The sequence below is a fragment of the Mya arenaria genome, chromosome 4 (assembly GCF_026914265.1).
Source record: "Mya arenaria isolate MELC-2E11 chromosome 4, ASM2691426v1".
In the NCBI taxonomy this organism is placed as follows: domain Eukaryota; kingdom Metazoa; phylum Mollusca; class Bivalvia; order Myida; family Myidae; genus Mya; species Mya arenaria.
This window is the reverse complement of record NC_069125.1, coordinates 25,953,595-26,074,101: the sequence shown is the minus strand read 5'-3', so window position 1 is coordinate 26,074,101 and position 120,507 is coordinate 25,953,595. Positions and strand designations below refer to the sequence as shown.

The window sequence follows — 120,507 nt, the reverse complement described above, 5'->3', positions numbered from 1 at the left end:
GCAAATGACCCGCTTGAGCTCCAATCAGCTCCCGCTTATCTGTTACCACGAGCTGCATTATGCCTGTGACAATAAATTATCTGATGCACGCCCCCATATTTCATGGCCACCACATGAATACTTGAAAATCGCCATTCTTATCACAACAAGAACAGTCACAGACGGCCATATCCCTCGCCGAATTAAGCACTGTATCAATTTTGCCTTTAGACAAAGGATAACAATGTATAAGTTAACAAAGGTCAGTAACTTAAAAAATACTGCAGCCAGAGTTATGATTCCTATGCACTGCACTTTTTCCTGAATGAGATATATCTGTATATATACAGTTTGAAGTCAATACCTCGAAGTTATGCTCCGGACAAAAATATAAGTATGAACATTAACAAAGGGCAATTACTGCATCCAGAGTTACGTTTCTTGTTTACACCACTTATCCTTAATTTGTATATAAAGTTAAAAGTCAATTGCCCGGACGCACACTTACACCCACGCACAAGCTCGCCGCCCCCACTCCCCACCCCCGATCGTCGGCAACGGTACTTTCTTCCGTTACACTTCATAAATACCGTGGGACAAATGACTGACAAAATCTCGTTTTAATGTATATGCATGAGGCAAGAGAGTCAACTCTACTTCCAATAAATCTGCATGTTACACTCAAATATTGTTCAATAAATTACAATGTCAGTAGCTCCCGTGACCGTGTGGTCTGGACTAATGCCAACTATTTTTGTACTCAGCAGGCGGACCCGGCAATCGCCAGAATATTTTTCAGCCATAAAGCATCAGGCACTTTGTGGAACCAATGAAATTGCCTCATTAATTATTCATGAATAGAGATTTTCCTAGCCAAATTACCCACGGTACACAACGAAGCATAGCATAGTCTTGGTCTTTACATTTACAGTGCACTGATTCATGCCTGAGTTTCTTTACCTATCATGCAAGGACAATCAAGTTTTTTTTCTATATCATTTATTTTTTAAATGTACAAGTATTATACTGAAATAAAATAACCCCAGACCTCACAACATAACATTTGAGGGTTATCATTCAATGCAAAGTTCTACATCAACTGCAAATCAAGTTAAACAAGAGATGTTTGTCAAACATTATGCCCCACCTGAGCGCCATGTTGTCAGGATTATATGGACAATTGAATGAAATATGCATGGACCGAAATGACAGCTGATTTGTCACTGACATTGGATGCCGTTGAGGCAGTTTTAAGATTATGACCATTCAAAGTGTGAGGATAGAGTGTGTAACGACCATGACCTTTGACCTCAAAATACATAGGAGTCATCAGCTGGTCACCAAAAATCTAAATGTCAAGTTTGAGAGCCATGGGTGCAGGCATTGACAAGTTATCACACAGACGAGCTTTTTTCATTCAAGGTCACTGTGACCTTGACCTTTGACCCCTAAAATCATAAGGGGTCATCTACAGGTCAGACACAACTCTAAGTCAGGTTTGAGGGCCATGGGTGCAGGCATTGTCGAGTTATCACTCGAAACATTTTCGCATTGAAGGTCACTGTGAACTTGACCTTTGACCCAATGACTCCTAAAATCAATAAGGGTCATTTCCTGGTCAGGCCCAACTTCCATGTCAAGTTTGATGATCATAGGTTCAGTTATTGTTGAGATATCACTGGGAGAAGATTTTTTAACTTTTTTGCGTTAAAGGTTACTGTGACCTTGACCTTGGCCCGATAACCCCAATGTCAAGAGGGGTCATCTACTGGCCAGGCCCAACCTTCATGCCAAGTTTGATGACCATAGGTCCAGGAATTGTCGAGTTTGCTTTCAAGATCACTTCGACCTTGACCGTTGACCCCTAAAATCAAAAGGGGCCATCTACTGGTCAGGCCCAACCTCCAAGTCAAGTTTGAGGGCCATGGGTGCAGGCATTGTCGGGTTATTACACGGACAACCTATTCCCATTCAAGGTCACTGTGACCTTGTCCTTTGGCCCGATGACCCCCAAAAACAATAGGGGTCATCTATTGGTCAGGCCCAATCCCCAAGTCAAGTTTGAGGGCCATGGGTGCAGGCATTGTCAAGTTATCACTTGGACAACCTTTTTCCATTCAAGGTCACTGTGACCTTGACCTTTGGCCCGATGACCCCCAAAAACAATAGGGGTCATCTACTTGTCAGGCCCAACCTCCAAGTCAAGTATGAGGACTATGGGTGCAGGCATTGTCGAGTTATCACTCGGACAACCTTTTACCATTCAAGGTCACTGTGACCTTGACCTTTGGCCCGATGATCCCCCAAAAAATAGGGGTCATCTACTGGTCAGGCCCAACTTCCATATCAAGTTTGATTACCATAGGTCTAGGCATTGTTGAGTTATCACTCGGACAAGCTTTAAAATTATTTTACCATTAAAGGTCACTGTGACCTTGACCTTTGACCCGATGAGCCCTTAAATCAATAGGGGTCATATACTGGTCAGGCCCAACCTTCATGTCAAGTTTGAGGACCATACGTCTAGGAATTGCTGAGTTATCAGTCGAACAAGCTTTGGTCTACCAACGGACCGACATACCGACCGACATGTGCAAAGCAATATACACCTCTTCTTCGAAGGGGGCATACTAATACACTTTTACACTTTAATTTTCAACACTTCGGAACATACATAATCATATTCTCATTAAAACTACACACTTTATCAATTTACAACACATACTATGTACTTGTACAGTGTGTATATACTGATTGACATGCAAAAAATAACAAAAACCTTAAATATACACATTTCAGTGGGTATAATCAAATCAATGCATTTGCATAAAAATATTATTATATTTAATCAATATGCTATGTATTATATCTTATACCATGTTTTTCAAGACAAACACCCTCAAACGATAAACGAAGTCTTCAAATTGAGGGGAATGCATAAATATATTGACCACTTTGAGCCTTTTCATTAAAATGTCTCACTGGTGTTAGAATTAAAGATGTCTTTCAGTCTGCAGATGTTCATGTCATCAGCTGAATCACCTTTTGATGAAAGAATAAGGGTATACGACCCAGCACACCATCTTCAAAAGTTCCCTTTCAGTAAATAGCAGTATCATGCAAAATTACATTACATCGAATATAAGGTTTACCCACTGCTTGCTTTAGTAACAAGATGTCCAATCAGTTTGCCAACATTGTTGGATCATCCTTTTAAACGATACCAAATGTATGACGTGTTTAAACCAACACTGGGCACACACAAGCTTGTAACGTTTCTGTATTTTGAATGCCAATGAGTGATGATTAGGGATTTTAAATATTAAGTCTTATGGCAATGATTCCAAGTATGTAGTATACTTCTAAGGTAGTTTCTTTATGCACTGTCAGTCAAGGTTGTCTAGTTATTGCCTTTGGCTACAGATATGTACATGCAGAGCATGTCACATATAATCGTCTTTAAATAAATCAGCTGCTAGTACACTGTACTTAGGCCTGAAAGTAAAAAAAGGAAAGTTGAATGATTTTCATAAACAAATAAATAACAGTTATTTTCCTGATATACAGTTCAAATAATTGGCAGAAATAAATTGAGTACAACAATGTTTATCATTATTTTACAACCCATCTCAATATCTTCAATTTGTGAATCAAATCAAGACCTCAATGACCAAGGTACCACTTTGAAGAGCATTTTACTTCTTAGCAATAACAGGGCAATAATCATATTCCAAATAACAAATGGAATTAGCCTTAAAGATGCACTTTTACACAGTAAATATTTCAGCATTCACCAATCATTTAATATTTTTGCGTTTTCAGTTATTAAATACACGGTTACAATCTTGTTATAGTAATTAATAATTTGCATAAATGCATCATTTAGTAAGTAGTTAAAGGTTTATCATTCAAAATCATGTTTGTTATACATGAGTATGTATTGATTTTGAATAAGAGTGTCACTTTAACATTATTCCATTCCATATTTAAAAGATGCTGAAGAACATTGTATTGGTCTGAAAATGCATTCAGAAATTCCATTCTCCAAATATTATTAACATGACATACTAATTTAATGCTATAAAGTATATAAATTGCACATACCAAATTTGCATACATGTATATCTGAATGTCTACCCATTTTACTTATGGACTGCAATACCTTTGAACATTAGTGGAATTTATGGTGTGTTTTTATTTAAGTTTGAGTAATTAAAGCAATTTAAGGGATATAACTTTAAAGTGACTGGGGCAACATACATTTGTAGCTGGTTATAGAACCTGACTGAGATATACTGCTCATGCACATGTCCAATGTTTGTGATTATTTGGATAAATTCTTCTCAATAGTAATACAGTGTAGCCAAAATAAAGTTGATGTAATAGAAGCAATTCAAGGACCATAGATCTTATGTAATTCTAATGACATGGCTGGTTTACAATTTCTACACATGTATGTTCATGTTATCTAAGTCTCCCTGCTGCAGATATATCCATTTTCCATCATATGGCGGGCATATAAAAAATTGAGGGGAGGGGGGCACATCCAAATATGTGGCCATAAAGTTGCGCCTCTAATGCCAAATCCTGGCTACGCCCAATATTTTGCATACTTTAAAGTTGCACTCTGACAGGTTGACTGTTTTTGACAACTTTTTTGTCTTGGAATGAACCCATATTTGCGTAAATGTCTGGAAACCATCGATATTAAGCTACTGGCAAAAGATCAGATCGCTGTTTTTCATATTTATGTTCAAAATTGTTCTGTTATCGCCTTCAGGTCTAGATATAATGACAAAAAGTGTTTCACAAAGGGTAAAAAATAAAAGTATTCAAATAGCCAAATTATATACGTTCCATAACAGTAGGGTCATGGTGTTATAATAATTTGAATAAAATCATTAGGTTCGAGCTCCAGTTTTTTTTTTCAGGGAGGTTTATGTATCAAGGAATACTGAAAAAATAATAATTTCGTGATGTATATTTAAATGCTTTTGATAATGTGACAGAACTCTTTTATAATGCTTTTTTAGCCAGGCTTGTTGCATAGGTGCCAAATAAACAGTTATGGGCAAAATAATTGACTTTATTCCTTCTTAGTAGAAATAAATGAGATTTAATAAATGTCATGATATTATTTTGAATTTGACTGCTTGTAAATGATCAACCATTTTTAGAAGCCCAAGGAAGCAAATAAAAGTGATTTTTTCAAACACCAGAATCAAAAACAAACAAGGCCATACCAATTTTTCAGCATTATCTTGATGCATAATTTTTTTAGATCACTTTCTGTATCCGGTCCTACCTAAGTGTCTACGGATGGGACAAAAGGCACACTATATATTTCCATATGAACTTTAAGTTCAGTTACAAACCTAGTATAAACATTTCTTTTTGCAAAAATGCTAACAGAACACAAAAAATGAAGTACAAGATATTTAATATTTCTAAATTTCAGTATTAAGACAACCTTATACAATGTAATTGTAATTTGATGATCAGACCTTTTAAGTTCAGTTTTAAGTAGCAACTTTCAAAGGTGAAAATTCATTGAAATATAATGGTGTCAATCAGTATATGTTTTAAATTCCTCATTGAACACCAAATGTAAGATTTTTCACTAGTTCAGTTGTTAGAAATAGACACGATGTAAATGTACCATGTGTTGTAAGTGTCTACGGATGGGACATAAAACTATTTGATGTAATACCAAGCTGCAGGCATAAGATATTCCCTGATGGTATCCACAATACTTATACTGTATCCAGTGACTAACTACTACAATGTTTCAAGGAAATTTCAACTTAGAAACATGTTTAACTAACAATAACCAGGGCATTTTTAATAGTACCCACTGGTCCGATTATCAGACCCATTCCTTAGGCAAAATATATGATATTTTTTTCCAATCTTCAGAAAAAAATCCCATCAAAAGTAAAACAGTGTTTTTACCTGTACTGGTTCATTCAACATCCTTAAATTATGTGATGTAAAGTTTTGGGGATAACTGAATTCAGAAATCATTGATTTGCATCACATTCAAAGATCATTTGAAATGAAAAATTAGTATCTGTCATGATTCATTGCAATAAATATTTACACCAAAGAATTAAGATTTCAGCTGTTTTAGGGCTTTTGAAAGGGAAAATAAACTTATATTTAATAATTTCCTCATTTGCAGGAGACTGAAAAGCTTGTTATTTTAACTGTAAATTTTCCCAATTTAGGCATAATTGTGACGCAAATTTTTAAAAAATGTCTAGGATCCTTTTTCCAAAAATGGGCAGAAAAAGCCCTGATACCTGATATTTATACTCCAAAACTGAGAAACTGTTCTGAATTATATGTAAAAATGACATTTTGTCAATGACCTTTTCTTAACTACTTAAGAACTCCAGAAAATAAATAATTCATATGCCTCGGCCAAGGTCATTGTCATTACTTGAGATTGGATGTTCTCTCCAGATCGAATAAGTCTACATCTTTTTATTCAGTACTTCTCCGGACACATCAACTGACAAATAACAGTTCCTGCAGTCAGTCTTTCCTTGTCTTTCTTGGTTTTAGTTTCCACTTCTTTTCATTGGTGTTGTCTATTTTCCCTGTTGGTCGCCTTACGTGTAGGAAGGAAGCAATCCCACTACCAAAGCTAGTATGGTATTTGGTTATATTCCTATCAAGCACACATTGCAACACATTGTTGTATTCTGTCTTCTTTCCTTGTGAAGTCCCTCCATGACTCAATTTCACATCCTGTATTCTTCTTTTAATGTTGTTCATATTGACCGTTTCGCTCAGCTTTAATTTTCTTTTAGCACTCTTTGGTAAAATAACACCCCTTTCTTCCAAATTTCTTCTCAGCGTTGGTGACATACTCTATCAGTTTTTCTTACACTCTTGTTTTACGCTTTGGTGTTGTAGGCATACTTTCTTTTACTTTTGATATTGCTCTATATTCAATACTTCTTGCTTCTTGAATTAAATGGAGGCTCACACATCTCATTACTTATATTTCAGCTGAATTTGTAGCTGTTAATCTGTTAATATCATCGTTGTCTATTGTACCATCTGTTTTTGTTTGATCAATGTTTGTAGTATCTTGGTCTGTTGAAAGACTATTTTGCACACTGTATTGTTTTAAGTTTTATCCCCATCGTCCAATTCTGTTCTTTAAGTATCTTTAAGCACATTCTTCTTCTTTTTCAGGCTTTCATTTTCTTTCATTTCTCTATTCTTATTGTTACACTGTGTCTGTCTAGGAGTCCGGTTTTCTCCATTAGTTTTGTTTGTGATATTGTCTGCACCTTCTTTCTTTTTGGCAAGCTGTTTCATTTTCTTTTCTCTCCATATTTATTATTGTTTTTTGGTTTCTCTTGGATCACTTTCTCTTCTCCCTTTGTCAATTTGCCTATCATGTGTTTTTCCTTTCAGCATCTTTCCTCTTTGTTTCATCATATTTTTCATTTCTTTCATTTTTCAGTTTTCCCCTGTATCTTCTCATTCTAAGGGCTTTTGCACTCACATTATTGTCAATTTCAGGTATATTTGAATGGTTTTTATTTCTCTGCTTGTCCATTTTTGTACTAATGTTAATTCTAGTCACACCTGAATTTATAAATAGACATTTCGTACACAGCGTGATTTAAATGTCCCATCCGTAGACATTTACCAGCTTTACTGTACTTCATTTTCTTAACCATAAATAAATTTCTAATAGGCCTCTTTATGTCTGGCTAAAACAGCATAATCCAGCCTGTATTTTGGCTACTTATTTTAATTCCCAAACATACACACTATAGAAAAAAAAAGTTAAGGCATGAATTTCAATGTTTTTAGCAACATATAGAAGTGGAAAAATGAAAATATAAAGGTAATGAGTTGTTTTTGGTAATCCATTGCCTAGTTTTGAATATGTGCTACATTTCTGTCAAAGGAAAGTGGTTCTTTTAGCTTAATATATGCAAATTCTGAGCATTTTTTGTGTGTCTACGGATGGGACATGGTGTCTATGGATGGGTCATTGACATGTTGAGCTTCATATTTACAAATTACAATCAGATATTGATGCAACAAATAATATATTTGGTCACTGAATGGAAATGCAAAATCTGCCTGGTTGGTTATATGCTAAGCATATTCCTTGCTGGGAAAAACATGCGTCTACGGATGGGACAAAAATTTCTGTATTTTTGGGTGCATACTTAGGCGTAAAATAAATTTGGTAATGTAGGAATTATGTATAAATTTCTTATTGCTATTGATAAATGAGTTGTAACTCTTCCAATTGAGGGTCATATTTTCACAAAATACCATATTGCTAAGAAATTTTGGCCATTTTGTATCCCTGAATTGAAAATGCCAGATTTTGGTAACAAAATGGTGGGTTCAGTTATTTTAGTAGTACTCCGTCAGTTTTTATGCAATTTAAATGAAATAACCAGCTACAGAAAGAAGACTAAATTGCTTACTCAATGCTCAAGATGTCTGATACAATTATTTTCCAGTTTTTTTTTATTTTTTATGTTAAAAAAGTGGTAATTTTGAAATGAAACATTGTAACGACAGTTTTAAGCCACATTTTGGCTATTTGGAGTCTGAAATTAAAAAACGCGTCAAACCAAGCGATGGAAGTCTGTATAAGTTGAGTCGACAGATATATTCTACATATCATGAGACATAAAAAAGACAATTTTAACATAACATGTTAAGAAAATTACAACGTAACAACAGCAAAAGGGAAATTGTCATTATATCGTGACCAAGGCATTTGCTAAAAGCGTCACTAACGCTTAAAGAAAAATAATTTTTTAAGCAATTTTCCGAACAATTCAGATCTGTTTTATTGGAAGTTATCTTATGACTAAATTGAAGGCATTGATATCAAAATCAGCCGATTCTGAGACCAAAAAAATAAAAATGTCACAACTGTCAATCTGAGAGAGTGTAGATTAATAAGACCTGGTACAATTAAATAGTTGGCTAAGTTTAACGATCAAGTTTGTTCATGTCATTTTTACAAGTAATGTCAAAAACCAAATCCCTCAACTTACATCATTGGTGCCTAGAACCTGAGAGAAGTCCTTTTTGGCTGGAACCAATAAACATCGCACTTCCAGTTGGTGCAAAAAACCTGCAGCGTGACTGCCAGACATCTCAAGTACTCAAGCGTCTAAAAATTTAAGAGGCAGCAATATTACCAATACAAGTCTATTATTGTTCAACATTTCAGAATGTAACAGTTTATAGCAGACACTTATCAGTTAATAAAGCCAATTTTTTTCAAAACTGCTCAAATTGCTTGAAGTACTAAGACACAAGAAATAGACTTACGACAGCACACAGACAAATTTCTCAGACAGCATGATGTTTTGGCCAAGTCATCAGATGACGACGACGCCATAATTCGATAAACAATAACAAAGTAATCTCAATTACAATTACGTTAACAAAAGGTTATAAGTAGCAAGAGTAAAAGTACAATGAGGAATAGTACTATGTGGCTTCCTAGTCAAATAGTCCCCAAGTCAAATAGTCCCCAAGTCAAATAGCCCCAAAAAACACCCCCACTTTTAAAAAAAAATATATGTAGGTATGCATTATTATGTTATTCCAAAAAAAATTAAACCTTGATTCTACAATGAAGTGCAACCAACATTATTTGTATAGTAATAAATCTGACAATTTAACCAAGTAAGAATAACAAACATTTCAAAATATTACTTATAAATAATACCATAATATAAAATTTACATTTTCAATGTTTTTATTTAGCAATAAGTTTTTAGTGTTTTTCTTTCTTTTAATATTGATATAATGCATCAAAATTAAAGGAACAACAAGAAGATATAATTTAACTCTTTTTTTTAAATTTTGAAATCTTATTCTTAGCATATTTATTTCACATGGTGAAATACTATTACTCAATTGACTTCTACCTTAAAAGATTTATATCTTACAAAAATTGTCCAGCTGATTTATCAGCACTTTTGGGTGTCTTAGAGAGATTGACAAGGCTGTCCTGTGGACCCTCTGGGTTGATGTGGTCTATCGATGACAATAGCCTCAGTTCAATTTTAACACCTGTAGGTATTCACCATCACAATCCATGTAGGATCTAAAACAGCACTAGCATGTGGCACTTTGGACTGGGCAATACTAAAAGGCTGACCAAATGGCTGCCCATATAGATATAGAGGGAAAAGGCTGACCAGGCCAGAAAAGGCTGACCAGGAAAATAAAATAGAATTGAAAAGATGTTTTTAATAAAAAACCCAAAAACTTTTATGTTTTAATAAGTATATATTCATTAAGAGTATTGTATTTTTATGGTTTTTTTTTAAATGAGTTAAGAAATCGTGATGTTATATTGATATCGAATAATTCAATAATTCAAGTCGATGCGATACATTCTATTTCATTATTTTATTAAATTATCAATTTATAGATAACGATTGATATAAATATATACAGCTTTGCATAACTTTGTATAGATCTGTAAATATGAGTAATTGAAATAAACGAAACAAACCCCTCAAGTAAAGTTCTTGGTAGCAGTTGCATGGGTTTGGTGAATGTGTGAGAAGTTCACACGATATTATTAAAGTTGTTCCTTGTTATAACTTATCGTAATTGGCGTAATTAAGTCAATTCAATATTTAAATAATTAATTTAATTAAAACATATATTGCTCTAGATATTTAATAAATTGTGTGATTTGGATCTATGTGATTTTGATTATAATATTACGTGGATTTGTATTTAGTTTATTCAAGTACTTGTGTTCATTTATAGACAGCTTAGTTTTTTGTGAATTTAACCTTTGACTTTATATTTTAAACATTTTCATTATGGCTTTAATAGTTGAACATTCTCAGACAAAATACTTAGGTGGTTTCACTCAGTACCCAGTGTTCTCTTACTCGGGATTTACCGTGCGCGAATTCCAGGAGAAAAAGTCATACATGAATGCCAATAAAAAAACGAAATTGATCATGAACGAATTATAACTACTACAATCCTTTCCATTATGATCAATCAAGCGAGAAATTGTCACTAAGTCACAATAAAACTGCCACTGTAAACTGTATATCTTATCGCGGACCAACCTGGTCAGCCTTTTTCGAACACTTACATAGCGTAATTTCTTATCGCTGACCAATACGGTCAGCCTGTATTTGTTATGTTATTCGCTGACTATCACGGTCCGCCTTTTTCGAAACTCTAACTAACAACGATAGTAGATGTTGTTTAATTCGGAAAGAAAATATTTAAAAAGTAATGTTAATACATGTATGATATAATAGAAGGGTACAGTTGATCATTTGTGAAACTTAATGACATATGAGCATAAGAATAAAATTTATTTAATCGACAGCATGGGAAACGAACAACGTGATGATAGAATTAATCCGGATGGGTTAAAAATTCAACTATCGCAGATTTATGGGGAAAATGAAGACTGTCTAAATATCGTTGTACCTATAGTCAAAAAACAAGACAATTCAATAGATTGTGGCTTATATGCCATTGCACATGCAACATCTTTTTGTTTTCGGCAAAACCCGTGTTTCGATTTAATATGTAATTCATTAAAACTGCGTGATCATTTATTAGAATGCTTAGAAAAAGAAAAAATGTCTGAATTTCCAATCACCTCCAAGACAATCAGTGGACGGCGAAAAAATTCAAAAATCATTAAAATTGAAAACTATTGTGTATGTAATTTGCCAGAATGCTTAGGCGGCCAAGTGCAATGTGATAACTGACTGAACAATTACAACTTAGGCTCAGACATTTACGTATTCAGTAACTCGATCAATCCTTCATTCAATCTTGTGATCAATCCATCATTCTTTCATTTATTTAACCATTAAATCAATCAATCAATCGATCGATTGATCGATCAATCAATCAATCAATCAATCACATGGGCCATGACAAGAGACCTCCACGTGATGTGGCCTGGATGAAGAAGGATACTTTTTCTTACAAAAACGTGAAAAAATGAAGACTAGATTGTGGCTTTTATGCCATTTATTTAACCATTAAATCAATCAATCAATAAATCAATCAATCAATCAATGGATACTTTTTCTTACGAAAAGTCATCCATCTTCAACTAAACGCTCTTATAATTTATAATATATCAATTATAATAATTTAAATAGTACACAGAAATAAATAAAACAACAACAAAAACAAAAAATATTTAAAAAAATCCATTCTCATTTTTCTGGTCAGCCTTTTCTGGCTTGGTCAGCCTTTTCCCTCTGTATCTATTGGCAGCCATTTGGTCAGCCTTTTAGCACGACCCCTTTGGACTTGCCCTGCTTAATCCCATTTTTAACTTGTTCATTTTGACTGCCATTCTGATTGCATTTGCAATATATTCAGTTTAAATTACATAAATGGAAATATTGATTGCACAATGTGATAATTTAGATGCCCAGTATCTTCTCTTATTAATAAGTCTTTAATATGTGCAAATTATTTTTACTATATTTGAAAACATTTTAATTGTCAACAAATGTTATGTCTTGAAATCGGTTTATAAATGCTTGATTAGCAATTATGTCAATGCAATTTATCTTAAAGCTGCACTCTCACAGATTGAACGTTTTGACAATTTTTTCGTCTTGAATGAGCCAATTTTTGCGAAAATCCATGGAAACAAGTTATACAAGACTGCTTTCAAAAAATCTGATCGAAGATTTTTTCTATTAAAGTTAAAAAATTGATGTTTTATGTGTTTTTCTTAAACCGATAATAACGGGTTTAAGCCATAAAACATTAATTTTCAAAGGGAAATATAAAAATCTGCGATCTGATTTTTAGTCAGCAATCTTTTATCAATGGTTTGCAGATATTTACGCAAAAGTTTGCTCTTTTCAAGACAGAAAATAAACAAGAGGGCCAAAATGGCCCTGAATCACTCACCTGTCATATATTGCACATTGGTTTGATAAGAAATCTGGATGGTTCAAAGTAGTTAAGGTTTTTTAGAAGTCTTGAATAAGCTAGGACTAATGGAGTATATCAAGTAAGAGGATGATATGTTGAACAGTGATGATAACATTGAGTCTGGTGAATGAACAACAAGAATTAGTTTAATTGCTTTTATTAATTAACTCAGTATTATAACAAGTGTTGGCAGTAACATATCTTTTAAAAATGTAAACTATCAAAATGGGAGATGTAATAAACTGGGCTTGCTATTTTACTGCACACATCTTTCATGTCAGTAACACTCGAAAGAGGAGTTGACATTATACAGATATAGATAGATAATTCATTTCTCCCATAACTTTGATGCTAGCTTGATCCCTGTTTAGGAAGACAAATATTGAGATTTACTTTTAAATATTTATGGAAAAAGTTAGCTACCAAAGCAAGATTATCAGTGAATTTAAGACATTTACATCAGAGAAATATTAAGGCTAGTGGATTTTCATTGACCAGGGTTAGTGAAAATTTGTGATATACTAGCCCGACTTTCTTGTGTCTTCAGTTAAGATCATAATTTTGATGACGGCATGAGTTGTTTTTTTCGTTAATCAATATAAAATATATCTAAAATATACAAAAAAAGTATTGCTATATGGCCAAAAACATGTTGTTTGCATGTGGTTGGTAGAAGTATGTTCAAGTCAAGTCAAGTAATATTTATTTATAAAGTTGGGTGTACAAACATGTATAATATAAGCTCTGAAGAGCTATTAAAGCGATTTTTTTCTTTGAAAAATATCACTACGTGATCATTCTCAGGAAACCGTTATCAAAACGCCTTGTCCAATTTTCTACAGAAATGAGGTTACAATACACCAATTTGTATCTCTATATAATCTATAGTAAATACGGAAACTTCTAACCAAAAGTACTATGATTTCTAGGTCATCACAACCCCAAACACCATATATCAAAAGACTTTACTTATGTGTTAAAAAATTTCGTTCATGTACAGTAGAAGGCTATTTTGTGATCTGGCCACAACTTCCAACTATAAGCCTTGTGGTTTTGGAGAATTTACTACATATAAGGAAAATCAATGACCCCCCGGGACGGGGTCATTTTTTACCCCAATGCCAAAGTTTGGACAATAAAGGTAGAGGTCCACTTAATGATGTATAATGCCAAATAGCTCTAGTCCTTGTGAATTCGGAGAGAATTTTTTTTAATGCTTCCATTATATACAAATATTGAAAACCTAAGCCTATGAACACGGGGCGTGGCCAATTTTGACCCCAGGGCTAAAGTTTGAACAATCTTAATAGTGGTCCGATAAACGATGCTTCATACCAAATATCTAAGGCCTTCGCCTTTTGGTTTCAGAGAAGAAGATTTTTTAAGTTTTCATCATATACATATATAAGGAAACCCATGACCGCCCGGGTGGGCCATTTTTTGACCCCAGGGCCAAAGATTGAACAATATTGGTATAAGTCAACTAGATGATATATCATGCCAAATATCTAAGCTCTTGTCACTACTTGATTTTACGTGTGTATCTACATATGTATATTTGTTATTAATTGTTGTATGTGGCCCATATTGAAAATTGGTATGTGTACTAAATATGTTATCCAGTTTAAATTAAGACGTTACTTGTCTTTGTGAGTTCGGAGAAGATTTTTTAAGTTTTCACTATAACACATATAGAGAAAACCCATCAGCCCCGGGGTGTGGCCAATTTTGACCCCAGGGCCATAATTTGAACAAACTTTGTAGAAGTCCACTAGACGATGAATCATGCCAAATATCTAAGCTCTAAGCCACGTAAGTTCAGAAGAGATGATTTTTTAAGTTTTCACTATAAACATATAGAGAAAACCCATGACCCCCCCAAGGGGGCAGGGCCAATTTTGACCCCAAGGCCATAATTTGAACAATCTTTTGTAGAGGTCCACTAGACGATGAATCATGCCAAATATCTAAGCTCTAGTCCAAGTAAGTTCAGAGGAGAATATTTTTGAAGTTTTAACTATAAACATATAGAGAATACCCTAACCCCCGGGGCGGGCCAATTTTGACCCCAAGGCCATAATTTTAACAATCTTTGTAAAGGTCCACTAGACATTGAATCATGCCAAATATCTAAGCTCTAAGCAACGTAAGTTCAGAGGAGATTTTTTATTTTTTTTACTATAAACATATAGAGAAAACCCATAACCCCCCCGGGGGCGGGGCCAATTTTGACCCCAGGGCCATAATTTGAACAATCTTTGTAGAGGTCCACTAGACGATGAATCATGCCAAATATCTAAGCTCTTGTCCAAGTAAGTTAAGAGGAGAAGATTTTTGAAGTTTTAACTATAAACATATCAAGTATACGCATGACCCCCCGGGGCGGGGCCAATTTTAACCCCAAGGCCATAATTTGAACAATCTTTGTAGAGGTCCACTAGACGATGAATCATGCCAAATATCTAAGCTCTAGTCCAAGTAAGTTCAAAGGAGAAGATTTTTGAAGTTTTCACTATTATAAACATATAGAGAAAAACCATGACCCCCCAGGGCGGGGCCAATTTTGACCCCAAGGCCATAATTTGAACAATCTTTGTAAAGGACCACTAGACGATGAATCATGCCAAATATCTAAGCTCTAGTCCAAGTAAGTTCAGAGGAGATGATTTTTGAAGTTTTAACTATAAACATATAGAGAATACCCATGACCCCCGGGGCGGGGCCAATTTTCACCCCAGGGCCATAATTTGAACAAACTTTGTAGAGGTCCACTAGACAATGAATCATGCCCAATATCTAAGCTCTAGGCCAAGTAAGTTCAGAGGAGAAGATTTCTTAAGTTTTCACTATAAACATATAGAGAAAACCCATGACCCCCCGGGGCGGGGCCAATTTTGACCCAAGGGCCATAATTTGAACAATCTTGGTAGAGGACCATTTGGTGATCCTACCTACCATATATCAACGGCCTAAGCCTTGTGGTTTGGGAGAAGAAGATTTTTAAAGTTTTTCCTTTCCGTTGCCATAGCAACCAGAGTTCTGCATGGAATTCAATTCTTTGAACAATTTTCAAAGGGGACCACCCAAGGAACATTCCTGTGAAGTTTGGATGAAATTGGCTAAGCGGTTTATGAGGAGATGTCGTTTAAAGTAAAAGTTTACGGACGGACGGACGGACGGACGCCGGACAAATTGTGATCACAAAAGCTCACCTTGTCACTATGTGACAGGTGAGCTAAAAAGGTTGTATAACATTATATCTGTGAGAGTGCAGCTTTAAAAATATTACAACTTACCTTCAAATATAATTTCAAATAAAAAAGGTGGGTGCTATTTGACCAGAATGGGGGTGTTTTGACCAAATTCTGGGCGTTTTGACCATTTTTTACCAAGTGTGGGCTATTTGACCAAAATTTGGGCTATTTGACCAGGTTCCACTTTGAGATGATAATGGCATATTAATCGTAAAAGTACAAGGAGATCATCGGCAACATTCGGACAACTAGTCCAAATAATTGTATGTTGAAGGATTTTTTTATAATTTTTGATATGGCAAATCCTTGATGTACAAATTATTTGTATCAAAAGTGGGTAGAGATTCTGATCGGGATTATGGGTAAAAGCATATATCGCGTTAATAAAATATCATAAAAACAAGAAATATTACGATATAATATTATTTTGTTAAGCATTTGATGTGTTGAATAAATGTATTATATTCATGTTTCTTTATGTTTTCGTATTACATTTTAATACGTACCTATCTGAAATGACATAAATTTTTGCTTAAAATTCCATTCTAAGCATTTTTACATGTCAAACCGATCTTTTTAAGTGTGCGTGGGTGTGTGCGTGTGTGCGTGCGCGCGCATGTTATTTCAGAAGGCTGCATTGTAAATAAGACATGTGTTATGTGTATTTATAATATGATGCCTATGTCTTAATGTGTTACCTTCTTAAATAAAGTTATTATTATTATTTAATATTAGTTCTGTACACAAAAAAAAAATATATATCCAACGAATTATTATCAGTTTGATTGTGTTTTTCTTCATTTTATACTGTCAAAACATAACGATACATACATGAATGGCACCTGCAAGGCTGTGGTTCACAGTTTTACAACAATCGGAATAATTTGGCCATGGCCAAGTTGTTGGGGGTGGTGTTAGTAACTTATACTATGGGCTCGGCGTGAGCACATTGAAGGGTCCCAGAGTGACAGTTCAACCACCGCACACCTATCCTAAGCAGAACCAGTTATAGGTGCCTTCACCTCTGCAAAGAACTGACAACTTCTGTACATGCCAGGGGCAGTGGTACGGTACGAATGGTTGTAGTGGCCGAGTTGTTACGATTATATTTACGAGGTCTATCTCGAAGCTTGCCGGAGATGGCCAGGTTGTTACGATTGGCATAATTGTTGTCTGTGTCAGTATAGTTTCGTTTTATTGGAAAGGTAAATCCTGTGTTTAAATGCATTTAATGTGCAAAATATATTTGCAATTACTTGGTAAAATATATAAATATAAGCCTTTATTATCTATTTCACACAAAACATACTTCTAACTAGTTCTGGCTTCCATAACTTTAATGTTGATATTTATTTTTTTGATGTTTACAACACATTAAAGTTATGGCGTAACCCCCATAGTAAAGTCAACCAGAATCAATTGAGTGTGATGATGCAATGCAATCACATGACCATGATGACGTCGATGGATTCTATTTATAGTATCGGATTCACAAAGTTCATTTATTTGAATCCAATTGCAGTAAGGCTGAAAATACCTTTTGATAAGTAAAAACAATTGATTTATTCCAAATTTGTAATTAGTTATGTACTAATTATTCAAAATAGAAAATAATAACAGCAAAATAAACACTACATTTGTGAGGTCAAATGTAGGTCACATGGGTATTTTCTGAAAATCTTAGTGTCACGTGATTAAATTTGAACACAACTATGACCTAGTTAAGGAATGATTATAATCGGATTTATTAAAATGATAAATTAACTATCTATAAAGCGTTGTTTGGTTTTGAAAATGTGTTTGTGAACTACATTTTACTTCATTTACCTGAGGATATAGTTATTTTGTCTGTACAATGCATACAAGTGAAATAACAGCGTGACATAAAAAATGTCACGAATTCTGGTAGGGTTTGGATACGGCGTTCTCTTCAGCTAACTTCTAACAAATCTATTATTTTAGACTACGGAGACAACAAGCCAAAAATTCGATAAAACAACAACAATAGGAGTACTGGGAACATTTTTTAACATTTGGATATTCAGAGTCGCCAAATAAAAAATCATCAATGACTCTGAGGCGGCTGTTTATATGTTTCGCCGATGTTCTCGTTATACTTTAACGAATTGATACGCCGTTATCATCTCATAGTACTACCTATCATTGTACTTGAACTCTTGCTACTTATTAATTTTTGTTAACGCCACTTAATTTGGAAAGTTGTTTGAATCTATTTTTTATTATTATTATTATCATAACATCCTTGATCACAATATTTACCCACAAACCAAGGCATTGAAGATCTGCGACGTTTTTTGCAGTTCATGTCAGGATAACCACTCGATAGTGATACATTATCTGTAGCCAGTGTATGTGCATGTCCTTAAATGCGATGTATTGTGAAAAAAGTCAAATACATAACTTAAACGGGTTGATATCATTATTTACGGTGCGGGGTGATACAGGAATCCAGTGGATTTCACGTGAAATCCACTCAAAACGTGAAATCCACTCAGAACTCAGTTATTTTAATTAATATTTTTTTTTTTGTAAACATATTAGAAAGTGCCTCATAAAGGGTTTATATTTCAATTTTAATGAAATTGGTCAAAAAATAAAGAAGTTAGAGCAATTTTTCATTTTTTTCCAAAAACAGATCGGAAATCGAGGTGAAATCCAGATTCCGATAAGTGAAATCCACTCATAACTCATTAATTTTAATAAATAATTTTCTGTTTTTGTATAATTATTAGAAAGTGCCTCATAAAGGGTTTATATTTCAAATTTTATTGAAATTGGTAAAAAAATGAAGAAGTTAGAGCAATTTTTCGAAAATAGATCGGAAATCGAGGTGAAATCCAGTTTTCGAGAAGTGAAATCCACTCATAACTCAATAATTTTAATAAATAATTTTCTGTTTTTGTATAATCATTAGAAAGTGCCTCATGAAGGGTTTAAATTTCATATTTTATTGAAATTGGTCAAAAAATGAAGAGGTTAGAGCAATTTTTCGAAAATAGATCGGAAATCAAGGTGAAATCCAGTTTTCGAGAAGTAAAATCCACTCCTAACTCAGTTTTATTAATTAGTAATTTTTATTTTTTGTATACATTTTGGAAAGTGCCTAATAGAGAGTTTACATTTGAAATTTTATTGAAATATATCAAGAAATGAAGAAGTTAGAGCAATTTTTCGGAAATCGAAATGAAATCCACATTTTGACAAGTGAAATCCACTTTTTCAGACGTGAAATCCACTCATAACTCGTTTCTTTTTATCAAATTATTCTTTTGTTAAACAAATAATTGAAAGGGCTTCATAATGGGTTTATATATCAAATTTTATCCAAATTGATCCAAAAATAAGAAAATTGTAGACCTATTTTGAAAAAAGATCGGAAATCGAAGTGAACTCCACATTTTGACAAGTGAAATCCACTTTTTCAGACGTGAAATCCACTCATAACTCATTTATTTTTAACAAATTATTTTTTTTGTTGAACAAATAATTGAAAAGGCATTATCATCGGTTTATATTTCAAATTTAAATGGAATTGGTCCAAAATTGAAAAAGTTAGATAAATATGTTGAAAATAGATCTGAAAGCTAAGTGAAATCCACATTTTGACAAGTGAAATCCAATATTTGGGAAAGAAATCTACTAAGTGTAAAGAAATAAATTCAATCAAGTATCTTAATATTAATACAGAAGTAGTTTGTGTCCGATGATTATATTTTAATGTTTTTGTGTTTTATTAACTTACATTAGTATCATTTAATCCGTTTTAGTCGTGATATCTTATATAACATTAGATCTAATATCTGAATCAGTTGAGATGCAATATTTTGGTTTGTTTTTTTCTGTAAGTAACCACTATCCAATATATTAGTTCTATAATATCGTTTAATATTTACTCTTGTCTTTGATCTATATCTATCAAAGACGAGGATCACGACTCTCACATGCCGTTACTTTCGCGCCTTTCGCACTTAGCGGTTACGGTGATACATCAAATATCCGAGAAAGTTGACATAACATACTCGGCGGTAAAATTAAGGAAGTTTAGTACAATGGCAGTAATTATTTTATGCCGAAAAAAATTTTGAGAAGATATGGTAAGTATAAAATGTATCAGAAATGGCAATTGTCATTGCTATGTTTTTATTTTTTATGCTATGAACATGTAGTGTTGGATATACGTATTATTTGATATTTAAACGGATAATTAATTGTTTCTGTGTATTTTGTGTTATTATATTTGGATATTTAAAAGGATAATTAATTGTTTCTGTATATTTCTGCTGTATTTGTTCATAAAATGGGAACCTTTCCGTGTAGTGTCTGCCTTGAGGCATGTGCACTTGACTCAATTTATTGTGATAATTGTAAGTTGTGGTGCCATCGTACATGTTGTCAAATGGGCAAGCTTGAGCTTAAGTCTTGGGACCAACGTCATCTCAAGTTTGAGGGTTTGTGGTCAAGGTCAAGGTCATTGTAACATAAGATAAAAAAAAGTTTTCGCACAAATGCATTTAGCTAGTACTTTTTTAATTCACAAGTAAATCAATGGCTTAAATTTCTGATTGCCCATTTTAAAAACATGGCTTCCTATTGGGGCGTTTCAACTTAATAAGTACATTTGAATTTAAATAACATACTGGTATGAAAACTAAACAATTTAGATTTTAACATATCTGGACAAATTTATTGTTTATTGTTGTACAATAAGAGACACGATGTAGGCACACACCAATACATATCTGACAAACGCTAAATATCCCGAATAGATAATGATGTTTAGCGTTTCTCAACCCATATCCCGGATTACAATGCTGATTTGTGATGCATACATATTTTTATATTAGAAGTATGCTTAATTATGAAAGAGTCTTTAATAACGCATCAAGGATATGATACTAGCACATTCATAACTTTACAAAACGCATTTTATTTCTTATTTAATATTGTTTATTCAAAAATTTACATATCTGTCACATACGTTTATAGACCTAAACATAAAGGTTACGTCACTTTAAATATGAGTTAACATATAGGATACTCAACACTACTTAACGAAAACACCATTCATTAACCCCTGTTTAATCTCGGATAGACCAATCTCCGATATACTCTTACAACATCCCAAATGTTAACCCTTGTATACTTCGTTGATACGGATGTTCCGAAGTAGTCAATAGTTTGATATCATCGTCAGATGCGAATCGGGGATCCCAATTTTCTAGAAATAAGACCTTTCAAATAAATTTTGGTATATTCTCACTCTAAATTTTATCAAGGCATTGTTTTTGTTGAACAGGTACAATTAATCTACTTTATTATTTAGTTCATTCATTGTTTATTTTTTATCCGAAACTGTGCTGTGCTGTACACATTCTCAATATAAAAACTGCGCCCAGGCTGATTCCTAATGTGCTTATATCCAGATGCTCTACTAGTCACTGGCTTTCACCCAGTATATCATACTGCTGGGGGAAAACTCGTTAAAGGCTGTGACACACGTTCAAAGTTGACCATACTCACCCCGCATTTTGGCTCCTGGGGCCCTTTTCGCCCCGTACTGCTGGACTCGTATATCATCTGATTCCTAATGTGCTTATATCCAGATGCTCTACTAGTCACTGGCTTTCACCCAGTATATCATACTGCTGGGGAAAAACTCGTTAAAGGCTGTGACACACGTTCAAAGTTGACCATACTCACCCCGCATTTTGGCTCCTGGGGCCCTTTTCGCCCCGTACTGCTGGACTCGTATATCATCTGATTCCTAATGTGCTTATATCCAGATGCTCTACTAGTCACTGGCTTTCACCCAGTATATCATACTGCTGGGGGAAAACTCGTTAAAGGCTGTGACACACGTTCAAAGTTGACCATACTCACCCCGCATTTTGGCTCCTGGGGCTCTTTTCGCCCCGTACTGCTGGACTCGTATATCATCTTCAGTTGAATTTTGTATTAACAAGCCGTTTTTAAAATCAATGAATTTTATACAAATTTTCAATATCTTAACTAACTAATAGGGAGTTTAAGGAAAACGGTTATAATAGCCTTTCTTATAATTTAACAAGTACTGAAACGTGGAACAAATGCAAATTGGTACATCGTGTGTTGAGATTCTAGAATGTAAAATATGTGCGTCTTTTTGTACAAGGTTAGCTGTGACATATTATATACCTGAAAAGTACTCAAAAGTACTAATACAAAAACAAATAGAGTATAAATGAGAATGGTTGGTGCATTTAAAGAAGAATCATAAGAATCTTTCTAGAGATTCAAATACAGCTACATAACAAAATGGCCATCGTATTATCAAGTGATGATATGTGAAATTGTATGCAATAACCATCTATAACAAGCACTGCAGTCCGTGGTTGACTACTATTCACAACATGTTTTTCTGTAATCATTTCAACATGAAGTAGTCATATAATTATGTTGTCGTCTTTTCAACAAAGTGAAAAAGAGATATAATCATCAACTATGAAGTCCTTTTTTAGGCTAACTTTATCTATTATTATGTTACTTGATTTCTGTATTTTCATTTTAACGTTTACGTGTTAAAATATTTGTCACTATCTGCTTTAATCATTACAATCTACGACTTAGAGCTTAGATATCACTGCCAAAAGCCGATATATTATATATAATGTTCACCCAAGTATAATAATAATTAGAAAAAAAACTTTTGAAAGAAAATAAGCCTAGAACGTTTTCATAATTATTAAATTGATCTTGAAATGCATAACGAATTTGTACGATATGCAATTTCATTTAATAACAAGGGAAGTAAAAACAAAATAAATATTGTTTTTATTTATTTATATAAAACTGGCATTCTTTCCAAAAGAGTATAGATTAGTTTACATGTAATATACTTTAAAAAATTATTTCCATTATTGTTTTAATTACATGATTCTGAGTATATGTTTCCGCATAGTAGTGTATTTACACTGCTGTACTGCCAGACTGCTAGACTGCTAGCTTCACGTCCATATTTTCGGATTATTTATTAAATTTTTAATATTTTCAAAATTCGAAAGTAAAAAGGGCCATGATTGAGGGCGCCTCCACGTGGTATGGCCTGGATGTGTATGGATATTGTGTTTATCATGAAAAAAATTAAACAATTATGCATACACAACAAAACGCCCTCACAATATAACTTCAACTTTCTTATTTTTGGATCAATTTAAATAAAATTTGAAATATAAACCCATTATGAAGCCCTTTCAATTATTTGCTCAACAGAAAAATTAATTTGTTAAAAATAAATGAGTTATGAGTGGATTTCACGTCTGAAAAAGTGGATTTCACTTGTCAAAATGTGGATTTCATTTCGATTTCCGAAAAATTGCTCTTACTTCTTCATTTCTTGATATATTTCAATAAAATTTGAAATGTAAACTCTTCATTAGGCACTTTCCAAAATGTATACAAAAAATAAAAATTACTAATTAATAAAACTGAGTTAGGAGTGGATTTCACTTCTCGAAAACTGGATTTCACCTCGATTTCCGATCTATTTTCGAAAAATTGCTCTAACTTCTTCATTTTTTGACCAATTTCAATAAAATTTGAAATATAAACCCTTTATGAGGCACTTTCTAATAATTATACAAAAACAGAAAATTATTTATGAAAATTAATGAGTTATGAGTGGATTTCACTTATCGGAATCTGGATTTCACCTCGATTTCCGATCTATTTTTGGAAAAAAAATGAAAAATTGCTCTAACTTCTTTATTTTTTGACCAATTTCAATAAAATTTGAAATATAAACCCTTCATGAGGCACTTTCTAATATGTATACAAAAATAAATAAATTATTAATTAAAATAACTGAGTTCTGAGTGGATTTCACGTTTTGAGTGGATTTCACGTGAAATCCACTGGATTCCTGTATCACCCCGCACCCATTATTTACATCCATCGTCCTATGTCCGTAATGGAGCAGTCAACGGGAGTAGGATTTTTCAATCCCAAGATTTTTCAACCCCTTCTCAAAACGAAGACTTTTCAACCCTTAGACTTTTCAACCCCTATTTCAAAGACTTTTCAACCCCTACCTGTTTGGACTTTTCAACCCCTATATCAAAGACTTTTCAACCCCTAGTTGACATATTTTAATAGCAATATTGAAGACTTTTCAACCCCTATATCAAAGACTTTTCAACCCCTATTATTTTTTGTCAGCCAGGTGTTGTCTTTATTATTTTATTTGTTTTTTGGCAAGAAACTTAACAAATTTCACAAATTGTTTTTGAAATACAATTAAAGATTTGTTAGTGTTATTTGTCACTCTTTACTACAAAGTATTGGATAAAATTTATACAAAGGCGTTGCATTGATTTACTAATCACTTGTTTGATGAAGGCAAATAATACCTTTGATTAAATATATGATTTTTTTAAACAGTGGATTTGCTTAATTAGAATATATATTACTCAAAATGTGCTCTAGCTGGCATCTAGCCATTAGTTGCAATACCTCACATGATGATGTGAGTATAAATTTAAATACCAGAATTGAAAAATTGCAAAAGAAAATAAATGCAAAGAAGGATTTACGGAGCAATCTCCATTTGCTTGTAGAACACTCATAAAAACCTCTACTTGAAAATTTGTTAAAACTTTTATTACTTTTAAAAAAGGTCAGCGGTCGAAACATTTTGTTGTAGTACCATATTGCTATTTCAGTACAGTTCAATTTTAGTTCCTGATAATGAAATTAATAAAGTATTATTAATAACTCTGAGCACTGGGGGTAGGGTAAATAAGTTAAATTATTTTTGTTCAGTTTTTAAATCCGAAAATCATACACAAAATTTAACAAGCTGCTCATAGTTTAAAATGATGGCCATCAGGGTATTACAACCTTAATTTGAACTGTCATTTTCAAGTCACTATAACCTAAATAAAAAGGTGTCATGAAGCCCCTTAATCCCTTAAGAATTTATGACCATGTCACACTTGCTGCCCATTAATGGATGTGCGACCTTCATCCAATTCTTTAATTGCATAAAACAATACAATGCTTATAGCATTTTTTTTTACATATATATATATAAGCCAATTTAAGCTGCACTCTCACAGATATACCATTTTCACAACTTTTTTTATTTTTTGTCATGGAAAGAGCAATTTTTTGCGTAAATATCTACAAACCAATAATAAAAGATTGCTGACAAAAGATCAGATCGCAGATTTACAAATTTCCGTTCGAAAATTAATGTTTTATGGCATAAGCCGTTACTAACGGTTTAAGAAAAATGCATAAAATATTAATTTTGGATCTATTTTTTTTGTCAGCAGTCTTGTATCACTAGTTGCCATCGATTTTCGCTAAAATTGGCTCGTTCCAAGGCAAAAAATAAATTAGTTGTCAAAACGTTCGATATGTGAGAGTGCAGCTTTAATAATAGAATGATTTTTTTAATCTGAGAAAAAACATTAATACAATCTTATGTCACACTGGTTTATGTTTGTAACATTGATCAACACATTTTAAAAGCAGTGATAAAACCCCTTTTATTCTTCTGGCCATAATGTTGTTTATTCACTGTTTAAAACTGTTTCATCTAGGCTTGATATAATTATTATTCTATGTTATTCTATTTGTAATTTGAAAGCATTTGAAACTCAATATATACTTTTGTATTTCTGCTAAATATAGATATTTTGAAAAATTGTGAAGAATTTTATTTGAAGTTCAACACATTTAGGTGTATTTTTTATTGATGAAAAAATATGTTTTAAAAAATGTTTATTAATTCTATGTATTTTGGACAAACTAAAAGAAAAAAATAAATATTCTGTTTCAATTAATTGTGGGAGCAGTACCATGCACATGATATAATGTGTGAGGATTTCCTCAGGGAGATAGAAGATTTATTGCTAAGCGACTAAACAGCTTTTAATGAACAGTCATTCTTTTTTATAATTATTTCCATGTATTATTTTATGAATTATTGTATGAGCATGTGTTCTTATGTATATTTTATATGTATTTCATATTTATTATGTATTTTCTTTGAACTAATTGTTGCATTTTTATTCTAACTATATTCTTGATTTTTAAAAAAAAAATCAAAATAAATTGCTTATTGTTGTAGGTAGTATATAAAAAGGTGAGAATTTAAGGGGTTGAAAAGTCTTCGTTTATTAGGGGTTGAAAAGTCTTTGTTTTGAGGGGGGTTGAAAAGTCTTAGCACTTTTAGGGGTAGAAATGACAAAGGGGTTGAAAAGTCTTTGATTTCACAAATCACAAAGGGGTTGAAAAGTCTTGGGGTTGAAAAGTCTGACAGCCCAGTCAACAGGTCCATGGTTTACTTTACGGTAAAGATTACTATCTAGTATGGAGTTTAGTGCTGGCAATTTTTAAATTATGCGCTCGTCGTTGATCTCTATACGCACCAAGCTAATACCCGTATAGAGATCAACGACGAGCGCCAAATTCAAAAATTATTCGCATGCTTGACCATTTAATTATTATTTACTAGTATATAATGTGGTTGTCAATGGTTAGTATTGAATTAGTTTGTTTCTTTGTCAATTCGCCCATATGCTTCAGTTGCGTCGCGTTCGAATTATTTGTATTAAACCAGTAATCAGTCTTTGAAAATCTTGTTTGACACACGGGGCAGAAACAAATTATTTTCTTTTTCGTTGTCATGAAAAAGTGATCTGAATTATGTGGTTGAATAAGTAAGCCACATTTAAAAGTAACCATCTCCAACCCCCGCACCCCCATGGTGTGTCACTTTTTATGATACCCACTATAGGGACCTCACCCTAAGCATTTTGAAATGTACGCCCGTACACTTGAGAGCGGTGAACAAAAGTAAAGGTATTTCTATATTCTGGTCCCAATATGATATATGGGGTTGGAGCGGGACTAGTCCATATAAACAGCCGCTTCAGAGTCTTTGACGATTGTGCTGGCGACTCTACGTTATAGGGAACACAATAAATATCCAAATGTTAAAAAACGTTCCCTATACGCGCATTATTGTGGCTAGAGCGGGACCGATATCCCCTGACGTGGGACTTTTTTACTGGTCGTTTCGCGGGAACCTTAATTCATTTGTACGCCTGATCGTACTGGAGTATGCCTAGGTACGCCCCTGCTCACCAGATGGACACTTGTTATAATCCTGTTGTGGTTGTGAACTGTCATTGAAATTAAATGTCCCTTTTATGCAAAGATTGTACTGTACTGTTGAGGAAATTCTTTCAAGTGGCAAATTCTTTACTGAAGAATACCAAGTTTTGAATGATAGTATTTATTACCCACTAGTTGTCACATCATTTTGTTGCTCGGTGTTTCATGTTAACTTAATAAGGCCCAAGTTCAACTCCTTCAGCATGCCATAGGTTATTTGTTTTTTTAATCTAGGCAAATAACATATATATTATCATAACATTTTAGCATTCTCAACTCTCTTTTATTAAAAAGGTGAACAATCCTGAAAATCGTTAATATTGCACTAAATGTGATGAGCTTAATCCTTGGGTATGGGAGAAAATGGCCATGAATTCACAACAAACAACATTTATTATGTGGAACAGTAAATTTATAATAGCTTTTACTAGATTGTTCTTGGAATATATTTTTTTATGTATGTATGTATTTCTTTAGACCTTGCGATCAAGGATAACCCGTGAAAGTGCAAGCACTTATTTCCAACGGGGTCCTTTGTTTTTGCTGAAGGGACAGCACGCTGAAGAGACAGTGGTGGGATACAAGGAAGTCCGGGTGCAAGACCCTAGCTCTTTTTCGAAGAGACCCCTTGGTTCTTTTACGTGCTCGGTGTAAAGCACCGATACACGGGGTACAACTTTCCTGGGTTAAACCAGTACTGAGTACACCACTTTTCCAAGTACTACCCTTTAAATGCCAAGCGCCAGGCAAGGGAGCTACTTGTACCAACTTTTAACGTCTTATGGTATGACGCGGCCAGGGATCGAACCCACGACCTCCCGCTCCGTAGGCGGACGCTTATCCACTAGGCCACGGAGACGGTTTTTGATACAACAGAAAATGTTATCATGATGCAACTTTATAACATGCTGTTCATATTTAAACAGATTTACTATAAAGAATTGATTAGTACAATAGCATGGCTATATACTTCATTGATGAAAAGTTTGTTTTTAATCCTTCTTACTATTTATTTACAAAAACTGAAAAGGGACACATTTTATACGAAACAACGTTGTCATAGAAATTGAAGCACAAGTTCTAAATAAAATCTTATAACTAATACTAAACTGTACATGATAGATAGATAGTTCTTTAGTTAGTTATGTATATATATATATATATATATATATATATAAATATATATATATATATTCACCAATATACATCAATGGCACTATTCATGTCTCAGCGACTAATTTTGAATTCCCTCTCCCAAGTTTGTTAAAATTGCGCAGGCACCCAATATCAAGTCAACACTAGAAAAATCACATTCCATAGATTCAGAATTCTTCGAATTAACCAACTGTAATAGTAAAGTGCCCTGCAAAATTGCATATCTATTTTTCACAAGTCCTATAACACGCTCCACTAAAATTTTAACAGAGGCTAACTGTCGAGATGTAAAGGAAGGTAAAATAAGTTCTGCGCAACATACACTTGCAAAGTCCTCTTGCAAGGTGAATCTCCTGTCTGCCAGAATCTGGTCTACAGACAGATGTAGTGAGCGGGATATAAAGTTGCTTTTCCGTGTAAGTTCAATATCTGACACTCTACCACCCCAAGCGTTGGATAAAAAAATAACTGTACCGCGGGTATTGCAAGCTATGAGGAATTTTACAGTTGTGTGTTTTTTATAGTTACTATAACACTGAGCTTTGGCTTTCAAACACTTGGGATTTTCAACGAAGATTTCGAAGCAATCAATAATTGATGTCGAGGAAAACGTGCTTTAAAAGCTGCTGGTGTGGCCTCAAATATACTGTCTCTATCACGCCAGTTAAGTAAAAAACCCAACTTGGAATTCATAATTCCAATCCACTTCAAAAACATGTCAATGATAGTGCTCTTTCCTGCCCCAGCCTGATCAGCAAGGTACTGGAATCTCGGATTTTGACGCAGCTTCACTAGGCAGAAAAAAACTGTTCAATGTTGCTTAAGCTTGCAGTTTTTGCCGGTCTAAGACGTTTGCAAAAACACCACCCATTTGAGTCTTGTGTAAAATTTTGATTTTTCATCGTTATCTTTTATTACACTTGTACTCATTTTACACAGTTCTTCTTTCTTAAGCTTGTCCATTAAATCATCCTTCTCTTTTCGGAGGTTATGAATTTCTGTGAAGAGGTTGGAACGCTCCTTATTGGACATGGGTGTGGAGGAAAGGCATGGTGCTTCATGGAATGTGGGTGCGCCAACTGGTTTGTCGAAAGCTGTGAGTCTGGTTGCATACAGTGACTCTGTAGACTCAAGGGCCTCTGTGTTTTCATTAATGGTCTGTAGGTGTTCCGATGAAGAGCCATCATTGTTGAACTGAAGAGCCAACTGTTGAAGCGAGCAAGGCGTTGCTGACCCTTTACAGATGATCTTGGTGTCCTAGTAAATATGGATGGAACATGGTCTGGATGCTCAGGGTCTTTGCTTGGTTTACCTGAAGTAGTTATGAAGACATGTTTACTAAATAACATTTAATTTTCAATATACACAATCCTTAGGTTCAAGATTTAATGGCCTTTTGACCGGCTCATAATATCATTTAACCGGTTCAAAAAATCATTGGATTGGCAATATGGCGGTGCTGGTTAAATATCTCCAAATTACTAACGAAATATGCAGTAACGGTCAGCATGCAGTTTGAACATGACACTTAAATTACTATGTTGGATGATAAAGCAGGTACATAATAACAGTAACACTAAAAATATTCTAAACTCATTTGGTAATAAATCCATTTTTTAAACAATTAATTAAAGACAAAATCATTTTATAAACAACTGATTATTTAAATTGATAAAATGATAAATATATATATACTTATTAGAAAACAAGCCGAAAATTAATCATTTGTGTTCTCAATCCCTCAAAACATAACAAATTAATCAGTGAAATTAGAAGCTTATTCAGGCTAACAATTTCATTAAAAACATTTTTTTTAATTCAAATACTTCATCAATTACCTACCATTAATGAAATGCTGGCTGCATAGGTACACATATTTTGCCGTGAGCTTCCATTCAGTACCATCCGGGTTTTGACAGTGACCCGTTTTGACGACCGCAGGCTCTCACCCATTTCGCTCTTCTTTCAGGCTCTTTCTCGGCATCAGGGAACTTGAAGAACGAAATATTCTTCTTCTGGAGATGATTATCTGTGCACCCTCCAACATAACAAATTTTAGGCATCCAGTTCTCTCCAAATAGCTTTTTATGACGATCTGCGTATAACAGTGTATAATCTCTATTCAAAATGGCGATTGTTTTCACCTCACCCATGGTTGTTAAGAATCAAAGTGCTGAAAGCACTGATGGACTAGGGCTTCATTTAGGGGAATGTTGACAACCATGTTCTAAGCATTGAAAAAATCGGCTCACATCACAAGGGGTCACTGTTTAATGGGCTAGCTTAAACTTTTGACTTAAATTGCTTGCAAGCTGTAAAGGAAATTTGAAAAATCTCGTTAAGTGTGTGTAGAGTGAGGGGGGCGGGGTGTGGGGCTAAAGCGTTAAATCAGATAAAGTCATAGTTCTTTTGAATTTCTCAAAGTCGTTTAATCAGACTTGTACAAATTAATTTACGTGTTTGGCGTATGTAAGTAAGTAAGTAAATTGTTTATTATAGTGACATGTGTATTTTGTTGCGTTGTTGGTTTAATTCTTACAACAACATGCGGAATGGGTTAGATTCATAAGATCTCAAATGGAGTTACATGTTTATTCATTCATACCCAAGCATCAAGTGAAATACAATACTACAGGCATAGCTATATAGGAAACATAGTATTCAGTATGAATAACTACAATAGAGAAATATGCTGTAGTATATAAAGAATTGTGTCCCTTAGATACATTAAGATTAAGAATGCAACATCTCTCTTCTTTTAAAACAATTAAATTAGTAAATTTATGAAGAACACATTTAATCTAAAGTAATTTGGTCAACACCCTAGCGTTATCATTATTTTCAGCTGAGCAGAAAATCTTCTTGACAGATTAATTGTTCCAGCAGAGTGTATCTGGAAATTAATGAGAATTTCTTCTAACTAAATGTTAACAGTTCAGATAAGGACACTTGAATCCTCCCCGAAATGTCATCTGAAAGTGTATTGTTTTCATACCGCAGATAGCTGTTGATATATCCAATTAACATTGTAGAAATATTGTCCAAATATCACTTTCACACGGTTACAGGATATAGGCATTTATGAATTTCCTTCACAGCACAGAATATTGAAGAAAAGTTTTACATTTGAAATATATTGAAGTATCACCAATATATATACAACATAACACAAAACACATCATAAATCAGTTCAAAGATCCAACCTTTGAGGTACTTTGACCTGTATTCCTGATCTAGTGACGTACATGTTAGAATTTTGATCAGTATTGCCAGCAACATCAGTTGGTGCTGATGGTTGTTGTTGTTGCGACTGAGTGTTATCATGAGAAAAGTTTCGCTCTGATTGATTTTGTATGTTTCTGTCACTGTCATGTTGTGATTGATCAGTTAGACGAATGTCGTTGCCATTGCATGGATGTGTATCTATGATTTGAAATGGTTTTTCATTTGTCTTCAACAAATGATTTCTGTTTCGTCTATAGACACCACCATCATTAGTTTCAACAATGTATGATCTGTCATGCACTTGTTTCCTAACAATTGCCTGTTTCCAGTGTTTACCTTGTTTGATTCTAATTGTTTCTCCTTGTGACAATTGTGTGAGTGGCTTGGCAGATTTATCAAATCATGTCTTTGATTTGATTTTTTATTTTGACATTTTGCTTTTGATTTCTTGCATATTTTGAACTTTCGGCTCAAGGTGTTTGCGTGTTACTGGCAAAATAGACCTAGTCTCCCTACTCATTAGTAATTGTACTGGTGATTTGCCACATGAAAGCGGTGCATTTCTGTATTCGAGAACTGCAAGATACGGGTCTTTGTTATCTTGTAGAGATTTTGTGAAAATCTTTTTGATTGTTTGAATACATCTTTCAGCAACACCGTTGCCTTGTGAGTGTAACGGAGATGACGTAACATGTTCAAAATCCCATTCTCTAGCAAATTTGTCAAATTCCTGACAACAATATTGTCCTGCATTGTCACTAATGACTTTTGAGGGTATTCCATGTGTAGCAAAATAGCCCTTCAATTTGTGAATAACCGTGTCAGTTCTCATATTTCTGAGTAACCCGCATTCAAAATATCTGCTATACAGATCAACTACAACAATGTAGTTACTGTCATTCCAGTGAAAAATATCAGTAGCCACAACTTCCCATGGCCTGCTGGGAATCTGATTAGGAATCATTGGTTCCTTGACATTGGAGTTTCTGTGTTCAAGACATATGGGACAATTGAGTACTTTGTTCTTTATGTCTTTGGTCATATTGGGCCAAAACATTACACTTCTTGCACGCTGAGTACATTTCTCTATGCCTAAGTGTGAATCATGAACTTTGTCCAGCATCATATGTCTCAAATCTTTGGGAATTATGACATTGTTTCCTTTTAACAAAAAATCGTCAATGACTGTTAGTTCGTCTCTGAATTTCCAATATTGTAAAATACTATTTGGACAGTTCTGTCTCTTATCAGGCCAACCTGTTAATATTGTGTGTTTCAGAGTCTGCATCTCTTGATCAGTCTCAATTTTGCTTTTGATCAGGGTCATTTTCTGATCACTCATAGCAATGTTTTTCAGGCCACAATTAAAAAATTCTTTGTTTGCCCTTTACCGACCCTAAATTTTAGAGGTGGGTCGGTAGATAGGAAAAATATTTTATTTTTTTCTAGAATTTGATCTTGAACACAAAAACTGGTGTTTGTATGTTTGACCTTTTTTATTTTTTCTGGTGGATGAACCATATTGTTGCAACCATTACATTAATATATGGGAATGCATTTTAATGTTTAAATTATTATTAAATGATATATAGCTTTATATGCATGGTTCACCTCATTTCTGTATTTATCCACCTTGTCGTGTGTTGTAATATATATTTGTAAGCTTGACTGTACTTCAATATATAAATGTATGCTGTATTGATATGCTTTACTGTACATGCAGGACACTTTGCTTTAACCCCACCTTGCACTAACTTCTTGCATAATTGTAGATCTAGACACAAATGTGTAATATTGGCATTTCTGGATGTGGTTTTTCAATCTTTTCACTGCTAGTCATTTTACACCCCATACATTATCATACTAGAAGAGTGCAAGACAGTCCCAAGTCTGTAGAAAAGGGGGAGGGAGGCATGTTTTAACTAAATATGCAAAATAAATTAATTTTGATAGAACTCGTGTTGTTACTTTTAAATGTTAAACTCTCTGTCAGATGGCAGAGTATTATTGCTTGATTTGGAATTCTGACCTTGACAACATTCTAAGAGTGACATGTATGACCAAACATGTTGCAGCAGTGTTTGTATAAATGGCAGTGTAATTATTGTGAGGTAGAAAGAAACTTCCGTTCTGATCATATAAATTTGGGGGAATATGTAAGAATTTCATATCAAGCATGGTCCATCAATGCATCACACCTGGAATATCTATACCATATTTACTTTAAAAAGCAGGGATTTTAAATGTTATTTATTCACAAAGCTAACAACTTTACCATTTATTTATAGCAGAAAACTGATACACATGTATGGACAAGAATTGTGCACAGTTATAAATATACTTGTGACATTCTTGGGACAATCCTTTAACAGATACAATTTCTTTAGTTACATGTGTAGAACACACAAAAATGTCTGACTAGAAGACTAGAAATGTCTGACTAGAAAACATACAGTGGCATAATTATCATGCTATTTACATCTAACTTGGTTTTGGAATGTTCACAACTCTTAAAAAAACAAGAACTGTATGGACAAGAATTGTGCACAATTATTAAAATACTTGTGACATTCTTGGGACAATCCTTTAACAGATACAATTTCTTTAGTTACATGTGTAGAACACACAAAAATGTCCGACTAGAAGACTAGAAATGTCTGACTAGAAAACATACAGTGGCATAATTATCATGCTATTTACATCGAACTTGGTTTTGGAATGTTCACAACTCTTAAAAAAACAAGAACAGTATGGCCAAGAATTGTGCACAATTATTAAAATACTTGTGACATTCTTGGGACAATCCTTTAACAGATACAATTTCTTTAGTTGCATGTGTAGAACACACAAACATGTCCGACTAGAAGACTAAAAATGTCTGACTAGAAAACAAACAGTTGCATAATTATAATGCTATTTATATCGAACTTGGGTTTAAGAATGTTCACATTGAACTCTTTATAAACAAAGAACTGTCTTAAGAATGTTCACATTGAACTCTTAAACAAAGAACTGTCTTATTAGTACATTATATGTTAGGAGTCAAGTCACAATCCACTGTCTACTTGATAGGATTTCTTTTTGGAATGTCTTTTATCAGTTTGCAAGCTCTACAAACTGGCAGAACAGTCTTGTATTTTTGTAACAATGCAGCATCTATCTCAGTGCCTCCTTCCCCGCAATGACAACATATGTCTTTTCGCACCGCCACCGGGTTGTTGCCTGCATAGTAAGGAAACTCGATAGGAGTAGAACAGTCCATCTGCAGTCGCACGCTTACTACACCCTCCAGAGAATCGCCTATTGCAACAGTTAAATATAAACATGGTCAGTTCATTTATTATGTGTACAATATACATTTATTCAAGTATTTAAACTCAACATCTGACATAGAAATAAACCTATAAACATCAAATTGAAAATTAAAACAAATTCAATGTATTTGCTTTCTTTTATGAAAGAATCTTGTCTGTCAGACAGTGTCTTCGAATTTGTAACTGTTTAAATATTAATATTAAAACACATAAGGCCACAATTAACAAATTCTTTGTTTGCCCTTTACCGACCCTAAATTTTAGAGGTGGGTCGGTAGGTAGGAAAAATATTTTATTTTTTTCTAGAATTTGATCTTGAACACAAAAACTGGTGTTTGTATGTTTGATCTTTTTTATTTTTTCTGGTGGATGAACCATATTGTTGCAACCATTACATTAATATATGGGAATGCATTTTAATGTTTAAATTATTATTAAATGATATATAGCTTTATATGCATGGTTCACCTCATTTCTGTATTTATCCACCTTGTCGTGTGTTGTAATATATATTTGTAAGCTTGACTGTACTTCAATATATAAATGTATGCTGTATTGATATGCTTTACTGTACATGCAGGACACTTTGCTTTAACCCCACCTTGCACTAACTTCTTGCATGATTGTAGATCTAGACACAAATGTGTAATATTGGCATTTCTGGATGTGGTTTTTCAATCTTTTCACTGCTAGTCATTTTACACCCCATACATTATCATACTAGAAGAGTGCAAGACAGTCCCAAGTCTGTAGAAAAGGGGGAGGGAGGCATGTTTTAACTAAATATGCAAAATAAATTAATTTTGATAGAACTCGTGTTGTTACTTTTAAATGTTAAACTCTCTGTCAGATGGCAGAGTATTATTGCTTGATTTGGAATTCTGACCTTGACAACATTCTAAGAGTGACATGTATGACCAAACATGTTGCAGCAGTGTTTGTATAAATGGCAGTGTAATTATTGTGAGGTAGAAAGAAACTTCCGTTCTGATCATATAAATTTGGGGGAATATGTAAGAATTTCATATCAAGCATGGTCCATCAATGCATCACACCTGGAATATCTATACCATATTTACTTTAAAAAGCAGGGATTTTAAATGTTATTTATTCACAAAGCTAACAACTTTACCATTTATTTATAGCAGAAAACTGATACACATGTATGGACAAGAATTGTGCACAGTTATAAAAATACTTGTGACATTCTTGGGACAATCCTTTAACAGATACAATTTCTTTAGTTACATGTGTAGAACACACAAAAATGTCTGACTAGAAGACTAGAAATGTCTGACTAGAAAACATACAGTGGCATAATTATCATGCTATTTACATCGAACTTGGTTTTGGAATGTTCACAACTCTTAAAAAAACAAGTACTGTATGGACAAGAATTGTGCACAATTATTAAAATACTTGTGACATTCTTGGGACAATCCTTTAACAGATACAATTTCTTTAGTTACATGTGTAGAACACACAAAAATGTCCGACTAGAAGACTAGAAATGTCTGACTAGAAAACATACAGTGGCATAATTATCATGCTATTTACATCGAACTTGGTTTTGGAATGTTCACAACTCTTAAAAAAACAAGAACAGTATGGCCAAGAATTGTGCACAATTATTAAAATACTTGTGAAATTCTTGGGACAATCCTTTAACAGATACAATTTCTTTAGTTACATGTGTAGAACACACAAACATGTCCGACTAGAAGACTAAAAATGTCTGACTAGAAAACAAACAGTTGCATAATTATAATGCTATTTATATCGAACTTGGGTTTAAGAATGTTCACATTGAACTCTTTATAAACAAAGAACTGTCTTAAGAATGTTCACATTGAACTCTTAAACAAAGAACTGTCTTATTCGTACATTATATGTTAGGAGTCAAGTCACAATCCACTGTCTACTTGATAGGATTTCTTTTTGGAATGTCTTTTATCAGTTTGCAAGCTCTACAAACTGGCAGAACAGTCTTGTATTTTTGTAACAATGCAGCATCTATCTCAGTGCCTCCTTCCCCGCAATGACAACATATGTCTTTTCGCACCGCCACCGGGTTGTTGCCTGCATAGTAAGGAAACTCGATAGGAGTAGAACAGTCCATCTGCAGTCGCACGCTTACTACACCCTCCAGAGAATCGCCTATTGCAACAGTTAAATATAAACATGGTCAGTTCATTTATTATGTGTACAATATACATTTATTCAAGTATTTAAACTCAACATCTGACATAGAAATAAACCTATAAACATCAAATTGAAAATTAAAACAAATTCAATGTATTTGCTTTCTTTTATGAAAGAATCTTGTCTGTCAGACAGTGTCTTCGAATTTGTAACTGTTTAAATATTAATATTAAAACACATAAGGCCACAATTAAAAAATTCTTTGTTTGCCCTTTACCGACCCTAAATTTTAGAGGTGGGTCGGTAGGTAGGAAAAATATTTTATTTTTTTCTAGAATTTGATCTTGAACACAAAAACTGGTGTTTGTATGTTTGACCTTTTTTATTTTTTCTGGTGGATGAACCATATTGTTGCAACCATTACATTAATATATGGGAATGCATTTTAATGTTTAAATTATTATTAAATGATATATAGCTTTATATGCATGGTTCACCTCATTTCTGTATTTATCCACCTTGTCGTGTGTTGTAATATATATTTGTAAGCTTGACTGTACTTCAATGTTGCTCAGCCAAGATAGCAAAAGATGATTTTGCAATTACAGAAATACGATTATGAAATTGTTCATGTACCTGGAAAGGACATTCCAGTAGCTGATACACTAAGTCGCAACTATTTGCAAGATGAACAGATTGATGTATGTAAAGACATAGATGCTCATGTACATTCTGTCATTCTGTCTCGAACTGGTTGTAGAAGTATGTAAGATCTTTTTGTTGATCGTCTGTTGGTCTCCAAGTGCTAAAAATGGAACGACCTTTTTCTCCAACCCACAGCATTAGGTAATTACACTTCACTTCTTGTGATTGTTCCTTTAGAGGACCCTTAAACATAAAGTCGGAATGTGACTTGAACGACTTGAATGACTGTGACAAATCCCTGCTGTCCCAGTCCATTTTGGGTGTTTGTCCTTGCATATTGTTAAAGCTTGCCATTTTGTTAGAATGAGCTTCACAATTACAATTTAATTATTCCATTTAATTTCAATTTAATCCATAAGAATCAGTTCACCAACTTCTGACACCATGTTGCGTTGTTTGTTTAGTTCTTACAACAACCTGTGGAATGGGTTAGATTCATAAGATCTCAAATGGAGTTACATGTTTATTCATTCATACCCAAGCATCAAGTGAAATACAATACTACAGGCATAGCTATATAGGAAACATAGTATTCAGTATGAATAACTACAATAGAGAAATATGCTGTAGTATATAAAGAATTGTGTCCCTTAGATATATTAAGATTAAGAATGCAACATATATAACATAATTACATTTTCAATACAAACATATAGTACATTTTACACCCGGCCCATCGGACCTATAAGTCACCTAAATATTAACGTTATGTAAAGCATATATTTATAGTTATACATTTTTAAATTTGTATGTTACAGTGCAGTTAATCTGGTATAGGTAATAGAGTTTATACATATATAGCATCTATGAGTTATAAATATGGAGATTGTTCAAAGAGGTAATAATTTCATTCGATAAAGATTAAATGGAAAAAAAACGAAAGCAAACGTGTACATGTGCAAATATATGGAGGCAAAATAAATAAACATAAACATGTATATTGAATAGAAACACAATGTCATTCATGCGTTAAGAATATAACGTATTTCTCCTTATGGTGTATGCCTTCACAATATATTTTGCTAACTGTCTGACATGTTTTTGCATGAGATATGTGATTTTGCCTGTATCAGAGAGGTTTACAAATTCATCGTTGGACATAAGTGGTCCTAAACATGTAGTTCTTGCAGCATTGTACAATTGACATTTTAGGACAAAATGGCACTCGTTTTCCACTTCTTGTGAATCACAAAGTTTACAGAGTCTGGAGTTGACTGGTTCACCTAAATAACGACCTGTTTCTATTCGTAGTGGCAATATACCAGTCCTAAATTGAGCAAGTAATGAACGTTCGTTCTTCTTAAGAGCCAAGTTCAAATACTTTTCACATTTAAATTCTTGTTTAAATTCACGGTATGTTCGTAGTTTTGGCATGGATCCTACATCTGTTGACCAAATGTTATTAATGTAATGATTTCGCACAAGCTTATGCACAATCGGGATTTCAACAGGTAGCTTAGCATTGAATTTATCCAATAATCCGATATGCATCATGATGTCCTTGACCTCGCTTGACCAGTTTGTAGTACATCTGTTATAGTCCGTTTCAAATACTTGCGCGCATAGCCGGTCTCGGTCCATTAGCACGAGTCTATTCCAGAGGCGTAGCATATTACTCCATCTGCGGTAGCGGGTGGGAATCCATCCGGTGTCCCCGGTTAGGGCGGGTATTGGAGCAAATCGATGAACACCAAGAGCGTAACGTAGGGCACGGTTTTGGACGTTATCCGATGATTGAAATTGCTTGTATCCCCACACCGAACTACAGTAATCCATGACGGGCACAACACATGCGTTATACGTATGTTAACCAAAGTACACATACTTCTTTAATTTGATCAAATCTTTTATATCAAAGGTCTGTTATTTGCAGTTTCAGAGAAGATTTTCAATGATGTAATTATATACTATATAGAAAACCTGTCACCTCTTTTTCAGGGGAGCTTTAAACCACAGGGCCATACTTTGAACAATCTTTGTAAAAGACATCTACATTGTACACGTATGTCAGACTGCATGCACAATGCTATTAGGAAGTAGTTTTTATTTGAAAAGTGAAGAATTATTTTCTCCCTCTTAATTAGTGCTTGGTATTCAATTAATATAAAATGTTACCATAATAACTAAGTGGTGTTGATAAATATTAGGCACTGCCTTCTGTCTCATGCTATTCTTATTACTGCTGCAGACTTTTGTACAAAGCAAGTTGAGGAGACTAAGATGAGATGAATATCGTTTATCAAGTATGAAATATTGAAATGTCTTTTAAATACATTGACCATCAAATTTCATAACATGGTGTCAGCAGTTCATCACACTGCTTGTGAGAATGGAATACCAAACATAATCATATTCTTTATTATATACCCATCATCAATTCACATGCAATACATATCACAAAATACTTTAACCCATATTCCGCTCCAGTGCACTACGGCCATATACCACTCTTGTGACGTTGTGTTGCGCAATATTAAATTGACGTCATTAAACCAATGAGTGCATCCTTAAAATGCAATTTATTATGCAAAGATGTGGCTTCTAAGTGATCTAATCAGTAATGTATATAATAAAAGGATTATTAGTACTGCGTTTTGATCCGGATATGGCGGAATGTCATATTCGATTCTGGTATTTTTTTGTAGATTTTGATTTTACTCGGCTTGTGCCTTTTGAATACCGAATCTGCAAAAATCTACTTGAGTCGAATACAACCTCCAACCACTGGCACCGGATTTTCAAACTCAATCATTTTTTAAAAAAAATCAAAAAAAAATCTTATAATTCCTTACTAAAAACTATAATACCGAATATGTAAAAAAATATTGAATTTTTTTTTTTTTTTAAATATGCACTTCGTACTGTATAATATACTAACATGGTATTGAACGTTTCTCTACCCGGGTCACGTAATCATCTTATTACTCACTTTTAAAGAACTTCTGCAGATTGACAGTCATCGCAATCTAAGGACATGATATCCATCTTCAAAATACTCAACCTTAACCCGCGAAGAAATTCGCCGGTCATACGATTTTTTTGACTTTATTCCCATTTTTCTGTTTTCCTGGATTTTTTACCACCCTTGACTTCCGGTTTGTTGCATTCGGAACTCCTCGGCCATTTTTTCAAAAACAACCTCGGATGTATATGGACGGTTTACATACTTAAAAAGTGGTACGTTTAAGTCCGCTGCAAATAGATCGCGTAGTAATCTTATTTAAATTAGTAGTTAAAATTTATGACTTAACTCTTGGGAATCGTAATTATGTTTGCAATAATACACTTCACTGGCAATCAATTTAAACTGAGAGCAATGAATACAACTCTTAAACACTACATTTAATTAATGTTTTTATTCAAAAAAATACGGACTACTTCAACAGATGTACCGGCATACATCTGAGGTTGTTTTTGAAAAAATGGCCGAGGAGCTCCGAATGGGTTTGTTGTTGTTTTTCGCGCAGTTTGTAACATGTGATTTGATTGGTCGAATGAAAAGGCGGCGTATTTAAAATCTCAAATCGTTAACAAATTGAAACTCTAACATTTTGGCCCTTCTTCTCAGTTATCAAGCAAATTATGAATGAAAGTCCACATGAAATATGAATTTGCAATGATTCAATGCAATTGTTATACAGATTAAGTCATATTTATAACAAAAAAAAACAACGGTCACGAGTTCACTGTATTGCTAAATTCTTACTGTTCGAAACAAAGTAAAATCGATAAATATAATGAAGAAACTTTGTTATTCGGGAACGCACCTGGCGCACACACCCTCCCCCCCCCCCCAAAAAAAAAAAAAAAAAAAAATTAAAAGAAAAAAAATAAATATATTTTTTAAATTAAAATAAATACATATTCCTATAATTGGATAAAATTTTTTAGAGATTCATCTTCTGATAACGTTTCCAATGTACTAGTCAAGAAGGGTGAGAGACTGGTTTGGTGGAATAAGATGTCTGCCTCCAATCCAAGAGTTATTTGGTTATATCCAACCTAGTGACAAATGGAACATTGTGATGAGGCTCTTGTACGTACACATTACTGATTTCCAGGGGCGTAGCTAGCTCTCTATTCATGTGGATTCATGATTGTGCTGGGGGGGGGGGGGGGTGTAAGAACATTTTGAAAACAATGGAGCAAATCTGGTGTATTCTGGGCATTCTTAGGTCCTTGTGTCTGTTACATCATGTACTCAAACAAACATAGTGATTCTGTAGCTTTGGCTAAACTGTTTATTTTTTGTCAAAATCATGTGGATTCAGCCATGTATTGGCAGCTACCCGCCTGGTTTCTACCTACCAAACAGACTTGCTGTTAAGTTATCAACTTTCATCACAATCAAGCAATTTATACTATATATATGTTTTATTAGACAAATCTTGCGATGTAAGTTTAAGCAATATTACAACACAACTACATTAACTAACAACAAACATGAAATGGTTATAGTGACTTCTGACTTGGTCACAATTTATAGAGAGAGCAAAATAATTAATTTCCTTATTGATAAAAACTAGTTAAAAAGGTAGCAAATCACTTAAAGTTCCAATATAGCTAATTTAAAAGTCAATACATCACTATTGGTTCCAATAGAGCTCTATAAATGGAGTTTATTCATTTAAGAAGTTTAAAAAATGCTTTATTTTGCTGAAAAGCATTGGTAACACTTGCTACTTTAAAGGGCGCCTCTTTTAAAGCATGGATCTTCAAATGATTTTGCTTTTGCTCTATAGTAATTTAAAGCTGCACTCTTACAGAGTGAATGTCTGATAAACAGTGATATAAGACTGCTAACAAAAGATTTAAATGTAGTTTTTCATGTTTTTGTCAGAAAATTGATGTTTTATGGTAATATTTGAATGATGTTTTATAGTAACAAGGATTATTAACGCTTATTTTTTTTTTTTAGATTTTGGCATTCTTTCTTACAATTGAGATTTGTTCTATTGTAAGTTACCTTTATATTGATAACTGAATTGAAGGCTTTAATGCCAACTGTAAGTATCTTTTACTGAGAAAGTACACAAAGCTGGACAAAATCCCAACTCTTGCAAAGATAAAGACAGCAGATTGTCATTATATAAGTCATTGTTTCCAGGTTGTAGCGATATCATGTTAAAACTGTTAACAGCGCAATGTAACATCTCCACTGAGTCCAGATCTAGGCGGTGGGATAGGAGATAGTGCCGGTGTGTCTCACTCTGTGGAACTGCAGCCCACAAGCCTACACTTCAATACATATGACCGTCACGGATACCGGTGTTGCCATCCATCAATTCCCTGCAAAGATATAAAAAAAAAACCTGATTTTAAAGGTTTATTTTAACCTAGCTACAACTGTACATTCATTTTAAATCTATTAATTAATGCACAATGTGCACATGGACTAGCATCTGCACTATAATAAATGTTTTGAAAATATCTATTGTTATTCAACTTTTCAGCAAAAGCTGGGGTATGTGCCTGTTTAGTTGAGTGGTTTATCCATTTTCCTAATAATTTACTGGTTTCCACAAGAAGACTCGAATCAAATTTGGGATCAGTCTCTTTTGTTACTTATTTTCTATTTTTTTCTACAATTATGATATCAAACATTGAAATATATATACATGTGATTGTGATACAGGTAAATGTAAGCATAATGATATTAATCATTTTCAGTTTCAGGAAATAATTTTTTTTACCACAAAACATGACCAAGTCCCTTTAAGAGCATTTTGGCAAATGCAAAGGAAATTGAGATGGCACTCATTTCTGTACGCATGCATAAAAAACAAAGCATTAAGTTAAACTACAAAATGAATTAATCAAAGGTGTTCGTCACATTGCCTGCATGGATACAGTAATACATTTCTTTTTATGCCCCCGAAGGTGGGCATATTAAAATCGCACCGTCCGTCCGTCCGGCTCTGTAACTTTCCCTTGTATGGACAGATTTTAAAATAACTTGCCACATGTGTTCCACATACCAAGACGACGTGTGGCGTGCAAGACTGTGTCCCTACCTCAAAGGTCAAGGTCACACTTAGTGTTTATTGACAATCGAGTGCTGCATATAAGGACATAGAGTATAGGTTGTCGTGTCCGGGCTGTAACTTTCCCTGGTATGGACAGATTTTAAAATAACTTGCCACATGTGTTTCACATACCAAGACGACGTGTCGCGTGCAAGACCCGTGTCCCTACCTCAAAGGTCAAGGTCACACTTAGTGTTTTTTCACAATGGAGTGCTGCATACAAGGACATAGGGTATAGGTTGTCGTGTCCGGGCTGTAACTTTCTCTTGTATGGACAGATTTTAAAATAACTTGCTACATGTGTTCCACATACGAAGATGACGTGTCATGTGCAAGACCCATGTCCCTACCTCTAAGGTGAAAGATACACTTAGTGTTTATTCACAAGGGAATTCTGAATATAAGGACATAACAGTGTAGGTTGTCAAGTATGGGTGGTATTTTTTTATGTTCAAAGGCAATTTGAAATAACTTGCCATATGTATTTGACACGTAAAGGCAAGATCAACTTTTCATGTACTGACCTTGTTCGTAGGTCAATGTCACATTCGGGGGCATTCGTCACATACTGTGACAGCTCTTGTTTCTTTTTTATTATCAATATTTTTTTATCTTATTTTTTGTCAAAATAGTGATTATATGTCATTTAAAAATATATTCCACAATTTTCCATGAAAGAAATTAGTATAATATATAAATAAATATAATGTTACTTAATAAATATACATGTGTAAATAAACCAAACGCATGTAAACACACAAAATATGTGTGCATGTTTCTACAATTATATAGATTATTATTTAACACGGCGTATTGGTAAACAGCTCTTTTTTATAAATAAAACATTTTGCACTTCTTACCTGTGAAACGTTTTTGGGACCAGATAGCTGTCAAGGAAACAAGTCAATCCTGTGGTACATATTAAGCCACTCTCCGTTGTCTCATGAATGCAATTTCACATTCGGCTTTGATGGTATGTGTAATTCCAGAACCAGTCTGACCCGAAATAAGCACGCTCAAGTCACTCAAAGCGGAATTTAATGTCAAAGACTTCTCTGTGATTAACACTTCCGGTCCAAATATTACAGTTGTTGACACTTATACGCGAAATGTCTCGCGGAGTTCATGGACCAATGAAATGAGCCGTTATAAAACCTTACTTTGAAACCGGAAGTCAAGGGTGGTAGAAAATCCAGGAAAACAGAAAAATGGGAATAAAGTCAAAAAAATCGTATGACCGGCGAATTTCTTCGCGGGTTAAGGTTGAGTATTTTGAAGATGGATATCATGTCCTTAGATTGCGATGACTGTCAATCTGCAGAAGTTCTTTAAAAGTGAGTAATAAGATGATTACGTGACCCGGGTAGAGAAACGTTCAATACCATGTTAGTATATTATACAGTACAAAGTGCATATTTAAAAAAAAATATTTTTCAATATTTTTTTACATATTCGGTATTATAATTTTTAGTAAGGAATTATAAGATTTTTTTTGATTTTTAAAAAAAACAATTGAGTTTGAAAATCCGGTGCTAGTGAGTATGCGGGGTAATAAAGAAACATCGGAGTCTTGTATATAAACATATACAAGACTCCGATGTTTCTTTATTACCCCGCATACTCTTACTTGTAACCTATATAATATACATGATTTAATTTCGGTTACACAGGCAAACAGGTTAAACAAATGACAACTATTTTTGAGTGCTTTTACGATAAGCGTTAGTTGTCATTTGTTTTGAAACGAAAGGGATGAATGTTAGGGAAAAAGTTGAAAGCGTATATGAAATTTAAATTGGCTCATTAAAGTCTCAACAACTTGAGCCATTAGGACGTGGTAAGTTATAATTGACGTGTTTGGTTATAAGGTATGAATCTGCAGAACCAAATGAAAGTGCTTATTGATAGATCAAAGTTAGCACCATGAAAGGATTTGTATAGCAAAATTTGCACCGTATTAGGTATGCCCGTCCCACCCCTCACTCACAGCATTCTCCCCCTACAGAGAGTATAGTGTAAACATCAGCCTGCAACAACACCCTCACGCACTATGATGGGGAAGACGAAAATATTTGGCAGTAATCATTAACTGTAATATTTGATGCATTTTATAGCCTCTCCGCCCTCAAGCTTCCTCACCACTCACCACCCACTCCAAGTATGAGCCAGAGCGACCCCCCTTTCGCGCAGTAATGGAAATGTTTCTCGGTTATATTAGCTGTAGCTTTTAAACCCGTTAAATTTCCTCTTCTTTACAACCCCTTCCCCATAACAACCCCCACCCTTCGTATATAGAGTATAGTATAGTAGCCACAGCCACCACCATCCCTTCGACTAAATCTAAACCATTGGCAAAGGCAAAAAAGTGAGCATTTTTTGTTGCCGAAATCCATCACTTCCGACTTCCCCGCCCTTCCACCACCACCCCCCCCCCCCCCCACACACACACAGCATTCTCACATCACAAAGAGTATATTATGAGCCCTAGTCTACACGTCTTCTCACTTTGAAATGAAGTAACTGAAAGTAGTATTTAAGACTTCTTCATAACCCTCCCTCCCTCTCCCCCGACTTCCCCACCCCTCTCCAACCACCCACAATCACGGCATACAACCCACGAAAACACAATGCAGTATAAAATCCCTGCGTACAAACCAACTCGCATACTCTAGTGTATGTATTTATGAACATTAAAGGGGTTTCTGTGTTTTAGCCACCCCCTCCTCTGACTTCCCCACCCCTCTCCAATAGGTCTTCTTTCTTTCAAAAGTGTTCCCACTAGGAACGGACAAAAAGACATGAACATGCATCATAGGATTTTAGAAAAAAAAACTTGCCATGGAGGTTCACCATGATGAGGTGGCTTGTCGCGCTCAAGACCCAGGTCTGGACGTCAAAAGAAAAGGTCAAGGTTAGAGGTCATTGGTTGAAATGATCCTTGTCCTGGCCGTATCTTTACCATGCACTATGGGATTTTCAAAACACTTGTCATGAAGGTTCACCATGATGAGGCGGCATATCGCGCACAAGACCGAGGGCTGTACCTTAAAGGTCAAGGTCACGCTTAGAGGTCAAAGGTTAAGGCTAGAGGTCAAATGTTGAAATAATCTTGCCGGGGCTGTATCTTGACCATGCATTATATTATTTTTTATAAAACTTGCCATGAATTATAGGTGCGTGTCGCGCACAAGACCCAAGTCTATACGGCAATGGTCAAGGCCACTCTTAGTGGTCAACTGTTGAAATAAACCTTTCCAGGCTGTATCTTGATCATGTATTATAGGATTCTCAAACTTGCCATGAAGGTTGAACAAAACTTAGTAAATAAAAGCTTAATATAGGTCACATAATACCTCGTTTTCAAAAGCGTTACTAACACCTCTCACAAAGGAAAGCTATTGCTATCATATTTTGAACTTTAAACTAATCATTAACTAACAACAGAATTCGAACTTTTGATGTTTTGTCATCGAAAAAATCAATGTGTTACACAAAACAAACTGGAAACGTTCTAAATTGATTAAACAATATATTTAAAAATTGCAAAAGGCGTTAATTGTTATATATTTGTATTAGACCTTGCTTTAACACATCCAGCATAAAAGTAACTGAACTTGTGTTTTCGAATTATATTCTGTGTAACTCGTGATACAAAGAAGTAAACTGAAAGGTCGTTGTTTTAATGTGTTTCAGTAGATGATTTTTTTCCTCGATAGACTACATCATAGAATACGTTTGTCATAGACCAGGCCTTGTCATCTCGCAAAACGAAAATATTAGCTCTTTTCAACTGCCTTTAAAGTAAGGTTCAAAAGGTTGAATGCATAATAAAAATGTACAATGGGGCCTAAAAAAAATGTTTGGTTAGAGTTACATCCTTTTCAAAAATAGGTAGGGTAGGTAGGCTTTTTATTTTATTTTATTTTATTTTTTTTATTAGGCTTTACATAAGAATGTCATTTTCATCATTGGAGAATGGTGTTAAAGTTATTTCCTGTATAATCATTTAAGGTTTTAAACTCCATTTTTAGAAACCAAAATTATTATTATTATTTTTTTTTTATGTTTTTCATTTTTTTTTTCAAACTGACTATAAAAACGGTAGGGTCGGCGCCTATTCCATAGGTAGGATCGGGTAACCCAAACCAAATGTATTTTTTTAGGCCTGGGTGGTTTTACGTGTATAATATATCAATTTACCTTACATTAGATTGAATAATAGTATTATAATGCATCAGTCTTCAATACGATTCTGTAAGCTTTCTGCATTAGAATGTGCGGCTAAATTTAATCTTCTTTTGTATATATATATATATGTACTATATACACGTATTTGGTTACTTTGTAGTGTTTTATGTTCACACATATGCTTCATTATGGACATTAAGAATAATAATCAAAAGTGTAAATTTCACGCTTTGTTGTTTTATCAAAGGCCAACATTTACTGATTTTTGGAATGACATTTAAGGGTAGGGAGGCCTCGACCCAGCATCGCCGCCAACGACGCTCTTAAAAGTTTCAACCAAACAATATTCGTTTAGAAATTTAGCATTGGTCGTTTTTACGTGCACTTGCTAATATTACTCATGTGGCTGAATAAGGATGGATAATGTGTACATTGTTGATCAATTAAACAGTATTCTAAATAGGTAGATGTAATTCTCGGGATTTTACTAATTGTGAGAAGTTTGCCATATCAGAATTCGTAAAAAAATCTCAACATACTCTTATTTGGACTAAATTGAACATGAGCTTATTGGAATGTGTAGGTCAAAGCTAACTTTTCTTTCTTTCAGAAAGTATCCATTCCTTGTGGCGTGTTTGTGATGGCCTTATCCACAATAGGATCTTTTGCACAGCTTAATGCCACTTATTATTCAATAGAAGTTAACCTTGAAACCATCCAATGTAGAATGTGTCCACCTGGCACTTTCTGGATTCGACATTGTAGTCAAGACGGTGGCCAGGCAGTATGTAAGGACTGTGCTGATGGACGCTTTACAGAGGACAACAATCGAGCAATTTATTGTAAAAGGTGTTCTGAATGTACAGGAACTGATCAACCATCGGGTGAAGTTGTTGTGGAGGCGTGTACGCGGTTTCACGACACAATATGTGGGTGTAAACCAGGGTACTGGAGAGAAGAAGGAAAGGTCGGAAATTGCCAAAAAGTTTCGCCGTGTGAGCCCAGATATGGCGTGATGAAAATGGGTATGTTGGTTTGCATTTACTTTAATGTGAGAAACTATTATTAATAACATGACACTTACATAATAAATGAGTATAGAAGAAGAATTTTTCCTTTCGATTTTCCTTATTAAAGCTTTAGAATCGAACCTAAATTCCTAAAACCGGATATATTGATTTGATTTTTTGAATATTCACTGTAATGTTTTATTTCGTTTTCAGACTAATTTTACAATATTTAGTTATATTGATGCGATGATGATATAAATGTCTTTCTGTATACATGACTTACATAATTATATTGTATCGGTTAGCAAACTTTGTACCATGGATGGAAACTCAAGTACATGATAACAAAAAACAATATTGCAGAATTAAAGCAATCAACATTTCTTACCCCATGCTGAAAGGTGAAGGGGATATACAAATGGTCGGGAAGAACTGTACTTCATTCGGCGGGGATATAGTGGTCTACCACTGCCTTATTGAATAATAAAAAAGGGCAAAGTTCAACCTCATGTTCACTACTTAAGGGGACAGTCACAATGATACAACATGCAAGAGATGTGTAAACGGGAAGACCTTCTCCAACATCAGTTCTGAGGTGACGCCATGCCAGAATTGTTCAATTTGTGCTGAGGGATGGGTGCAGAAAAGTCCATGTAACGAAACTGTGGACACTGCGTGCATTCCAAAAGGTGGTTTATAATTATAAATATTAACATATGTTTAAGCTTATAAGCTAGTCTGCTTTCAAAGAGAAATATTTACGCATTGTCTCACCTTTCGTATCGTTGTCATCGATACGTGTGCTTTGTCAAAACTTTAATCGTGGCCATAACTCAAAACCTTACGAAAAAATTGCTTTAATATTATTTTAGGTTGGGTTTCTTGTTTGACTAAATAAAAAACAGGAGATAGTTATAATTCGCTCTTACGTTTAATTGGCTTTTGCTGCCAGAAACGCTCAAAAATGGTTTAGCCATTTATTGTCTTCACATTTAATGGTTTTATTTCAGGTTAAAATCGACTGCTTCTGTCATCTCTATTGATATCAATGATGATAAGATTAAGCCATTAGCTCATTGGTTAAGTCAGGCAAGAGCATATTTGCCAACCTATTAATATTATTGTAAAACAACATAAAATAATAATTGGTCACAGAAATATCCAGGTATTGATAACTGTCCAGGGGCAATGTTTACGAACAGTCTCAAGTCGGAGTTAAGACTCAACTGGCAACTTTGCATATCTTCCATTTTGGTATCTTTCGTCTTTTTGGGAAATCGATGATGAAATTTGTTGAATTTTAATACTGCTATTACTTGCAACTGACATCTTCAGGTTTTCATATATTGTATTGGTTTGCAAAGTCTTGACTGTGTTATGGATTGAAACTAAAGTGGAGTTTTACATATTCTTTTGCAAAATGAGAGCATTCCAAATGTTCTTTTTGTTGATCTTAATGTGCACTTCTTACAGGGGGCAGTAACAACAATACAACAGTTTATGGGAATACCTTCACCGACATCAGTACCGATCAAAATCAAAATCAAAAATCAAAAGGTGATTATACCAAAGGCAATACATTCATGTGTATATAAATGGTCCATATGTTTGGCTTATTTCAGTAATTCCCCTTAAAATGGGCAAGCGTTGAAATTCGCTCTGCATTGCTCTTATTCTAAACTCTAAGCTGCCCGAAGTTTCCATTGTTTTTTTGTTGGTGAGTACCCTCAAAAATGTTTTTGAACAGTTTAAAGCTGTATAATGATCTAAGACTTATAGCCCTTTTATTGCGGATGCGGAAGTGGTAAAGTTTTTCCTTCAAAACTGTTGTCAGAAAATAGCCAATTTAGCGTCGCAAAGAAACATATGTGTACAAGCATACATAAACATTTGGCGATTATTTTTCCAATATGTGACCTTTAAAACCATACATAAAGACATAAACTGAATCCCCAACTACTGACTGGCTTGCAGTTGAACATTCGCTAATAATAATCTGGAAATGGTCGAATATCCGACTGGCGAATATACCAATAAAAGTGAATTAAAACAGCGTTTGTCGAATCCCCAACTGGCAACGAGCAGGTAGTTGAATATTTGAATACCCAACTGGCAACTGGTAAGTAGTTGATTATTCGAATCCCCAACTACCAACTACCAACTACCTTCCAACTTTACCGTCATAATTTTAGCTTAGGAATATTCAACAGTTTGTAAATAGAAATGAACCTATAAAACCAATTAAAGTTATTTAATTCAACCGGTATGGCCATAAATACTTAACATTTTTATTTCAGTTGTAAAGAATTACAGATATGGTGTCATTGCGGGTATTGCATGTGGCGTAATAGTAGTTGTGATACTTTCGGGAATCAGTATTGTATGCTACCTTCGGAAAGAAAATCGTCAATGGCCACCTTGCAGGTACTAGACATCTTAGATATTGTTTACCTTATTCATTTAATGCACAATTGTCATTATACTCATATAATAAACATTATAATATTGATTTTCAAACGGAAATATGAAGATCTTCAATCTGATTTTTGTCAGCAATCATATATCATTGGTTTGCAGATATTTACGCAAAAATTTGCTCTTTTCAAGACAAAAAATAAAAAAAGTTGTTATTAAAATGTATATCTGTGAGAGTGAAGCTTTAAGAATCGACCAATAATGTGTAAGCCAGAAGAGCTTATGCGATGGTAATGTGTACGTAGTATGTGCATCCGTGCGTTCGTGCGTCCGTTCGCCTGTAAACAATTGCTTGTGAAAACGATACAGTCTTCAGTTTTGATTGTATCTCGATGCAACTTGTACAGTATCTAGATATCCATTAGAGCTTGGTTCCTTTCGAAAACCAGCCAGATCCGCCAATGCATGCCTAGATTATGGCACTTGATAGTATAAAAAAATGCTATTGTGTAAACAATTGGTTGTGAACACGATACAGTCTTCATTTTTGATTGTATCTCGATGAAATTTGTTCAGTATTTAGATATCCATTAGAGCTCGGTTCCTTTCGAAAACCAGCCAGATCCGACCATGCATGCCTAGATTATGGGCCTTGAAAGTATTAAAAAATCAGTTCGTCTGTAAACAATTGCTTGTGAACATGATACAGTCTTCAGTTTTGATTGTATCTCGATGAACCTTGTACAGTATTTAGATATCCATTAGAACTCGGTTCCTTTCGAAAACCAGCCAGATCTGCCCATGCTTGCCTGGATTATGGGTCTTGAAAATATAAAAAATGCTATTTTAAGCTAAGGCTATTTTTAGCCAAGTCAACATGAGCGAAGTCTATTTTTAGCCAAGTTAACATGTAAAGTCACAATTGCTTGTGAAGGTTTGTTCAAATTATGCCCCTGGAGTCATTATTACTGCCCCCCCCCCCCCCCCACGGTGATTGACCAGTGCGGCAAATGCAAACGACCCCGGTGACGTTGGCTAAGGCCCAGGGAAGGGTTCTCTTTTCTTTGTAAGGGATGGACTCCCCCCCCCCCCCCCCCCCCTTAAATTGGGAAATGTTAAAAACCTTTTTGTCTGAAACCACTTTGCAAATCCTTGCTATTTTGAACAAGGCTTTATTTAGTGGTCCACTACCAAGGTTGTTCAAATTATGCCCCTTGGGTCAAAACTGGCACTGCCCTGGGTGTCACTATTTTCCTAGAGACTTATTTAAGAAATATTTTCAAAATCTTCTTGTTTCAAACCACAAGGCCCATACCTTTGATATTTGTTGTGGAGTAACAGTAATGAAATTTTGACCATGTGAACAATTTTGCAAACAAGCATTAATGTTGTCCTCGGATGTCCTTGACTTTGAGCTTTGACCGACTTTTTATTTTTAAAGCTACAGAAATGAAATTTTGACGATGAGTACAGTTTTGAAAGCAAATATTTTTTACCCTCAGATTACCTTAATTGGCACATATTAAAATAGTTCATGCAACTAATCTGCTTACAACACTTCCTGTCCTCAGATGTTGAACGTGCAGCGTTTTCAGCACCAAACACCAAAAGTGAACTATATATTTGTTGCCTATTTCTCAAACGTACATGCTCTGGATTGAAAATGACCACAAGAGCCATGTCAGTAGAGCATAGGCCCTTTTGGGCCTCTTGTTTCATGTTGTTCCTTTACATCCTACTAGATTTCAAAAATATTTTGTGACAATATGATTACCGCCGAAAGATTTTACCGCAGAGTGGTAGGACACTGTTTAAATCAATACTTCAAGAAGCATGGATGTCACTTTACTCAACGCATGCCTGTGGCCTTTCAGGGGGTCCAACGTAAATTACTTCCGCGAAATTTTAAGCGAGGGACATGTTCGTTGCGGAACGAAATTGCGAATTCTTTGAGTATTTTAGTGTGTTCGAAGGATATTTTGACCTGGTAAGGTAGTAATTTAATATCACTTTTATCGCAATATATATTCGCCTATCCGGAGGCCATAGGTGTAAGCTCCGCTCGCCATTTTAACCTTTGTTTATAGAAGTTTTTACCAAAAATAATGTTGAATGTACACTTGCCTTTTGTTATAATGATTTCCATGTGTTACAGCTCGTGTCTTAATCTCAATTATATTGACGCACGCTTATTCTGATTCTACAGCGGACAAAACTGCATTAAACTTCCACGGCAAACATAAACATGTGTTGAAACATAATAAAAGTGGCCTTATAGTACCCATGTTAATTGCACAAGACGACGTTAAGAAATATATGCAAAACCTGGAAAAACACAGTTTCAAGTCACTTATTTTTCTTTTTTCACTTTGTAAACAAAGTCGGTCAGCGTATACTTTCAATAACTTGAAGTCTCTAGTAAAACAAAGGTTAAAAATGAGAGGAATCTTTACCTCTGGCCTCCGGGAAGCGTATATATATTGCAATAAAAGGGATGTCAATTTACTTTACTCAAAGAATCCGCCATTTTGTTCCGCAATCAAAATGTCCGTCACCTTAAATTCAGCAAAAAAACCTGCCTTTGTTGTAGACCATAATAGACACTTGGAATGGTTCCTGGGATTAAGCATAAGTACAGCTTGTTTCTGTGCGTGGCAAGTTGCTTCGCGTTTTTTTCACCCTCCTATGAGAGTTATTATTGTGTCACTTATATTTCCTTAAATTTGAAAAAAGCAGTTGCGTCATTTTTATAAAATATTACGAGAGTTGTTTATTTCTCACACATATTAACCAGAATCCATACTTGAATATGGCAAGAAATAATTATTGACGGAAATCGATGATGGTTGAGGTAAGGTACGATTCAAATTCAAGTAAGCCAGACAGATGTTATCTTAGTTAATTGTTATACACTTAAACTGGACATGGTATGCTCTTAATTATCACTCTTGCCTTTTAACACGTTTCACTAACAAGAGATACTGGACGTTGAAAATGTTTTGTTTCTTTTCCATGCAGCATGAGAAAAAGAGCACATCATGATGCTGGCCGACATGATACGGAACAAGGCAGCCCACTAAAGGGAGGCAGTTCTATTGAGTTGAAAACACATAGTAAGTACTTTTAAGCTATTTGAGCCATTGTTTTGTAGTAGATTGTGCCCTGGTTACCGTTAGTGGCAGTAATGTCACTGCTTAAGTCGTCTTGCAAAAAACTTAAGTTGATTATTGGCTTCCTATTTTTGTGACTACAAAAGACACTACAATTGTCGTTTGAATATTTCCTTTCCAGCGCACCAAGACAACGTTGATACACTTCTTTGACTTACGTTAGAGTATCGCGGACATTTTGGCGCAAGAACAATGTCATTTTGGAGCACGAACAATGTCATTTTGTTGCTAAAACAAAATGATTTTGGGGCACGTACCATGTCATTTTGGTGCTCAAACAATGTCATTTTGGTGCTCAAACAATGCCATTTTGAGGCACGCACATAGCCGTTTTAGTGCAACTAAATCTTTTGTTCATACATTTCCAGTCACCGTTTTGAAACATCTATTATGTTCCAATGGCCCTCATCAGAGCTGAAATCAGCAATTGTAAAAACGGGTGTAATTTTAGTATTTCCATATCCCTGGCCTCATTACCATGAACACTTGAGTCAAATCTCAACCTTAACTCATTTGACATCATAGCACCAAAAGTAATTAAAATTTGTATATGGTTCTAAAATTTATACAATGATTGCAAATGTACGATGGTCAATTTTCAAAAGATTTTTTTCTGCAAAAGATGTAATTGTGTGCAAAATGTGTTATGAACTGATTTATATTATATGTTTGCAACTTTACGCTTCGTTTTGTATGAAAAACATCATTGTTTACTTGTTTGAATGATTGTCAATTTTTGCAATTACTATAGAAACCTGGCCCCAAAAAACCAAAGTCAAATCTTAATCTTAACACATTTTACCACATAAAATTATAGTTTTATTCAACATCTTGTTATGTTTTGACTCTTTTTAAAAGGTATTTTCTCACAGAATGTGTTGATAAAAAAGTTATCAATATTTAAAAGAAATTAAGTTCTAAATCAGATAATGTTCTTGGGTATTTAAAAAAAAAAATCCCAAGATATGTGCATGTTTGAGGGTAGGCCAGCATCCATTAGGGTGCAAAGACGTGTTAGTACAATTGAGAAATTAACATCGAGAGTATTTCTATGTTTCAATCTAGTTTAATAACGATTATGTTATTTTTGCTTGTATTACATTTTTGAATTACACCATAATAAAGCTACGATTGTGATTTCAAATTGAAAGGGAGATAATAAATAAAGAAAATACTATGATTATATAACAGTTTTATAAATGTGTTTCTTAAATTACATAATATCTATGTAAATAAAGCTGTCGATGAAAACTTAAAAAAGTATTCAAACTTAGTATTTTGTGACTTTTAGATGTATCTTTTCCAGTAACAATTGTATTGATTTATGATGGATATGGATTACCTTAAACAAAAATCGACAGGACATTTAAATATTGTATGTTTATAGCTTGGCAGTGTTTGGAAGAATACTCTTTGTATTATTCTATCCCGAAGTTTCGTGTCTATTGTTAGTTTAAGTAGTTAGTCGTACACCTGTTACCAATGTTCATTGTATATAGTTAAGTTTCTTCATTTCCCCTAATTCCCGAAGGCAATTGTCGACAAGTAAATTTATTTTTGAATTGCCATTGATTTTATCTACAGAATAAGTAGGAATGATATGCTATATCGCCATTTTTATGCACACCTTCATAGAACGGGATGTATTTTAGTTTCACCTGCTTCGTACTGGCGGGAGGGGGGGGGGGGGCGTCGTCCAGTATGAATTCCGATCAATAACTTGAAGCCGTTCTACCATCATCACCACATTTTGGTGAGAATGTGTATAGGCACATCATCGCGGACAAGTTCGATAAACAGCAATATCACTTAAGTCACTCGAGAGTTATTGCCCTTTAGTTATAGAAATTATCTTAACTCTGCTCTGTCTAATTAATCACTAAAGAACCTTTGTCCAATCATCACCAATTACGATTAGAATGTGTATGGGCATTATATCTCGGACTAGTTTCATAACCAGCCATATTTTGAGTCGATCGAACGTTATCGCCATTTAATTAAACAAAATATCTAAAATCGGTCTTGTCCCATCAATCAGTTTATTAGCCTTTGTCCAATCATTATCGAATTTGTTCAGAATTTGTATTGGCATAATATCTCGGTCTGGGTCGATAAACAGCCATGTAGCCTCCGTCACTCCAGAGTTATATCCCTTAAAGTGGCAAAAACTATATGTGCAGTGTGCGCTTTCAAAATGTGGCTATCAAAAGCCACTTATTTCAAACTGGGTGTCCTTAAAAAATGACGGGCGTATTTTTTTGATAGTTGGCGCTGTAGTTTAAAATCGTGATCAGTGCGTGGTATTTTAGAAAATCAGGTGTACCAACATTGGTAAATTCTTTAAGTCAAAAAATGATATTTTTTTCTGTAATCTTACAAATGTTCGCTATAGTTTACACCCTTGTCATACCACTAAACGAATAAAACTAAACAAGTTGGTAAGTTTATTTTGCTGTTGATTCATATTTATTTTCATTTATTCATCCGCATTCTTTTTAGCTCGACTATTCGAAGAATAAGGAGAGCTATCCTAGTCACCCGAGCGTCGGCGTCGGCGTTACCACTTATGTTAAAGTTTGTGTACCACCTCAAATATTTTCAAAGTCCATTGACATCTGGCTTTGAAACTTTGCACACTTGTTCACCATCATGCCCCCAACCTGTACACAAGAGGAGGTCATTGTATCAAGCATTTGGACAGAATTGTGCCCGTTTTTCGACTTAGAATTTACGTTAAAGTTTGCGTACCACTTCAAATATTTTCCAATTCAATTTATGTAAATATCTCAGCACATCATGTATTGTATCTAATCTAACAGTAATCCATGCATGTTTCGCCAAAACTTTTCAATCCATACACTGAAAAGCGTCGGAATAGTCGAGCGCGCTGTCTCTGTGACAGCTCTTGTTATATGTGAATGATGCCGATGACTGTATAACATATTAAAGACAAATATAATTTAGTTCAATTTGTTTCAAATTTTTTTTATCCAAATTACTTTTAAATACTTAGTCTTCCTCGGCATGTTTCATCACTTTCATGCACAATTTGTTTAACAGTATTCTTTTACCCAGCTTGCTTTAATTGCTTTTTTTAAATGAGTTGAGCATTTTAAGCCATTATTTTCATGTTGTTGAATCATCTGAATTCTTGATATTTTATCGGCTTTGCCGTCCCATAAACATGTGCATATGTTGTTTTGTTTTGTCTCTTCATCATAACATTGTTGTGAAATCTGTTTGAGGGAAAATTAATTGTTATACTTAAACTGTAAGGTGGTTAGTCAAATCAGACAAGAATCAGGCATGGATCTCATCCTTTAAACATAGCATGATAGGTATATACATTGTACACGTTTGAATGGCATGTAAAATAGCACGAACGAGAATAATGCGAGTTTAAGCGAGCCTACAAGTAAAAGTTTAAAGAGAAAATTTAAAAACAAGTTTTAAATACAACTGCAACTTTTACATTTATGTTTAGTGCATGTCATTTTTTGCAACCTAAAGAAGTTTTCTCGCACAGTGCGAAAATAAATGAAATGTCTGAAGAAAAATCCCACCTGAAAAAATATAAGAATTTATATTAGTGATGTCATAAGATCAAGTTTGTATTTGATATTTTTCACTTTCCCTCTAATGTTCGTATGGAGGTTCATGCAGTTTGTCTTTATTTTTTAAGCTTTGAAGATGGTTAAATAAGTAAACAGTTCCGTTTGATTGATCTGCTTGTTATATTGAATGCATGCATTTTCATGTGCTTATTTTCTTTCATTACCTTATGATGCTTATGGGTGTAAGAGTCAATTGTGTTCATATATTTTATTGCGTATTAATGTTATACTGGGTTTGGTTGAACGTTGTGCTAGTAAGTGATCTCTTCGTTATGGCAGCATGATTTTTTCCCTGTTTACGAGAAATAAATTTTGAAATGTAGCCTATTGCAATATTTATTTTACAATTATATATGAGTTTATTTACCACAATTGAATATATGCTTGAACTACCTTTAAAGACAGCGAAACTAATTTAGAAAAAATATTAAAAGCATAAATACGACTGCGACTAAAATGTATAAAGGATCACAAAATTACAAAAATGTCCATCCATATTTAAAGAAATGTGTATTATCAATTTCGAAATATCTGTTAATAGATAAATTTGATACAAGTGCACACAGTTTATCAAACATAGAACTGGACATTTCACATGGAGTTAAACTTTTCAAAATGTGTTTCATTTGTGTCGCTCTTCTTTGCAATTTTCTTTTTTTTTTCGAACTTGGCGTTAATAACAAGTGTATAGTACCAAATGTGTATCATTAATTATGTCGTCGTCAGTCTGTCCGTACGTCACACTTCGTTCCCCCTCAATAACTAAAAAACGCCTGGACCCAGGAACTTGATACTTAAAGTGCAGGATTGGCATGACGATTAGATGGCCTCTATTGATTTTGAGATAAGTAGGTCAAAGGTCCAGATCGCTTGAACTTGGGTGAAAAAATAATACGGTTTCCGCTCAATAATTAAAGATCCTTTAGGTCCATGAACTACATACTTGGTATGCGAGACCGTCATGACTAGTAAATGACTCTTATTGAATTTGAGATCAGTAGTTCAAAGGTCATATCTGCGGTGACCTTCAGGTGAACAACGACATGGTGGCGGTGCCTTAAGATGAAAAGCACGACCTGCGCCCATTTCTCAAAAATAGACCGGAAACCAGAGCCTTTTAACTGAAGGATGGCTGATAGATGGCCTAAGACCACAGTTATTATGTCTCCCCCATTCATGGGGAGACATATTGTTTTTGCCCTGTCCGTCAGTCAGTCTGTATGTCACACTTCGTTTCCGCTCAATATCTATAGAACGCTTAGACCCAGGAACTTCATAATTGTTACGCTAGTTGGGCATGAATAGTAGATGACCCCGTTTGATTTTGAGATCAAAAGGTCAAAGGTCAAGGTTACCTTTAGGTAAAAAACGATATGCTGAACTTAAGTTTAAAAATGGTTTCTGCTCAATAACTTAAGAACGCTTGTACTTAATACTTGGTATGCTAGTTGGTAATGACTAGCTGATGACTCCTATTGATATTGAGATCAGTATGTCAAAGGTCAAGGTCACCGTGACCTTGAGGTGAAGAAACGGTTTCCGCTCAATAACTAAAGAACGCTTGCACCCAGGAACTTCATACTTGGTATGCTAGTTGGTCATGACTAGTAGATGAACCCTATTGATTTTGGGGTCACTACGTTAAAGGTCACGGTCGCCGTATCCTTGAGGTGAAGAAACGGTTTCCGCCCAATAACTAAAGATCCTTTGGGTCCAGGAACTTCAAACTTGGTATGCTAGTTGTTCATGACTAGTAAATGACCCCTATTTTGAGATCAAAAGGACAAAGGTCAAGGTTACCTTCTGGTAAAAAACGATATGTGTGCGGTGACCTTAAGCTTAAAAATGGTTTCTGCTAAATAACTAAAGAACGCTTGTATCCAGAAACTTAATTCTTGGTATGCTTGTTGGTCATGACTAGTAGATGACTCCTTATGATTTTGAGATCAGTATGTCAAAGGTCAAGGTCACCGTGTCCTTGAGGTGAAAATACGGTTTCGGCTTAATAACTAAAGAACGCTTGCACCCAGGAACTTCATACTTTGTATGCTAGTTGGTCATGACTAGTAAATGAACCCTATTGATTTTGAGATCACTAGATCAAAGGTCAAGGTCGCCGTGACATTGAGGTGAAGAAACGGTTACCGCTCAGTAACTAAAGAACGCTTGCGCCCAGGAACTTCATACTTGGTATGCAAGTTGGTCATGACTGGAAGATGACCCCTATTGATTTTTTTTATCAGTCCGTTAGTCAGTCAGTTTGTACGTCACACTTTGTTTTCGATCAATAAATAAAGAACGCTTGCACCCAGGAACTTAATATTTGGTATGCTAGTCGGTCATGACTAGTAGATGACCTCTATTGATTTTGAGCTCAGTGTTTCAAAGGTCAAGGTTGTCTTGACCTTGAGGTGAAGATACAGTTACCGCTCAGAAACTAAAGAACACTTGCACCCAAGAACTTAATACTTAGTATGCAAGTTGGTCATGTAGATGATCCCTATTGATTTTGTGATCAGTAGGTCAAAGGTCAAGGTCACGATGACCTTGAGCTGAAAAATGGTTTCCGATCAATAATTGAATAACGCTTGCGCCCAGGAACTTCATACAATGCAAACTTCGTTTACATTTTCCAAGATTAATCAACAACACTTTCTCCCCTTCACTATTTAATACGGATGAATAAACCAAACTTCACTGTTGGTTTGTCTTCAGTTAAAAATTACAAATTTCATGTCCACCATTTAATTTTTCTCAGCTACGACCACACAATAGGAGAGACAAGCGCTTTTTCAAAAAAGCAATCTCTAGTTTTAACTATATGTTTCAAATAGACAATAACCTGGCTTTTCACTTTAAAACAGTCCCAATTGAAAAACAAGCAACTGGCTGCTGTAGAACAATCCAAGACAAAATTTAATCTCAAGATAAGGTTGACCAATGCAGTGTTTCACAAAATTGAGTAGAAATATGTGACCCTGAGGTCAAGACGGAATAAGGCTACAAACAACCAATTTACAGAGTTCCACAGGCAATGCTTTTTTTTTCACTTTTGTTATGTTAAGCTCTACGCAAAAAAGACCACCCGTTTCTTCCCTTTCATTCAACTTTAATAAAATATTGATACTTGAACACAAGCACTCCTTTTCTGTGTGAACATCCGGATCAACTGGGGGCAGACAACTGTCGTATTCAACCAGATTCAAAGCGAATTTCTTGAGATTGAAAATGAGCTATCGGTTTTGCTTAAACTGGTTTTGCTGTACATACTGAAATATATGCTGCTCGCGGTATCCATTTAAACATTATTATGACTACTCCTAAGATCCAAGATCACTTTCGCTGCTACTGTGTATAAATTGTATTCGCGACTTTAATATAATTTTTTCTACGATCATTTTTTTTTTAAATCTGGTTCTTGATTTTGTCGAAATGAACTTCTTGGTTGAGGACCGTACATTTTCTTCATTTGAAAACTCAAGTTGATACCATACATGAAGATATCTATACCCCCAGCATGCGAAGTTTTAAGGGGTTGTATTTGAGTCACCCTGTGGTATTTCGGTCATTCCGTTGCAATTTTGCTTGTTCAGAGTTTAACTTGAAAACCACTCGATGGAATTTAATTATACTTCATACCATGTACAAAGAAGCATAACATAATGTTTGCCACGTACGGAGTCATTGCCTTTTGTTTTTCTTGTCCGGAGAAGAACTTGAAAACGATCAGATGGTATCTAATAGAACTTTATACAACCAAAGAGCACAGTGAGAGGAAGCGCAGCGTACAAGAACCAAAACTCATTTTAGCAAATTACAGAGTTATTGACCTCTGTTGTGTTTTTATTGTCAAACGTTTATCCCGACATTAGATGGAAAGCTACTCGATGGAATTTATTGAAACTTCATACAATGTCGAAGTACAAAGATGGGAAGGGCATTGATTAAGAACCATAACTCTATTTTAGAAAGTTACAGAGTTATTGCCCTTTGTTACTGTTATCTTGTACGGAGCATAGCTTGAAAACATCTGGATGGAAATCAATTAAATTTCGTACAATAGTGAAGCACAACGATCAATCATATATCTAAACAACTACCACACACACCAATATAATCAATACCATTGGTATTAAAGAAGTTTAAATACAAATGTTGATTAAATTACTTCATTGCAAAATTGTAAATAGAATGCAATAGATAAATGTTTATTCATAACATAAACAAAACGACAACACACCGAAAATCAGTCCACACATCTACATTAACAAGTTCACAGTTTCGTTTGCTCAACTCCAGTCCCTAATCTAAAGTTTATGAACAATTCCTGGGCCGACATTATCATGTCAAGATTCAAGATTAATCTTATTTATTAAGTAACTTGAACACAAAGTGTTCCTCATTACAAGATATATGAAATACATTCAGTTAAACATATATATATATATATATAACGATAACATCGATAGGTTAGACATCTCAGACATGAAAAAAGAACTGATGATAAATATTTTAACATAAAACTTTGCATTAGCAAGCAGGTCACTGTGAACGTTGCAGAGGACATGTTTTATACTTGTGTCCGTCCAAAGTTACATTCAGTATTTGCACTACCATCGTTTTCTACTATTTTTAACAGGTTTAAAGCTGCACTCTCACAGATATACCGTTTTTACAACTTTTTTATTTTTTGTCTTGGAAAGAGAAACTGCGTGAATATCTGCAAATCAATGATAAAAGATTGTTGACAAAAGATCGGATCGCAGTTTTTTATATTTCCGTTCGAACATTAATGTTTTATGGCATAAACCGTTATTTACGGTTAAAGAAAAATGCATAAAACATCATTTTTTAAACTGAAATATCAAAATCTGCGATCTATTTTTTGTCAACAGTCTTATATAACTGGTTTCCATGCATTTTCGCAAAAATTGGCTCGTTCCAAGACCAAAAAATAAAAAAAAGTTGTGAAATCGTTCAATCTGTGAGAGTGCAGCTTAAAAGGGAAAAACGCAAACGCAACTACAGATATGGCCTGTACATGTTGGTACACTTACACATTTAGGTACACGTCGAGTTTTGCAACGTCTGTAATGCTACAATTAGATACACTTGTATATCCGTATGATCTCTTTACATGAATTGGATTTCGAAATCAAATTTATTATTTAATGTTTTGATATCACTTGTTGAACATGACATGCTAGTTAAAAGTCAAGATCAGAAAATAAAACCATTAATAACAGGCGCGTAAGAAGGAAATTGACATTGGGGCCGCGGAAGGGGTGGGCTCGGGAGTGGTGTCCCCTCCCTTCGAGATTTTTTCAATTTCAAGCATTGAAAGACTCGATTTCCAGTGAGTTCAGGTATTATTTTCATGTTTTTATTCAAACCTTTTTCGGTTAAAATAGTTGATAGATATAAAACTATTATCGTTTAGTAACATTTATTCACTATTACATTTAGACACTGACACATTGGCAAGATCGTGACCTTCAGAAGCTGACATGTCTTTGTCAGAGCCCTGCTTAGGTTGTCACTGTGCTATAACAGTTTATACCCAAGCGTCACACCATAGAGAAAATCGAATGAGGCCATCTGACTCTTCACACCAACACACCAACAATTTAATGCGCGCTCTGGTCTCGGTGTCTTTTGTGGTCTCATAGGTGGTATCCCACAGTTTCTGGAGAACGAAATAATTATCTAAGACATATTTCAAACACTCCGCCCTAACAGTCCATCTAGTCGGGCACAGCACTCTTAATCAAGGTGTGGCGGGACTCATTTCCTTTCTCAGTTCTTCAACTACAGTTTTTGAAACATCAAAAACGATACAAACAATTATTGTCTTATTGCTTCTTCTTCCACTTCCAATCCGCCGACTGTTTTCACGCCTTTCACACGCCAATTAGCTAGATGGTCACAGGTTTAATTATGACATGGTGACCTGTTTATTCAATATCGTATCAGACTGCTATTGATCTGTATGCGCGAAGCTTTAAGTAAGTAAGTAAGTAAATTGTTTATTATAGTGACATGTGTATATAACATAATTACATTTTCAATACAAACATATAGTACATTTTACACCCGGCCCATCGGACCTATAAGTCACCTAAATATTACCGTTATGTAAAGCATATATTTATAGTTATACATTTTTAAATTTGTATGTTACAGTGCAGTTAATCTGGTATAGGTAATCAAGTTTATACATATATAGCATCTATGAGTTATAAATATGGAGATTGTTCAAAGAGGTAATAATTTAGACAAATCGAGATTTTCTGACTTTGTAAAAGTGCCGTAATTCATAGTTATTTATGCTAGATAGTTGGTATGAGTGACCCCTTTGATGAATCTGAAGAAAAAAATATATATTTTGGGTTATTTTAGGTAAAATTTCACTAATTTTTTTTAGAGGTCAAAATTCAGCACATTCCCTTCAAGTCACTGTGGCTGGCGGTTGGGGAAAGGTATTTTCATATTCTTTTTACGTAGTGAACTGAAAAACTATTGTTATTTTATATTTATCATTTTAAAAGCAGGTTTCGTGTCTTTCGATTTAAACAGTAGCACGTTTTTTTTGCGGTATTTCTACTTTCAATTTGGACAAAATTTGAAGGCTTTTCCAAATTGCGTCATTAAAACCAGGTATGATAGCCGTCCAATGAAAACGCTTCTTGCATTTCAGATATAGGCGAGTGTGCGGTCAAGGTCAAAATTGCGAGAGGCTGATTCGAAGTGAAATACCGCAACAAAAACGTTCGAAGGCTAACCATCATTAAAAAAAAAGCCTGGACGGCATTTTAGAATGACTACGTTTTCATTATGCTCCAGTTATTATTTTAGACTAATGTATCAGTCAATTGAAACCACACCCCCCCCCCCCCCCGGTCAGGGGAATAGCGAGGACCCTGACCATAGGTCCAGCCAATCTTGGCTAAAATCACGTCCTGCGGGGATGAACAGATGGTTTAATCTCGCCAAATGCCCTGCACCCCAGGGGCCCTAGGCATGGCCCATTCCCCGCTATAATTAAAGCGAGACACAACCATCCCATTCACCCGGCAATGCAGGGCCACCTGAAAGTTAAAAACATGGTCCATTATCCCCGGTATACCCCCGGACCTTGGGGTCGTGGTTACAATTGACTGGTACATTAGTTTAAAATAATAAACATGTTTTACGGGATTCTGTCTCAATAAAATGTATATTTATATTTATCATCCTACATTCCAGTTTCTACCACAAGAGTTGTAAATATTGAACAGATAGGGCTTCATCTTCAAGATGACAAAAGACAGCACCAACAATAATGGGCCAGGACTGAGGAGTTCCAAGAAATGAGTATTCTTCAGCCCACAAATATCAGTGCTGCCTCGCTGCCCAAAACCAGGTTTGTTCTCTTTCTTAGTTTCCTGTTAACTTTATGGTTTCAGAACAATAGCCAGCATTCATATTAAAAATGAAATCCCAAACCTTCTGCATTTTGTGTTGTTATGTAACACAACTAAAGTTGGGCAAATATTTTGCTAAGTTTTTAACTGCAACTTTAAATAGCATTGCTTTTGGTATTAACATTCAACCTTTAATAAAACAAAAACATATGGATGTTTCAATGCATTTCAATAAATAATTGAATGTATTTACAATTATTCACAATTTCTTATAATGTTTAAAAAAAATAACTCTACAAGCTTACATTATTTCACAATATAATCTTTTTTTAGACATCATTTTGATATTTATTTCGCACAAAATACATGACCTATAAACAAGCCTTCCTAAAAATTAATAACATTTTTTCACTTTTTCTAACAAAATTGCTTAACTCAATAGCTGAATAAAGGAATGAAATCATTACTTGTATATAAATACTTAATCTTAATTATTATTCTGCAATTCATGCATCAATGTTTGATTTGTATAACCTGATTCAGAATTGACATCAAATTGCAATTACCTGTCAATTCACATTTCGAATAAAGCTTATGAAATCAACCTTGAAACCTAACAAATTCACCTCAGTTTAATGTTTAGAGTTATTTTATTTCTCATGTTTCATGTTATCAGGTCTTCAGTGCTACATTCACTTATCATGGTATCATAACAAACTCCTTTCATATCTTTTTAGAGTGTGGCAACAAGTAAATGGACCTTGACAAATGTCCTCTTTGTTAGAGCCAGTCCCTTACACAAGTGGCCTACTTTTGCACAGCTGAGGTTGTTATCAAACGCAGCAGTAGGTATGAAATGCGGAAACTGTTCCAACTTGATCTTCAACAGTTGAGTTACTCCTCTTCACAATATTTGAACTGAAAACAATCGGTGACGATATTGCACTTCACTTCTACCTCACAGTGCTCTTCCCTATAAACGCTAGAGGAAAGTTTGAAAATGAAAAACTTGTCATTGCAAGTGTGAAAGGACCAATTGATTCTTAACGAAACAACCTGCCTCACTGCTTTAGCTGACACTACATCAAGTCAACACAAGGCAATTTGTTTTTCTCGCAACCCGACCGATATGTTTAATCTGATCAAAATTGTACACAACCACTGGTATTCGTTAAAGTTATACATATTGTGTGTAGTGTAGGTAAGATCAATGTCAAGGTTATTTTGGCTATAAAAAAGGAAAATGATTCTTGATTCATAACATCGATGAAATAGCAAGCCTTAAGTATTTTCGATAAAGTGATACATATATTTTGTGGTGATGTCATAACCTTGTTTCACTGTTTTTGTAGAGAAAACACATGTTATAAATATATTATCACATTTGTGTTTTTTTTAGCTCGACTATTTTAAGAATAAGGTGGGCTATACTATTCGCTCTGGTGTCGGTGTCTGGTTCAAGTTTTAGGGCAAGTTGGGATTTTCACTTATAAGTCCAATACTTTTCATTCAATTGACTTAATACCTCACACAGTTGTTCAGGGCCATCATATAATGGGAATAGATAACTCCTTTATACAAGTTATAATAATAATAATAATAATAATAATAATATCTTTATTTTAAGAAGGTGACATATTAAGATCATGTACAAAACTACAGAATCTTATTTTCGATATGGCCCTCTGAAACAGAATGAAAATATGGCAAATAATCATAAGACAAACATGAAGACGATGCTAACAACGATGACGATGATGATGATGATTATAAGTATGCTGTTGATGCTGACGATAATGATGCATATGATGACATGATGATGATGTTGAATCAATATTAGACAGATACTCTCAGTTAAATATAAATATGAATAAAACATCACAATTTGTATAATCACAAGTTTCCTATGAGGTACTGTTTGACCTTTATTTTATACGTATTAAAGTTTTTTGATTCTCGTATTTCCAAAGGTATATTATTCCAAACAATTCTGCTGTAATATGTAAACGATGCTTTCATATAACAGCAGAATTGTTATGGCCCCTGATTGACTATCAAACTTAGGTTAATGTTTTAGGGCAGGTTGGGATATTTATTAATAACTTCTCTACCATTCGTTCATTTAACTTAATACTTGACACATTTGTTCAGGACCATCACACAATGAGGTTGCATAACTCTGTATTATCCTCAATACAAGTTATAGCCGCTGATTGACTTAGGTTAAAGGTTTAGGGCAGGTTAAAGTTTTAGAACAAGTTGGGATTTTCACTAATAAGTCCAATACCCTTCATTCAATTGACTTAATACTTTACACAGTTGTTCAGTGCCATCACATAATTAGGTAAGATAACTCCATATCATATTTTATTCACACAATGGCCCCTGATTGACTATGGAACTTAGGTTAAAATTTTAGGGCAGGTTGATATATTTATTGATAACTTCTATACCCTTCATTCACATTATCCTTAATACAAGTTATGGCATTATCCTTAATACAAGTTATGGCCCCTGATTGACTTAGGTTAAAGTTTTAGGGCAAGTTAAAGTATTAGGGAAAGTTGGGATTTTAATAAAAAAGACTTCTATACCTTCATTCAATGCACTTAATACTTCGCAGAATTATTGACGACCATCTTACACTAAGGAACATAACTTCATGTTAACCCTAAATACAAATTATTGCCCTTGAATGTTTTTTTTTCTTCTCTTCTTTTAATTTCTTTTGAAAGGCACATTTTTATATTCCTAACCACATTTTCATAAAGGGAAAACAAGATATTTGAATGACCTGTGTCATTGTTCGGGCGGGCTGGTGTTAGAGCAGCGTCAAAGTCACCTTATGTATCGAATAATTTTAGTTAGGTTTGACATACAGAGACCAAACTTGGTATATGCAAAGAGTTTATGGAGACCTTTTATGGGAATGCGTTTGAGGCCCCTATGATCAAGGTCAAGGTTACAATTATTAGACAAAGGGTTGGTTTTGACTAACTTAAGTAAGGGTCTTCTAATTAGTACCAAATTTGGTATATAGGAAGAGTTTATAGAGACCTTTCCTGAGATTGTGTTTTTGGCCCGAGAGTTATGGTCTAGGTCAAGGTCAAAATAGAAATATGGTAAGTACTGAATAACTCAAGTAAGGGTTGACATAGTGTGACCAAACTTGGTATATAGGACAAGTTTATGCAGAGCTTTAATGGATGCTTTTTGGCCCCCTAGGGTCATTGTCACTGTTACTAAAAATAGATTACTGTTTCAGTTAAGGCTGACATACTGTGACCAAACTTGATATGTGTAGGAAGAGTTTATAGCGCGGACACGAGTATGTGTACTCTGACATTTAAATATCTCGTGTGACTTTGATCTTTGAGTTATGGACCCTGGTCAATGTCACTGCTCATCGTCTCAATGAGGACAACATTTGTACCAAGCAATATGGTAATCCATCAATGCATAAGTAAATTATAGCACGGACACGAAATGTTACAGCCAGACGGACAGACAGACTGATGAAGTGTTTCTGTAATCCCCTCCCCACTCCGTGGCGGGGGATTTGAAATTTGATATTTATAAAATAGTGTACTTCCATTTTTGCCATTGTTGTGTTTTACCATTCTGTCAATATGTTAAGTGACAGTTGTGCCAATATCTTACAGTCACAATATATGACTTTACAGAATCGTAACATTATTTAATAACCTCATCATAATGATTACTTATCTTCCTATTGTTTTCTTAAATGTTCTGCAATTTCAATAATTATTTACAAAACATGTTCCTAAAATCAGAGACATTTGACAGTATTATAAGAATTCTCATTCATTGTTTTGTCTATCTGAACACTGGTGTTTGCATAATGCTCTGTAGATATCACTATGCTTTTGCTAAGTTTAATTCCCATTAATGTTTAAATTAATTTCTCATATGTACATATATATTTAACAATGTTCTGTTTTTCAACATCTCACTTAAACAGTTACAAAATGTTAATTTACAAGAAATACTTGTATTTTTATCACTATGTCATTTTGCCATGTCACCCTTCTTTACTACCTGTTATGCTTAAAGCTGCACTCTCACAGATTTACCATTTGTACAACTTTTTATTGTTTGTCTTGGAAAGCGCAAATTTTGTTTTAATATCCGCAAACAAATGATTTAAGATTACTGACAAAAGATCAAATCACACATTTTCATATTTCCATTTGAAAATTAATGTCTTATGGCTTAAGCTGTTACTAACAGTTAAAGAAAATTGCATAAAACATCATTTTTTGAACTTAAGTATAAAAATCTGCAATCTTTTTTGTCAGCTGTCTTATATAACTGGTTTCAATGGATTTTCGCAAAATATGGCTCGTTCTAGGTCAAAAAATGAAAAAGTTGTCAAAACATTCAATCTGTGAGAGTGCAGCTTTAACTCTGATGAATATATCATTCAATGTCTCTTTTATAGGCACTGACTCTCCATTTACAAACATTAGAATTCATAATGCTTAAAAAAGTATGCCTGTTACAACTTCTCAACTTACCCTGCTTTTTTTGCATGACCCTTAACCATTCTATTGTGTGTTGTTGTTTTTCATTTTCGTGATTTATGACTTTTCAAACTTTAAAAAATAATGGCCTTTTGGCTATCAACCATATCAGCAATGCTTATACTGATAATATAAAACTCCAGGCATATCATTTATAGTTTTGGGTTTGAAAACTTTCAACTTTTAAGTTAGTAAATCATTTAACAAATACACCTACTTTCAACCCAATTCATTCCAACATAACAACTGAAACTGAGTCTTTTTAAGCCCCCCCCCCATGAAAAAGATATTTATCACCCTATAAATAGTTTCATTCAAATACTGTGCATTTGCATACTAGGTACATATTACTAGGTTTTCATGCATTTTTATTTATATTCTTTTCTTCCATACCTGTTCTATTTCATTGCTTATGAAATAGTACCAGCATGTATTTTAGTATTCTATTAATTTGTCTGTGTGCATTCTTATTCCAAGTATTGGTCGCACTTACACCAAATTATAACAAATATTCTTTCTGTTGTTAATTACATTTCAGTACAACTCTACCATTCCCAGCATACATACTAACTCTGTATTTTTTGTTATCATGCTTATTACTCTTTGTTGTATACAAAAAGTATATAAAATGTCATATTGCTCATGTTCTTTCTTGTTTGTACATATGTTCACATTTCAGTAATACTCAATGCAGTATTTATTCTTATATTTCAATGTCATATTTTAAAGAATTGAGAAGTTTTACAGGCAAAATAACATTAACACATTTCCACCAAACTTAGTACAAATACTTCACTTTTCGTGTATTAAAACATATTCCTCACTTCATTTCATTGTAACCTATGATTTTCAGCACTTTCTTCATAAATCTTTTGTGTCATTATATTTCCATACACATTAAGTGATCAACTTCCTTGTCATACCACTATCAACCTGCATCACATTCTGCTCATCATTCTTATATCTTATGCCTTAAAAGTGCATAATGCATGATGATTACATAATGTTTATTACCTATAAGTGTAAACTTGTTTCCTTTGTTTAAAACATCCTGCATGCCTATAAATCATCTACGCCACAGAACAAGGAAAATGACATTAATAATGATGACAGACTTCTTTCTTTCAGCTCATGTATAACCAACTTCTTTTAGTTTATGTTAAATGTATTTTTTAATTGTGTTAAAATCTGTTACATTAGCAAACAGTTTTATGTGTTTTTCAGTTAGAAACGATGGCTTTGTAACACTTAATTATAACGGTCAACTTGTTTCGCGGATTATTAGCCAACAGTAAACATTGTTTTAAGCAGATGTCCTTAATTAGTTTTTTTGGATAAACCTTTGGTGCTACTCCTGTTTAAAGTCAATATTTCACCAAAGTACTTCAAATTCTCAACGTTTCGAACTTTGCCCAGAATTTACCAAATCATGTTGGCATATTTAACATTTCAGCTATCATATCAGCCACTCCAAAAGAAAACCACCACTGTGGCCATGTTGTCTTTTATAAATGTGTGTATATTGATACAGTTCATGAATAAAGTTATTTGATACAATTATGGTTTCTGTCATAGATATACCATCAGTTGTACAATTGTTATTGTGTCAAGTCTTATTTTCATTTCAAAACAACAGCCCAATTCTGTCATCTTTTAAGTAACTTCATTTCACTGACATCTACAATCAATGTTAGTCCTTACTTCATTTACTTCGTTCTGACCCTACATATAGACTTGCATAACCAATAGTTGGCCCGCGCTAACATCCAATTGCTGCATCCTGCAGCAACTTTTGTACTTGTTAATGTAATGATTTCGCACAAGCATATGCACAGTCGGGATTTCAACAGGTAGCTTAGCATTGAATTTATCCAATAATCCGATATGCATCATGATGTCCTTGACCTCGCTTGACCAGTTTGTAGTACATCTGTTATAGTCCGTTTCAAATACTTTGTCGCATAGCCGGTCTCGGTCCATTAGCACGAGTCTATTCCAGAGGCGTAGCATATTACTCCATCTGCGGTAGCGGGTGGGAATCCATCCGGTGTCCCCGGTTAGGGCGGGTATTGGAGCAAATCGATGAACACCAAGAGCGTAACGTAGGGCACGGTTTTGGACGTTATCCGATGATTGAAATTGCTTGTATCCCCACACCGAACTACAGTAATCCATGACGGGCACAACACATGCGTTATACAATTTTTCATAGGGTTTAAATCCAAGGTCCTTCAGTGTGTGTACTTTACTGATGACAATTCCAAGTGCTCTGCCGGCCCCTTTTGAGAGACCTTCACAAGTGAACGAGAAGTCGCCTTTATCTTGGAAAACGATACCGAGGTATTTGTATTTGTTCACGATTTCAAGGACATTTTCACCGATGTGGAAATTAAACTGTGTTCGTTGAGTACGTCCTTTCAGGAAGTGCATGCATTTTGATTTTGACGTATTAATCATCACACGCCAACGTTTACACCAGCTGTTGAGAACATCTAGCATTGACTGCAATTTTTCCTCACTGTCGGCCATAAGCACTATGTCATCAGCGTACATGAGCATTGATACCTGATTTTCTCCAATAGCTACGCCACAGCCCAGGTCATTTTTTTCCTTGACGAGATCGTTGGCGAAGATGGCAAAAAGTGTCGGCGACAACGTGCAGCGCTGTTTCACGCCTGTTACACAGTCAAACCAGTCGGTGTGAGAGATATTTATCCGGACACAAGATGAGGAACTGGCATAAATATTCTTGACAGAGTTGTAGAACTTTCCATCTACTCTAGTCAGCAACAGTTTGTACAATAGCATGTCTCGATCAATATAATCAAAACAACGTCGCAGGTCGATATATGCCGCAAAGACGTTCTTGTTGTTTCTAACAACACTATTTAAGGTGAATACATGATCTTCGCACGATCTATTTGCCCGAATACGTTTTGTTCATCCGCAAGAAGATTTTCAATTTCAAGGTACTTCGAGAGCCGTTTATTCAAAAATGCAGTATACATTTTGCTAACGCACGACAAAAGGCTAATCCCTCCATAGTTCATTGGTATTCGTTTATCAGATTGAGGATCCTTAAGTATTGGGTAAATGATAGCCTTTCTCCATATTGACGGGATAATGCTGGTGTCGAACACTAATTGAAATAATTGCTGTAGCACGGCAATAACTGGTGGATTTTTCAATACGTCATACGGTAAATGGTCTATTCCGCAGGCCGAACCAGATTTACATTTCTGTATCATAAATGCTATCTCTTCTAATGAAATGTTGTTATTCAATGATGCGTTCGTTTCATATAGGGGATCATTTAAATTGTTCTCAAGTAACAGTTTATGTAACTTTGCACGGTTGTAATGTTCATTGTCGAAATTATCAAATTCCTGGCAATTGTACAAGTCTTTGAAGTCTTCTTTCCACCGGTCAAACGCTCTGTTTTCATCACTCGTAACAGATCCGTCGGCTTCGTACATTTCAGTAGGGATGCGCGAGTCTCTCCGTGGTCCCAGCGCTTTGATTTTGCTCCAAAACTCTTTGGGGTTATTTGCCTCAAAGGTCTCGATTTCAATGGCTTTGTCCTTTCTATAAACACGTTCTGTTCTATGGAGAGTCTTGTCAAATTTATTCCTGGCTGTAACATATTCCGAGTGCAGACGTACTCTTAATGTCCTGTCATCCATGCACTTAAGGAATCTATTTTCACGCTCTCTGAGCTCATTCCATAGATCTTGCAATTCGTTGTTCCAGAACGGTTTTGTGTGTTTCAGTCTTTTTGATGTTCTTTTTGAACTTGACAATTCTTTATTTAAAATACTATTATTAAGAAAATCGGTATCAAATATTCGCGGCCCCATTACCGTTACTAGCCAGAATATTGGGGCCGCAGTTGCGGTCCCTGCGGCCCCAGCTCCTACGTGCCTGAATAAGGAAGCGGCTTGTCCGGAGGGTAACTAAAAAAAGAACTGAATGTATTTAAATGAAGTTTGGAACGTTCTTGTGTACAACTGGTGTATAGATGCGAAACGCGAAACAAAATAAATGTAGTAAATTGTCAACTTTTAAAAATATAGGATAGCATTTCAAGAATTTATTGATTATTGCAAGCAATGAAACATTTCTTAAAATGATTTCAATGTTTAAATCTTGATATTAAACCTGCACATTATCATTATGTGATAACAGTTTAAAATATAAATGATTGTTTTTAAATCCGCAAACGGCAGTGCTAACCTGCATGCTATCAGTTTTATCAGTGCAGAACATTTAAACACCTACGCCCAAAGTAAATATTGACAAAATAGCTTGACAATAAAGAACTGCTTTATTGGATAGCGAATATTCCTGTCACATCAAAATGTAATCAGTATTGTATATGATTTGAGGTTTACAATGAAAGCTTAAATTGTTGTGTGTGTGTGTTAAGCACCACTGGTTTGTCTCAATCCTAGAAATTATTTTACCTGATTAGAGTTTACATAAATAAAAACAAACATACTCTAAAATATGGATCAAACTTGTTATTTGACATTTTCTTTTCAGTTTCATTCTAAGCAAATATAGAAAAGTCGTCATTTCATAGGTTGAAATAAAGTAAATTACTTTACCAAGTCGGAAAACCCTTGAAGTTTTGGGCTCGAGCCCCCACCCCAGAATCACCTCTCTCGGTTTGGTATCATTTTAAAAGGATGTGATGTAAAGAAAGGGATTATGTAAACATTAAACTAAACAATGTAGTAGAAAAAAGCCTTTTAAGCTTTGTCATATTGCAAAACAGCTCATTTACGTCCAATTTCAGTTGAAATAAAGGAAGAATATACAAGTTGCAATACTAATAATATTTTTTTTCGGTCATTTGTTTTACATATTTGTTTTGCAGTAAGCTGATACCTAAATTAAATGGGTTTAAACTATGATCTATTTTTATATAAAATAACAGGCTGTATAACTTTAACTAAGCGTGACGCTTTTATGATAAACTTACCTGTGTTCAAATCAAAGTGAAAGTAGACATTTTTTTATTAAAATGATAATAATTTTTTGAAAGTTTTGTTTTCCAATCATTTAAGTATTTGACCATAAAATTAAACTAGCGTTGATACCTCAAACATTAAATTAACATATATGAGGAAAAAAGTAAATAAGAAAAATCAAACAGAAACTCAGTAAGTAGAACGTAAACAAACTTTTCACTCATATTCCTATCCAAGGTCATGTTTGAAAAGTATAATATTCCTTCTACCCACGTTATTGTTGTGTAATATCAAGCATAGAATCATAGTAGAATGTCTATGTATTTGAATCTGTACAAAACCCCTTTTTGTGTATTTTAGTGCTTATACAGAACAACAAGATGAAAACAAAACTTTGCAGTAAATTTCGTTTTTAGAAGATTTCAAATCTAATATCAATTATACAACTATTAAGTACGCGCTGTAATGAGTATCACACTTTCTTGGACAAAAACATGTCGTTGTGGTTTACTAGTAACTAATTGTGTTTTTATGTGGGACATGGTTTAAACCGTTTAAATTTTAAATATTTGTTAAATTATTATTTTTATAGGCGTATACTGTATTCCATATTAGCTCATCCTTAATGTATTAAAAATACGAATCATGATATCATTGATGGAATCCCATGTATCTATTTCCAAAAAAAATCAACGATAAAAATTGTTCCCGTGTTATAAACTGAATACTAAATAGCCCTCGATAGGTTTGGACTCCTTTTAACAGGAGCTAACCAGTGCTGGAGTCTGTAAGTCAAAACTTTTAAATAACCTGCCTTAATGCCATTTAGTTTAGTCAATGTATCACTTTTTATTAAAGATATGCATTCTATATTTCAGGAATAATCCATAACAAACATGTGGGGTTGTATACTAGTTGTAGTAACTAGTGGTATGTTAGTGCTGGCTGTATTCACACCAGGAATTTTTGCACAATTTAATAACACTTATTATTCAATAAAAGTTAACCTTGAAACCATCGAGTGTAAAATGTGTCCGCCTGGCAGTTACTGGATTCAACATTGTAGTCAAGATGGTGGCCAGGCAATATGTCAGGACTGTCCGGATGGACGCTTTACAGAGGACTACAATATTGTGCAAACTGTGGTGTCAAGAGCTTTTCTCCCGAATCGGACTTGTGCATATTTTGAGATGTGATTGCAGAGCAAGTACAATTCGGTGCTTACCCACCCGTACGAACATTCTCACGCATGCAAACATAACTGTTATGCAAAGTGCCTATACCAGAACACTACAAAACTGATAAGCACTTTTTAAAAAGGAAAAATGCACATATTTATAAAAGTGGTGGCGCTGTTGCCCTAGTGGTGGCGTTGTCGAGTATGTTTGGCCCTTGAAGTAATATAAAAAGTAAACGCTTTTGGAATGAATATTAAGGTTGCTATGTTTATCATTCATTGTTATGCAGGTTATTCATACTTCTTGCGGATTTTTGAAATATGTCCGTTAAATGAAATTATCAAATAGAATATAAACCATACTCATGTTTGTTCATGTAAACATAGGGCACAGCTCCAACACGGAAGTGTTGACAACTCTTTTTCTTTGCACCACCGTAACGTGGTGGAGCTGGCGTTTAGAGGCCGTGGTAATGAAATGAAGTGAACGTCACGATTATGATTTTAAAGAGATTCTTGTTACTTAAAGCGAATGATAACCTAAGAGTACATTATTTCTTTATTAATCAGTAGTCAATTTTATTTTTTTTTATTTACGGGATTGTACTCATTCCGAGAGGTCTGCCATTTAAAAAATCGTAAAACAATGTTCAAATATTAGTAAAACAGAAGCTTACCGTTGTTGGAGAGTGTAAATCAAAGCTTAGCCTTATATATTATAGGAAAAATCCATAACCAAAATGGCACATGGTCAGTCTGTCAGTGCTGACGGTTCCCGCAACAGAAACTTTGGCACAGTTTGGACAGTTGTATTATTCAACAGAAGTAAATCGTGAAATCATCCAGGGTAAAATGTGTCCTCCTAGCACTTTCTGGAAAGAAAACTAACAAAGACGGTAGCCAGGCAGTATGTCAGGACTGTCCCGATGGGCGTTTTACAAAGACCTACAATTGAGTGCTTTATTGTAGAACGTGTACCGACAAGGGCAGTAATGTCAGGTGCGGCCATGCTTCCCGGTTCATTGTTATGAGTGGAAAACGTCCTCGATTCAGTGAGTATTACCACTGTTTTCTATATGTTTCAACGATAATTTTTAGAAACAGGCTGTGTGTGAATAACACGTGATAAATTACGTCATATATGCTACGTCGGAAGGCAACATTGTGCTTAAAATGAAGACTTAAGTCGAAGATAACTTTTCAATCACTACACCATTTTAAATGTAACAAAGGGCAGTCTATGCCACCTTGGAGCCCCGCCTTCGTTGTATTACCGGAGTTTGATAAGGTGATTAGTTTCAACAAACACCTCGACAAACCTGTTTCCAAAATAATGTTTTGACAGTGCTCCGTCAGACGGCCGTATTGTGAAAAGTTTTGTCGAAGTGTTTTAAGAAACTAAACTCTCAATCAAACACTGGTAAACGACCGAAGGCGGGGCTCTGTTTGTGGCGTAGACTGCGCTATATTTCATTTAAAATGGTAAAGAAATAGGAAAGTTATCTTTGTTTAAGTCTTCATTCGAAGCAAAAGTTTGTTTTCGGACGGAGCGTTTATAACGTTATTTATCACGTGGTATACACACACTGACAGGGCACTGTATCTAAAGTAGAACTGTCATTATTTTGAAGGTTATATAGTTAGTCGAGACACGGTTATGTCCTTATATAAAACAGTTTTATCACCTAAGGTGTAACTTACAACATTTAAGACCTTAAATTGTTGACTGTTTCCTGCAGGTTGTCTCCCTTTTTACTTCGATTGCCAAAGTAAACATATATAGCACACTGTTTAAGGTTAACTCTTAGTTCCTTTTCATTGCTATTTCCTAAAAATGTAGTTTTAATTAATCCACAATTTTACCTTACATTATTACATAAGCAATTACTCCGTATGATGAAATAGCGAAAAAGAGAAAATTGTCGAAACCTGACATAAACTTCGTATCGATTTGTACAATGCATGGAAACTTACTAACTGAAGTACCACATAGTTCAAAATTAATTTATTTTTTCGCAGTTTTCTCGTATTTTATTTTTTCGCAGTTTTCTCGTATTTTATTTTCAATTAAAAAAGATTACTCGGTATGTCTACCTAGTGGAATTCACTCCCGTAATGCGCGATTGGTTAGTCGATGTAATCACGTTATATAACAAAGTAAGGTATTTAGCTTAAATATTCCAACCGTTTAGGGTACTGTAAGCCTTCATAGCACAGTGGATACCACACTGGACTGCAATTTTGGCGACACCGGCTCCAACCCTGTCTCCGACCCGACTTTTTTCTACAATTATGATATGAAAGAGTAAAACATTTTTTTAGATAATTGTCCTGAATTTCTTTCCAGAAAAAAACAACAACTTTGTGGTGCCAATCTGGTGTATTCATAGTTCCTTTTATATATAAAGAACCTCTATTTTTATATTATCATCAAGTATGCAGAGTTAATTGATTATGTCGTTTATATGGACTACTTTAAAGCGTCTTGTTTTTTGTCTATTTAGATTCAGGTTTCATCTCTTCTTTCGTTTCATCTTTTGTTCCCTGAAAATAAATAATGTATCTGTACACCCTCTTTTTTAATATTATAACTGGCCAAATTAATTTTTGTGAAAAACTAAAACAAAACGACTGGTAATTCGGGTAAATACAGTGTGCCATAGATCTTCCAGATTTGGGATGAACCTAGGTTCTAAAAATGTACAGAATGAACCTTTTTTGTATATCAAAGACACCAAATATCTTCAGATGTGTTGTTAAACTCATTGTATGTACCCAAAATGGTTTTAAACAACATTTTAGTGACAAACAATGATTCAGATGCCTGTGGTTGAAATTAGCCGGTTTATCATTGTTTTTTGCAAGATAAACAAAATGTGTGGTCGTCTGCATCGCCGATTCCAAATTTGTTTTTGAATGTGTTCAAAAACTACAACACCAAGAATATCAGACAGTATACCACATGAAAGCGGAAATTATGTGCCGTACCATGGGCTAGGTCTTGTTTTAATTCGATTCAAGATAATAAAGAAAACGTCAAAAACATACGTTTTGTTGTCTCAATTTCTCCGTGGTCGTTCGTATTTGTGGTCACGTGATTGTTTTTGCTCCCTCACACTCACCGAATCGAGGACGTTTTCCAATCAAAACAATACCATGAAGCACGGACGCACCTGACATTGCTGACCGAATGTAAAGGAAATTATAAACCATTGGGTGAAGTGTAGGCAGAGGCGTGTACGCAAATTCACGACACGAAACCGGAGTACTGGAGAAGAAGGAAGGGTCGGCGATTTTTTAGAAGTATCGCCGTGTAAGCCTAAATATCGCGTGGCGAAATAGGTATGTTGTTTTGAATTAATCTCAAACCAGATCTACTTATAATATTTACATTAAGTGAGTCTGCCTCGGGGTCACAGCTTTCTGATAAATTATATTGTTATATTGTCTCTGAATAGCCTAGAATATTGATATTTGGTATAAAATGGTTCTTCATCAAATTGTTCAAATAATGTCCCTGTGGTCCAAACCCTATACCGCCTCGGGGTCTAAGGTTTTCTATATACATAATATAGTACAATATTTGAAAACTTTCTCTAAAATCATAAGGCGTAAACCCTTGACATTTCGTGTGAAGTCTCTTGTATTGGTTCTTTACCAATGTTTTAATTATTGTCAAAGCTGGCTCAACCCGGGGTTCCTTGGTTTTCTACATACTGATGTTGTAAAATTTGTGTGCATGTTCTGGGGTGTTCAGTTTGTCTGGAGGGATAGGTGCAGGGTCCATATAACGAAACTGAAGACACTAAGTGAAAAAGGTAATACAATGGGGCTTTTGTTACAATAAGTAAACATTTGTCAACACACACGTAGAAAGAAAATTGTAGATTGACCATAAAAAATTGTAAGGTACACCATAATACAATAAGCTTCCAAGAGACATAATTAGACCTGCTATTTCTTTGTCAGTGTAAAGAAAACCGACAATGCCCCTTGTACTACCTTTTTTCTTTATGAATTATTTTGAATAGACTAAGTAAAATTAATTGGTGCATATGTGCTAACACTGTGCTAAATATATCAAGGTGGTGGTAAAAAATAATCTTCTTTTCACTTTTCAAAGTAAATTTAACATTTTTTTTATATTAAATTACCAGAGCCAAGGTGGAAAGAGACATAGGTCAACTGGGCTATTCGGTGTCCTCCATGGTGAAATCAGGTTGCAGCCGGATATATAGCTTGCAGGTATTAATAAGCATGCTTAACAGCTCTTAAAGCTGCCCTCTCACAGATATACTGTTTTTACAACTTTTTTTATTTTTTGTCTTGGAAAGAGCATTTTTTTGCGTAAATATCTGCAAACCAATGATAAAAGATTGCTGACAAAAGATCAGATCACAGATTTTCATATTTCCGTTCGAAAGTTAACGTTTTATGGCATACATGCAAAAAATGAAAAATGCATAAAACATTCTTTTTTTAACGTAAATATAAAAGTCTGCAATCTGATTTTTATTTGTCAGCAGTCTTATATCACTGGTTTCCATGCATTTTTGCATAAATTGGCTCGTTCCAAGACAAAAAATAAAAAAAAGTTGTCAAATCGTACAATCTATGAGAGTGCAGCTTTAATTGTAAATTTTTAAATTAAATTATTTTATGCACTATTTCAAAATGTTTTATTGGCATAACCTGCAGATTTATTTTCAGGTCAATGTGTCCATGGTCAGAAGAGAAGTTTCTAATAAATAAATAAATTAAACATGTTTGGCCCACACACTTGTTAGACAGGCTGATCAGGTTGATGCTCCTAGTAGTGAAAAACTAGAAACAGTATTGGCGAGTGTTGGTGTTGGCTGAAAAGTGCATTTGTTTTATGAACATGCTTAATCATGAAAAAGAAAATTTACGGAATTTTACATACAAGTATTGATTTGTTTAAAGCTGCACTCTCACAGATTTACCGTTTTAACAACTTTTTTATTTTTGTCTTGGAAAGAGCAAACTTTTGCGTAAATATCTGCAAACCAATGATAAAAGCTTGCTGACAAAAGATCAGATAGCAGATTTGCATATTTCCATTTGAAAATTAATGTTTAATGGCTTAAACTGCATAAACATTAATTTTGAACTGCAATATAAAAATCTGTGATTTATTTTTTTATCACTTTATTCTTATATCACTTGTTTCCATGGATTTTTGCAAAAAATGGCTCGTTCCAAGACAAAAAATAAAAAAAGTTGTCAAAACGTTCAATCAGTGAGAGTGCAGCTTAACTCAGTTCTCCACCATTTATGCACAGCAAAGGAACAGCATGAAATCACCGCCCCCCAACCCCCACCCCCCAATCGTCCAAGTTTACTTTTTATTTCTATATACGAGGAGAGCAGTAATAAAATACACCCAAAATGCACCATTTCGGACTAGAAATTGTTAAAAGTTTCTTGGGGGAGGACGTCAAACCCTCCCTGCCAAAACTTTAAAACAAATAACTTTAATTTCTGTGGAAAGGGCGCAAGTGAAAAGGGTACGCCCCTAAGTAACGCTAACGTTGAAACCTGGATCTGCCCCTGACATAATATAAATCATGAACCCACTGTACCAGCTATATATGTTTAAACTTATATAAATAAGAAAATGAAAACACCCTTTCAATGCTTAGATGTCTTTTTAAAGTTAATATCTTACATTATTTTGAAATGGACGCATTCACACTCTTAAAGGGAATAAAGATTCGGTTAGAATTAATGAATTTTACATACAATATTAACACCCAAAACAGACAGGTATTTACTATTTAATCTTCTGTAAATGCATTCCAGATTCAGGCGCTAACAGGTCATCTAGTTGTGGTTTCAAGTTACTGGTTAACTAGAGAAGATTCGTGTTACCACTTACTGAGTGAAATTCGACAATCATAAGTAGATAACCAGTTGTATAAATCTATTTATAGATAACTGGTAACACAAATCTTATCTAGTTAACCAGTTATTATGTTACTTATTAATTGGAATTCGCAAACCACAACTACGGTAGTTAACCTGTTAGTGTTGTTTAGCTAAAACGGGTAATCGGTGGCAGTTCTGTGTTAATCTTTCAAAAACCTGTTAGTGTTGTTTAGCTAAAACGGGTAATCGGTGGCAATTCTGTGTTAATCTTTCAAGCCTTTTCTTAGTGTTATGGTAGTTATCTTACCAAAAAAGTATCATGAATATTAACTAGAAAGCTAGATAATTATCGCAAAAAATAAAGTGGTTAACACGAAACAATTCGCGAACGCTATCAGGTTATTCTACAGCAATAAAATGCCACCATACAAACAAGGCCATGTAAAAAAATATTTTACAAATGGCATCATATCGTAGTCCATTTCACGAAACATTAATCATAGAATCCTTGTTGAGTGTCAATGTTTGAGTTAGTACAAAACTCTATTGTCTGTGCATTTTAGCGCCAAAATCCTGAAAGTAAACATACGAGTATATCATATTTTCTTCCATTTCTGTTTTGGCAGATTTCAGATGTAATAATTTTCTACCTCTATCATAATAAGTACGCTCTGTTATCAGAAGCCTACTTTCTTGGACTAAAACTTACTCTTTGCACAAATTACAAAAAAAAAATATAGTAGCCCCATACTTCCAATACTAGCTGAAAAAACAATCAGTTTGTTATTTACATGTTTTCAATTGTAATGTCACTTGAGTGCACGATGAATTCTAATACCTGTTGTGCCTAATTTGGTTGACTCTTCTGGGTATTTTTTCAAATCCGTACATATTACCAGGTATGTTTATTATTTTGATCAACATGTAATGCTGTTTACCGTAATGTTTTTATCCTAACATTTGGACTCAATATAGCATTGATAGAGGAATTAATTGTTTAAGGGTAGTCCATGATTTATTCATTCATGATCTTGTATCAAAACTAGAACACTTTAAAGGTAACTTTGGTTGTGATTTTCGCCCTATTTTTTTGTGTACGAGACGTTGCTAGTTTGTAATGATAACAATTTTAAGTATGAGTATTATTCATACATATTAAATCAATAAAAGGTTAAATTCTAGATTCAACTTTATGGAATCCCACTTCAATCTTTTTCAAAACTCACCTGGATGGAATGTGACACTCCCTTGTTCATAGTTATATAACTTTTGATGAATACAATTGACATTATAGCGGATTTAAACAGTATCAAGTATTGGTTATTTTGGGATTGTACAAATTTTTTAAGAGGTTTCCCAATATCAGAAATAGTAAGCAGTGACTTGAATGTACAATATTTGGACTAAATTAAAAAGACGCTAACTGAGTGTGTAAGTTAACACTTAAAAAATACCTTAATTAATGGCATTTAATTTTGTCAATGTATCATTTGCATTTCATATAACTTAAGATAATTTTGCCTTCTAAGTTTCAGGAACAATCCATAAACAAAATGGGGAGTGGTATACAAGTAACTACTGGTTTGTTGGTGCTGGCTGTATTCACACGAGGACTTTTGGCAGAATTTGATGACAATTATTATTCAATAGAAGTTAACCATGAAACCATCCCTTGTAAAATGTGCCCGCCTGGCAGTTACTGGATTCAACAGTGTAGTCAAGATGGTGGCCAGGCAAAATGTAAGGACTGTCCTGATGGACGCTTTACAGAGCACTACAGTCGAGGGATTTATTGCGAAAGGTGTTCTGAATGTAAAGGAAATTATAAAGAATCACGTGAAGTTGTGGTAAAGGAGTGTACGCGGTTTAATGACACGAAATGTGAGTGTAAACCAGGGTACTGGAGAGAAGGACAGGTCGGGGATTGCCGAGAAGTGTCGCCGTGTGAGCCCGGATATGGTGTGAAAAAAATAGGTAACTATGTTGTTTTGCATTTATCTCAAACCAGAGTATTAAGAATATGTTTTACTTAAAGTGTATTGTAAACCCTTTTGTAAAATTGTTAAGTGTATTGTACATCATTGTTTCATTCAACAAAGTGTATTGGCGAGTGTACTGGCACATTGATTGAATTGCAAATTGGGCTGAATGGGCTTGATCCTAAATGCAGAATTTCATCATTTAAAACATAATCCAATGCTTACTTCCCCTTGCATTATAAAAACACTATTCTCATCAAGGGAAATTACTGCGTAGGAGTTTAATTGATTTTTTACAGGTTTGGCGATTTCATCAAAACCTTTGTTCCCAAAAAGTGAATACATCAATTTTGATCCCTTTGAAATCCATGGTTTAGTTATGTTCATTTTATAATTATTTCGGACCAAATTTTGAGAATTGAGTCCATTTTACCATGTTTAGTACTTAAATGGTTATACGATGATGATATAAATCTCTTTCTGCATACATTGTTTTCCATGAACTGTATTGGTAAGCAAAGTATTGACATTGTGTCATGGATGGAAATTCAAGTGCATAACTACAAAAACACTATTGCAAAATGACCTACGGTTGATAGGTCCATGGTGATATGACAGGGCAAAGTTCAACCTAATGTTCCTTACTTACAGCGAACAGTCACAATGATACAGCATGCGAGAAATGTGTTAACGGGAAGACCATCTCAAACACCAGCTCCGAGGTGACGCCATGCCAGAACTGCTCAGTTTGCCCCGAGGGATGGGTTAAGAAAAGCTCATGTAACAAATATGAGGATACTGTCTGTGTCAAAAAAGGTGGTTCATTATTGTAAATATAAACATTATGAAAGTGTGCGTCATGCTAAATCTTAAACTGTGGCCATAATTTAAAACCATAAGAAATTTCAGTAAGCATGTGACATAAGTATGTACTTGGCACCCATCTGTTGTCCTCTTGGTTAGTTGTAGAAGTAAAATATTTCTGACCATGCGTTTACAAAAATAGACAGTCATATCATCTATGTAAAAATATCAGCCTTATAGCCCTTTTATTGATGATGTTAAAGTGTAAACATTTTCCTTCAAATAAATTGTCATGTATTTTAATAGCTTATTTTATGTATTGTCCAAGGTCAAGGTTATGTAATATATGTATGGCAACTCAAACTAGTATGGAGTGAAGGAAAACAAACACCGGTTGAATGGAACATGGGCATTTATTACAAATGCCATACATGTTGTTATGTAACAAAGAACGTAATTTTGAAATGTTTTCCCAAAGACAACATATCTTGGTGGACAAAACCGTCAAAAGGAACCACCGCCCACAGTATCTTTGGAATATCAATACATTGGTAAAATCAAAAAATGCCTTTAAAAAACAATTATACTTGTTTTCGTCGTACCACACTATTAAACATGTATGTATTACATTGGTTTATTTCAGATGAAGTAGAGGATAACAAGGTTGGTCTTATTGTTGGAGTGTTCTGTGGCGTACTGACTGTACTCATTCTTGTGGGTATCATCCTTTTCTACAGTTGTCCAGAAAAGACCGCTCAAGTTCTTCAAAAGTTGCGTACTAGGTACTTAACTTATTACATATACATAATGTAGGCTTACTGACATTGAATGCACCATTTTTATTTCACTCAGTGCTCAGTGAACTGATGGAAAGAATATGAGCAGTTTTTCATTCATAAAGAAATGAAACTAATATTGTAAATTAGTAAGTGTCCTTCCAAATTCTTACTTTACATACTATTGATTCTCAAATATATAATGTGACAAAAGTGTTTAACAGAGAGGCGTATTGTTCAAATCAATGATACCAGAAGTATGGACTCACCATACTCAATGCTTACCAATTGGTTTAAATGAATAATACTAGGGCTTTTATTATCCCGACACAACTTGCTTTTGTGCTTGGCATGTTGCGTTGGAGGATTTTTTTCCCCACCTGTTTGTAATTATTATGTCTCGTACGATTCCGCAGTATTCGTGTCATATTTTGAAATAAAATATGAGAGTTGTTTATAAACCAGAATTCATAGTATGTTCTTAAAAATGGCGTGTAGTAGTTGTTTACTGAAATAAGTGGTGGTTTAGGTAGGGGACGATTCAAACATATTTTAACAAGACAGATGCTATCTCGATCAAGCTGATCAGAAGTAAATTGTTAAACTCCTTATCTGGACATGGAAAATTCTTAAATATTACCTTCGCCTTTCATTTTGTCACTAACTAAAGAACTTGATAAAATCGTTTTGTTTTATTTTTCCTGCAGCTGTAGAAAAAGGCAACGTCATGAAAAACACGATGACGTGGAACAAGCCACCCCACTACAGGAAGGCAATGCTATTGAGATGCTTCCAGTAAATGGTAAGTACTTTTTAGCTAGTCGAGCCAATGTTTTGTAATAATCGCTGCCTTGGTGATCTTGGTGTCACTGTTATAGTCATCTTGCAAAATCCCTAATTGACTAAAAGTTGAAAATCGTTAACTCGATAAAAGTCGATTAATACAAAACGTTTTACACATATATGACGGTATGCATGTATTGGACAAGAACCCGTGCATCTGACTAACACATTTGCTTTCAGTGACTTGAGAACCAATGTCAATCACTGGCAACCGCTTGTGGTATTCTTGTTGTATAGTCAGGGCAGCTGTTGGTTTGAAACTAGCCATACATTCAAGGCACCTCAAACATAACCTGAATTATTCCAAAATATAGAACGGAGGGAGAACATGAAACTAATGAGATAAAAAAATATTGGAAGTATTTGTAAATACAAGACCCACCCTGTTGTCCAACTCTGTGTTTATTATATCAAGACAGTGTACTCTTATAAATGTACAGTTAAACATTATTATTTTTATTTGCTTCCCAGTTTAGTGACTACAATGAAACTAATTTCATTATTTGAATATTTCCATTTCAGGAGGAGACAACAGTTAGTACCCCCCTTACGTTAGAATACTTACTGCACGAACAGGTGTCAACTTGCCACACTCATATGCGAGCTCGAGAATCTCATTGGCAGAAGCATAAGCTTGAAGACTACGAAACATATACCATGTGTATCAACAGGGGTTGAACTGACTATGTACAGTAGAACTTTGTAAGATTGGCATGTACAGTAAAACACTGTAAGAATGGCATGTACGGTAAAACACGGCTAGAATGGCATGTATGGTAAAACACGGCTAGAATGGCATGTACGGTAGTACCCGGTTAGAACGGCATGTACGGTAGGGCACGTCTAGAATGGCATGTACGGTAGCCAATGACTGATTTATGAGAGTATTAGCGAGTATACATCTTTGAGGCTGTTACATGTACATGTGTTTTTAATTCTGTACTTTATTGTTACTGTTCAACCCCTTTGTATTGTTTTTGTTTTGTTTATTAGTCTTGTTTCATGTGCATGTTGACATACATTAACATCAACTTTTTTTTTCATAAATTTATGACATTAGTTTGTATTTATTTAGAATATTTATATTTATTCCATGTAGAAGTTTTCGAATAAACACAATATTTTTAAAATTTAAGAGAGTTCCTGACGATTTTGTTGAATGTTCAGGAACATTTTCATTTTGCATATTAGGGCTGACTTTTCTTATCTGGTGTCTTTCATAAAGTTCAAGTACCCTTTAAAAAAAGTCTCTTTAAAATGTTAACCCGAGTGCTAAATCATTTCTCAATCTTGCATTAAATTACATTTCAACCTTTTTGTGGGAATAATTATGAGTGTCTAGAAAATGGTCTATTCAATGAGTCTATATTTAATTTGACATTAGAAAATACGAGCATAACAGAGGGCATTTTAAGAACATTTGGACATTTTTCATTATTACAGGCATTACTTTTTTATTACAGGCATTATTTTTAACCAGGTTTTCAACGAAAACCAGGTTATTAGAATGAGGTTGTCGTTGGGCGGGCGGATGGGCGGGCGGGCGTCAAACATTGGTTTCTGTTCAATAACTTTAGTTAGCATTGATAGATATTGATGAAACTTGGTGTGTAGGTAGCTTATGGGAAGAGCTAGCTTGGGATTGCTTTTGAGGGGGGTAGGGCTAAGGTCATGGTCACTGTTACTAAAAATAGAAAAATGGTTTCTGCCCAATAACTTTAGTTAGCATTGATAGATATTGACGAAACTTGGTGTGTAAGTTGCTTATGTGAAGAGCTAGCTTGGGATTGCTTTTGAGTGGGGAGGGCCTAAGGTCAAGGTCACTATTACTTAAAATAGAAAAATGGTCAAGGTCACTGTTACTAAAAATTTAAAAATGGTGTCCGCCCAATAACTTAAGTTAGCATTGATATATATTGATAAAACTTGGTGTGTAGGTAGCTTGTGTACAGAGCTAGCTTGGGATTGCTTTTGAGGGGGGTGGAGCTAAGGTCGAGGTCACTGTTACCAAAAATAGAAAAATGGTTTCTGCCCAATAACTAAAGTTAGGATTGATATATATATTGACAAAATTTTGTGTGCAGGTACTTGTAGCTTACGTGAAGAGCAAGCTTTGAATTTCTTTTGAGGGGGGTGGGGTCAAGGTCATTGTTACTAAAAATAGAAAAATGGTTTCTGCCCAATAACTTTAGTAAGCATTGATAGATATTGATGAAACTTAGAGCGAAGGTAGCTTATGTGAAGAGCTAGCTTGGGAGGTGGGGTCAAGGTCACTGTTCCTAAAAATAGAAAAAATGTTTTTCTGCCCAACAACTTAGTTAGAATTGATGGATAGTGATGAATCTTAGTGTGAATATAGCTTATATGAAGCTGCAGATTGAACTTGCTCATACAACAAATTAATTGGCTATAATTTCTGATTGCCCATAACAAAAACCTGGTTTCGTCGCATTGAGGCGTTTCTAGTTATTTTTCAAATTATTTTTATTGATTTGTTGTTGAATAAATATGTTGTTTAAAGTTTTTTGCTGGTTCCTTTTTCTCTGTTGCATTTGGTGCTCTTCCCAAACTTCAAACCTCATTCACATATTGGGGACTTTCCAGCGTATGACAAAATCAAGGTGTTCTGTTAAAGCTGCACTCTCACAGATTGTACGATTTGACAACTTTTTTATTTTTTTGTCTTGGAACGAGCCAATTTATGCAAAAATGCATAGAAACCAGACAAAAATTAGATCACAGATTTTTATTTTCAGTTCAAAAATTGTTGTTTTATGCATTTTTCTTTAACAATAATTAACGGCTTAAGCAATAAAACAGTAATTTTCAAAATCTGCGATCCGATCTTTTGTCAGCAATCTTTTATTGTTGGTTTGCAGATATTTACGCAAAAATTTGCTCTTTCCAAGACAAAAAATAAATAAGTTGTAAAAACGGTACCGTATATCTGTGAGAGTGCAGCTTTAAATATGTCTGTATCATCAATTTAATTCAACTTTATTATAGCAAAATCAAATATAAACTGACCAATGAAGCTCGTTGTTTTGAAATAGATAACAGGGTTTTAGCTAAAGAGTTAAGGACGGGTACTGCACCCTGTCCTTTTTTGGAAGTACTCTTCTGCCCTCATGGCGATCAGCATGTGCACTCCTCCGTCTTCATATAATTCAATGCTTAAGACTGTAAAATATATTTTTTTTATTTTTGATTAAAAATATATTCACTTGAAACATTTGGCAATTGAAACCTACTATGACTTCAACTGAACACAATTTCCAACATTTTCGGTCAAATTTATAATGTTTAAATTATTCACTGCCCATTTCTTCCTAAGCGCCCTGTCCCTTTTCTGCAGCACCCTGTCATTTCTTAAAACCTGGCTAAATCCCTTAGAAGGTATGTCTACTCAGAAATATTATTTGAAAAAGCGATCGTAGGAAACATGCGTTGGTAAGATAACCCCTGATCATTTTGGAGAGGAGTGCAGTGCACAAGAACCATAACTCTTCTGAGAGTTTAAACGCCCTTCACTTTTAAACTGATTTTGTCTGGAGCATATCCTTGTGATTTTCCCAACTTATGCACCAAACTGTACTGTACTTATTTTTGCAGTGGATATTGCGGTCTGTGGTGGCTTCCTGTACAATTTGCGCTTCTCTTCCCAAGTTATATGCAAAAGCTCTTTTATTCCATAATATTGATAGACACAAATCCTCTAAACATTCAGCTAAAGTGTTAAAGAAGCACTCTAACTCCTAAATAAGATGTACCACAATTACTGTAATACAATTGTTTTAATTTACCCAAAAGGATGAATACATATCTAAAACAGTGGTTCTTATGAAGGATACTGTGTTTAATTTAAAAGAAATGTGCAGGGAACACAGTATTTCTACCTTATGAGACGATAGTTGATCGCCGTAAAGCTTTTAGCACTCACCAGACATTTAATATTTGTGCGTTTTCAGCTATCAAATATACGGTTATAATATTGTTGTCAGTAATAAATATTTTCCATATTAAATGCATTATTTAGAATGTAGTTAAAGGTTTATCACTCAAAACTTATGTTTGTTAGACATGTGTATTGATTTTAAGTTAGAAAGAGTGTCACTTTAATGATTGTGCTTCTATCCACAACCTACTCTTTGCCATATGTAGAATTGTGAGTTTTGAAAGATAAATTGATAAGTAATATTTTCCACTTTGCGCTTTCTTTTTCGACTTTGTACATCATCAGTGAGCAAACATTGTTGCCAAAAATAGGCTTGATACTTTGATGTCATCAGAACCAATAAAAAAGTTTTGGTATGAAGTGTTTATTCCAAAAACAGACACACGATGACATTCATAGGTCTGTATTGCGTCTTAAACAAATATGACATTATAATGATTATAAATAAGGCACAATATACACAAGAGATACCCATTAAAAGCATTACGAAATGGAGAAGACAACAACAATATGATACCAAGGAATAAAAAAAATGAATTAAAAGAAAAAAATAATTTAAGATAAAGTCATAATACATACATACATAATATTCAGAGAAAGTGTACGACTACTTTTAGGGAGATACTTTGAGAAAAAAATACTCCTGTAAGAATTTTGCCATTTAACCATGCACAACAATACACTCAGAAAGTTTCTGTATAGTTAGAACAGCAGTTAGCCGAATTTCATTACATACAAGGCAAAGCTTGAACACAGAAGTGGTTTAAAGATATTCACAATAAACAAGAAACATGAAATGGCTTATTATCCAAAACATACTTTTACTGGCTGTATTGGATAAATTAAACATGCATGCAAGCCAAAAGAACACACTGGTAAAACATGCACTTGATCTCAAACATTTAAATATAGCCCATTAGAAAAAAACTACACAACAATGTCAAATTATATAACCCTTACATGTCCATTAACAAAATCATCTGCAATACATCTTAACTTTATCCTACCAGATAACCCTGTTATTACTGGTAAATTTGAGGCATATGAAGTTAATTTTAATTCAAATTAAATATTACAACAATTAAACCTATAATTTTATACAGTAATTACAATAGGTTAATGCAAAAGTCAATCTTGATAATAAATATACCTGGTAGCTCTTCAGACATAACTGTGTGTATTTGTGGCCATTTGCAAGTTATGTGAGACAATGGTGTAGGTCATTTTGACCACCATTTATTTCTGTATTTCTTGATACTAAAGATCAGTCTGTACATTATTAATGCCAATTCTAGCCACTGTAGGAAACTTTAACAATAACTAAAGTTCAGTCTGAACACTGCTGTAGCTGGACACCGTGGATGATGAGAAAACACTGCTGTTACCATCAATGGAGGTGAGAGCCACTGTAGGAAACTTTAAAAATAACTAAAGTTCAGTCTGAACACTGCTGTAGCTGGACACCGTGGACGATGAGGAAACACTGCTGTTACCGTCAATGGAGGTGAGAGCCACTGTAGGAAACTTTAACAATAACTAAAGTTCAGTCTGAACACTGCTATAGCTGGACACCGTGGATGATGAGGAAACACTGCTGTTACTATCGATGGAGGTGAGGGACAGGCGTCGACACAGACGAGGAGACTTGTACTTGTTAACGTTGTAGGTTTGGCTCTTCGAACTGTCACCTTTCTTGGCCGATCGTATACTGAAACATAGTGTATAGCATGTAATTATTTAACAACCTGAAGAAAATGTTCGTACAGATTAACATAAATTTACAGGTATTATTTTATTTGGATTTTAAAAGAATTTGAGAAACAAAATAACTAAAATTGATGGCCCTACGCTATCAGTCACTCAAAGAACCATGGATAACATTTTTTTAACTATATTTCTTGTTTCAATAAAAAAAATACATTGCCATAATCAAGTCTCCACTCGGCATCTTCATTGCAAATGAAATAGCCTGTTTAGATTAAAATGTTGAACCATACCCGGTTCTTGTATTCAAAACCATCTTTTTTTACTAAAACACTCACCCTAATCTATTCTCTTTGCCCATAGGAAGTTCTATGGTCCCGTCCTTGCCCCGTAGACTGAGCATTTGGGTGGTCACCCCGTTACTCGAACCCACAAATACCGTGCAGGGTTTCAGAGCCACGCCCAGGTATCGAGGTCCCACAAGGTCGACAGATGTCTGCTTGCCCCTGTAATATTGAAAGAATCTCAGCTTAGTCATAAGTTTTTTGTAGGAATAGCAATGAATACTTAATCCGTAACTATCATTATTCAAATTGGTATATGTTGTTGGTCCTAGCATTTTGTGAACAGTTAGCATCTAGATATTTTTAAATAAGGACAAGGCTAAAAATTACTTCCTTAAAGCTGCACTCTCACAAATGAACCATTTTGACTTTTTTTCTTTTTTTGTCTTTGAACAAGCCAATTTTTGCGTAAAGGTCTGGAAACCAGTGATATAAGACTGAGGACAAAATATCAGATAGCAGCTTTTCATATTTAGGTTCGAAATGTTATGTTTTATGCTGAAATACTCATATTTCTTTGAGCATTTAATAGTAACACTTTTAGCCATAAACTTCAATTTTCGAACACTAACGTTAAAAACTTTGATCTGATTATGTAACCAGTATATCCACTGGTTTCCAGATATTTCTGCCAAAATTGGTTCATTAAAAGACAATTAAATAAAAAAAAATTGTCAAAAGGGTCAATCTGTGAGAGAGAAGCTTCAAAGGTAAAAAGTCTTGATGGATGCACAAAAGAAACATTTTAAACAAAAATGCATATAATTTGTATACAGATAAAAAAATATTTTGACCTTTTTTTTATTTAACTGTGGAATTTGTGGCCACCTTACTATCAATTTAAAACCCCTTTTTACAAGGCACCTATTTTATTATCGGTGCACAAATCATACGCTTTTGTTTTGTTTTGACCATTTATGTCAAATGAGTTAAACATAATAGTGCATTAAAATGAATATGTTTGTTTCATTCATCTACCTATTCTAGACTTTGTACCTAAGAGTAAAACACCAGTGTTACTGAATTAGTGAACCATGATCTTTTTAAAGCGTAATTTCCAAAAATCTTAAAATAGTCACAACCATCAGGTATTTCTTTACATTGTATCCATAATTTTTTTTTACTGAAAATTTAAGGGATTGAAAAATTCTTACACTTTTGAACCCAATCTACTGGCTTGGAGACCCAAATCTACCGCTCTGACATTGCCAGAGGTTCACATGTCTGGAATTATTTTAATTATTGAATATAACAAATCATTCTAAATACCAATACAAATGTTTGTATCCAACAAGAAAATGGTCAAAATAGTGGACTTAAGATGTACAAGAACTTATCTGTCTAGCTGTTTGCTTCAGAGCTAATCTGAAGAAAAGAAAAAAACACTGAGCTATTAGCCTACCTGATTTCCTGCTTACTGGCTGGGACAGTGATGGCTTGGACACTGGTGAAATATGTCACATACAGGAATGGCTCTTTGTACGCTGTGAAGAAAGTAATACATTATCAAGTACAGAACATAAATTTCATCAGAAAGACTTCTGATAGACCTTGGTAAATATAATATGCAGTTCATATACTGTATCACGATAATGAAATACGTGTGAATAAAGCATTGGATGGAATATGGGTCACTGTAACGGTAATGAATGACTATTTCTGACTATATTTAGCTGGTTCTGTATACTCACTACTAGTACAGTATACTGGCAGAGATCAACAACTATATGATCAGCTGTGACATGACATTGCTTTTTATGAAGATATATGAGGAACCATAATAAAATTTCTTTCTGAAACAGATGGTCAACACAAACGTAATTTTGAAAACAATTGTTGCAAACATAAAGTCTGTTAGTGAGTTGATTGAAAGAAGTTTAAATATTTGCTAAAATGAGTGTTTACCTAGAGAAAGAGGTAGACAGCTCCACTTCATGTCGGCGGGACGGCTTCTTCTTCCCTTGTTGTCCACATACACACCAAACTCTGAAAATGGGCGGTTACAATGATCAATCCTGCAGAGCAGTACCATAAACTTGTCTCGTCAATTCATTTTGGGGTTATTACGTGAATGGTCATTCAATATGAAATTTATTCTATTTATATCAAAATTGTATTTATACCATAAAAACTAATTTTATATTTTACAGCGCTAAATATATAACAAATGGCTGTATTGCTAGAACATTTTCAATGCTATTAATTTATGAGGTCACGTTAAAAGTTATTACACTAGTTATATATTTTCTCTGAACACAGCCAATGCTATTAAATGATCATGCTATAACCTAAAACAGTGTGTGTAAACCACATGATAAATTGCATCATAAATGCTATGTCGGAAGGCAACTTTTTGCTTCGATTGAAGACTTTAAACAAAGATCATTTCACTATTTCTTCACTATTTTAAATGAAACAGTGTGCAGTCTATGCCGCTGAAAGAGCCCCGCCTTCGGTCTTTTACCAGACTTTGACTGAAAGTTAAGTTTCTTAAAACACTTCAACAAACCTTTTCACAACACAGCCGTCTGATGGAACACTATCAAAACATTATTTTGGAAAGGGGTTTGTCAGTTTTTGATGAAACTAATCACCTAATCAAACTCCAGTCATAAAACGAAGGATGGGCTCTTTCAGGGGCACAGACTGCCCTTTGTTTCATTTTAAATGGTTTAGTTGAAGAAAAGTTATCTTTGTATTAAGTCTTCATTTTAAGCAAAATTTTGCCTTCCAACGTAGCAAATATGACATAATTTATCACATGGCATATTTAAATGTTTGGTTACCATGGAAACAGAGCAGAAACTCTAATGGCAGGCCTTCAGGTGAAACTTGCACCACAGCCAGAGGGTAGCTGTGATGGGTGGCCGCTCCAAATGCAGCAAATGCCAGGGAGCTGTCCTTCTTGTCCACAAACTCTGAAAACACAAGCATAGATACATAGTACACATATATTATCTAAAAGACAAAACCTAGAATCTTCCTAGCGTCTGATGATTTGATTTCTTTCAATTTTTTGGTAATTAGTTTGAATCAAGAGAAATACCTGTTTTAATAAAATCTCACATTTATTTGTTCTCAGATTTTACATTGATTACGATGTTTTCAACCTTCTTAAAATCTATTAAGTTTACCTACTTTTATTGACAGAGCACTGAACAGCAACTGACGGATACTAATTTCAACAGAATTCTGTAATTTTTAGCCTAAAATCATTCAATGTTCAACAGTGTTTCTTACGCTATTCCACAAAAAAAAAAAAAAATTATGTGGCTTTTGTTAACAATAAAGCTCTTTTATAAGCATGTTATGAAGTGTTATCATTGTTACACTAGTTTTGTTACAAACCACACAGTATATATTTTTTTATTTCTGGCTCTATAGAATGTGAACCAGAGTCCCTTTAAGAGATTTCATTTCATTTCATTTTAATTGATACACTATCTTTTTATACAGGAGCTCATTAATCAACCAGGGTCACTCCAGAAATCTGTGAATCAGAATTGTCTCATAGTAGGAGTGCCCATACTTTTACAAGTAAAGGTCACCATAACCATGACCTTGACCCCCAAATTCAATAGGGGTCATGTACTTCCCATGACTACCGGTAATGTAATTACTTACCATGACTCTGCAAGTCATCCAAAAGAAATTAATCAGAAATGAAGGTGTATCGGGGTTGACGCCTGACAAAGTCATCACTATGATTCTGCTATCCATCGCTGGCGACATAAATATTCAGAAACACCAACAAAAACTACTCTAACCTTATCTTAAAAACATTCTTACCCAGCAAACTGGGATGATCCAGATTGATCTTGTAGAATCGGTCAGTACCAATGATGGCAAAGCCCTCCACGACGATTACACAGCTGCATGGCTCCATTGAGGATAACTCCTAGAAGGGAAGATTGAAACAGTTGTTCAACAGGAAAAGCTTATTTATGTAGAACACTTAATATTCAACACATTTATATACAACTGTAATGCGTAAGCTCAAATGTAGTTTCACTGTTTTCTCTCAATGCAGGTCTTTGAATTGCAAAACTTTCCAAGTCCCAAACTTTGGTATTTTTAAGCCTTAAAAAATTAGCTCCGCTGGGAAACCACAAAAAAATCCTCATGTACCTATAAAAATGCATTTTCAATGTAGAGCATAACGGAAGAAAAATCAAACTGAAACCTGCTAACATCTTAAAACCCACCTTCCTAACACAAAACTGCCTCAGCTCAGGGTTATACTTCATGACTAGGATCTTCTCCGTCATGCCGACCACCATGTACACCGCGTCCCCACACATCCCGACGTCAAACACCGTGCACCCGACCACATCACTGACAACATTATGGTGGACAGGCTGGGTCTCCTCCCCGCTTGACTGCCCCAGGCGTAACTGAATGAGCTTCTTGTCAATTGTGAGAATACGTCGATCTTTGCCTGAAACAAGAAAATACACATCACTTGTATATCAATATGTATGATCTTACAAATTTCATTTTAGGGCTATTCCAGTAAAACATATACTAGTAACCCACAAGGGAAGGCAATTATTATATAAAGTATATGGGTGGGTGTCTTATTTCTCTAATTTGGACCCCGAAAGGGTAAATTTGCTCCTGTAGGGGGATGGTATATTTTAAAAGTGCCTTCCGCATGTGGTTATATGTTTAAATGGAACAGCCCTTAGCAATTGTTCAAGTAAGACTAATATTAAAATGTGAAGGTAAGAGTAAATCAATAATCTCCAGACAATTGAACTTGGCAAGTTAACATAAGAATTCATTAGCATACATAATCATATTTTGTGGTTATTAGGCCAGGTTCGGATTTATCTTTTACAGTTACTTATATTTCTTAAAAATTGTTTTAAATGTTTATCTACCGTAGCTGCAATGATGTTTCATTCCAATGAGCACAACAATTACTCTCTTATCTAGTATCATATTAGGGCTATTCCATTTCAACATATTACCCATGTGGAGAAGGCACTTCTAAATTATGCCATCACCCTACAGAAGCAACTTTACTCCTTTGGGGTCCAAATTAGCGAAAAAAGACACCCACCCATATACTATGAAAATAATTGCCTCCCCCCATGGGTTTTATGTTTTACTGGAATAACCCTTAGAATATGTAACAGTAATATTTCAATAGATTTAATCCTGTTAATCGATTCATCCTATGATTGGTTCAGTTGCAAACACAGCCATTACAGGCATTATTGTAAACGGATGTACAAATATTAATTTAAAAGAAATTTTCTGAAGAAATCGCTCAATCTCAACCATAAACTTAAGGACTAACTTACCCATAATAAGGACAATAAGGCTAAGTTGAGGAATAAACTTAAGGTGGTGGACGCTCTCGAAGGTGTTCAGTTTTGTGAGAACAGGAGGATCACGTGTTACATTCACCGCAAACAGGCCCTCATCTGCTCCAAGTAACGTTAACTGGAAACACAAGAAAAATTTAGGAATATTTAAGCAAAAATTCCAATTGTAAAACTTTAAAGGTGTACAAATTAGTGTTCAGTTCTGTAAGAACAGGGGAAATTTAAGTAACATTTACTGCAAATATGCCCTCATCTGCTCCAAGTCACATCAACTGGAAATACAACATTTTTTTATTTTTTTTTTAGTAGAAATGCTAGACCTGTGTAAAACTAAATTCAGTTTTGTGGAAACGGGTGGACCTCTGGTATTATTCAACGCAAACATAGCCTTGTCTGCCCCAAGTAACATCAATTGGAAATGAACCATGTTACAAACAATACATTTCAGTAAACAACCATTGAATCCCACTTGTTTAACTAAGGAGCAGTGAATATTCAAGCTCCAGTCTCTTCTCTAAACCTAGGTTTATTATTAACACAAATCATGTGCAAATTCAGATAACAGCTACATTTTCCTGATACATACCTATACAATGTAAATGTATGTAACAACATGATTATATTACAGAAAGCAATTATTCACTCATTCCTACAATTATTTACCTGCTTGCTAAGGAGCAGTGAACAGTTGAGTTCCAGTCTCTGATCTCCGCTCAGGTCCAGTAATGTGGTCATCTCCATCTTCTACAATACAAAACAGTGCTGATAAACATACATAATATTTGTAATACATTCCAATTACATATGCAAATCATTTTGAAAATATTGTGGAATTCTTAGTTTGCTCGGCAATGTCCTTCAGAAGTATTTGCACTCAAAAGACATGTAGGGACAAACATTACTGCATCATTCCCTATTAATTAAAGATACAACAACTGCAGAATTCTTTAAATTTCACATACTGAGCGTTTAACTTTGTCCCCCATCTGGAGGTGTTTGATGGCGGCCTCCAAGCTCGCCACCCACTGTTGTTTCTCAGGGAATCCCGGGGCCATAAGATAAAGAACCCTGAAATACAATGGTAGGGATCAACTGCTGTGATTACTACAGATAATGTTAACAAGATGACAAAAAAAAACTACTAGTCATCTACTTTTAAGATTTACTGGAATATAAAAATGTTTAACAAAACTCAAAGTTTTAAAAGCCTGGGATTGATTCAAGCTTGCAGGCTTGTGCTATTTTTGATAACTGAGTTCAACAGATAAATTATCTTATTAGTTTGCAAGCATGTTTTACGAAAAACGCTTAAAAGGTTAGTATCATGTTGGGTGTTCATTTTTAAATCTGAATCACCACTAAATTTGTTCACAAACATATTCTTGCAAGTTTTCATACAACAATCTGCTGATAAAATGACCTTTATGTACATAAAATATGCAGATAGCCTCTATAGAACTGATAAACCCTACCTGCCCGGCCAACATGTCGTCAATGGCTCATGCTCCAATCTAAACACGTATGGCAGGTCACTATTTGCTAGACTCGGCAACTCTGCAGCACTGACTGCGCTGTGTACAGTAACATCTGTCTCAGGGGGGACAAGGTCAAATGTGTCGCATGGATTGGCGTCGTTATCCTCGTAGAAGAGGAGAAGTATGTTGCCTTCCATTTTGGCATAGCGTCTTTCCCACCCAGGCTGCTTACTGCTCCTTTAATAGTTTCAAATATAATTATAGACTGTATCTATCAACCATCTTCAAGTATAGCAGGGGCCATCTTTTCAACGAATGTTAGCCAGTGTATCGTAAATACAACTTTTTGAATGATATGTACTTGGTTGTAATTATTAATAAGATGGCCTCGCAATGTATATCTTATCCTTGATACATACACATGTGCAAAAGGCTCCTTTTCAAGTGCAAATCTTTAATGGAGCTTAAGTCCTGTCTAAGATTTTTTGCACAACAACTACAACTTAAGCACCAAAATAATAAATTAACTATGCTTCAACAGAGGATCCCATAGTGTTGCTTGGCAACGCGGCTGGCCCCTTAGACATAAAGTAAGAGCTAAGTGAGAAACTTGACATATATCAACCCTACCTTGGTACCTTGAGCCAGCCAGTCATTGAAATCCCCTCTTCGCCCCCTTCCACAGGGGATCCCACAGTGTTGCTAGGCAACAGGGCTGGCCCCTTATCCATCATGGAGGTGAAATGGCGGACATACTCCGTGGGGAGGCCGCACGCTGGCTGGGCAATGTTAGAACACTTCACATGGCATACCATGGAACATTCTTTCAGAAAGGGAATAAAATAATAAAAATTCAGTATTAACATACAGTCTGATAAGAAATATAGGAAACATGCGTTATACAGTTTGAATTAACAAATCTGCTTGCATATACTGTAGTTACTAGTATATATAAATATACCAGAACAATAGATAGAAAGTAAAAAAAGGAAAAACAATTTTAACATATTTAGAGCTACCTTGACATTTGGATGCCTGTTTCACAAAGGGGACACTACCCAGGCACACACCACACTTGGTGGCTCTTGTATTCAGCCCAGTCACAAACCGGTGCGGAATCTTGTGCTGAATCCGCTGTGGCGTTGGAGCAGATGACAATGCAAGTGCCTGGAAAAAATGTAATAAATCAGTATTGTATTGTTTGAGTATGAGGGATGGATTCAGGTCTAAAGTAGGGAAGGTTAAGGGGCCGAGACCTCTGTTAACATTGTTTCAAAGCAAGTGATCTACATTTCAAGGTACTTGTTACTTACTCAATGCAAATGTTCACCAAACAACAAACATAACAACTTGATAATAGTCTGAAATTAAAAGCTTTCAATCCTAATTTCAGGATTTATTCAGGGGCCCAATTCAGTAAGATATATGTAAGCCATACTCTGCAAAAGTGTGCTTGGGGACAACCCTTTAGAAATGGGCAAAATCTATACATTTCATGTACTTATGATGGTTTCATTTTATTGCAATGCAGTTTAAGCCAAATACGGAGTAATGCTGTTATCATTTTTATTGCAATGCAGTTTAAGCCAAATACGGAGTAATGCTGTTTTCATTTTTATTGCAATGCAGTTTAAGCCAAATACGGAGTAATGTTGTTTTCATTTTTATTGCAATACAGTTTAAGCCAAATATGGAGTAATGCTTAGAAAGTTTCAATCATAAGCTTTACAATCTTTTCTGAAACAGGGCCTTGAACTATATCATCCCAGACAAAATTAAGTTAGAAAACAGTGTATGGAACAAGGTGATAGCTATAAGCTTATTTTATTACCTGATGGGATTTCTTCACGCTAGGGGTCAATAGAGGTTTGCCACTGGTCTGATGTGGGGCTGGGGTTCGAATAAGCACTTGGACCAGGGCTTTGATATTCGGGGTCATCATGTTAGTAGAATCCGCAACCATTTTCTCTCTTAGAGTTCCCTTTAGCTTCAACACTGAAAATGAAGAAAGAGCTGAGTAGAAGGTATACACATGTACCGTATGTTCTTTAATCGTATTTAAATAGATTGCTGTAACCTACACTCCTAAGCCGGTAAGTAGTTTTCAGGCCAAGCATGAAATCCTTTAAATACTTTTGACTGAATTTGCACAAACACATGATAACACAGTCCATCAGAGTGCAATAGACAACCAGATAATTAACATAACTTTTTTATATTGAAGAAGTGTTTAGCTTCCGATTAAATTCTTATGTGTTTGTATTGAATTCATGCTGTCAATTGTACTTCTTCAGGAATTAAATATGTTGGAACTAATGAAAGCAGCATAACTGATAATGTTTTTGATACAGCATGAAACAGTTACCGGTACTATCAATTGCCATGTACAATATTGGAGAGTGTTTTCAATTATATAATAGAAAAGTGCAATAACTAACATGCGGATCAAGTACCCCTGACAAGTATCAAGAATTCAAGTATTGGATGCAGTTCCTTTTACTTGAATCCACCAAAACCTACACTCATTTGCCTGCTTGTAGTTTTCCGCTCGAAGCCTGTCCAGTTGTTCCTGAAGCTGACGAGATTTTTTCAGCTCATTATCTAGAATTGTCTGTAGGTCCCCCATCACGGGTAACGTGCCCATAGCGTCCTTGCCTCCGGACTTGGCAAAAAACTTCCCGCCCCGTAAATCAACTGTTAAATGTTACAGTTTTTTTAATAACACATTAACTTTTAATTGATTATCTTCGATTTCACAGACTTAGTTATTCCACACTGCTTCTAAATTACACGTAAAAAATATTGAACAAAAAACTTTAAGGTTAGACATCCATCATTTGGATGCAAAGTGTTAGTGCATTTTCGATATTAACATAAAGATATTTCTATGTTATATTGATTAACCATTTTTATATTTTTGCATGGATGACATTTTCAAATAATACCATTGTGACACTACAATTATGATATATTAGAGTAAGGTAATAAAACAAATTTTTAGTATGATTACATAGCAATTTTATTAATTCATTTTTTTTATATCATACTGTCTATATAAAAAAAACTCTCGGTGAAAACATTGAAAGTATTCAAACTTAACATTTTGTTTCTTTAAAATCAAACTTTACCAGTAGCATTTTTTCACCTTAAGAACCCAAAAGGATAATAAAAATAGCCTCAATTCCAGGGGCATATAATTATGTCTTTAATTCAACTTCATGATTGCATGCAGGGTTCAACAAGTCCTCATTACAGAATGTTTAAGAAAAGTAGATACGTGGGATCGTACGATTTCAATGAAACAGTTCAATACACATTGAAAGGCTTGACAGATTTGAATTTTTTTTGGTACACAGGTGTAACATCAGAAGATACAGGTCAAGTTCGATATTGGGGCTGGTGGGGCCAAGGTCAAGGTCACTGTTACTAAAAATAGAAAAACGGTTTCCGGACGATAACTCATGAAAGGCTAAACGGATTTGAACAATTTTTGGTACACAGGTGTAACATCAGAAGATACAGATCAAGTTCGATATTGGGGCTGGTGGGGTCAAGGTCACTGTTACTAAAAATAGAAAAATGGTTTCCGGACGATAACTCATGAACGGTTTGACAGATTTGAACATTTTTTGGTACACAGGTGTAACATCAGAAGATACAGGTCAAGTTCGATATTGGGGCTGGTGGGGCCAAGGTCAAGGTCACTGTTACTAAAATAGAAAAATGGTTTCTGCTTCATAACTTTAATTGGGCATGAGATATTGTGATGAAACTTGCTGTATAGGCAGCCTCTGTGAAGACAATGCTTGTGATTGAAAATCGGGCCAGTGGAGTAAAGCTTTTTGTGCACTGTTACGAAAATAGAAAAATAGTTTCCGGACAAACAATACATGCATGATAAAAGAAGATGCAGTGTGCAGTAACGTTGGAGTTATGGCCTCTTTTCAAAGGAATGGTTTGCCATTCATGTGTCCAGGCGGCATTTGGGGGTATTCGTCACTCCTGTGACAGCTCTAGTTTCAATTTGATTTGATGTTTTTGATTGTCATGATAAAATCAAAATAGTATATTTAAACAAATTATGTTATCTTGTGCCTCAATACTGAAACTGTATTTAAATTATTTTAATAAACCTTTAAAAGTAAACATTTAATGGCTTTATAATTAATTAATAAAAAACAGTATTTATAACATACTTGCCATCAAGTTGCTAAACTATCAAGTGATGCCTAAATATAACAAAAACGCTTCCTAGAATTTGAAAATAGCACCATATTTGTTAGTTTATGACATTTTATTGAAATCTGCTAAAACACGGTGCACAGGGGACATTGCTTTAAACCATGCAGATGCTTCAAATCTCTGTATGTGAGAGGCTGAAAACTGATTTTGCATCTGTTGTTACTTTCTTTTCTGGGAAATACAGCAGAATATCATTTTATTGAAGAAATTATAGAAATCTGACAACTAACAACCGAAAAGGTGCACAGGGGACATTTTGGGGTAATAAGTCATGCATCTGAGTTACGGACAAAATAATGTATGAAATAATAAAACTATGTTATTTATATAAAGGTTGCAGGTTAAAGTTATTGAAATAACATAGTAATTTAATATAAATAGTGCTTAAATGGAATGGTAGTGTTCTCAATGTGAATTTAATATTCTTTCTTCTTTTTTAAATGAATGGGGGTCCGTCATATGACATTAAAATTTGGTTAAGATAATACATATTTGTTATTTAAAATACGTTTTTTAAAATGAGAAAGGGTTAAGTTACATTAAAAAAATAACAAAATACTATATCATTCAGTTTTAAAAAATAAAACACATTTGAATTAAGGTCTTCATGTAAAATGTCACACTTTTTTGGGTGCACAGGGGGCAAATTTAGAAACATATTCTTACACAACATTTTTGCTGATTGAGCCATCCATTTGAAACTCAACAATTTTCTTAACAGGATTGATTGGCCCATTATGTGCCTGAAACATTTCCCAAAAGTGATAAAAATGAATAAAAGTTAAGAGAGATAAAAGAAAAAGCCTCATTATTTTGAAAAGCACCCATGTGGCATACTACTTGTTGGAAAGTCTTAAAAATGAGTTTATGAAACTTACTTAATATTATATTAATACATTTGTTGTATTTATCAAAATTCTTGAAAAATATTTCTCTTTTGATGTTGTTGTGTGATATTTTGAATCATTAAAATACAAGTAGTCTTATTGTTTGGGCCCTTGCTTTGTGCCCCGTAACAGGGTTTATCTTATGCCCCCCTTCGAGGAAAAGTGGGTATATTGCTTTGCACATGTCGGTTGATCGAGGTTATCGGGTCAAAGGTCAAAGTCACAGTGACTTTTAATGGAAAAAAATGTCTAAGCTTGTCCTAGTGATAACTCAACAATGCCTGCATCTAGGGTCTCCAAACTTGACATTGAGGCTTGGTCTGACCTATTATTGATTTGGTCAAAAGTCAAGATCACAGTGACCTTGAACAAAACCTCGATATTTCCTGGAGCTATAGTAATCAAACTTGACATGAAGGTTGGGCGAGACCATTCCATGACCCCTATTTATTTTAGGGGTCATTGGGTCAAAGGTCAAGGTCACAGTGGCCTTGAATGTGAAAAGGTCTGAGTGATAACTCGACAATGCATGCACCTATGGCCCTCAAACTTGACTTGGAGGTTGGGCCTGACCAGTAGATGACCCTTATTGATTTAAGGGGTTATCCGGTCAAAGGTCAAGGTAAAAGTAACTTCCAATGCAACTCATATTGGTTTTTAAAATTACATTATATTTACTCATTCCCTGCGGCTAAGAGGATACATGTCTATCTGCAAAGATCAATCATAGCCTGAACATGATTAAAAACTGTACCTACTATCCCCACACTTTGAATGATCATTATCTTTAAACTGCCTAAAAGGCATCCAACGCCAATGTCTAATCAGTTGTCATTTCAGTCCTTTCATATTTCATTCAATTGTCCAAATATTCTTGACTTCATGAGGGGGCATACTGTTTGACAAACATCTCTTATTGAATATTAGACTACTGGGCTTGTCTCTGTATTTTTCATTGTATTTATATATGAATTATTTATCTACATTTTTTGCATATTATATTTTTGTGTAAGTTTATGCTTTTCTAACAAATCCACCAGATGAATGTTTTTCAAATATATCAAATGCAAAAAATGAAATGTTTTTCACAGATATCAATAAAAGCTGTATGTACTTCTCATAGAAAGTTAGCTACAGTTGGATAAATTGTGTCAAGTGAAATACAAACTTAACGTTAGAGTTTATTGTAAAGTCTTGTCTTGAAAGAGTTTCATTAAGCCTACAAAGGTATTTTGAATTGTCTATATGTTTAAAAAGCACATTCAACGAATAATATTTCCGGAGTTATAGTTTCTTGATTATATCTAAAATTTTATTTATAAATTGTTAAAATTAAATAAAGTGTTTTGTTCATTTATATCTCCTTGTTATTATAATGACTGATGAAATTTATTCAGCCATAAGTTAGACTGTTGGTAATAGGGTACTTCCAATAGTTCAGAGTATAAATTATAACATATAAATGATATCATATTTTTAACTTTGTCATTTTACTCAATTTTTTTTATTTAAACATATTGTTCAAGCCTTTGTTAGAACAAAGACTCTTCTGTATCTATTGTGGTTTTGCATGTTTCTTACCTCATATCAGAACTTTTTGAACGTCCCTCGAATGTTTCTTTTTGTTTATGATTTGGTAATGTTAAAGGGACTAGACACCAGATAGACCCAAATCGGAAAATACAGTATTTTCTCAAAACAAGACATATATATATATATATATATATATATATATATATATATATATATATATATATATATAGCTCTAGACCTATTAATACGAGCTAGTATGAGGCCAATAGTACACTATTTTACAAGATTAGAATAATATTTAAACCCTATTATGGTTTCCCAGTGTATAGTGCGTATATTTAGTATGTGAAGGTCCCATTATTAGTACAGATACATATATCAATGCTATTATTAGATTTACTGGAATTTATGTGGTAGACAAACCCAGTTAATTTCGCATTGGAAAATAATGCAAAACGGCAAAACATGTGTCGTAAGTGGTGTGACACACCAGTCAGTAAGATTCAATGCGTTGTACCACGGACCGGTTTATAGGTCCCTGGTTGTACACAACGATATCAATTTTATGTAATTTTTTGACAGTTTTTTTTTCTTATAATGGTATCATCTGGTGTTAAGTCCCTTTAATTGTCATAGACAAGATATTGTAAACAAACAAATCATTATTAAAATTATGTCATAATTTAGAATTATATTAAATGGAATATTAATTAGATTTACCTGCCTGTTTATTATACTTGTAGCGTATTTCAGTGAATTTTACCACTGTGTTATATGTTAAAAAATTATTGTTACTTATAGTGATGCTAGATATGTTTATGAAATGAAATACGAATGAAGAGCTACAAAATATGTTCTACTATTTTGATCTAATACAGCCCGTGTACCGTGTCGGATCGATATTCAACTGATATTCACCTGGTTTGTCATTGGCCCATACAATAAAATGCAAACATTAAAGGCCTAGTTACATATGTATGTATGTGTGTATGTATACATATGTGTGTGTGCGTGCGCGCGCGTGCGTGCGCGCGTGTGTGCGTGCGTGCGTGTGTGTGTGAGTGTGTTTCTTTAGACCTTGCGGTCAAGGATAACCTGTGAAAGTGCAAGCACTTATTTCCAACGGGTCTTTTGTTTTTGCTGAAGGGACAGCCTGCTGAAGAGACAGTGGTGGAATACAAGGAAGTCCGGGTGCTATATCCTAGCTCTTTTTCGAAGAGACCTCTTGGTTCTTTTACGTGCTCGGTGTAAAGCACCGACACACGGGGTACAACTTTCCTGGGTTAAACCAGTACTGAGTACACCATTTTTTCAAGCACTACCCTTTAAATGCCGAGCGCCAGGCATTGGAACTACTTGTACCAACTTTTACCGTCTTTTGGTATGACGCGGCTAGGGATCGAACCCACGACCTCCCGCTCCGTAGGCGGACGCTTAACCACTAAGCCACGGAGACGGTCGGGCACAGAAGAACAAGAAGAACAAAAGCGCCGAAAGACGCCCACATGTCTCCCCTTATACAGGAGCAAGTAGGAATAAATAGTGCTTAGAATATAACCTATATTTTCAGCAGGTTATTGGAGCACTGTCTATTCAGAATGTTTGTTTGTTTTGTCATATTTGGAAAAGTACTTTTCTTGTCGGTTATAGTTTCAGGCCTTTTAAATTACCACAAAGGTCAAACAGCTGATTGTGTGCGATCGATGATACATGCACTTTGATTGAAGACATTTGAGTACATTCTTTTCTTCAAGATGATGTGCGTGAAGTTAGCACCGTAGCACCATATCCCCATATCACCGCGGTGATGCGGTGCTAGCACCGTATCACCATCAAAATCAATACAATAAGAGGACATGCAATATTTTCGAGGAAACATGTAAGACTCGTTCTCGCAGAAACGAGCAAGGGGACCATAGGGACATATGTCACTGTGTAGCCGAGACCTGGCCCTAGGTGATGGCACATGTGAATACCCTAGGATTTTAGGTAGGCTATGCGGGATAGGGACATGAACTCGATCCCCAATGCCAATTTGGCCCATATTCAGACACTGTTATGGTGCGGATGCCTTAAAACGAGCAAGGGGACCAATGGCACTGTATCCAAGGGTTACCTGGCGGTGTGATACATTCGGGCAAACTGTTAATACTACGAGGATTTTAGTCTGGCCCCGTCCTTAGCCCAACATTGTGCGTATATGGGCAATATAAGCCCTACTGACCCCTACCATACATGTAAGACTCGTTCTCGCAGAAACGAGCAAGGGGACCATAGGGACCTATGTCACTGTGTAGCCGAGACCTGGCCCTAGGTGATGGTACATGTGAATACCCTAGGATTTTAGGCAGGCTATGCGGGATAGGGACATGAACTCGATCCCCAGTGCCAATTTGGCCCATATTCAGACACTGTTATGGTGCGGATGCCTTAAAAAAGAGCAAGGGGACCAATGGCACTGTATGCAAGGGTTACCTGGCGGTGTGATACATTCGGGCAAACTGTTAATACTACGAGGATTTTAGTCTGGCCCCGTCCTTAGCCCAACATTGTGCGTATATGGGCAATATAAGCCCTACTGACCCCTACCATACATGTAAGACTCGTTCTCGCAGAAACGAGCAAGGGGACCATAGGGACCTATGTCACTGTGTAGCCGAGACCTGGCCCTAGGTGATGGCACATGTGAATACCCTAGGATTTTAGGCAGGGTATGCGGGATAGGGACATGAACTCGATCCCCAATGCCAATTTGGCCCATATTCAGACACTGTTATGGTGCGGATGCCTTAAAAACGAGCAAGGGGACCAATGGCACTGTATCCAAGGGTTACCTGGCGGTGTGATACATTCGGGCAAACTGTTAATACTACGAGGATTTTAGTCTGGCCCCGTCCTTAGCCCAACATTGTGCGTATATGGGCAATATAAGCCCTACTGACCCCTACCATACATGTAAGACTCGTTCTCGCAAAAACGAGCAAGGGGACCATAGGGACCTATGTCACTGTGTAGCCGAGACCTGGCCCTAGGTGATGGCACATGTGAATACCCTAGGATTTTAGGCAGGCTATGCGGGATAGGGACATGAACTCGATCCCCAATGCCAATTTGGCCCATATTCAGACACTGTTATGGTGCGGATGCCTTAAAAACGAGCAAGGGGACCAATGGCACTGTATCCAAGGGTTACCTGGCGGTGTGATACATTCGGGCAAACTGTTAATACTACGAGGAATTTAGTCTGGCCCCGTCCTTAGCCCAACATTGTGCGTATATGGGCAATATAAGCCCTACTGACCCCTACCATACATGTAAGACTCGTTCTCGCAGAAACGAGCAAGGGGACCATAGGGACCTATGTCACTGTGTAGCCGAGACCTGGCCCTAGGTGATGGCATATGTGAATACCCTAGGATTTTAGGCAGGCTATGCGAGATATGGACATGGAAAAGGCTCGCGAGGCCTATTTTACCTCATATTCACTCAATGTTACGGTGCAGAAACCTTTAAACGAGCAAGGAGACCATACCGACCTATGTCAGCTTGTTTCTTAGACCTAGTCCTAGGTGATAGTACATATGAATGACCTAAGATTTTTGGCAGGCTACGCGAGATAGGGACATGGAAAAGGCTCCCAATGTATAATTGTCTAATATTCATTACATGTTATGGTGCGGAAACCTTAAAACGAGCATCGGGACCATATCGACCTTTGTCGTCATGCAGCCGAGACCTAGTACTAGGTAATAGTACATATGAATAACCTAGGATTTTAGGCATGCTATGCGAGATAGGGACTTGGAAAAGGCTCCCAATGCATGTTTGATTCATATTATATACATGTTTTGGTGCGGAAACCTGATAACGAGCAAGGTGACCAAAGCGACCTATGTCACCATGTAGGACAGACCTAGTACTAAATGATAGTACATATGAATTATCTAGGATTTTAAGCAGGCTATGCGAGATAGTGACATGGATAATGCTCTCAAGGTCCATTGCCTAATATTCATTACATGTTATTGTGCAAAAACCTTCAAACGAGCAAGGGGACCATACCGCCCTATGTCAGCGTGTAGCTTAGACCAAGACCTAGGTGATAGTACATATTAATTACCTAGGATTTTAGGTAGACTATGGGTGATAGGGACAACATGGAAAAGGCTCCCAATGCCTATTTTCCTCATATTCATTACATGTTATGGTGCAAAAACCTTAAGACGAGCAAAGGGACCATAGCGACCTATGGCAGGTCGTTGCTTAAACCTAATCCAAGGTGATAGTACATATGAATTACATAGGATTTAAGGCAGATTGTGCGAGAAAGTGATATGGAAAAGGACCCAAATGCCTATTTTTAACTCATATTCATTAAATGTTACGATGCTGAAACCTTAAAACGAGCCAGGGGACCACAGCGACTGATGTCAACTCGTTGCTTAGACCTAATCCTGTATGTTAATACATATGAATTACCCAGGATTTTAGGCAGGCTATGTGAGATTGGGACATGGAAAATGCTCACAATGCCTATTTTACCTCATACTCATTAAAGGTTATGGTGCAGAGACCTTGAAACAGACAAGGAGACTATACCGACCTATGTCAGCGTGTATCTTGGATCTAGTCCTAGGTGATAATGCATTTAAATTACCTAGGATTTTAGGCAGGCTATGCGAGATGGGGACATGGAATAAGGGTCCCAATGCTCATTTGCTTCATATTCATTACATGTTAAGATGCAGAAAACTTAAAACAAGAAACGGGACCAAAGCGACCTATGTCATTGTTTAGCAGAAACCTAATCTTAGTTATGTATAACCTAGGATTTTAGGCAGGCTATGTGGGATGGTGACGCGGAAAAGGCTCCCAATGTCTATTTGACTCATATTCATTATATGCTATGGTGCAGAAACCTTAAAACGAGAAACGGGACCATATCGACCTATTTCACCTTATAGACGAGACCTAGTCGTAGGTGATAGAATATATGAGTAACCTATTATTTTAGGCAGACTATGCGTGATAGGGACATGGAAAAGGCTCCATATTCCTATTTACGGCATGGTCATTAACTGGTTATGGCGTGGAAAAATTAAAACGATCAAGGGTACCATATCGACCAATGCCATAATGTAGTCGAGACCTAGTCCTAGGTCATAGTGCATATGAATAACCTAGGATATTAGGCATGCTATGCGAGTTGGGGATTAGGAAAATGCTCCCAATGGCTTTTGTCCTATATTCATTACATATTATGGTGCAGAAAACTTATGTCATCGTTTAGCCGAAACCTAGTCTTAGGTGATATAATAGGATTTTAGGCAGGCTATGTGTGATGGGGACATGGAAAAGGCTCCCAATGTCTATTTGACACATATTCGTTACATGTTATGGTTCAGAAACCTTAAAGCGACAAACGGGACCATAGCAACCTATGTCACCTTATAGACGAGATATTGTCCTATGTGATACTTAATATGAATAACCTCGTATTGTAGGCATGCTTTGCGAGATAGAGACATGGAAAATGCTCCCAATGTCTATTTGCCACATATTCATTACAAGTTATGGTGCGGAAACATTACAACGAGTAAGTGGACCATAACGACCTATGTCAGCGTGTAGCTAAGACCTAGTCCTGGGCAGGCTATGCAGGAAAGGGACATGGAAAGGCTACCAATGTCTATTTCCCTCATAATCTGGTATTGCGCGGAAACCTTAAAACGAGTAAGGGGACATAGTGACTTACGTTACTAAGTAGACTTGACCTTTCCCAGATGATGGTTTATGTAAATATATAGGCAGGTTATGCGGGATAGGGAAATGAAAATGACTCCCAATTCCTATTTACCCAATATACAACTAAAACGGTGCGAAACCCTTAACACGAGCAAGCGCACGAAGGGACCTATGGCACTTTGTAGCCCAGACCTCGCTTTAAGTGATAACATCGCTGAATTACCAAGAATTTTAGGCAGGCTTCGAGGGAAAGGGGCATGAAATAAGCTCCAAATGCCTTCATTGCATTAATAACAAACAGCGAAAACATGAACACGAACACATATACCATAGCGACCCAAATCGCGACCTGGCCATACACGGTGAGTGAACATATGAATATCATAGGAATTTATGCAGGCTATGCGGGATAGGGACATGAAATAGAGATCAAAGCGACCTTAGTCACTGTGTAGCCGAGACTTTACCCCAGATGATTCCATATGTGAATTAGTTAGCTTTAAGGCATATTTTGTGGGAAAGGGGCATTCAAAAGAATCCCAAGTACTATTTAGCCAATATACAACTTTTATGGTGCGATAACATTACAATGAGTAGTAACCTATGACACTTTGTAGCCAATATTTGGCTTGAAGTGATGGTATATGGATCAACCTAGGCAAGTTATGCTAGGCTAGATAGGGACATGAAAAATACTTCCAATGCCTACCTGGCATTACTAACATGTTATGGTGCGGAAACCTTTAAACGAGAAAGGAGACCATAGCGACCTATGTCACCGTTAGCCGAGACCTGGCCATACTCGGTGTTGAAACATGAAAATATCCAATGCTATGCGGGATAGGGACATAAAATATGCCCATTATGCATATTAGTAATTTACCCGATATTCTTGCCGCGTTATTGTTTGTTATTGTGTGGAAACATTAAAACGTGCACTGCGACAATATGGACATATGTCATTGTTCAGCCGAGACCTTGCACCAAATGATGGCATATATTTGAATAACCTAGGATTTTAGGCAAGTTATGCAGGATAGGACATGGTAAGACTCCCAATACCTAATATCCAATATACAACTGTTATGGTGCGATAACCTTAAAACAAGCAAGCGAACCATTGCCACTGTATAGCCGAGACTGGTTTAAGTTTATGGCATATGTGAATCACTTAGAATTGTAGGGTGATAATGCGGGATAGGGACATGAAATAAGCTCCCAACACCTACCTGACCCACATACTTACCGTTTATGTTGCGGAATCCTTACAACGAACAAGGGTACCATATCGACCAATATCACAGTGTAACTGAGACCTGGCCCTTGGTGAGGCCTTATGTGAATAACTTCGGATTTTCGAAAGACTATTCGAGATAGGGACATACATTTATTTCTTAATGCGTGTTTAATGTGTGTATATAAAAGTGCCTGTCATAGGCAATTAAATAAATAAATAGGTCCAGCTTTTATTTGTATTTAGAGTTACTACGGTGTTAACACCTAATTGTGTGATGGCCGTAAACGACAGTGCACTTTAATATTTACTTAAGGAATGAATTGCAGGGTTCGGACTCCACACACTTTGACCAGCCCGATTGCGTTCATACCCCGATAATGATATCAACCCCGCAATTAATTCATTATATTTACACCAATAGTTCATTATTCATTCAAGAATCGTTAAAAAAATACTTCATTTCATTTAAGAAATCCTTTCAGTAATGCTTCCTTACACATTCTGTATGTGAATCACTTAGGATTGTAGGGTGATACTGCGGGATAGGGACATGAAATAAGCTCCCAACACCTACCTGACCCACATACTTACCGTTTACGTTGCGGAATCCTTACAACGACCAAGGGTACCATATCGACCAATATCACAGTGTAACTGAGACCTGGCCCTTTTTCGAAAGGCTATTCGAGATAGGGACATACATTTGGTTCTTAATGCGTGTTTAATGTGTGTATATAAATGTGCCTGTCATAGGCAATTAAATAAATAAATAGGTCCAGCTTTTATTTGTATTTAGGGTTATTACGATGTCTACACCTTATTGTGTGATGGCCGTAAACAACAGTGCACTTTAATACGATTTGATATTTCCTAGGGATCACAACTTAGTCTTGATCCGTCTTCCCCTTGAAGCATAGTATATGCGGCATAAATAAATAAGGAGATTGGAGGGTTCTTACGCTATAATATCTCTATGTCTAAATTCAGTCTTGAACTGTGCACTTTGGTGTAATATTTGTTTATTTATATGGACATAAAACGTGAATTTTATGGCGTCACATTGGAAATGTGACGTCTTCCATGTTAGCCGAAAATATGTTAACACCTAAACAAATGCGCGGCTAAAATAATTCTAAAACTGTGCATTTTGTAATACATACACAGGACAGAGGCTTGGAACTATCCCGGAATACGGTGAAGATGTTTTTCGTTACATAATGTCGTATCCCGGAGAGCAATGCTGATTTGTGATAAATGCATATTTATATACTTGATGTATGCTTATTAATGACAGGCTTTGATAAATTACCGCTTCAAATGGCCACATTCAGGAAAGGATACTAACACATTCATAAGTTTACAAAATGTTACCATATTTTTAAATATAATTCATTCAAGAAATATATTGTATATATGTAGCATACGTTTATAGACCTAAACATAAAAATAATGCTACTTATCTTTATCTAAAAGTAAACATATTGGATACTCAACAACACTGCTAAACGAAAAGCCCTCTTTTCCCCTGTAAGTAATCACTGTTTTCTCTCCTGCACCTCTTATACCATCCAAAATGCTACCCCTGTTAATACGGATGTTCGGTAGCAGTCAATCGTTTAGTCATTATTCGATTGTTCATCGTAAGATGCGAATCGGGGATCCCAAATTTCTATCTATAAGGCATTGAAGGTAAATTTCGGCAATATCTGTCTCTAAAAAATATAAAGCTATTGTTTTTGTTAAACAGGTACTATGTTACGACTGATTCTTATATAGGGCCAATTTAAATTCGAAACTGTGCTAGAAACACGATACCTTTCAAATCTGAAGCTAAGCTTTAAAGCTGTACTCTCACAGATTAAACGTTTTGACACCTTTTTTTGTCTTGGAACGAGAATTTTTTGGCGTAAATATCTGCAAACTAATGGTAAAAGACTGCTGACTAAAGATCAGATCGCAGCTTTACATATTTCCGTCCCAAAATTGATGTTTTATGCATTTTTCTTAGTAACGGTTTAAGCCATAAAACATTAAATTTGGAATGGAAATATGAAGATCTGCGATCTGATTTTTTTGTCAGCAGTCTTTAATCACTGGTAAGCAGATATTTACGCAATATTTTCCAATTCCAAGACAAAAAAAAATAAAAAAAAAATGGAAAAACGGTAAATCTGTGAGAGGGCAGCTTTAAACCTGATGTCTGCAACCCGGTGTTAATCAATCTCCAACGCAGTGTTCTCAATAATTTACATTTCATTTACCAAAATAACGTTTGTTTCTATTGACACGGGATTTTCATGTTGTGTGCTCAAACACCTTAGCGATGTATATTCATGTGTTCGTTCATTATGCTCAGACCAGAGTTTCCTCAGATCAATGGCCTATGTGAGGTTGAAGTGATTCCAAATTCCTACCACTCTGGCAATATTCATGTTAATTGAACATAAACTCGTGAATGCCTCGAACATGAGCCATCACAGCATATTGAGGTATAAGGCAATGCTCACATGTTAATGTGCTCAAACCAGACTTTTCCGAATACAATGGTATATTTGAGATTGAAGAGATTCCAAATGCCGACCACTCTAGCATAGTGGCAATAGCCATGATAATTTTAAGCAAACGTGTCAATGCCTAGAACATGAGCCATGAAAGAGTATTATTATAATCTATAGTTCACATTATAGGCCCTGAACCTAGTTATCATTACACTTTCTGTTAAGGACCTCTTAGTCGAATAATCGGGTCAGTTCGTCCCAAAAATGGCTTTTGCAGCAGCAAAGTTCAATTTTCGAGCTCTATTTTCTGCTATTCAGTACAACAGCTCCAGCGAAATAAAATTGATCATAAAGTAAGCCTCGTGGCCTAGTTCATCCCTACACTTATCGTTATTTCCCCGAGGTAAAATTTTTGGGTCAGTTTGTCCCTATCCCGCATAGCCTGCCTAAAATCCTAGGGTATTCACATGTGCCATCACCTAGGGCCAGGTCTCGGCTACACAGTGACATAGGCCCCTATGGTCCCCTTGCTCGTTTCTGCGAGAACGAGCCTTACATGTTTTGTAGGGGTCAGTAGGGCTTATATTGCCCATATACGCACAATGTTGGGCTAAGGACGGGGCCAGACTAAAATCCTCGTAGTATTAACAGTTTGCCCGAATGTATCACACCGCCAGGTAACCCTTGGATACAGTGCCATTGGTCCCCTTGCTCGTTTTTAAGGCATCCGCACCATAACAGTGTCTGAATATGGGCCAAATTGGCATTGGGGATCGAGTTCATGTCCCTATCCCGCATAGCCTGCCTAAAATCCTAGGGTATTCACATGTGCCATCACCTAGGGCCAGGTCTCGGCTACACAGTGACATAGGCCCCTATAGTCCCCTTGCTCGTTTCTGCGAGAACGAGCCTTACATGTTTCTTCGAGAATATTGCATATCCTCTTATTGTATAGATTTTGATGGTGATACGGTGCTAGCACCGCATCACCGCGGGGATATGGGGATACGGTGCTACGGTGCTAACTTCACGCACATTCAAGATGGTATATCCTATGTACATCGCAATTAAAAATAGAGAAAAGTAGTTGGTGTTTTCACTGGTCTTGAAAAAACAAAAGCAAAAAAAAACATTGTTCCTTCCCAAAACAGCATTTTAGGGACCGTTCTTCAAACTCAGATATAGTTTAGGCCTTATTTTGATTACTGCATAAAGGCTATGAGAAAATGTCCTTTTTTTTCAAAACATGTTCGATTGGTTTAAAAACAACTTAGTATCTCCCTTAATGTCGTACCAAGCTCTTGGGCTGCTGAGTTCACGCTGCTAGACTGCCATACTACCAGGCTGCTTACTTAGCGCTGCCAGTCTGCCAGACTGCTAACTTCACTGCCATACTAATACCACTATGTAACGACTGTCCAAGGGAAACAATATATACACATAAACGTAAAAAGTTTAAACGTTATTAATTTTACAACGATTGTGAAGAAAGTTATATTAACTTATGCTTAGTCACTCTCATCGGCAGAATGTTGCGCGATGTGGTCTTGGATTGCTGGGGAAACCGGAGTACCCGAAGAAAACCCACTTGTCCGGCTTGGTGACCACCAACCAAACTCATTTGTGCCCAGGCCGGGAATCGAACCCGGGTCGCCTTGGTGAGTTGCAAGTGTGTTAAAACACGTGTTTACAGTAATATACATAAGAAAATATTCGTATTTTGTCAGATGGAAATTCAACTGCCACATCATATTTGGTCTATTATGGGCGCCGGCATGATGGACTATCTTTACAGACTTGTATTATTATGGAGGTCGAATCTATTAGATATTTGCCAAGGTGTTCCGATTGGATATTATATAATGTAACACTAAACGGAACAACTTGGCCATCTCCCCCATACGACGTTTTTCTTTCATCGAAGGGAATGGCCAAGATGCTCCGATTAATTACATACTTGAATGCCGTATCGGGAATATCGGAAAGTATTGGTCATGTATTCCGCTGTATTAATTGAAAGTGTTTGCTTAGCTGAATATAATGACAATGTTAATTGATTGTAGTGTTTTAACGTGTAATTTGTATTACGTAGTTCAAATTGATTCCCAGTTAAGTTAAATATCGCATAAATAATCAAGATTTCTATAAGAGTAAAGTCCTTTGGTTAAACTGCTAAATTACAATTAAACGCATCTACTTGCAATGCGTAAAATGAAAGAATTATGACATTGTTACCCGTCCATATAATCCGGGGTTGTTTTTTATGAAGAATTGCCGAGGTGTTCCGATTGACCCCTGATTAGCCGATGTGTTACCTACGTCACAGAGAGTACTGTCAATGGTCCAAATTGCACTCAAATATAAAACATTCAATTATTAAAACATGTTGTTTAAGGACTACTGTTTAAAATATATAATTATATGCATAGTTTAACTACGCCCAACCTCAGCACCCACTAGGATACAATTACGCCCCACCAAGACAGCACCCCTTAGAGTACAAATATAATGCATGCATACTTTAACTACGCCCCACCAGGACAACACACACTAGAATACAAATATATTGTATGCATACTTTAACTACGCACCTCCAGAACAGTACCCAGTATAATACAAATATATTGTATGCATACTTTAACTACGGCCCACCAGGACAGCACCCACTAGAATACAATTATAATGTATGCATACTTTAATAACGCCCCACCAAGGCAGCGCCCACTAAAATACAAATAATAATGTATGCATACTTTGACTACGCCCCAACAATACAGCACCCACTAGAATTTTTTTTAATGCATACATACTTAAACTACGCTCCACCAGGACAACACACACTAGAATACAAATATATTGTATGCACACTTAAACTACGCCACACCAGTAAAGTACCCACTAGAATACAAATATTATGTATGCACACTTTAACTACGACCTACCAAGACGGTACTCACTAGAATACAAATACAATATATATGTATACTTTAACAACACCCCACCATGACAGTGCCCACTAGAATACAATTATGATGTATTCATAATTTAACAACGCCCCAACATGACAGTACCCACTAGAATACAAATATAATGTATACTTGATTTAACTACGCCCCACCAGGACAGTACCAACTAAAATACAAATATAATGTATGCATTATTAACTACGCTCCACCAGGACAACACCCACTAGAATACACATATAATGTATGCTTACTTTAACTACGCCCCACTAAGACGGTACCCACTATAATTCAAATACGATATATGCATGAGTTAACGCCACCTCACCAGGACATCACCAACTAGAGCAGTATACATTTCGAGTAATCCGTGTCAGTGCAACGCACATTCTCAATTAAAGCATCAGCAGATATTATACTGTGTATACATTATATTGTATTCGAACAATGCTTTCTAGCCCCCGGACACGTGAATATTTCGGTATGAATGAATGGAGGGTCAGGTGCTCAGCGTTGCATGTACATTGGTCACTCAGGTGAAGGCAGGAGAGGTACAAGACGGATGTTTCGTAATGGCTGTCATCAGGACAAACGTTTCTGTTTATAAGTATGTTAGTGTGTTTTAAATGCATTATGCTTCCTGATATTACGTTCGGTTGGACTATATATAAATGAATTGTTATCCGAAGTGGAACTTATCTATTTATGAACGTCCATTGCGTCACCATCGCAAGAAAACCTCGCAGGATCGAGCATAATCTCCCGCGTACTGGCACAAAAACTACCCCACGTCAAGTTGTCAACTCCACCACTGTACTGTTTAATGACGCCATAATGGTTTACAGGTAATTTCAATTTCGCTCACATTTGTAGTGTGTGTAGGTTAGAACCAGAGCGTAAAGTAAACCTGGGAGGAAAAGTGCGCCCAGTGTGGGGCTCGAACCCACGACCGCCGGAACACTAGCACGGCGCTCTAACCAAGTGAGCTAACCGGGCGGCTGGTTCTAACCCACACACACACACACACACTACAGAGCTAAGATAAGATCAGATTTATTTAAAGTCGGCAAGACAGATATACAGACAACATAAGCTCTGTTGAGCTTTTATAACCGACTATTTAATAAATGTACATGGTTAACATATATAAAGCAGCTACAAGAGAGTAAAACATACATAATTACAACATAAAAACCATGGGAGACATGCTTATCTTACAAAAAGGGGTTTGAAAGAGCTTAAAAAATATTAGTACAAGATAAAAATAAATGTAAATGGCACAAATGTGTTTGGTTTTAAAAATGGCATAAGAAATCAAAATATCAGCTCAAATCAGATTTGAAGTGACCTGATTAAATCAGTTTGTTTTTTGTTCATAGAAGGCCACATTGTAAATATGATGTTGATATGGTTGAACCTGTAATTATGTCATAATGTGTATATACATATTCTAAATAAAGATTGTATTATTATCATTATTATTATTATTATTATTATTATTATTATTATTATTATTATTATTATTATTATTATTATTATTATAGTTGGTATAAATTATTAAATATTATATTATTACTGACCTGGCACACAAAATTACACAATAATGCTTAGTTACAGGTATAAACAAACATGCATGATATTTTCTAAAAATAGTGCTCGTGTTTCCAAGTTTGCCACAATTTTACTTTGCTGTACGCAAAATCTCTTTTGCATTTTGATCCACGACGAAAGTAAAACAATGAAAACGTTTTGCACAATTAAGATAAAAAATAAATCAAAATGCATGTTTCACTAAATAGGTAATTTTATATTTCATGAGCTTGAATTTAAAGCTGTACTCTCACAGATTTACCATTTTTAAAACT

General features: G+C 35.1%; 2 protein-coding genes and 2 long non-coding RNA genes across 12 annotated transcripts in view; 3 read left to right on the top strand and 1 right to left on the bottom strand.

Moving 5' to 3' along the window:
• Positions 1–981: 981 nt before the first annotated feature.
• Positions 982–18,641, bottom strand: LOC128232164 (uncharacterized). The gene is made up of 3 exons (XR_008260501.1): positions 18,474–18,641; positions 9,030–9,148; positions 982–3,474 (listed from the first exon to the last, which is right to left on the bottom strand). It is a non-coding gene; the product is annotated as an uncharacterized LOC128232164 (long non-coding RNA).
• Positions 18,642–26,652: 8,011 nt separating this feature from the next.
• Positions 26,653–58,778, top strand: LOC128231529 (tumor necrosis factor receptor superfamily member 11B-like). Of its 4 annotated transcripts, none has more exons than XM_052944502.1 (7): positions 26,653–26,733; positions 48,740–49,154; positions 49,664–49,828; positions 50,613–50,696; positions 51,437–51,563; positions 54,573–54,667; positions 54,846–58,778. In XM_052944502.1, exons 1-7 carry the CDS (start codon positions 26,719–26,721, stop codon positions 54,875–54,877), a joined length of 933 nt encoding a protein of 310 aa, XP_052800462.1. In that variant the 5' UTR covers positions 26,653–26,718; the 3' UTR covers positions 54,878–58,778. The 4 variants fall into 4 exon arrangements, with proteins under 4 accessions (XP_052800462.1, XP_052800465.1, XP_052800463.1 ...); XM_052944503.1 differs by lacking the exon at positions 26,653–26,733 and adding an exon at positions 45,116–45,275; XM_052944504.1 differs by lacking the exon at positions 26,653–26,733 and adding an exon at positions 47,682–47,742.
• A 6,790-nt stretch (positions 58,779–65,568) lies between these two features.
• Positions 65,569–71,842, top strand: LOC128232181 (uncharacterized). The gene is made up of 2 exons (XR_008260505.1): positions 65,569–65,740; positions 66,479–71,842. It is a non-coding gene; the product is annotated as an uncharacterized LOC128232181 (long non-coding RNA).
• Positions 71,843–79,641: 7,799 nt separating this feature from the next.
• The window catches only part of LOC128231821 (tumor necrosis factor receptor superfamily member 16-like), a 126,686-nt gene continuing 85,820 nt past the window's right edge, over positions 79,642–120,507 (top strand). The window contains exons 1-7 of one of the 6 annotated variants that reach the window (XM_052945025.1): positions 79,642–79,777; positions 80,593–80,680; positions 83,854–84,298; positions 84,955–85,119; positions 85,751–85,889; positions 86,591–86,685; positions 87,249–89,250. In XM_052945025.1, coding sequence (XP_052800985.1) covers positions 80,642–80,680; positions 83,854–84,298; positions 84,955–85,119; positions 85,751–85,889; positions 86,591–86,685; positions 87,249–87,265 — 900 coding nt within the window. In that variant the 5' untranslated portion in view covers positions 79,642–79,777; positions 80,593–80,641 and the 3' untranslated portion in view covers positions 87,266–89,250. Of the gene's footprint in view, positions 79,778–80,592; positions 80,681–83,540; positions 83,756–83,853; positions 84,299–84,954; positions 85,120–85,750; positions 85,890–86,590; positions 86,686–87,248; positions 89,251–120,507 lie in introns of those variants that run through there. The other 5 variants (XM_052945026.1, XR_008260443.1, XM_052945024.1 and 2 more) reach the window with 5 other exon arrangements.

Coding starts and splice junctions, on each gene's coding strand:
- LOC128231529 (XM_052944502.1), top strand. Junction 49,155..49,663: donor ATATGGCGTGATGAAAATGG/GTATGTTGGTTT, acceptor TCACTACTTAAG/GGGACAGTCACAATGATACA. Junction 51,564..54,572: donor CGTCAATGGCCACCTTGCAG/GTACTAGACATC, acceptor TTTTCCATGCAG/CATGAGAAAAAGAGCACATC.